We start from the raw sequence: 114,417 nt of genomic DNA, 5'->3' as shown, positions 1-114,417 counted from the left end.
AAATTCTAGATTTATAAAATATAAACAATTGTGATGTTAATTGATGCAACGCTTTGGTGACTTGATCCACTATGGCTCAGAACATCGTGAGCAAATAATCTGAGCCGAAGGTGACTGGTGTCACCTACCGGCGAATGCTTGGAATTAAGACTTCATTTATTACTGCTCGGAAAAGATCCAACTTCAGATAATCAGAAAATGAATTAGAGATTTGGTCTATGGTTCCACACTTGTGGGACACTATGTCTAACAGAAAAAGGCATCAATAAGTACACTTCCCTCTTCATTGGCGTAAAATATTTTTAAATAATAATTAAGGTACAGTTTTGGCGCCGTGCAAATACGGTGACTATAGTAATGTATTAATCATACGACAGACTTACTCCATGCTCACTACAGGCTTATACAATACAAACCACAAGACGTTACCAGCCAGTTCCTGATTAGTTGAGATTCCTCCTGTTGTGGCGCTGTCTGTAGGACCGGGCCAGGACCGGGCTGGCTCTGACACGCCACCAGCCATCGTGACACTGGCCATGAGCAACCATTACCCGGGAGAATTCTTGTTACGTGTCGATAGTCTTATGTTCTTGTTTTCCTCATTTATATTCTTCGTGATCGATACAAACCTTGTTGGAATGACGTGTGACAGTACGGGTAATGAAGGAGCTCGTTGTCTTGTTAAGTACTGTCATCATCTTCAAAATCAATTCAGACATTTATATCGCCTCCTACTATAGAGCTACTTAGCATATTAAAACATTTTCAACATGTCTTATATATCACACATAAATATTAAGATTGTCTGCTTTATTTCAGAATCTTTGTCCTGGTCTGTCCTCATTGAGCTCTGAGAATCAATGCTAGGTTACTTAATTGGTCTTTCCTTAGGAACTGTAATTTTTGCGCTCTCTCGAGCCAATACTGAAGAGAATGACGCATTCAGTATTGAAAAATAATCCAGACCTAAGCAATTTACACATTCTTAAGTTTAAAAATAAAGTGAAAATGTTTGTATGATTTCATAAATTTTATTATAATTTTTTTAAGTGTTACTAGCATTATATGGTACTAATTTTTATTGTATTTATCTGATGCATGTACCCTATAAGATAAAACATTGTAATAAATATAAATAGATCATTTTCTTAATTAATAACAGTGTATATCTCCAATAAATGATTTTCTTAGCATCGCCACAGATACACTTGATTGTACTTGTCACTATATCTTGTCACTAGAAAGTTATTGAAATTTATATTTTCCCCGCTATTCATAAAATATTTTGATATGAGTCCTCTTGCACAAAAGGAGAGATCTATAACTGAAACTCGATTAATATATTTCAGTATTATTTGTATTTATCCTGGTAATAATGAACAGTTTGACTCGTAGACATTTTGTTTTTTCAGCATTAACTTCCCATGATTTTACGAGAAGATTGGAAGAGAACGGCAGTTACGTAGACTTTCGGCTCCCCCTACTACTATTAATGCACAACACAATGTCAATACGGCGGTTGCTGTCGTCTGCGATACAACGAACTTTTCTGTTGATTTTCGAGTTTGGCATTTTTTCCGGTTATTATATGCTTATTTAAGTTGTGTTAACTCTCGCTAGTGGTTTTATATTTTATTTTATCCGTCTTAGTATTTATTTTATTATTGTAAATATTTTTGTTTTATCACTATTATTATTATTATTATTATTATTATTATTATTATTAATAAATTATTTTGTATTACAATCTTTGTATCATTTCTGTCACTATTATTCTATTATTATTATTATTATTATTATTATTATTATTATTATTGTTACTATTATTTATATCATCAGCATTATTATTTGAACCCTGTAAAATTTATGTAGACTACTGGACTGTACCCGAGCACGAGCATTATGCTCATTTCGGGTATCTATTCATATGTATTCAATTCAAATGTAAATTGTAAATAAATTTGAATTTGAATATATAAATATCTACATCACAATGCCATTAAATATATGAAAAAGACCCAACCCCACTTGATTAATAACTATAAAAAATTTGATTTTTAATAACAATATTATCTTACGTAAGTTTTGTACTTATACAGGGACATCATTTTATTTTTACTTCAATTTTTATTGTACCTGAGTTTTTGAATGTACTTCACTCCCGCCCCCTCTACTAGTGAACTTTCAACTGTTCTCCTCACAGAACCAAGCATATACAGTCAAAGTCGCCTTAAGGTCGTAGTAAACACAAACAGTACTGAGTTAGTGAGTATAGTACGTTCCAGAAATATGTTCGCGTTTTCCAGTGACGAAAGAGCTTTCAATATTGAATCATATTTTCGCACACGTACTGTCGTCCGTTTCCCTACGTCGCATCCCGATTTCCCTCACCCGCAACTATTTAAAATAACTTAAATAAAAGTAATTAACTTTCACGTGATTTCCCCCCTTTCTACGATCCTGCGACATAACCACTTGGACGGACAGTAGATAGCATGTCTGAGTAATTTTATCTGTGCGGGTCGGGCAGAAGTGAAGATTGAATTTACAGTAGCCTACGTAAAGTACTCTTCTATATAATGGGTATAAAATTATTTCAACATGAGTTACTAGTACGAAGGACGAAACTGGTAATTGGAATTAGAGTCCACATCTGTGGAGTAACGGCTGGCGCGTCTGGCCGCGAAACCAGGTGGCCCGAGTTCGATTCCCGGTCGGGGCAAGTTATCTGGTTGAGGTTTTTCCGGGGTTTTCCCTCAATCCAATATGAGCAAATGCTGGGTAACTTTCGGTGCTGGACCCCGGACTCATTTCACCGTCATTATCACCTTCATATCATTCAGACGCTAAATAACCTGAGATGTTGATACAGCGTCGTAAAATAACCTACTAAAAAAAATTGGAATTAGGTACAATAGTATATCGTGCGATAATATGCGAAAAAGAACTAAAGCCTGTATCGAAATGAACGACCACCATTTTCAAAAATGTGTTTAAATATCCATATTATGATTATTTTTCAATTTAACTTCATTCTCCATATTGTACGCTAATGTGCTGTAGACAGTATAATATACACTGCATAATGAATACGTTCGAATGGACAGCTCAGTTCGTGAGTAAAAACACTCATTATTAATAATATTAATAATATTTTGATTAAACAAAAACCTAATGAAAGTGATCAAACTCAAAATTACGATATCTTCTAGTTTACGTAAATGAACTACTTTTCTTCCCTCCTATACCTAGTAAAGTGATTTGTTTGTATTTTACGCCAGAATCATCTAACTTCAATCGTGGAAGGGGGTAGCAAACCGTGTTTCCGGCTATGAACCATTAATCCAAAGGTATAGCCAGGTTAATATTAAAAATATTAGTAAAAATAAAATGATGTCCCTGTATTCTACTATACAGCCGCCACTCAGTAAATTTTATTATAGAAATGAAGATCTAATTTAAGATAATCTCTACATCTACTTATATAACCCCAAAACGTTTCACTTTCATGTCATCAATATAGCATTAATATGCATAATTAATTAAAAATAGCCACATCATAACTATAATAATATTTCATTTCTAATGGTAATAATGTCATCAAACCATTTCAAATTCTGTAGATTTTAATATCCAATACACAGCTGTACTCATAAAATTACACACCGCAGAATCAGACCTGTGAATTATTTTTATAAGTCTTGAAGTTTTTAATAACCAATTGAATTTGAGCTCTAAATATGTCAGCAATCCTACAGGTCATGGCCTGCGTGAAACATCCTATTGTTTATTGTAGCGTGTATTTTGTTTTATTCTGAAAAGTCATTATTTCTCAAAACTGACGACAGATGTATTTTGGAAAATGATGTAGGAAAATTGATATTTCACTGAAAACTGCTATTTTTCTGAAAAACTTTGGTCCCAAACTTCAGCATGAGGGGTCATTTATTAAAATCCGTTCAGCCGTTACCCCGTAATTTCCATTACCAGTTAAAATTATATATATAGATTTGCGATTCTGCCTACTTTCGAGACAATGTGCCAATTCGTTTAAATAAAAAACATATTGATTATTTAATACATCGGTTTTCTTTTACTGTGAGGTCTTCAAACAAACAGTTAACAACATGAATTTAGAAGTCACTGATTGAGTAGTCTGGGATGATAATGTCAGTTGTTTGCAATGTCGTGACTTGAATAAATTAAAGTTGATGACAAACTTGGAATTCTTAGATTTTAGAATGAACGTCTATTCCACATGCATTTTTAAAATCGATAAAAGTTATTTTTGGTTGTATGAGCAGACCTTCCTCATGTTTGAGGTAGACAACGTCTTGTAGCCTACCTTATCACTCCTCAATTTTCCGATCATCAATCTTCGTGTTCAAAGTAGAGGTTAAGTAATTCTTCTGCCAATATTCTTCCTCACTTCACAATAGCAGAGGACGAACTAAAAGGCGTCCTTGTTTCTATAGTGACAGATTGACATTGGTTGTGGAGAAGAACTAGAACAGGGGTGTCCAAGGAATGAATAGGAAGGAAAAGCTCTTTGTACAATTTCTTATTACGAAATAAAATTAATTGATTCATTTCGAAAATTTTGTCATCAAAATCAGTATCATCAACACCGTTATGACATGCACTGGTATATCCAACTCCAAGCACATTATTATTATTATTATTATTATTATTATTAGTATTATTATTTACTTACTTACTTACTGGCTTTTAAGGAACCCGGAGGTTCATTGCCGCCCTCACATAAGCCCGCCATCGGTCCCTATACTGAGCAAGATTAATCCATTCTCTATCATCATATCCCACCTCCCTCAAATCCATTTTAATATTATATTCCCATCTACGTCTCGGCCTCCCTAGAGGTCATTTTCCCTCCGGCCTCTCAACTAACACTCTATATGCATTTCTGGATTCGCCCATACGTGCTACATGCCCTGCCCATCTCAAACGTCTGGATTTAATGTTCCTAATTATGTCAGGTGAAGAATACAATGCGTGTAGTTCTGTGTTGTGTAACTTTCTCCATTCTCCTGTAACTTCATCCCTCTTAGCCCCAAATATTTTCCTGAGCACCTCATTCTCAAACACCCTTAATCTATGTTCCTCTCTCAAAGTGAGAGTCCAAGTTTCACAATCATATAGAACAACCGGTAATATAACTGTTTTATAAATTCTAGCTTTCAGATTTTTTGACAGCAGACTGGATGATAAAAGCTTTTCAACCGAATAATAACAGGCATTTCCCATATTTATTCTGTGTTTAATTTCCTCCCGAGTATCATATATATATATATATATATATATATATATATATATATATATATATTTGTTACTGTTGCTCCAAGATATTTGAACTTCTCCACCTCTTCAGAAGATAAATTTCCAATTCTTATATTTCCATTTCGTACAATATTCTGATCACGAGACATAATCATATACTTTGTCTTTTCGGGATTTACTTCCAAACCTATCTCTTTAATTGCTTCCAGTAAAATTCCCGTATTTTCCCTAATCGTTAGTGTATTTTCTCCTAATATATTCACGTCATCCGCATAGACAAGCAGCTGATGTAACCCGTTCAATTCCAAACCCTCTCTGTTATCCTGGACTTTCCTAATGGCATACTCTAGAGCAAAGTTAAAAAGTAAAGGTGATAGTGCATCTTATTGCTTTAGCCCACAGTGAATTGGAAACGCATCTGACAGAAACTAACCTATACGGACTCTGCTGTACGTTTCACTGAGACACATTTTAATTAATCGAACTAGTTTCTTCGGAATACCAAATTAAATAAGAATATCATATAATACTTCTCTCTTAACCGAGTCATATGCCTTTTATTACTATTATTACTGTGCCTATATTATATGGTTAACTTTTTATCTCTAAGTCAAAATCTTCGGTAATAGAGAAAGATAATGCTGAAACTTTCGTCGAAAACAGAAAATTTCAACTCTTGTCACATACAATGATAATTGAGGGACTCAGGCGTAAATCATGGTAACTGACATTTTGGTCAAAAAGAGATATGTAACGTTTAATACTGTTAGTCCTGACAGTCGCCGGAGATATGCACCTGGGTCAGGCGAGTCCATTTAGTTTCGCCAAGGGGTGTTTGGGTTATTCACTCGCTTGTCTTTGGTGCGATAGGATGTCATGCATGCGGTATGTTTCTAGTACAATATTAAGTTGTACTGCATTCCTTTACCGGTCGCTCGCCCTTATGTCTACTCTGGAGCTCTCCCCACTACTCCTATTACTTCCCCTCTTTCGCGTCGCTGATGTCAGGAATAAATAATCAGTCTGTACCTTACATTCTGCGTCAAATGCAGTAGTTAGTTCTCCAACATCTCAACATATAGCAGAAGTATACAGATTTTACTTTCCTGGTAACTATACAAACTGTTGCACGTATAAAAGTTTACCTACCCATAACTTCAAAACACTAAAACGCCACTTACCAAGTTTTACTTCCGAATTCCTCAATTATTAAATTCTACAAATACTGTGTTTAGTTTAGGTGCGTGCGATGAGGGAGAATTGCATGGCTTTGACATAAACAACCCTCTCAGCATCACATCACTGTGTTGGAGGAGGGTAATACCACAGTCTACTATATACAGTCGCGAAGCTTGAGGTGATTTTTTGCAAATCTCGTGATAAAGCGCTCCAAGCGGTTAGCAACTAGAAACGACAGACTGTCCACGGTCGACTTTGGACTGCGTCGTATTTCCTTCGAGTGCTAGCTCGTTGCGTATATCACATTGATGCTTGTGAAATGTTCGTTATTGGTTGTAATGAAAATGTTAATGGCTAAAATACAATAATTGGAATAATTATATTTTACTAGAGACGTAGAAAAATTAAGTTTGTTTTAATGAAATTTATTGATCACGTTTTATTTTCAATTCTGGTGGGATTATTATTGCTTAGGCCTACTTCTTTTTTCAAAGGATATGTTTTTAATTATAGCTGTTAATTTTGTTGTTATTTTTATTTGTTACTTTACTAGAGACGTAGAAAAAGTCTGTTACAATAAAATTTATTGATCACGTTTTATTTCCAATTACGGTGTGATTATATTATTGCTTAACCTCATCCCACTTTGTTAACTACGTAAGCCTACACTACAAGTACCGGTACACGTAAGTTACTCCATTAATTCATATTTCCATTATTATTGTTGTAAAGGGAAATGCAAATTAATATTTATTGGTTTCATAGTTAATTATCGCTATTATCTTGAATGAGTGAAACGATTATAGTAAATTTCAGTTCGTTTTGCACAAACAAAAATGATATTAACTTATTTCTTGCAGGTATCTTCGAGTTTATGGTGGAATTTAATATACTTCATTAAAATAATAAATTAATTTCATGCATTTAATATTTCAATAATGGAAGGAAGGTGTTAGTTTTTCCAAAAGGACACGACAACGAAAGTGTAACATATTTTGTCGGCTGCTAGGAGAGAGATCTGCGATGATGAGGCGATAGTAGTGATCCTAGTGGTGGGCAACTACCCATGTTTGCATTTTTACTACATATTGAGCTTCGCGACTGTATATAGTAGACTGTGGTAATACATCACACACGATTTCTCATTTACATCCCTGATTTAAATAAACAGTACGATAATACATTCCTTTAAACATAGCGATCTATATTAAGGTTTTAAAAATGAGATTAAACACGTTGAAAAGTATAATCTGAGTTCTTTACATCCTGATAATCCAATATATAGCTATACTTTTCTTTTTATGGGACATTCTAATTTTGTTACGGTTTCTTTCAGCATCCTTGCTAGGACAGTTTTTGGGAGCCTGAATGTACAGTAGAACCTTTATTATCTGTGGTAATGAAGGGGGTGGTAGACTGAATGGTTAATCGAAAAAATTGGATAATCCGTACCATAAAAATGCTTCGTAATTTAGTGAATAATACTTACACTTTGATAATTTCCTCCATGATTTTTATTTAACAAGCCAGGTAGTGGATGAGAAGTTCAGTAATTTAAGGCTCATTGTCAACGATGGGTTTTTTTAAGGGGCAACGAAATGCCTTGTAATGGCTGCCTGTGGAAAGTTGTAGATTTACACATTTTGTACACTCCAAACTCACATCCTGTTGCGAGATGAGCCACAGTTTCTCTTTCCTCAAATCACTCAATTATTTACACTTTTTTCTGATACTTAGCACAACAAGATTTCTTTTGACATCCGTAGAAGACACTTTGTACAGAAGTTTTACTGTACGACAATTCGAAAGTAGACATACTGTGTAAGAAAAAAGGCTTGTAATAACATGCCAATACAATGTACAGTACTTTATATATTTCTGCAGAAAAAAAGCGAGAGAAAGACGGATAATTCACCAATCGGTTAATAGAGTGACGGATAATCGAGGTTCTACTGTATTCCTTTTTGGATAAAGTAACATAATTTTTTCTTAGCTTAATTCCTTTATATGTTCAGGAAAATGTGTTGTGAAATTGCCATGTTAAAAATACAGGGACATCATTTTATTTTTACTTCAATTTTTATTGTACCTGAGTTTTAGAATGTACTTCACTCCCACCCCTTCTACTAGTAAACTTCCAACACAACCAAGGCCGCGTACATGCAGTCAAGCAGTACTGAGTATAGTACGTTCCAGAAATATGTTCGCGTTTTCTAGTGACGAAACAGCTTTCAATATTGAATCATATTTTCGCATAGGTGCTGTCGTCCGTTTGCCTACGTCGCATCCCGATTTTCCCCATCTGCTTCTGCTCACGCCGCTGAAAATGCTAGTGGCTGGGCTGTCTTAGTCTTTTCAGAGAACATTAATTTCTGTTAGGAATTGGACATCTGCGTAATATTATGCAACTGTTTAAAATAACTTAAATAAAAGGGCCTCGTTAAATAATTGTCACGTGATTTCCCCACTTTCTACGATCCTCCGACATAACTACATGGATGGACAGTAGATAGCATGTCTGAGTAATTTTATTTTTTCGGATCGGACAGAAGTGAAGATTGAATTTACAGTACGTAAGGTACTCTTTTATAGAGTAGGTACAGAATTATTTCAACATGAGTTACTAGTACGAAGGACGAAACTGGTAATTGGAATTAGGTACAATAGTCTATAGTGCGATAATATGCACAAAAGAACTGAAGCCTGTATCGAAATGAACGGCCATCATTTTCAAAAATGTGTTTAAATATCCATATTTTGATTATTTTTCAATTTAACTTCATTCTCTAAATTGTACACTAATGTGCTGTAGACAGTATAATATACACTGCATAATGAATACGTCCTCATGGACAGCTCAGTTCGTGAGTAAAAACACTTATTATTAATACTGTACTGTATTTTGATTAAACAAAAACTTAATGAAAATTATCAAACTCGAAATTGCGATATTTCCTAGTTTACGTAAATGGATTAACTACTTTTCTTCCCTCCTATACCTAGTAAAGGGATTTGTTTTTATTTTACGCAGTATCATCAGCGAATAGGGATTATAAAGAATGGACACTAAGCGAAATTTCCTGTGTTTTGTTTCTCTGTGCGCCAGCGTTTAGTTCTACTTTCAAGCGCTAGAGGTTAGTGTAATCGAGCATAGGCTAAGATAATAATTGAGAATAGAGTCGAGACACAGGATCCAAACATCGCCTACCTTATTGCATAATCCAGTAACGCTTTGCTTCAAATAAATTCAAGTTAACAGCTTTTCCTTATTTCTCAGTGCCAAACTAGTTGTAATAATAATATTTTATATTTCAGATATAATACATTATATTATAAAATAATATAATACATTATGAAATTATGTATCAAATTCGTTTAACATTTGCATATAATATAGGTATATTGTTTTACTTCTCATAAGAGTTTTGTTTTTCGATTTTCAGTACTATCATATCATTACATATTTTAATTGTTGTTGGGGTCTACGTCTCAACTCTCATTATAAAGGAACTCTAGAGTCTAGACATTACAGTTAATGACGGATTTATTATTTTATGGATCCAATTTATTTTATTTGAGTACATAATGTACCTAGATGTATTAATTATACGTGTTATATTTCCGCTGTGTCGACTGCTAGCTGGTGTGATGTCAGCGCCAACTCTAGGGAAAAAGCAGAATCTCACGCTTTAGCTGGCTTGAAGGTCATTGAAATCAGTCCGGCTACATCAAAGGTACCGACGCGAAGTGTCCATTCTTTATAATCCCTATTCGCTGGTATCATCGCGAACTCCAGTCGTGGGAAGGGGTAGCAAAAGGTATAGCCAGGTTAATATTAAAAATGTTAGTAAAAATAAAATGATGTCCCTGTATAACAACGTATTCCACTTAATAACAGCACAAAAATGAAATGTTAAATTAACAAGACATGTAATAGTTGTTAATTTTGACATAGATTGATGAAATTCACCATGAATCTTTGACATACATCTTACTGTGTTGGTGATTTAACACTGCAGAAAGCTAAGAAATAGACTACAATAAAATACATCGATGGCTAAGAAGTAATACCTCGCATCTGTAAATTTGCAGGTGAATTAAAAAAAAAAAAAAACTTTTTTTTTTTTTTTTTTCAAAATATACAAACTTATCATATACTCTTGTTTGCATGATCTTCTACTCGAGGACAAAATATTGGTTAACTTTCCAATTTTGTGAACATAATAATAATAATAATGTAATTAAACTAAATGACCAGTTCTGTAGATGAAAGGTATTACTTTTTAGCTATCAATATATTATTATGAGAATGTTCCATTTTAATATGAAACTAATGACATTACAATTGATGTATATCCTTGTAAACGTGAACAACTGTGATACATAAAAAAATATGAAAAAGGATATGTGTTCAGTTATTTGCTTCTCCTCAAACTGCCACCACTCCTAAAAGGACTCCTTTCCTCTGAAAAGAAATTTTAGAGAGAGGATGTGGGGTAATGTAGTTCACAAACAAATGCATTCCTTATAATAATCATAATTAATTATTCATAAATATATTAGCATACAAATGGTTGAACTATTTACACAAATTAAATGCTTTCAGTGTATCTCACCCACATACTACACTCAGAGAAAATTTAAACTTTTGCTGAACTCCTGTAAAGCAGACTCCAGCAGACAGAAGCTGTCCTCAACACTAGAACCAAGCAGAATCTACTTGCAATGCCCAGTACAGGATGCAGCAAATCTGGAAAGAAAGACTACAAAAACAGATAGGAAACCTACTCCATTTGACACAATGCAAAAATAGAAATAAGCAATGCCAGAGAATTAGTGGTTCTTTGCATTTGGGCTTTTAAGGACGATTTTTACACAGAAAATAAAATCGGTCGTTCGGCTAACGAACCCAACATGAATTTACCCGAATATGCAGTTATGTGAACCCCTGGTTAAGAGTAAGCATTTGCATGCAATAGTGGCATAAGTCTTCCGGCTTTAAGGGTTAAATAAAGCCTTTTTATTCTATTTCATCATTATATCTGTGGCCGGGAGGAAAAAGGGCTTAAGTAAAAATTTTATATTTTTCAGGAGAGCAGTAGAAAGGTTGAAATTGGTATCAAATGTAGAGTTTTTTTAATTAAGAGGTTTTTTCTCGATATTATTTGTTTATGTTTCTTCTAAAATAGATAATGTTGCTCATTTAACAATTTTCTTGATTATTTCCAAAAATAGCCGCACTTAAGCCCTTTTATGACTAGAACTCTAAGTAGAAGGGACTATTAAACATAAGACCTCTTTTATGTCAAAATAAATGAGAAATGTAAATTATTAGGAATGCAAAATGGGTCTTAAACAATTATAAGACTGTTTACCCTGGTGCTTAAAGTTTTAAAAGGAAAGGGCATCAGTATGTGATAAAATGACTAAAATACAAGTTAGACCTTTTTAATAGGATTGCATTGACAGTAAACATGTGATGTCTGTAAGGAATAAAGTATTAAATATTCTTAAGTCCTTTATTCTGTGTGTGCTCGATTCAAAAAGTACTTAGGACATTTGGTAACGCTCTATAAATCCAGTCAGGAGTCTTATTTGACTTTAGCCGTTTTACCAGATTGTAGAGAATTGTTTCCGCTTTCAGAATATATAAAAATGTTGTTTTCACAAAAAAATTACTTAAGACCTTTTTCCTCCTGGCCACAGATATATATATATATATATATATATATATATATATATATATGCTGATGATGTTCTTGTCTAAATCCGTCACGTCTTCATACTCGTCCTGCTTGTTGGTTTCTGGAAAATCAATGTCCTCCCCAGGTTCATCAAGAAACAATCTGGAGCAGAAATTCCAATAATTATAAGGTCAGTGTCAAGTGAAATGTACATCTTCTAAGTCACTTTAGAATTAAGGAGTGTCCCAAAGAAACCTGACCCACAAAATCTCTGTTCTCCGCAATTCACGGACCTGTCCTTAACATAATACCATGGATAAATATATAATAGGATGCGAAACTGCGGTCAGCACCATCTGGCGGCAGGGGGCTGAAATAAGATGATCAGCGCCCAACATCATAGGTGGTGAACATTAGAACTACATGTTGGGTACATTACCCAGAGTTCTCTATTTATCCATTCGAGATATTGCTCGAGGAGACAAGATGGCAGACAGAAACTTGTTAATAAGTAAACATAAAGTGATACGTGTGTGTATAAGCAGTGTATGTTAAACAGTGATGTTTATGGACGTTATAGAAATAGTGTTGTTGAATGTATTGTAAAGTAATAGTAATATAATAAATTGAACTATCTAAGTAGTTTTTGCAGACTTTTCCATTGCACTGTACACTAAATACCCAAAGAATACAATCCCAATTATCTAACCTTTCGCTTTATTTTTTGTCTCTGTCTGGTCGTATTTTAATTGGGTAGTGTAAAATAGATCGTCTCTTTTATCTTCCTGTTGGCTCCGGTAAGAATTTTCAGTAGAAGATGCTGTGAGGAATAAAAATGTAAATGTTTTATTTTAAATTGGGTTAGTTTTGAATATCGATGAGGGTGGGAGGGAATACTTTCTGCACAGTTTAACATTTTCGTCACCAGGTGCGCTGCTAAATGCATGGCGTAATTAGTTTTTGTTTTCGCTACTTGGTGCGCTGCTAGATGTAATAACGCCCCTTCCCACAACAGGTGGCAGCAAGATTAATTTCTACAACAGCACCTCTAGTATATGTTAAGGGAAACTCAGTAAGTTTCGCATCCTATTATATATTCATCCCATTTTAGATTCTTGTTCTGTTATGTATTCTCTGATATCTTCCATTTTCTTCTATGGCAAAAATTTTCCATCTTTCTTCGATAGGTAGTTATCAATGAAGTCAACACAAGTTAGCATATGCAATCAATTCCTTTGCAGTGAAAGTGTAATGAATGTTTTACACATTAAAAGTTAATAATTGCATTAGTTGCAATAAGAAGCAAATATTGACAGTGTGGTACGGAGAAAAGAAGCAACTAATTTTAGGTAAAAAATAATAGTAGGTCTAATAGCAATGTTTCCAGCAGATTTATGAAAACAATATAGGCATACCATATTAAGCAAATAATTTGTTTTAAGTTCAGTGAGCAATTCAATAACATGAATATTATAATTAAAACAGAATTCCAATAGCACAGATTCAAATGGCTGTGTAATAACAACTAGACGTTAATTACAAATAAATGTCAGTAGAATGTAAAGTATCAAGGAAACTATGGATAAGTTACGAAAGAGAGTAGCATCTCGATGTTTGACTTACAGTTTACAGATGTTTGCTAGCAGGGACTCTGGCCTGAAATTGGCTCAAATTCTCAAATTTCCAGTCTGACTGTCATTCAACTATGCAGTCTGTTGTGTGCATCAAGAATCACTATCTTATCTTACGAGTAGCTGCATAGATTTAACACTCACTCCAGAATTATCCCTTACTTACTTACTTACAAATGGCTTTTAAGGAACCCGAAGGTTCATTGCCGCCCTCACATAAGCCCGCCAGCGGTCCCTATCCTGTGCAAGATTAATCCAGTCTCTATCATCATACCCCACCTCCCTCAGATCCATTTTAATATTATCCTCCCATCTACGTCTCGGCCTCCCTAAAGGTCTTTTTCCCTCCGGTCTCCCAACTAACACTCTATATGCATTTCTGGATTCGCCCATATGTGCTACATGCCCTGCCCATCTCAAACGTCTGGATTTAATGTTCCTAATTATGTCAGGTGAAGAATACAATGCGTGCAGTTCTGTGTTGTGTAACTTTCTCCATTCTCCTGTAACTTCATCCCGCTTAGCCCCAAATATTTTCCTTAGCACCTTATTCTCAAACACCCTGAACCTATGTTCCTCTCTCAGAGTGAGAGTCCAAGTTTCACAACCATACAGAAGAACCGGTAATATAACTGTTTTATAAATTCTAACTTTCAGATTTTTCGACAGCAGACTGGATGATAAGAGCTTCTCAACCGAATAATAACACGCATTTCCCATATTTATTCTGCGTTTAATTTCCTCCCGAGTGTCATTTATATTTGTTACTGTTGCTCCAAGATATTTGAATTTTTCCACCTCTTCGAAGGATAAATCTCCAATTTTTATATTTGCATTTCGTACAATATTCTGGTCACGAGACATAATCATATACTTTGTCTTTTCGGGATTTACTTCCAAACCGATCGCTCTACTTGCTTCAATTAAAATTTCCGTGTTTTCCCTAATCGTTTGTGTATTTTCTCCTAACATATTCACGTCATCCGCATAGACAAGCAGCTGATGTAACCCGTTCAATTCCAAACCCTGCCTGTTATCCTGAACTTTCCTAATGGCATATTCTAGAGCGAAGTTAAAAAGTAAAGGTGATAGTGCATCTCCCTGCTTTAGCCCGCAGTGAATTGGAAAAGCATCAGATAGAAACTGACCTATACGGACTCTGCTGTACGTTTCACTGAGACACATTTTAGTTAATCGAACTAGTTTCTTGGGAATACCAAATTCAATAAGAATATCATATAATACTTCCCTCTTAACCGAGTCATATGCCTTTTTGAAATCTATGAATAACTGATGTACTGTACCCTTATACTCCCATTTTTTCTCCATTATCTGTCGAATACAAAAAATCTGATCAATAGTCGATCTATTACGCCGAAAACCGCACTGATGATCCCCAATAATTTCATCTACGTACGGAGTTAATCTTCTCAAAAGAATATTGGACAAAATTTTGTAGGACGTCAACAAAAGTGATATTCCTCGAAAGTTACCACAGTTGGTTTTGTCCCCCTTTTTAAAAATAGGTACAATTATGGACTCCTTCCATTGTTCTGGTACAATTTCCTTTTCCCAAATAGCAAGTACAAGTTTATAAATTTCGCTATATAATGCACTTCCACCAGAATTATCCCTGAATATCTGAAGCAAGAGAGATGAGATGGCAATACTGATTATTCTTAGTCCATTATTAAGCTTGCTGTTCATTTAATGTTATCAGTGAGATGGTTGTAAGTGTGAAACAGTTTAAAAATGAAATAAATAAAAGAATTGCTACTCCTGAAAAAACTGCCTATTATGTAATGCACATTGTTCATCACAAATCTGACGAACCCAATACGGATCAATTTATCATTGTCGTCATCGTCATCATCGTCATTGTCATCGTCATCATCATCATCATCAGCCTTAAAAATTAACAGAAAATTGTAATATGAATTTTTTTTGCATCATCAAAGATAGAATCAAGTATTTTTGAAAGGCATGTTGGTCCGACAAGTTAACAAATTTAAAGAAACAAATATCAAGAGTCCTTCAATAACTGTCTATTAAAAATTACAAAATATTACATAGGTTGCAGGAACATATTCTGACTAGCGCTTTCGCTATAATAATAGCATCCTCAGGTCAGACTTTTGCGATGTTATGCTTTTCATATAAAGACATGGATAGACTAGTAACGTCGAAAAATATTAAAGTACATGACGTAAAAATATAAAAATATGAAAAATACAATGATAAGAGAAATAAAAAGGCTTATGAACAGTCTGAAATTTATATATATATATATATGGTAGAAAAACCTTCATGAGGTCTCAAAAAATACATAAAAATATTTGACATGTGTGCAGGTGATAGATCACAATTTGATAAAAAATATGCAGCTTAAAATAGCGACACAGACAATAAAAAGAATAAATTAAAATATTGCTTTGGATCAGTCACCACGACGTAGCAGCACATTGTAAAATCTGCAAAAATCAATAATAAGTATTTAGTAAGGGATCAGTGTAGAACCAGAAAAAGAAGTGAATTGACGATAAAATACTTACAAGGTCTTTGGTCTTGGCGTAATAAAAGAAAATGATGTTGTCTGGTCTGTGGCGTGGTGGTGACTGGTGCAATGACACAGTATGAGAGACACGTCATGACGTAAGTGGAGGGGGGTACGTGCCGCAGTGAGAAGAGTTTCTATTGGCTAATTTAAATAAAGGGTTACCGGAACTAGGTAATTGTTCATTAATTAGTGGAACTGTATTATTTCTCTTATCATTGTATTTTTCATATTTTTATATTTTTACGTCATGTACTTTAATATTTTTCGACGTTACTAGTCTATCCATGTCTTTATATGAAAAGCATAACATCGCAAAAGTCTGACCTGAGGATGCTATTATTATAGCGAAAGCGCTAGTCAGAATATGTTCCTGCAACCTATGTAATATTTTGTAATTTTTAATAGACAGTTATTGAAGGACTCTTGATATTTGTTTCTTTAAATTAGAATCAAGTAGTTTACATGACATATGAAGAGCCCACTGCAAGAATGATGGATGTCACTTTCTTGTCGAAAATGAACCAAGACTGTCAATGCATAGCTTAAGACATATAGAATGTACATAGAGAGTTAGATGGCATTAACACTGATAGTCATGGTCCAGTAATGATCGGAAAATCACAGTTAAGCTTTGAGCGCTAAGCATTTCAAACTTTCAATTGCTTCTCCTGAAAAATGTATTCCAAATGACATCCATCATTCTTGCAGTGGACTCTTCACATCATTCTTCCACACAACAAATGAAACATATAGGTAAAACAAAACAAACCGAAGAATTTAAAAACAACAGTGCTAGAAAAAATAGGAAACGATTTTTGAACGTAAAAATGTTATTTCTGATTTCGCATGGAAAAAATCCGTAGCTTTATTTCGATTAACTACTAGGTATGATTGTTTGGCTACACACCTTCACAGATTGAATACCTCACCTCAATGCACCATCTGAAAACAACCAGATACTATAATAAACGGAGAACATCTACTACAGTGTCAAGCAATAACCAAAATCCAAGGAGATATACCAGTCCAGGTTACGATGTTCATACCACAGTCTACTTACTACTATATACAGTCACGAAGCTCAATATGTAGTAAAAATGCAAACATGGGTAGTTGCCCACCACTAGGATCGCTACTATCGCCTCATCATCGCAGATCTCTCTCCTAGCAGCCGACAAAAAATGTTACACTTTCGTTGTCGTATTCTTTTGGAAAAATTAACACCTTCATTCCATTATTGAAATATTAAATGCATAAAGTTAATTTATTATTTTAATGAAGTATATTAAATTCCACCATAAACTCGAAGATACCTGCAAGAAATAAGTTAATATAATTTTCATTTGTGCTAAACGAACTGAAATTTACTATAATCGCTTCACAAATTCAAGATTATAGCGATAATTAACTATGAAACCAATAAATATTAATTTGCATTTCTCTTTACAACAATAATAATGGAAATATGAATTAATGGAGTAACTTACGTGTACCGGTTCTTGTAGTGTAGGCTTACGTAGTTAACAAAGTGGGATGAGGTTAAGCAATAATAATCACACCAGAATTGGAAATCAAACATGATCAATAAACTTTATTGTAACAGACTTTTTCTTCGTCTCTAGTAAAGCAACAAATAAAAATAACAACAAAATTAAAAGCTATAATTAAAAACATATCCTTTGAAGAAAAAAGTAGGCCTAAGCAATAATAATCCCACCAGAATTAAAAATAAAACGTGATTAATAAATTTCATTAAAACAAACTTAATTTTTCTACGTCTTTAGTAAAATAACACATAAAAATAATAACAAAATTAATAGTTACAATTAAAAATACATCCTCTGAAAAAAAAAAGTAGACCTAACCTTTATTTCTCTGGAAATTTAGCAGCCTAAGTGACAGAACTTTGACCGGTATCTAATGTCCTTTCGGTTAGACTGAAACATTTCATTGTGAAATTTAAGGATATAATGTATTCTAACAGTCACAAAGAACTTCAAATTAACAGTTTTGTTTCTGCGCAGCATTCTTGTGGAAACCCAGGAACCTTTCTGAATCTTTCGGAAATCGGAAAAAGGATAACTCTGGCCTCTTTCTCTTACTGTTGCTACAATTTATAGCACTACAAACGTCCCCTCCTTGTCACATATTATTATTCCAATTATTATATTTTAGCCATTAACATTTTCATTACAACCAATAACGAACATTTCACAAGCATCAATGTGAAATACGAAACGAGCTAGCACTCGATAGAAATACGACACAGTCCAAAGTCGACCATGGACAGTCTATTGTTTCTAGTTGCTAACCGCTTGGAGCACTTTATCACGAGATTTGCAAAAAAACACCTCAAGCTTCGCGACTGTATATAGTAGACTGTGGTTCATACTCAGAAACAAAATCTGGGCCAGTTCCAGTTATAACACACTGCGCACGTTCAGTAAGCACTGCGCATGCGTAGTATGCTATAACTGGAACTTGGAAAATTCAGGTGGCCCAAATTTTGTTTCTGGGTCTGACTCCACCGGCAAGTCTATCGTGCTATCAAAAAGGAGTGCGTTACATGGCAGTAAACATTTTTAATAGCCTCCCTAAGGATATAAAAAATCAAACTTAAAACATAAGATTATTTAGAGTCAAATTAAACAAGTATGCAACTTCTCACATCTTCTATTCAGTAGATGAATTCACGATATTCAACAACGCTTCATGAAATTCATACTAAAACTTTGTGTTGCACTAGTAGACTATATTGTAAATCTCGTCTGTATATATTTCAACTAGACTGTGACTATAAATTAAGACTTTATAATAGTATTAAGTTTTTTTACTTGTTCCATATTCTAGCTGTGAAAAAATGTACGAATACCATGAAATGTTAATAAACACAATAAAATACAATACTTCTGTAAACTTCCAAGGCATTCCTAAATGACACATCAATGTTTGTGTGTGTTGTCCACAGGTCTATCGTACTATCGAAAAGGAATATGTTATATGGCAGTTTGGCTGCAAAACAGTATTAGTCGAATACAGGGGGGGAGAGCCATTAATCCTTCCCATTGGAGGCTTTAAGGAACCAGCCTGGACAAATACCCAATGTCCGATCCCTACCTTCCCGTGGTGCAGCTGTTAGTAGGTATATTTTTACAAGCTGAACCAAAGGCAGGGGCTACTCATCAATTAGCACTGGTCAGCTTGATGAGTTTTTCTCTTTTCAATACCTAATTCCCTCTTTACCCTTTCCTATCCAGTCCTCTGACAAAACTCTTACTTTCTTCGACCCCGACAGTATTAGAGCATTCGAGGCCTAGGGTTCATTTCACTTTCCTTCCTACTTTTCTGTTCCTAGTGCTGACCTGCTATGGCACTAAAATCGTCCTCCAGTGGCTTAAGGAGGGAAAGCTGGTGATCAACAAGATCTCCCAGCTAGGTCCAATGGACCCGTCAACCAACAGCAGGTGTGGTCCTCCTGACATTCTGGGGGTTGTGTGTGAATGAAGTAGCCACCAAAATGTTAAAATATGGTGTTCACTTAAATCGGCTACAACTTGCCATTTTCACTCCAATATGAAATGAGTACCATTAAGGTAAAATTATCTGGAGGTAAAATAGTCCCCCAATCGGATCTACGGGTGGGGACTACTTTAATGGTACAGAATCAATTTTTCATGACAATTTCTTTGAAAAATATTGGAGTGCAAGAGGTCAAATGACTTTATTGTCAAATGCCTGGCATTAGAAAACAACAACAGTAAAAGTTCATAATAGTATACATATGAATACAAAAAATCAAACTCAAAACATAAGATTACTTAGGGTCAAATTAAAGAAGTACCCAACTTCTCACACCTCCTATTCTGTAGGTGAATTCATGACATTCAACAACACTTCGTGAAATTGATATTAAAACTTTGTGTTGTACTAGTAGACTATACTGTGAACCTCTTCTGTATATATTTCAACTAGACTGTTACTATAATTAAGACTTTGCAGTAATGTTAAGTTTTTTAACTTGTTCCATATTCTAGCTGTGAAGCAATGTATGAATACCATGGAATGTTAATATATACAATACTTCTGTAAACTTCCATGGCATTCCTAAATAACACATCAATGTTTGTGTTTGTTAATTGCAGTATACAATTTTTTAGTGGTGATAGCTCTTATCGCTTGTGGTGAGAGAGCAGACTGCAGTTCCACAGGTCTATCGACAAGTCTATCGTGCCATCAGCAAGTCTACTGTGCTATCAAAAAGGAGTGTGTTATATGGCAGTGAAAGTTCATAATAGCGTCCATATGAATACAAAAAATCAAATCATAAGATTACTTAGCGCCAAATTAAAGAAGTACCTAGGCTAATTTCTCACACCTTTTATTCTGTAGGTGAATTCTTGACAATGAACAACACTTCATGAATATTTCTGTGTTCTATTAAGTATTAATACTAAAACTTTGTGTTGTATTGGGAGACTATATTGTAAAACCCTTCTGTCCTATATTTCAACTAGACTGTGACCATAATTAAGACTTTACAGTAGTATTAAGATTTTTTTTTTAAATTTGATATGTTCCATATTCTAGCTGTGAAGTAGTGTATGAATACTATGGAATGTAAATAAATATAAAACAATACAATACTATATTATTGGGATGCTATATAGGAAATGGAAGAAATCCAAAATCCAGAGCTTAGCAAACAACATTATCTGAACACTAATCAAAGCAGAATTCTAATCACATCAAATAGGCCAAACTGATTCTATTATATCCACTTCACGTTAATACTGGTACCAAATAAATGTCAGTACAACGCAAATTATTAAGGAAAATATCCAATATGTTCTGAGCACGGTATTTACTGTACGTAGTAACCATCTTCCCGCAATAAAGGTCCAGGGAACATACTTTTCTGTGAGAGTGTAAAGAGTCTAACAATATGTCAATCATAAGGAAACACTGAAAATTAAATTAAAACATATCTATAATTGACAGTGTCTGACGAACAGTCAAGTACCTGCTATTAGTAAAAATAAAAATATAATTGGCAATGTATGTGTCCTGGACCTCTATTATAAGTGTGGCAGATCTTTTTGGCACTTATGAGGAAAGAGACAGTTACTAAGTGAGCTTATATGATGGTGGTCCTGTACAGGGTTGGGTCAAGCAAAGGGACTGGGCTAGACAAGGGAGAAGCAATGACACTAAAGAAAAGTTTGCTCAGTTACTTAGAAGAAGTCGACCTGTATGCGAGATACTGCTGATACTTTTTAAACTAAAATACAGCAAGGGATGAACAAGAGAGATTGTTCTTAATGTAGCTATACAATTTTATGAGGAAATAAGTAGAGTACTTAAATAAGGTGGGTGGCAGGGTAGCTCAGTTGGTAGAGCAGCTGGCTACGGACTGGAAGATCCGGGGTTCGATCCCAGGTGGTGACAGGATTTTTTCTCGTTTCCAAACTTTCAGAATGGCCCCGAGGTTCACTCAGCCTCCTATAAAATTGAGTACCGGGGCCTTCCCGGGGGTAAAAGGCGGTCAGAACGCGGTGCCGACCACACCACCTCATTCTAGTGCCGAGGTCATGGAAAGCATGGGGCTCTATCTTCATGCTCCCCAAGTGCCTTCATGGCATGTTACGGGGATACCTTTACCTTTACTTAAATAAGGTACACAGAATAGCAGAGGTAAACAAGGTTTCTAACAAAGGTGAAGAGGATTTTGCCTGAACAAAAATAACATGGAGCTGAAGAAACATCAATGAGTGCATCAGGAAAGAAACAGTCAATGGAAAAAGACCGCTACTAATATTGATGACTTGCCTCTATGGTGGCTGAATGGTCAGACCTTAAGATTGTCACGCAGGTGGCCCGGGTTCGATTCCCGGTCAGGTCTGGGATTTTTCATTGAAAAACACTTGTGGCGGACAAGGTCGCAGTTGGGGTTCTTCCCGGGGATCTCCCATTTTTCCCCAAATTAGGCATTTACATCATTCCGTTACCATTTCTCCATTTCATTATCATTCCGTAGTGTTCACCGAATGCTGGCCGGCTACGCATGGAGGGTGTTGGCCTGGGGACGAGTGGGGTTGCCTGCTCGAAACCTGGACCAGAAACCTTACTGTGGTCGGCCAGTGTGAGTTTGGGAATGCGTCAACAGAGGGCTAGCGCAATAGATCTGAACAAGGTCGCAGTGCTAGGCCATAGTGCTCCCATCTGTTAAATTCAAATATTGATGACTTTGACAAATGCGTGATATGATGAATGATTAACGAATTCCATCTTTGCACAAAATTTCTCCTACAATTTCGAAGTTATTACTCATTTTATGTGAAACAATCACCTTTGATTGGGGGGCACTAGTTTAAAGCATAGCTCAGTTGGAAAGAGCACTCAGCGCGTAGAGCTGAGAGGTCCCAGGTTCGATTCCCGGTGCCGGAACGAATTTTTCTCGAATTAAATGGTGATAATACACATTGGCTACTTCATAGTAGTCGTGTAATATTCAGTGAGGTAGGCGAGACCTCATATGAAGGGTACACGGGAATAACGATCAAGGTCCATTTGAGAAAGTTTCGAGAAAAACGAATTTTAAAGTTTAAACACTTAATACTTTGTTATGTGTGTATTTAATAGAAATTGACGTAGTGGAATGTCAAGAACGATGATTTCTTATTACTAGCTAGACCACATGATAGTACTTCCTTTCCACTATAAGATAGCATTATTAACTCAATTTCGATTTTTGATGGACCTTGATAGTTTTTCCCGTGTACCCTTCATATATAATGAATATGTGATGTATTAACTGTTAGCAGTTGTCACAAATTGATGTTGAATATGGCCATAAAGTCATTTAAATATGCGCTCCTGCATGTATGACTTACATTGTCTAAAGTGCAGGTAGTAAGGCCGTAAAACATTACGAGAGGAGTTCGGCCGGCACCGTGGATCGTGTCCCGGCATAGCTCAGTTGGAAAGAGCACTCAGCACATAGAGCTGAGAGGTCCCGGGTTCGATTCCTGGTGCCGGAACGAATTTTTCTCGAATTAAATGGTGATAATACACATTGACCACTTCATAGCAGTCGTGTAATATTCAGTGAGGTAGGCGAGACCTCATATATGATGAATATGTGATGTACTTTAAGAGAGTTAGATTTAAGTGTAAGAAAACGGAAAAAATTGAAGTGTGCTGATCGAAAGGCAAAGAATATAATCTCTATCAGTCATAAAGTTTAGATAGAAAGGACGATCCATCATCTACAGGGAAGTTAACAGGCATAGAAGTCACAATGATAAGAGGATAGGATGGAGATCATAATAACAACAAATTACAATGAAAGCAGTAGTGATAGTGCAGTGGCAAATATTTCTAACAATAGCAATAAACTCACAGTCTATAACGTTTTATTAGATTTGGTATTCGTGACATTGGCAGGAAGGTATCAGTTGAGGACTGCAGCTGGTTGGCAGACAACGTACAAGTTGTATAGTGATTCGCTTCTTTGCTTAACATTTAAAATTTCAGGAGCCAAAAAGATCTGCGATATTTATACGGGCAGATGGCCTGGCCGATGCTTAGTACATAATTACCAAGTTCTGAATAACAGTAGCACCTCGATTGCTGTACTCACCATATATACACGTTTGCCGGTGGGGGCTATGACTGGGTTGCCACGCATTTTCCTTCTAAGTGCCACTCAACTATGCGGGTTGTTGTATGCTTCAAGAATTGCCTTTTTATCTTCTCTGTAGGATTACCCCAGAGAATTCATACTCTATAAATATCTCCGAATGCCTGAAAAAAAAGAGATGACAACATGGATTTGTTTCTCTACAAGTGGTTTAAATTTTCAGCAAACTATGTAACAAGATAATACAGAAACTACAGTAGAACTTGGTTATAACGACATCCAAGGGTCCTTGAAAATTATGTTGTTATAAACGAGTGCCGTAGTAACCGAGATTCATATTATCAGTCTAGTGAGGTGGAAAATGAAAAATAATAAACATAATTAGGCTTATTTTAGATTTATGTATTCACTTTTGAGCATACCATGAACACAATAAAATACATGTAGCATATAATTATAAATACAGTATTCTGTGTTAAAACAGTTTGTTCATTACTCCCAAACTTATTTATTGAGGAGTGAAGTAATCAGTCATTTTACTCTGTTGTCTCCTACTTGCCCAATACACACTTTCTAAATTACATTCTATGTTCATTATTTCAGTTGTAATTTCACTGCTCCTTCTCCTAGCTTCATACTCCCTCCTCTAGCTTCACAGAAATGTTCATAATTCTAATGGCTTCTGAAGTGTCACTCACTTCTTTTAGTGGCCACACTGCATTAAAATGAGTGCACTTAGTGAAAACTTCCTGCCGAAACTGATCTAATACCGCATGAATTCGGGCAGGTTATAATGGGGTGGGGAATCTGCCTGTGTTCCAGAGGTCTATGACAGAAGGGAATAGTAAAGGATTTGCCAGATTTCAACAAAATATTTCTTAAAATACTTTGCTTCTTAGAAAATTGTATTCCAAACTGAGGTTGAAAATGACGTTATATGCGAGGTAGACGCATATACGTTTGTCGTATTAAGCAAGGTAGAAAAGCATGTCTTATGGGGAATTAGTTGGACCACAGAATATTTGACGTTATAGGCGAGGTGTCGCACAAAACGAGGTCGCTATAACCAAGTTCTACTGTACATTGGTAGCAGCAGGCGTATTACATCTTTAAGAATGTCTCTTGTTGGCAGCATGCGGTGAGTCAGCTAAATTGAAGTGTATTTAGTTGTGTTGTTTTGCAATGGTTATATAGGCCTATTCAGTACTTCAACGTGAGCTCGCTTGGGTCATTTTTTCGCGAAGCAGACGACACACAAAAATATAAAACAATGCTGAGCGGTTAGTTAAGTGATCCTCGGACTCTCTGCACCCCACGGAAAAATTTCAGTATACGGATTCCTCACTGACAATTATATCTTAAAATACTAAAAGGAGCAGATCTGTCTGCGTTTGTCGAATGCACATCATCATGCTTATGAAAAGGCACTTTTCTGTACCAATAATTTATTTTCTGTGCACAAGTTGAAATTCTGAAGTAAGAAGGAAAGGAAGGAATCCGTATTCTGAAATTTGTCCCCAAGGGTAGTGCACACACATAACGACATAAGTTGCAGTTAACTTTGTTTTGATACTTTAGGCATAATTAATACATTACATATTTTAAGTCCAAGCAATGGATTCGGAACACCTCAAAATCTGTGCTTCATTGGCTGACCATGATATCTTTGAAAAATACTGGAGTGCAAGAGGTCAAATGACTTTATTGTCAAACGCCTGGCATTAGAAAACAACAAGAACATATTTTAAGTCTAAAAAGCAAAGAAAGACTTTGAAATCGTTGTAGTAATATGTTTGCAGTAACTTATTACAGCATTTTCGTATTTATTTACTTTATCAATACCGTTCCTATCTCTAATTTCTCCATTTATTCCTGTAGGTATGATTTCCACATCTTCCAGAAATTAAGTTAGGTTATGTTACTTGTAGGGCTTATAAGCTATGTTAAACAACACAATGCACTATGTGAATCCTGGGTCACTTGCACGTCAACAAATACAGTATCGATAAGTAAATAATTACGGTACCGGTATTTTTTTAACCATTGTGAATTTTTTAGTAGGCTATTAAGCAAATATCAGCCCCACTTGAGAAAAAGAGTCAACAACATAAACATTCTAAGAAACTGTGTATTGATTTCCACAAAACTTAAATAAATTATGGATCATTTATTGTCATTGGAAAATATTATAAAACCTAAGCACAACGAGAATGTTACAGACAAAGTCACTTCTACACACACCATTTCAAACTCTTTCAAATTAAAAAAAAAAATAACAGCATGGCGCATCTACAGGTTATCCAACAGACCAAATGAACACAACCAACCACAGAACACAACTTTCCCCGTCAATTTACCATTCGCACTCGAGCAAGTTTAGAATAAAAAGAAAAATGGTCTCATCCAAGGAGTGCATACAAAAGAGAGAGCACTTATTTTTTAACTGCGCTCAGTGTGAAAGCAGGGGGGGAGGGGCTGAACGGGCTGGTCATGAAGACACCATTAAAATTTTGTCGTCACCAGTAGCAATTTTGGATAGGAATGCTCGATGTTGTTCACCGATGACGAGCAAGCAGGGAAGAATTAATGGCCACCTGCTTATTTATATTGTTTTCACTTAAAGCTTGGGGCACCCAAAGACGTTTTATAGTTTAACCATACACCCGATTTTTTAACCTTGCCCATGGAATGTAAATGTTGCACGATGGTTGATTGTTCACAGTTCATCATATCTGCAAATTCTCGAGTTGACTCACGTGGATCATCGTGGATTAAAGCATTCAAAAGTTCTTCGTCAAAGCCTGATGGTCTTCCTGAACGTGACAAATCACTCGTGTCACAGCGGCCCTGTTTGAAACAACAGAACTATTTTTTTTGCAGTGCTTTCTGCGATGGCATTCTTCTCGTGCAAGGCACAAATATTTCGAGTCGCCTCCGCTGCCTTTGCTGCTTAATAATAATAATAATAATAATAATAATAATAATAATAATAATAATATTTGTCAGAAACCAGTGTACAAGGCCTGGATATGACAACCTCAGGTTCGATAATATACACACGCACACACACACACACACATGCACAAACAAATAAACTTGGCACAAATAAAGAAATAATTATAAGCAAATAAACATACATAGTCAAATAAACAAATACTGAGGAATAAACAAAAGAAACACTGAGAAATGAACAGAGTATGATGCAGGTTAACACATTTATATAAGAACAAAAGGAATAATTAAAATACAAAGAGAAAAATTAAATGCGAACAGAAGAATATTTCGGAAATGTTAGTTTTTTTTTTCATTTGACATTTCATCTTCTTTAGCCCACAAATAGCACAAACTTTCTTCAAATCCGCAAAATTTAAGGCTATTTATAAGCATAACATTTCAAATAACAAATGAAACATGATAAACGATAAATCATCTCCCAGAAACACCGCAGGGTTGCGATGGCAAACAAAGATGCTACAAACTTACATATCAACCTAATATAAAAAAATCGGTATTGGCAGCTAACAAAAATGTAAACTAGGTTGTGAATGTCACTGAATATACTGGCCACAAATCGTACAGTTCCATCTTCACTCTGTAAGTATTTTTCGTCATAATAATAATTGAAATCAAGTGTTTACTGGACCAGTCTACCACAGAACACATTTCTCTTTGGGATTCATGTTGCTTCCTGCAGGGCAGCTCCAGGCCTCTGAGAAGTCCTCCATGTTGGACAAGGTGCCGATGACGCGGTACTTGGCGGGACTGTGTACGTCTTGCAGGAGCAGGATATCAGCTTGCTTGGTCGTTGACTGGCACCACACCTGTAACAAGGGATCGGGCACAACGAAAACTGCATTAGAACTGAAAATAAAATTTAATTAATCAACTAGTGGACTTACTCGTGTTAATTATGTAAGTTTGTGCTGCTTACAGCTGTTTCGGAGCTTCACACACCATCCTCAGAGCCTACTAGATCTCGGCGTCATCTCGAACTTCTCTGCCTGTTATGTGGGTGCGTTCGATTGTTGAAATGTGTTGAAAAGTGGAGTCAAATAGTGTGTGTGTACTGAAACTGATCTGTGTGTTGAGAATTTGATCGGGGTGTATTTCAGTGTGTCTGTATATTTCATATTGTTCTCATGTGTTGAGTTTTTGGTTTTTGGGTTGTATGTGTAGGATTTCCATGTCCGCATTTATGTTATTGTATGTATGGTTAGCATTGGTTATGTGATCGGCGTATGTAGATGTATTGTGTCCTCTGGTTATTGCTTTAATGTGTTCTTTGTAGCGTGTTTGGAATGATCTGCCTGTCTGTCCTATGTAGAACTTATCGCAACTATTACATGCGAGTTTGTATACACCTGTGTGGTCGTATTTATTTGTTTGTGTTTTTTTTGTGCGTTGAGATGTCTTTGTAGTGTGTTTTCTGTTCTGTATGTTATGTTGTATTTCTGATTTCTGAATGAAGATGAGATCTTATGTGTGCTTCGTATACAAACTCACATGTAATAGTTGCGATAAGTTCTACATTGGACAGACAGGCAGATCATTCCAAACACGCTACAAGGAACACATTAAAGCTATAGCCAGAGGGCACAATACATCTACATACGCCGATTACATAACCAATGCTAACCACACATACAATAACATAAATACGGACATGGAAATCCTACACATACAACCCAAGAACCAAAAACTCAACACGCTAGAACAATACGAAATATACAAACACACTAAAACACACCCCGATCAAATTCTCAACACACAGATCAATTTCAGTACACACACACTATTTGACTCCATTTTTCAACACCTTTCAACAATCAAACGCACCCGCATAACAGGTAAAGAAGTTCGAGATGACGCCTAGATCTAGTAGGCTCTGACGATGGTGTGTGAAGCACCAAAACAGATGTAAGCCGCACAAACTTACATAATTAACACGAGTTAGTCCACTAGTTAATTAATTAAATATATTCAAGTGTTAAAAGTAGTGTACGAAAAATTCAAAATGGAGTAAAAATAAAAACAAGTGTGTTGCAACTACGAAATTTTCTAATAATGGAACTATCACTAGCACAAGTAGTGAAGTACATCGCAAACGTAGCAAAAACACTCGTTTGTTTAACTCTCTGTTAGTCGGAAACCAGTAAAGATTCTGAGTTGCGACAACTTTTAAAAGTAAAACATTTCATTCGCTTTGATTCCCATCTAAAGTGAAAAATAAAAAAACTTTACTGCTCACCAAGTTTTGAAGGTGTAAATGTAAAAGGCATATGACTTGGTTAAGAGAGAAGTATTATATGATATTCTTATTGAATTTGGTATTCCCAAGAAACTAGTTCGATTAATTAAAGCGTGTCTCAGTGAAACATACAGCAGAGTCCGTATAGGTCAGTTTCTATCTGATGCTTTTCCAATTCACTGCGGGCTAAAACAAGGATATGCAATGTCACATTTGCTTTTTAATTTCGCTCTAGAATATGCGATTAGAAAAGTTCAAGATAACAGAGAGGGTTTGGAACTGAACGGGTTACATCAGCTTCTTGTCTATGCGGATGACGTGAATATGTTAGGAGAAAATACACAAACGATTAGGGAAAACACGGAAATTTTACTGGAAGGAAGTAAAGCGATAGGTTTGGAAGTAAATCCCGAAAAGACAAAGTATGTGATTATGTCTCATGACCAGAATATTGTACGAAATGGAAATAAAAAATTGGAGTTATCCTTCGAAGAGGTGGGAAAATTCACATATATCTTGGAGCAACAGTAACAAAATATATAAATGGCAATCGGGAGGAAATTGAACGCAGAATAAATATGGGAAATGCGTGTTATTATTCGGTTGAGAAGCTTTTGTCATCCAGTCTGCTGTCAAAAAATCTGAAAGTTAGAATTTATAAAACAGTTATATTACCGGTTGTTCTGTATGGTTGTGAAACTTGGACTCCCACTTTGAGAGAGGAACAGAGTTTAAGGGTGTTTGAGAATGAGGTTCTTAGGAAAATATTTGAGGCTAACAGGGATGAAGTTACAGGACAATTGAGAAAGTTACACAACACAGAACTGCACGCATTGTATTATTCACCCTACATAATTAGGAACATTAAATCCAGACGTTTGAGAGGGGCAGGGCATGTAGCACGTATGGGCGAATCTAGAAATGCATATAGAGTGTTAGTTGGGAGACCGGAGGGGAAAAGACCTTTGGGGAGGCCGAGACGTAGATTGGAGGATAATATTAAAATGAATTTGAGGGAGGTGGGGTATGATGATAGAGACTGGATTAATCTTGCGCAGGATAGGGACCGATGACGGGCTTATGTGAGGGCGGCAATGAACCTGCAGATTCCTTAAAAGTCATTTGTAAGTTGTAATGTCTATTTTGAACAGATCACTTCGAAATCAGTATTTGTTTTCCTGGCTTTTTTAAAAAAGATTTTGATATTGAATTATTTTATCTGCTTTCTTTAGACACTAACCTATCAAGCATAAAAATTACAGCGCGATTGACTATCATAGAAGCTATGACATAAAATGTTTTAATTGAGCGGGAGATGTTTCTTTGTCTCTTAGCTGCAACTGGTAGACAGAAGAGTTTCGTAAAAAACATAGCTTTCAGTGTGGCCACCGGATATAGCGAACCAAGCGTACAAGGCAAACATTGCGTACAAAGTGTAGCGCCCTGTGTGGCCTCAGCTTAGACTTCTGTGGTGAACGACGGAAATATAGGCCAGTCCGATCTATATGATGCTTCATATCCACACTGCCAGTCAGCATGAAGTTGCCATACACTTCATATGGCTGGCAGAGAGGGTGGTGTCCTCCTGTGTCGCGTTCTGAAGTTAATATGCATCTGACTGTCCGATCTACAGAGTGAATCAGCCAGGGCTAGACTCCTAATCGCACTCACGGCGGCTGATTCATACGTAACGACGCTACCATATGCGGGGGATTCGTTCCGAGCTTTTGCGGTTAGTATTGGCCATTGGACGGAGCCAGCCGCAGCAGTTACAAGTTGTTTGTAGTTTCGCTGCAAAAGCAGTTCACTGCCACGGTGCGCTCTGGCGGCTCATGCAGGTGGTCGTGATATCTACTCCATGATTTGAATTTCAGAATGACGCATGATACAATAATTATAGTAATTTTAGACAGACTATACCTGAACACATAACAAAATTATATTATGTTCTATCTTTGTAAATTAGTTTAGTACTGGAAACACAAACTGAATATAACCTGCAAATCAAGATTTCAGGTATAACTCCCTGTAAAGTTGATTTGAATAATTTCGAGGGAAAAATTGTCAGCCCACTTTGAGGTCTGTGGATATAGAGGGAAAAATTGGATCGGTGTCGGTTAGAGTTCCCGAGTAGCTCAGTGGTAGAGCGTTGGTACGTTAAACCAAAGGTCCCGGGTTCGATACCCGGCTCCGGAACAATTTTTCCCTCGAAATTATTCAAATCAACTTTACAGGGAGTTATACCTGAAATCTTGATTTGCATAATACACGTCACTGTTCGTTAACAGAAAACCACAATTTAAGTCACACGGAGTTAGTGTGCACTCGAAGTTGGTTGCTTGACGGTTGTCAGCCCACTTTGAGGTCTGTGGATATAGAGGGAAAAATTGGATCGGTGTCGGTTAGAGTTCCCGAGTAGCTCAGTGGTAGAGCGTTGGTACGTTAAACAAAGGTCCCGGGTTCGATACCCGGCTCCGGAACAATTTTTCCCTCGAAATTATTGAATATAACCTATTCACGATACAACAAATATAGCTGTAAAATTTATTACACTATTTGTTAATATTTCTTATTACATGTCTTATATGAAACGTAGAACGCTAGAATTTACATTAAAGAGTATTCCTCTGTTCTCAGAAAGGTAATAGTCTGTATTCGCAAACAACATATTCAAGGAAGTATTTTTTACATGTCACCGCAGATGAAATAAGCTTACTTCTGAGCTCTTTCTGTATTTTGAGAGCTTTTACCTTTTTTCTTGTATTAAACTCTGCCTCAAGCACATACAGTATATATAGAAGCAAAGAGTATATTTGGAAATTCTACTTAGGCAACATTACGAACAGTTCGATTCCTGAATCTGAGTGGCGTGTTGTTCTGTAGATTTATCAATTCAAGCTATACATTTTCAGGATTTTCTATCGGCTGTAAGCCAAAAGGATTTCATAAAAATCTCGATTCCTTGTCAATTGTCACTGTTTCTCCAAACTTAGCAGTGAATTCTGCTGTAGGTCTTGAAGTAGGGTCTTATATTTGATAAGAAGATTTTCTTATCACTCTTCAAGATAGTTTATAGTCACAGAAAGTGAAGTTATCTATGTTCTGCATGATACTACCACATTTAAAATTTATCCATAAATGTTCTTAGCTAGTCGATTTTATGTCGTGCAATTCTGTAACTCGCACGCACAACGTGCTAACGATATTTGATATCAGTCTCACCTTGTTGATATCTCATTTTTACCTTTAGCTGTTCTAAAGCAGATGCAGACAGTATTTCTTTACTAAAACCTTCACTGTTTATTTGTAACAAAAGTCATGCGTAAGAAAGTGTAACAGAACATAATACAAGCTTTATCTCTCTTCTTAAAAAAAATTCTCTTTCGACTCATCACTAAAGGGAAATGATCTGGGAATTATATTGTTTTTCACTTAAAACGAGCCGCCACTTACTGCAGACGCAAGCGAACTTGCGTCTTCAAAGAACCGCACACAGACAGTTTAGCTAGTACAGAGTCCGTTCTACCTGCACTGAGATTGTGTTGACACTTTGAGAGCACGAGTTGCTCACCCATGGTATTGGGTAACGATGTGATAAGTAAAAAAGTACGTTTATGAGTACTCACGTTCGCAAATGAGAGGTACAGCAGCTGCTCATGCGACAAATGTTCCAACCCTGGAAGCTTCTGTTCCTTGCCGTTTCTGTTGACGTAATTTCTGTAGGCACGGATAGATTCCCTGAGACCTCCATTATCTGCAATATTTTCTCCCAGAGTCGCTCTTCCATTTATCTTGAAAGGAAAATACAGGAAAAAACAGATTTAACCTTATTGTAGCTACGTGAATACTTGCTAAATACTCAAGACTAAATTTCGTGTCCTTTTCAGCTACCAAACAACAGTTATTTATTAATGACCAATGAAGTCACATGCCTTACGGGAAGGTGGTTGGGTTGGAAGTCTGGAAAGGGACAGTTACTCGAAAGCAGAAGCTCTGATGCAGTTTACATTAACAATTTCTTTTCATTTACGTTCAGAACAGTGATATAGGGTAGGGACTCTCATTCAGTGATGAATTGTCATCATTAGTTTGAAATAAAAAATAACCCGACGAATGCATAATGATAATAGTAGGCCTAATAATAATGATAATGATAATAATGATAATGACAATATTAATAATAATATTGATACTACTGATAATAATAGTGATAATGATAATGTTAATAATAATATTGATAATACTGATAATAATAGTGATAACCAAAATGTTAATAATAATAATATTGATAATAATAATTATTATAATATTGATAATAATAGTGATAATGAAAATGTTAATAATAATATTGATAATAATAATGATAATACTGATAATAACAGTGATAATACTGATAATAATAGTGATAATGATAATGTTAATAATGATATTGATAATAATAATGATAATACTGATAATAATAGTGATAATGATAATGTTAATAATAATAATATTGATAATAATAATGATAATACTGATAATAATAATGATAATACTGATAATAATAGTGATAATGATGTTAATAATAATATTGATAATAATAATAATGATAATACTGATAATAATAGTGATAATGATAATGTTAATAATAATAATATTGATATTAATAATGATAATACTGATAATAATAATGATAATAATAGTGATAACCAAAATGTTAATAATAATAATATTGATAATAATAATTATTATTATAATACTGATAATAATAGTGATAATGAAAATGTTAATAATAATATTGATAATAATAATGATAATACTGATAATAATACTGATAATACTGATAATAATAATGATAATGATAATGTTAATAATAATACTGATAATAATAATGATAATACTGACAATAATAGTGATAACCAAAATGTTAATAATAATATTGATAATAATAATTATTATAATATTGATAATAATAGTGATATTGAAAATGTTAATAATGATATTGATAATAATAATGATAATACTGATAATAATAGTGATAATGACAATGTTAATAATAATATTGATAATAATAATAATAATGATAATACTGATAATAATAGTGATAATGACAATGTTAATAATATTGGTAATAATAATATTAATAATAATATTGATAATACTGATAATAATAGTGATAATGATAATGTTAATAATAATAATATTGATAATAATAATGATAATACTGATAATAATAGTGATAACCAAAATGTTAATAATAATAATATTGATAATAATAATTATTATAATACTGATAATAATAGTGATAATGGAAATGTTAATAATAATATTGATAATAATAATGATAATACTGATAATAATATTGATAATACTGATAATAATAGTGATAATGATAATGTTAATAATGATATTGATAATAATAATGATAATACTGATAATAATAGTGATAATGACAATGTTAATAATAATAATATTGATAATAATAATTATTATAATACTGATAATAAGAGTGATAATGACAATGTTAATAATAATATTGATAATAATAATAATAATAATAATAATACTAATAATAATACTGATAATACTAGTGATAATGACAATGTTAATAATAATGATAATACTAATAATAATAGTGATAATGATAATGTTAATAATAACAATAATAATAATGATGATAATACCGATAATAATAGTGATAATGAAAACGTTAATAATAATTAATTGATTAACTAGTGGACTTACTTGTGTTAATTATGTAAGATTTGTGCGGCTTACAGCTGTTTCAGTGCTTCACGCACCATCCTCAGAGCCTACTAGATCACGGCGTCATCTCGAACTTCTCTGCCTGTTATGTGGGTGTGTTTGATTGCTGAAAGGTGTTCAAGAGTGGAGTGAAATAGTGTGTGTGTACTGAAATTAATTTGTGTGTTGAGAATTTGTGTTTTAGTGTGTTTAATAGGCTCTGAGGATGGTGCGTGAAGCACTGAAACAGCTGTAAGCCGCATAAATCTTACATAATTAATACGAGTAAGTCCACTAGTTAATCAATTAATTATATTCAAGTGTTAAAAGTAATGTACGCAAGATTCAAAGTGTTAATAATAATATTGATGATAATAATAATAATAATAATAATAATAATAATAATAATTATTATTATTATTATTATTATTATTATTATATTGATAATAATAGTGATAATGAAAATGTTAATATTAGTAATAATAATAATAATAATAATAATAATAATAATAATAATAATAATAATAATAATAACAACAACAATAATACACATTTAAATCAAACGAGTGAATTTTAAAAGCTTTAACTTGGATTTTGCAGGGCGAAACTGGACAGATTCAAGCATTTATATTTGCTTCGGTGCATTGTGCGCCCTGAACCTGTGATAACTGTCCAAGTCCGACAGCTGGGTGGCTTTTGTAAATTCAAAGCTGACAGGTTGGCAATCCTGCCTAAGCCCTGATAGAGCCAGGTCCCATTCGCAGACGAGTAGCCTGATAACCTCCAGTGACTTGAGTCCATTAGCGTCGGAAACCTATATTACTCTCAAGACTTAACCTAACCTAACCTAACCTAACCTAACCTAACCTAACCTAACCTAACCTAACCTAACCTAACCTAACCTAACCTAACCTACTGCAGATATAAATTAAATAAAGGGAAAGTGGAGTGTGTTAATAGGATGACAGAGGGAAAAGGAAGTACCCTGAGAAAAACTCTCTGCAACGACTGCTTTATGCACTACAAATTTCATCACGACCTGATCAGGAATCGAATCCGGGAAGACCAGCTTATAAAAAAGACAAAATGGTTACGAATTTTAAGAAGATAGAAACAGGTGTAGGGGCCAGCTGGTCTCTTACGCAGAGGGCCCGAATTCAATTCCCGGTCGGGTTAAATTTCCTGGTTGAGGGTTTTCTCTCAACCATAAGGCAAATGTCAGGAAATTCGGGAGACACAACATCCCTGAATATCACCGGCTTCATTCACCACCAAAATCATATTCATAACAAATCGGTAATACATCTACAGACGCCATTTGGTTCACAACAATAGAACCAGTCTCAACAATAGTACACAGGCCTTCGGATTTCACCTAGAAAAATTAACTCGCGATATGACCAGAGATGTTAAAGCAATTATAAATAACAGCAAAAAAAAAAAAAAAAAAACACTAAATTGACACAATTAAATAAGGCGAAATTACTGACAGTTACGATTAAACAATATAATTTCGACTTTGCAATTCTCGAATATAATTTAAATATGATATTCTGTCAAATATTCTGGCTCATATTTATTATTGTGGACGGAAGAATGTGTACTAATAAATTTCTTGTCACCTCTTTCTTAACAGATGTTTCCTCAATCATTTATTATGTTTTAATTACCATGGATTGAAAGCAAAAGCCTCGACAATGAATTTTGCGTTTATTAAACGTCGTTTAAAAAAAAAAAGGAATTTTATACACGCAGTAGGCCTACAGTACATTAAATGCAAGGGATTCGCCCCTTTATACTTCCTCAGTCAATGGAGCATTCTCTGCAGAGATGGGTCTAGAGCGAAATTTCTGTCATCACTAGTCTACCGAGAATGACGAATATCGGATCTGAGGATCTCGATCGCCGACGTTAAAAATGTTAAAATATTGTGACAGCGACGTGAGATTCGAACTCACGACCAGCGTCCCGCAAGAGAGAAGATCGCGCGGAGCACAGGACGGCGCGCGGCGGAGAAGAAGAGAGGGGATGTATTACGTCAACGCGACGAGAGTGCGCGCGCATCTGGTGCTGGTAGAGAGGAGAGGGCTCTGGATTTTTCTGGAGTGCCATCTCTAGAGACGCGTGGAACTTTCGAGGCTACGTCGCTGTGGTTATAAATTAAGGACGCGAAGGAACGACAGCAGTTTTCAGTTATTCAGTCAGTGAGAAAGCCACAGCAAGGAAGCCAGTCTTGTGTACCGGAGTTCGACTCGAGTGTGCGTCCGCAACTGCGTCAGCAGCCGAAGGCCTGAGTTCGAGTGCAGTGGACCGCAGTTGGAGGGACCTGAGTTCGAGTGCAGTGGACCGCAGTTGGAGGGACCCGAGTTCGAGTACAGTGAACTGTCTCTGAAGGTCTGTGGTTCGAGATACTGTGAACTCGAGTGACTGAGATAGAAGAACTGTGAACTGAGAACTGGTAGTTCTGATTTGTAAATAGTGCTTTGTAAATATTAGTTAAGATTAACAGTTCATTGTTGTGCGTAATAGTCCAAGTAAATTGTCATTGTCGTCGGTGGAGTGCTATAACGAATACTGTGTTGAGTGAAAATCCAATTGTTGACGAGAGCGTTTAAGGCGAATTGTAGAAAGGAATTATTGTTGTGAGGAATAAATTACATTGTTGTTACTAATAAAATTTACAATATAATAAATTAGTTTTAATATAAGAAGCATAAGGTCTTCTTACATGGCGGTCTTGTACTTTGTAGCTGCCGTACTGCTTCTTGAAGCAATCGGCTCGCTTGTTGAACTCTATCGTAGTGTTCTGCGTCCACCAGTTTTTCTGTTCCCCCTCTTTGTCGAATGTTCGTCCTGCACAGAAGCAGAAATTTTTATTACACCTGTCTTTATAGCGTCATAACAAGCGTGTTTTAATGCTAGGATTGCATAATAGTTATTTATCCGCGTTGGTTTGATAATGGGTACTTATCCATAGCCATATCACCATAGTAATAACATTCATTACCACACCGAGTGTTGTAATGACATTCATTATCGCACTCAGTCAACGATCGTATTATGAACGCGTTAAACGCACTATTAAATAAAACCGGATAAAATACTGTATGCAACTAGTGGGATGAGCATAATTATCGTTCTCATGTCATTACAGAACCCGGCTTACGCCTCGTTCCTGCAAAACAGATTCGATCGGTAATGATGCACATATCCCACTAGTTGCATAAAAATATATACCAGAACTTCTACCTGTCCATTTTGAGTACTGTGTACAACCAACCTTTATTATCGAAGGAATGAGTCAGTTCGTGGGCCAATACGAAGCCAATGGCCCCATAATTCAATGCCCTGCAAAAGAGAAAACTAAGCAATCAACACCGATATTAGCTCTCTCTACAGGGTGTAACGAAAAAACGTGGACATAACTTCAGACATGGATTCCTCATACATATACGTAGGAGAAAAAATGGTTGTATTAACATGGGTCCTGCAATGCTTGGTTCCCAGCAGGGCTTGCAAGTATGAGTGCGCTCTAGTTTGCTGGAATTATTTTGATGCATTCTGTTTCCATTTCTTAAGAGGAACTGTTTAAAATGTGCATGTCTTATTTAAATACAAGCTGCAGCTTGTCGTCTAGCCGAGATCCAAATATAATATCATATACAGAGTGATTCACGAGGAAAGGTAAACAATTTAGGATGTGAATTCTGAAGTCATTCTGAATCAAAAAGTTCATATGAATACTGGTCCGTTTTCGAACGGTTACGGAGATATGGCTCTTTGATTTCACAAAAACTTCTGAGATTACATTTTACTAACTCGCATTTAGAGACAGATAACGGGCAAATTTAAAGTTTATATTCATGTATGTTCGCATTTAGAGACAGATAACGGGCAAATTTAAAGTTTATATTCATGTATGTATACATACCTAATATTCTAGACGTCGGGGTCGATGTTTTCGCACATTTTCAAAGGTACCTCCTTCTGCTTCAATGCACTGTTGCGCTCGGGCGTGAATCGCGCTCATCGCTTGGGAGAGTTGTACGTAACTGTTCTCTATGCCGCATCCAAATTACGGTCGATTAGCGCCTCTCTCGTTTCTCCATTCCTTTGCTATACCAAGTCTTTCATCCAACCCCACAGACAGTAAGTACTCTTCGATATGGTACCCTTCTGTTCGGAAATCGTCCTTCATATTCAGCGACGGCACGCAAGGAACTTCCATCACACAAACCATAAACATACACAATATCGGCGTATTCTGTAGTCGAAAATTCATAAGGCATCTTGAAAAACACAACTTAACATTTCCGATAACTGTACCTGTATAACTACTGTACTGTAGGTAGCTGACTAGACTGCTGTGAATTGATGATAGTGTAGGCTATTTGTGTTATCTACGGGTTCTGTGTCATTACATCAGACAAGGGCAGGCGATTGGACATTTGTAATGCCCCACCACCCGGTTTCTTCCTCTTATCTGCATCGTTCACAATGCAGATTCCAATGTTACGTCATTCATTGCTTCCTTTACCTTGTCTCACGTCAGCAGCATATGGTAACGTCTGATTCACATTGGGGCGAGACGTTTTACCAAAAAAATGCATCTAGCTCCGCCATCGTTCGAAAACGGACCTATGTTCATATGAACTTTTTCACTCAAAATGGTCTAACATATGGTATCCTAAATTTTTTTACCTTTCCTCGTGAATCATCCTGTATGTATCAGAATAATTACAGCAAACAAACGTACTGGAGTGGACTATGATCATACTTGCAAGCCCTACTCAGAAACCAAGTATTTCCGGACTCATGTTGATGTAACCATTTTTCTTCTATAAATATGATGAATCTATTACCTGAAATTTTTCCGAATTGTTTCGTTACACCCTGTATATTCTGATCACTTCCTTAGTTTGGTGGTAAATTTTGTAATTAACTTACATTAGAATTACCTATAGTACTGTGTTTTTTGCTTTCCGCTCGTTATACAAATATTGAAGTTTAAAATGGAATTATAATTATTTTGGAATAAAATTATTATATAGACATTGTATTCTAGGTCCTTCACTTATTTCGCCTTTTTTGATTTATTTTGTAATTATTATTGTGCATTATAAATGAATAATTCATAAATATATCACAATGTGCTTACTCAAGACCCAATCCATAAAGTGGAACACGCAGAATTCCAGAGGGTATTACTGTAATAGAAGAGAAAATGATTTATACAGAGTGATTTATATAGAACACATTTCTTTATTTTTTTTATTTCAAAACGAATGATGCTAGCCACAATTTGCTGTACCTCAAATGTAGAATATCTTTGGGAGATTACTAATCTCTATAGCAAATGTTGAAAGTTCTTTATTTATTCGGCTGGAAATTTATTTACTGACCAGTTTTTAACGCAAATTAAACAGGAGTTTTGATTCCCTGTCACGAGATCATCAGTACCAGAGGTTTGCACCGGACGTTTTCGCTCGAGCGCCAAGTAGTTCATAGCATAATCGGATAGGTAGCGCACATGCATGATGGGTAAAATTGTCGCGAGCGATAAATCCTCGAACGGTATAAGCCGAGCGTTAGACATTCGTTCTTGTTACAGTGATGAACTGTGTAGTAACATCATAGATGTTTATCATTTCAAAACTTTGCAGTGTTTAACTGACCTCTCCATAGTACAACTACAAAACTTGCTAAAAATGTTCTAGGTAAATGTTCCCCCCCCCCCACACAGGAGTGATTTTGTTTTTGCCACATCTGATAGATGTTATTGGATGTAAATGTAATTATTATAAACGGAGAACACAATCACGATAATGCAAGAACTGTATCAAGATTTCTAGTAATAATAATAATAATAATAATAATAATAATAACAATAATAATAATAATAATAATAATAATAATAATAATAATAATAATAATCTCTAATAGTGTATCAATCTTTGCGTCTGTAAGAGTTGTGCAGCATGATTATTCGTTTTATTATATTTTCTGTGACGTTATCTCTGTACTAATATTATTAATCTACTGCTATATCAATAATATTTTGTAAAATGTTTCTACATTATCGCAGTATATAGGCGGAACACTATGTATGGACCCATCATATTATATATGTGGTTCATCAAATATTGAATAATTATTAATTAGCAATAATAACTGTATATCGAAGTTTTTCATACTATTTTATTTATAACTTCATGTTCCTGTTTTGTACGTTCCATTGACTGTTCCATTAAACGTTTGTCATAAACGCAGAAAATAAAGCCTTATTTTTACCGTGTGAGCAAAACATATGTGCATCTTATCTGTCGCCTTCCACACAAGATAAGACATGTCGGTGAGATGACCTTGTACTGTGCTTCTATTTATTACGAGCGTATCACGACCGATCTTATCTCACTCGAGCGTGCGACATTCGACCGAGATCAAGCGAGCAATTTAACTCCAATGCAGCGCTCTGATCAGTAAATTCATATATCTTCCAAAACACTTTTAAACATTTTATGAAACGAAGAGGAGTACTGTGGATTCCTGTTGTAACTTGGCGCTATTACTCACCAATAAAATTGTGTGTAATAACGTTGTATGCATTAACGACGAATGGGTCTGGCAGTTCTGAAGAAATATTATGTCTGAAACAGTGAAAGAAAATACTAAATAAAATTAAACGCTAATTTAAGAACATTTTTATTATAGATGCATTCAGATACGATTATATATTATTGGAAGATAGAAGAAAATGTCAAATAAAATTGAAATACATTAATACAACATAAACATTGTCTTATTTCTTCATAAATATCTCAAAGATTTCTAGCGAAATCATACAGAGACATCATTTTATTTTTACTTCAGTTTTTATTGTACCTGAGTTTTTTAATGTACTTCACTCCCACCCCATCTACTAGTAAACTTCCAATCGTTCTCCACACAGAACCGAGGCCACGTATGCAGTACTGAGTTAGTGAGTATAGTACGTTCCAGAAATATGTTCGCGTTTTCCAGTGACGAAAGAGCTTTCAATATTGAATCATATTTTCTCACAGGTATTGTCGTCCGTTTGCCTACGTCGCATCCCGGTTTCCCCCACCTGCTTCTGTTCGCCCCTCTTTGAAGTCTAGTAGCTGGGCTGTCTTAGCTCTTTTCTGAACACATTAATTTCTGTTAGGAATTGGACGTCTATGTAATATTATACAACTGTTTAAAATAACATAAATAAAAGGGCCTCGTTAAGTAATTAATTGTCACGTGATTCCCCCCCCCCCTTTATACGACCCTGCGACAAAACCAATTGGACGGACAGTAGATAGCATTTCTGCGTAATTTTATCTTTTCGGATAGGGCAGAAGTGAAGATTCACTTTACAGTACGTAAGGTACTCTTTTATAGAGTAGGTACAGAATTATTTCAACATGAGTTACTAGTACGAAGGACGAAACTGGTAATTGGAATTAGGTACAATAGTCTATAGTGCGATAATATGCACAAAAGAACTGAAGCCTGTATCGAAATGAACGGCCACCATTTTCAAAAATGTGTTTAAATATCCATATTATGATTATTTTTCAATTTAACTTCATTCTCTATATTGTATGCTAATGTGCTGTAACAGTAGCCCTACAATATACACTGCATAATTAATAAGTCGGAATGAATAGCTCAATTCGTGAGAAAAGCACTACGTGTTAATACAGTACTGTATTTTGATTAAACAAAAACCTAATGAAAATTATCAAACTCAAAATCGCGATATATCCTAGTTTATATAAATGGATGAACTACTTTTCTTCCCTCCTATGCCTAGTAAAGTGATTTGTATTTTACGCCAGTATCATCGAACTCCATTCTTGGAAGGGGATGCAAGCGGTGTTTCCGGTTCTAGATCTTTAATCCAAAGATAGAGACAGGTTAATATTAAAAATGTTTGTAAAAATAAAATGATGTCCCTGTATTAAGGGAACTGGGTAGTGATACTGTGCGATAAAAAAATTTCAATACAAAAGTTTAGCTCAATATTTCTAGGCTTCTAGTGCTCAGAATGGAATAAAAATTTCCAGGCTTATACAATCAATCATTCTGAATTCAGTGGTATAAAAGACAACTAATTTGTTACGTATACAAGTGCAAAAGAAAGGCCTTAACTGATAACCTGTTTTCCCACTTTGCTAAGTGTACCTCATTCTTCAGGTGCACATTACTTGCTACAATCTACACTCATATACCTTGTATTTGTTTAAAGTTGTCTAGTAATGTGTATTGTAAATTCCAAAGTAAAATTTAGTTAAATATTTCACCCCTAGTGAAACAGAAAAAATATTGAACTTTGTTTAAAATTTTTCACAATTTTTTCAATGCATATATTTTTTTTTCTCGTGTTATGTGTGCGATATTCTTAAACCCGTAGGTCTACTATGTAGAACACAGACTGCACAAAACGGTGTAAACATTTCATGTCAATTGATTCAGTAATCTCAGAGAAAAATGCACATAAGTTTGAAAAATGTCAACTTATGGAAAAGTGTATTTAAAAAAAAGAAGAATGTATAAATTACATGCACCGCCAAATTTAAAGAGGTCGTTTAAAAGGCTTATCTGCAGAAATAACCTCCACAATATTTATATTGCTTTAAAAAGCAGTTTTGTACTTTATGTTAGGACACAAAATAAAAAATCGGATTTTTGACCCATAATCACTACCTGGTTCCCTTAAGAATTGCTTCATTCTTGCATATGGATACAGACCTGCGTTGCTGGGGCGAAGTGAGAGATTTCAATGCTTTGTTCGCATTTACCGTGTGAATATTCACCACACTTTTCAAGAACATTCCCTTTTCTACTTTAAGCTGCAAGAAAATAATATATTTTAAGCACTTAAACAAACATATACAAATGTTCAATATTGGATTGATTAATATAATTGTCTAAAACATTTGAAGGAATTTTTTTGGAAAAACAATCATAGCCCAAAAACATACATTTTTAGAAGAAACAAAGAACTATCTGACATGGGTGTTGTTGACACTTCAAGTTTGAAATTCACCATGCCATTTCTTGAGGTATTGTAGAAAAATGGGACAGCTTAAGTACATTTATAACTTAAATTGCCTCATAGAAATACACGTGTAAATGTAGATATCTGTGGACAATGGTTGTTTTGAGAAAAATACTCTGTTATGGCTGAAGTGTGCCTCTCCTTTAACTTCCTTTTTTTTTATTATATTCTGTTTCTTCTCTTCTCGTTGCTTACGTCTCTTCCATGGGGTTACTTCTGCACCTAAAGATGACTCCGTAACTAATACAACAATTCACGTGCTAAATTATTTTTCTATGAGGTGGCTTTTGCCGCGTACATACATAGTAAATATGCATATGCATTCATAGGTAGTTGCTAACCACTAGGATCGCTAATATCGCCTCATTACAGAGAATGCGAAATAGCACAGTCTATTGTTCCTAGCACCCTCACAACTCAAGCTTCGTGAATGTATATACTAGAATGTGGTAATATCTCAAATTTGCATTTTTCTGACTATGGTTGTTTAAAAAAAAACCTTCATTAATACAAAATTTATTTAACTGCAATTTGATAACAAAAAAACACGATTATTCGAAATTAAGTTCTTATCCTTTGATATACTACCATTTTCTTGCCAATAGTTAAATATGAGGTCATACCATTCTTTTGGCTTGGAAGCTAAAGTCTACAAGAATTTCGTATTTCAATTTATTGAAATTATTGAACCGCCACCAATCGTTTTTTTAAGTTGGTTATTTAACGACGCTGTATAAACTACGAGGTTATTTAGCGTCGATGACATTGGTGATAGCGAGATGAGGCCGAGGATTCGTCATAGATTACCTGACATTCACCTTACGGTTGGGGAAAACCTAGGAAAAAACCCAACCAGTTAATCAGCCCAAACGGGGATCGAACCCGCGCTCGAGCGCAACTTCAGACCGGCAGGCAGGCGCCTTAACCGACTGAGCCACGCTGGTGGCTCCGCCAATCGTGCAGAAAATAAACCGTAATGGGAAATTGCAATGCACTGGCTACAAGCTGGGTGTTGTAAATAGAAATCTTCATTGATATAAAAACAACCGATCGAGTGTCATGATATACAGTAATGTGCGGTCGGTTACTATTTGAAGCATTATGGGTTAAAAACTGTCTTCGATCGATGTGTTTACAATATGCGCTACGAGAATGTTAAATTGCATGATGCCCTATCGCCTGATTAGTGAACCTAATAGGCATACAGGCTATCAGATTCAATAAAAATCCAATAAACTATTTAAATAATAATTAATTAATAAATCAATAAAATAAAATAAAATTCTGAATATTATGTTGTCTATAAGAATATAAATATAAAGTGTAAACAACACTGAAAAAAAAGAGAAAACATTTATTATTAACTTATTCGGCCTGAAACTATGAGCGGCTCATAGATTTCGCTAGTACCGAGAATCGTAGACCACTTAGTTCGTCAGGGACTATCCAGAGTGCACCACAGGTGGTGGGTGCACATTAAACTTGAAATGAATCCTATGATTATGATGGAGGGTTGTTAGGATGTCACAGGGGAACCGGAGTATATGGAGAAAACTCCTGTGTTGCCTGGACCATGGCCTTATCCAACATAAGTTATAAATTCAGGGTAGATCTACAGGGACTTGAACTTGTGGGGCTCCATAGCTTAAAAGCCCAGATATCTAGCTCCGAGCCACCGTGGAGGTTTAATTAATTAAAGCACTAATTAATTCAATTATTTAGTTATTTATTCTTCTATTTATTAGTCCATTTATCCACCTACATAAACCCTACTGGTTACATGTGTTGTTCCTTTCTTTGTTAAATAAATAATTAATTACTTCAATTAAAGCAGTGAGTTATCTATCATTAATCATTTTTTTACACTACCAGTCTTACTAATAAACCGTGTATAGTTTTTATACGAGACTTATGCAGAGTTGAGACAGAAAACGTTACTAATAAACTGTGAATAAGCTATGGACGTATAAACAGGCTGTAACTATACAATGGGAATTGCTATGCAGTAGTTATATACACGAAACCCCTTGTTTAAGCGTTGTATATAGCGTAAAAATGGCCGCCCCTCTAACAGCTGTTCGTATCGACTGTCATTTTATGATGATGGTTACCTTGTAACCACAGAAGAACAAACCAAAGATCATAGAATTATTAGAATAATATTGCTCTAGCTTGTACTCTTTGACCAAAATGTAGTGTGGTAATCGATTAGAGTCAGTTGTACTATCGATATTTAACACGCCACACTAGAGCGCTCTACTGGATGCAATAGAGAACCTCAGATATTCTATTACCTTTCGTAACGAAATAATGACGAAACTATGACGTAGCTGTGTAACAGTTATACTGTTATACACGACGTATGTAGTGATTATTAGTAAGAAATTTACACACGACTTATAAACGAGCTACTCATTGTATAAGTATAAGACAATTAAACGTCTGTATATAGAGTTTTTATTAGTAAGACCGTACATGTCATATATTGGGTATAATGTATAGTTAGTTTGTGATTTAGCTGCATGAGGCAGCACCAGTTAGGTAGTGTACAGTTTGTTTATGTGTTCGTCGCTACACCGGACATAGCAGTGTTATAGACATTCCATATTGTTCAAGAACATTTTACAGGAAGTGACGTTAACTTGGCTTTGCGTCTGTTTAAAAAGGCGCTTTAACAAGATGGCTACAGACAGTCCAGGTAAGTGTGGTTTGTGATATTAGCGCTTATTTACTATAGAAATACAGTCCGTAGTCCAGTGTGTACATTTTGGCAATAAATATTCTAAATTCAAGGAATCCACGGCCCCACATAATCTATCATTCATTATTTTTTTTCACACTACACATGGCTTTCGAAGATCCTTACCTCGCTGTACAGGTCTTCAAGATACCCGTGCTTCAGCAAGTTTTGGGGGAAGCCGATCATGTGTCCCATCGCCTCAACTTTCAGCAGAGCTTCTTTCCTCGTTTTATCGTCCATCCATTTCGCTTCTTTTACCAGTGATTCGAAAGCCGCTCGAATGTCCATCAACATCTCTTCAACCTGAAGTACATTTTAACTTAGCCATTATTAACCCTTTCATCGATTATCCTGCAATGTGACATTTCATGAATCATGAAAATCGAGATATTAACAGACTTGGTTATCTCGTAACTTGGCAGTGATAGCGCAGTTGTACAGAATGGAGATACATAGATATTGTGACGGACACGTGAGATTCGATCTCACGATCGGCGGAGGAAGGGCTAGGTCGGCCGTGATTCGGGCGGGTTGCGCGCGCATCTGCTTCCTGGGGCATGTGCTGTGGCGGAGAGAGGAGAGGAGAGAGAGCGGCCGCGGCAGAGAGGGGAAGAAAGCAAACTGCTGCGCGAGGTGAAGGGGGGAGCAGCAGCGTGACAGATTATTCTCGAAACCGAATCGTCTAGTGACGGAAACGACCAGAGATCGAAGGCTCGCGAAGTGTTGCCTAGCAAATAAAGAAAACCAGCCTTCGAGAGGAGTTTTCAGTTTTGGTCAGGAAGCCAGCCAGTCTTGTGTAGCAGTGAAGCCAACCCGGAGTTCGACTTGAGTATGTGTCCGCAACTGTCCGAGGATCTAGGCGGAAGCAACGCAGTTGAAAGACTTGAGTTCGAGTGCAGTGGACCGCAGTTCGGGGACCTGAGTTCGAGGTTCAGTGGACTGTCTCTGAAGGTCTGTGGTTCGAGATACTGTGAACTTGAGTGACTGAGCTAGAAGAACTAGCCAAGGCAAACGAACTGTGAACTGAGAATTGACAGTTCTGATTTGTAAATAGTGCTTTGTGAACATTAGTTAAAATTAAGTCACTGTTGTTCTCAATAATCCAAGTAAATTATCATTGTCGTCTGTGGAGTGCAATAACGAATACTGTGTTACTGTGTGGAGTGGAAATCCCATTGTTGACGGGAGTAGAATTAAATTGTAGAAAGTGAAGAGTTATTGTTGTAAGAATAAAACTACATTATTGTTTTTGAATTTTAAAGTTAGAATATATTATTATTATTATTATTATTATTATTATTATTATTATTATTATTATTATTATTATTATTATTATTATACATTTTTATTGTGATCTTCTTCATCATTATATGGGTGGTATTGATTATAATTAAATGTGTTTGCAAGTTAATTTTAATTCTATTTCATTGTATTTTTTAATTGACTACCGGTATTTCATTATATCGTCATTCGATTTTCGACCAACGAAGTGTAATAACGTTTTGAATTCCAACCAATCACAGTCATATATCGCGGTAATTTTTGCAACTCGATTTGTCATAATCGATTTATCGCATGTTCGTTCTTGTGTTTAGTCTGTGTCGCCAACTGTTTCCCCGTAAATCGATGAGAATGATCCATCAATGTAGTCTAAGGATGAAGTACTAAAAAAAGTTCGAAACCTACTTCCATAACTACATCTTCATGTTCTAATTCCATGTCCATTGCATCTAAAGAAAGTGACACTCCTTCATTCAGATTTGATAACTGCGTTTTTAACATTCGTTCATTTAATTAATGTATTAATCATATTATTTGTAATTATATTATGAAATGTTTTAATTAAACTAAGAATTCAGCAGATAATGAAAAAGTATTTCTGTTATATCGAGAGAAAAGCGCAGTACCGTACATGTAATTAACATTGTTAAACCTGCATTTCGCTTTTCTCAATTGGCATTACTGAATAACATTCAATTTCTTTATTGCAGTAGTCGTTATTCATCTATTTCGATTTCACAATATCTAAATAGGTTAAGTAGGCCTATTCATAAATATACAATTATTAACATTTTGTGAGCGAATTTTAGAGGCATATTATTTACAAATTTATTTTATTCACGAAATAGGCATAGTCCTCATAAGTGTCACTCGAGGTCTGAGATGACTATAGAAAATTTTATCAGATTATTATTATTATTATTATTATTATTATTATTATTATTATTATTATTATTATTACTGCTAGTGTTTCGTTACTGTGAGAGTTCTGCGTTTTATCGTGTACTCTATTTAATGAAGTTAAACGAATTACAACATATTTATTTTTTCCGTTTTTATGTTTGAGTTGTCGCACAGACTTACTCTTTTCTTGATGACGGGGAATCTGTAGCTAGTAGCTATCTTGTAACTCACGGCAGCAGGCATCAAGTCGTGAATCTGTCTCAGACATTCCTTCGATCTGCAATACGAATACCAAAAAAGAAAATCATTTCGATTTTATTCCATTTATTTATTACTTCTCATCTCTACTTTAGTTTCGCTGTGTCCCTGATGTCGTCAACATTGTTATACAAGACGCGAAAATAACGAAGATTTCGTCGCTCAACTGTTTTGGTATAACAGCGGAAATTCCCTATCCCGAATGTTGAAAGATTTCCAATTCTGAAAAAATTACCGATCATTAAAAAATAAGTGGATTGGTCACTGATATTTTGCTACACAGATGTTATTTTGTTCGGTTTTAGAATTCAGAGTTCAGAGGCGCACTGTATCTGAGCTTTTCGACACAATCACGAAAATTATTATTCTCCTAAGAATATTTCCACTATAAAATATTTATTCGTGAAAAATGCTTAGAAGAGTGAAGTGACAAATTCCAGGAGAATATCTCGAGGCCCGGAATAATTGATACCAGGGCCTCTATACTGATTATATGAACAGTGCTGCAGTCAATCTCAGAAGAGCGACACGTACTACTCCTTTATACGTAGTCAATATTGCACAGTCATTTGTCATTCCTTCATACCATTTGTAAAACTACTTATGCGTAACATCAACCAGTTATATACAGTGTTCACAGAAAGTTTAAGGACACCTTATAATTTTTATAAATTGCTGCCCTGGCCTTAAATTATTTGAAAAATTAAAAATGTTTTTAACTATTCATTAACAGTAGTAACAGTGTAATTTCGGTAATTATATGAGGACCATCAGTCCTTATAGAGAATTCATACATTTTTCAAACAAAATAAAATACCTTACATTTTCATTATTAAAGTTTAAAATGAACAAGTAACTAATTGGTGCACGATTCTCAACTATTGCTGGATAATGTATGATAACTTACTCTTTAAATGATTAAAGATCAATTATTTGTAAAAAAAAAAAAAAAAACAATTCTTTGTGAATGTCCTAGCAGTTTCTAAGCTTTGGAGATAAAAAATAGGGCAATTTTGTTATTGTTCGTTTCATCTTTACTGTTTAATGGAACTGCGTTCCTTGGGATTACAGTAGTAGGGGGAACGCAGCTGTGCAAACCTCATAGCTACGAGGGGGATCCAGGAAATAACGACCGTTTTGTTGTAATAATTAAAAAAATATATTTATTTGAAAAAAAAACAAAGTCTGTTACATAACTGAAGCTTCCTTTACTTCTCTACATAATCACCACCTACATTTAAACATTTGTCGTATCAGTTCACTAGCTTTAGAATTCCCGTGTTATACTCCTCTGCCGCCAGTTCATTAAGCCAGGTGTTCACTGTCTTCTTCAACTCTTCATCACTTCCAAAACGATCCCAAGAGACAGTAGCCATGACTTTTTGTGTTGAGAGTCTGTTTGAATTTTCTCGGTTTCTTGGGTGATGAGGGATGATGCCACTGACGTGATTGGCGCTTGGTCTCTGGGGTGTTGTGAGACACCCAGATCTCATCACCAGTCACAATTTGATCAAGAAAGGCGCCTCCATCTGTGTGATATCGCATCAAGAATGTCAATGCTGAGGCCATTCTCTGAGTTTTGTGTTGGTCACTCAGTTGCCGTGGAACCCATCGTGCACAGATTTTGTGGTAGCCAAGATGTTGCGACACAATTTCACCAAGCAAAGAACGAGAAATGTCAGGAAAGGCAATATGCAATTCGTCGAGTGATGTGCGCCTGTCTTGCAAGATTCTGTCGTTCACTTTAGTCTTCAGGTCTTCTGTGATGAGTGATGGGCGTCCGAGTCGAGTTTCATCGTGGACATTTGTTCGCCCATTGTTGAACATTTCGGACCATTTTCTCACATTTCTTTCATTCATTACAGTATCACCATACACTTCTTTCAATTGCCGGTAAATTTCTGCAGGTTTCAAATGTCGTGCATTCAAAAATCGAATCACACTCCTCACCTCACAGTCGGCGGGATTATCAATCACGTCGTTCATTTTGAAGTAACACAAAATGCACAATGGCGACTTGTTGCAGCCAGTACTCACAACATTATGAGAACACATGTTAAGGAAGCCAGTTGACCTTCAAACAAGGAAGGGGAGTCAGCTGCGCGGCGGGTATGCGCGAACGGTCGTTATTTCCTGGATCCCCCTCGTATAACTGTCTTCATTCAGCAGGTACAGATGAACCGACCAATAACAAAATTTCCCTATTTTTTTAAATTTCAAGCCTTAAAAACTGCTAGAACATTCATAAAGAAAATTTTTTACTAATATATAATCTTTCTTAATTTAATGAGTAATATATCCTAAATCATCCAGCAACAGTTGAGAATCGTGCATCAATTAGTCTCTCATTCGTTTTCAACTTAAATAATGAAAATGTAAGATATGTTATTTGTTTGAAAAATTTATAAATTCTCTGTAGTCATCATATAAATTGCGAAATTGCACTAAACATTAGTCTTTTCTATTGTTAATCAACAATTGAAAACATTATTAGTTTCTCTAATAATTTAAGGCCAGGGCAGCATTTTATAAGAATTACTAGTGGCTTGTGCAGCAAACGCTGCAAACTAAGTTCATTAGATGTTCAAATAAACAATTTTCAGATTTATTTTCAACGAAGAATATCAGACATTCGGAAAGTTATTGCTTCCATAACAATGAAAGATACTCTCTCTCGAGCCAATACTGAAGAGAACCACGCATATAAATATCTACACCACACTGCCATTAAATATATGAAAAAGACCCAACCCCACTTGATTAATAATTATAAAAATACTTGATTTTTAATAATATTATTATCTTACGTAAGTTTTATAGCTTTCAGTAACATATACTATATATACTATATAGCCGCCACTCAGTAAAATATAGAAATCAAAATCTAATTTAAGTTTTATTCTCTACAACTACTTATATAACCCCAAAACGTTTCACTTTCATATCATCAATGTAGCATTAATATGTATAATTAATGAAAAATAGTCACATCCTGGCATTAACTACAATAATATTTCATTTCTAATGATAATAATATCATCAAACCACTTCAAGTTTTGTAGTTTTTAATATCCAATACACAGCTGTACCCAGAAAATTACACACCACAGAATCGAACCTGTAAATTATTTTTAGTAAGTTAAGTTTCTAATAACCAATTTAATTTAGGCTCTAAATATGTCAGCATTCTTGCATATCATGGACTTCGTGTAACATTGTTTAGTGTAGTGTGTGTTTTGTTTTATTCTGAAATGCAACACGGTCAACTTGATGCTCGCTTCGCTTCTCCGTTACAAAAAAGCGAAGGTTACATCAAGTCGGCCGTGAATGCTATTAGCTAGTTCTCAAAACTGACGACAGATGGATTTTGGAAAATAGGAAAATTATGTTTAAAAATTGACATTTCACTGAAAACTACTATTTTTCCGAAAAACTTTGAGTTCCAAGCTTCAAAATGAGGGGTCATTTATTAAAATCCGTCCAGCCGTTTTCCCGTAGTTTCCATTACCAGTTCAAATTATATAAATAGACATGATATTCCTAAACTTTCTGGCAACACTGTAGTTCGTACAACTACCTCGTGTGCAATTGGGTGACTTCTTTGAACTCTCACCTGCACTCGAGGAAGTTGAACAGATTTTATCTTCACATCCATTGAAAATTGGAGAATAATTCATACAATCACCCCCTAAAATATTTACTATTCCACCTGAATCACCCTGTATATACAATACAATGTGCAATTGAAATGAAAATTTAGTTTGAAACAGAATACGAGAAAGAGAAATTTGAGCGGATACAGCTGGAGAAACAGACGAGTGTAGACACGAACTTCCGTGCAGACAGATCACACGTGCTGAAGAAACAGAGCACATTAAAACGCTGCAAGATGACGCTCGAGTGAAGAGGGAATCGAAGCAGAGATTGTTTTTGTCTAAATTTGTACTACTTATTATACACAAAATAATCGAAATCTTTACATATTTGTAATTTGGAGAGAGTCTTCTCTGGACCATTTCTGTTGCCATAAATTTATCTGAAAAATATTGTTTCGTATATTGGATCCATTTTTAATGATCAAATATGAAGTAAATAGGAGAATTATACATTATACATTAATTTTAAGAACAGAATCTTTAGGCTGTAAGTATCGAAAGAGTTCAATGTTATTTTGGTATTGTAATAATGGTTTAGCCGAAAAAAAATAATTTGTATCTGAAATTTGACTCCCATTTATGATAAAACTATTTGATATTGAGACATATGAGTGGTCAGATATCAACGCGAAGGACAAGCAGAAAAAATATTCCTTTGTCATTTCTTCGGAAAAAAGCTTCACTATTGTGTAATAACGTACAAAATTAACTGATTACAGGCTCATTCACAATGAAAATTAAACATAACGTATGCGTTAACTTAACGTTACAGTAAAATCAAGAAGTCATACCATCATTCACGATGGGAACATAAACATAACAGAAAACATACTTGGTAACCATGGAAACATAACTACGACGCCATTTCCTCATATCCTGTCGTATACTTCAGCGCTCCACGATTGTGTTCTGTTTGCAAATCACGTAAGCATAAGCATAAAAGTTTGGAGTTTGGAAACTTTCATGTTAACGTCTTACGGTAATGTTTATGTCAATGCTTATGTGAATCATTGTGAATGATCCCATTTGGTAGCCTGGGCGCAAACTTCTGTGTTTCTGTTACGGTTATGTTTAATTTTCATTGTGAATGGGCCTTAAGAGTTTTTATAGCTAGCAATAACACCTCAATCGTTAGATATGGTACAAATCGATAAAGAACAGAATAAATATCGGATAATGCGTTTGTTACGACAGTAATACAGGGATATCATTTTATTTTTACTTCAATTTTTATTGTACCTGAGTTTTTGAATGTACTTCACTCCCACCCCTTCTACTAAAGAAGTTCCAACTCCACACAGAACCAAGACCGCAGATAGTAAGCACTACTGAGTTACTGAGTATAGTACGTTCCAGAAATATGTTCGCGTTTTCCAGTGACGAAAGAGCTTTCAATATTGAATCATATTTTCTCACAGGTACTGTCCGTTTGTCTACGTTGCATCCCGATTTCCCCCACCTGCTTCTGCTCGCCCCTCTGTAATAGCTGGGCTGTCTTAGCTCTTTTATAAAAACATCAATTTCTCTTAGGAATTGGAAGTTTACGTAATATTATACAGCTGTTTAATTTAACTTAAATAAAAGGGCCTCGTTAAGTAATTAACTGTCACGTGATTTCCTCCCTTTCTACAATCCTGCGGCATAACCACTTGTACGGACAGTAGATAGCATGTCTGAGTAATTTTATATTTTCGGGTCGGGCAGAAGTGAAGATTGAATTTACAGTACGTAGAGTAGGTACAGAATTATTTCAACATGAGTTACTAGTACGAAGGACGAAACTGGCAATTGGAATTAGATGCAATAGTCTATAGTGCGATGATATGCACAAAAGAACTGAAGCCTGTATCAAAATGAACGGCCACCATTTTCAAAATTGTGTTTAAATATTCATATTATGGTTATTTTTCAATTTAACTTCTTTCTCTATATTGTACGCTAATGTGTTGTAGACAGTATAATATACACTGCATAATGAATACGTTCGCATGGATAACTCACTTCGTGAGTAAAAACACTTATTCTTAATACAGTACTGTACTTTGATTAAAGAAAAACCTAATGAAAATTATCAAACTCAAAATCGCGATATTTCCTAGTTTACGTAAATGGATTAACTACTTTTCTTCCCTCCTACACCTAGTAAAGTGAATTTTTTTGTATATTACGCCAGTATCATCGAACTCCAGTCTTGGAGGGGGGAGCAAGCGGTGTTTCCGGTTCTCTAAAGGTATAGACAGGTTAATATTAAAAATGTTAGTAAAAATAAAATGATGTCCCTGTATAAACATCATGCTTTCATTGTGTTTCTATTTTGTTTTGTTATGAAACAAAAGAAAACATTTAAATTAATATTCGAATATATCTGGAAGAGATAGCTAAGAAAATGTTATTTTGACTTTATCTTGTCAGAAATTTAACACACTTCGGTTCCCTCTACGCTAAGAGCTGAGTGCTCAACACGTGGATCGTGACCTTCATCTGACCTTGGAATGCTTCCATAGCTTACACCAGCCTTAGAGAATCGCAGACTCCTCAGTGTTTTGGTGGAAAGAATCGCCAAATAGTCTATCACCTTCCACCATATCAACCTTTCTGAAAACCCAGCATATAGTTACTACAAATACCACAATTTCACTTTTCAGCCGCTGAAATAGATTCAACTCATGAACAATTGATTGCAGACACGATTTCTCTTAATTATGGTATTCTATGGTACGCATCCAGAAAGTATGTACTGTTTGGCTAGTAAAAGAGTGTTAATTTATTGAAATATTTATTACAAGAAATCGTTATACCTTATTCTACTTTGCAATTTAATTATCATTTACATTGAGAACTTTCTTCGTATGCTAATACAAAAAAAAAAAATAGTCAGATCCAGATCGGTACTGTAGGAAGCATGATTTACCAGTGCCTATTCAAACGAGCCAAACATTTGCTGTGTTTTAGCCGTATTTTGAAAAAATAATATATTTTAGTTGGTAAAATTCATGCCACGAAATTGTAGAAAAAAAAAAGAACAAGAAATGCACCAATGTACTATTTAAACTCTGAATTTTGCACGCGGGATGTACAGAGAGAACTAAACACGACTGTACGGCATTTTAGCGCGTCGCTGATACCGCTGTTACCGGGATCTGGAAGGTGCACCGCCCGCACTCATTTCAGTCACCCCGCGGAAGGGTCGCAGCAACATAAGACACAAGTTTAGGATAAATTAAAGAATTTAAGATAAATTAAATTAAATTTTCTCGGCAAAATAAGACACAAGTTAGCAAGCTGAAGATAAATTAGAAGCTAAATTCTCTTTCTCAGTCTTACCTGAATGTCATAGGAGCTGTTGAAAGTGATACCCATTTCATTTTGGTCCAAGCACTCATGGCATCTCCGAAGAAAGTTTTGACACTCGTTTCAACTCTTCTTGCGCAATTCCATTTATCACTCTCCAGATTTCGTTCTTCAGGTCCTTAACTTTTCGTGGATTTCTTCTATACACTTTTGTTTTAAATTCCCTCACAATAAAAATCGATGCCCTCGCAAAATCAGAGAAACGTATACGAAATTTTCGTAAACACCTATCGTAAGACTTCTTCTTTAACAGGTGAGTTTTGACAATAAACACTTTCTGTTCAGTAGTGTTCGTAATCATGATACTAAACCTATCCTTCGTACTATAACCCTTAAGTTGTGTCATGATTAAGGGGCGTCTCGTCATTCATCGCTCAATGACATCATTAAAAGAGCATTAACATCCTCAGGGGTTCCATCCATCTTAGAACTTTCCGGGATCAGCCGTTCAGACGGCAAGAGACCCGATGGTCTGACTCTAGTCCCGTGGCGTGTAGGCAAATCCTTAATTTGGGATTCCACATGTGTGGATACACTGGCCCCTTCTCATCTGTCTTCAACCTCTAAGACACCAGGATCTGCAGCAGGAAGTGCCGCTGTCAGTAAACACCATAAATACAGGGTGTTTAAAAAATACGGGGCATAATTTCAGGTATGTATTTCCCACATGTAGACAATCAAAATAGTTCATTACAACATGTGTCCGGAAATGCTTCATTTCCGAGTTATGGCCTTCACAACATTGAAATTCACCGGAACGTTTTTCTTTCCGCAGGTCGTTGTCATTACAGAAGATGTTAAAAATGTCCATCTCCTGCATGAATACAGACCTCACATCGATGTCTCATTGACCTGCGAACACGATCCCAAACTCCAGGAGTATTGCGTATGTCCTCAGAACATGCCACAATTCGATTCCGAAGGGATTCCAAATCAGGCACCGGAGACGAATAAATCAATGATTTTAAATGGCCCCACAAGTAGAAATCGAGAGGGTTCAGATCAGGTGAGCGTGGAGGCCAAGCAATTGGGCCACCTCTACCTATCCATCGATCAGGAAACCTTCGATCCAAGTACCGGCGAGCCGTACGACTGAAGTGTGCAGGAGCGCCGTCATGCAAGAAGTGAATGTGTTGACGATTGATCAGTGGAGTGTCTTCTAAAACATGAGGTATGGTGTTTTCCAGGAAGTTTGTGTACGCCTGCCCCGTAAGTCTGTTTACAAGTACATGGGGTCCAACTAATCTATCACCAATGATACCGGCCCACATGTTGTGGGAGAACCGCACCTGGTGATGAGATGGAACAGTTGCACGTGGGTTTTCATACGCCCATACATGCTGATTGTGGACATTTGTTATGCCATCTCGTGTGAACTGTGCTTCATCTGTAAATAATACTAAGGCAGGAAAGTTGGGATTTACACCACACTGCTGCAAGAACCACTGACAGAACCTAACTCGTGCAGGATAATCTGCTGGTGACAGGGCCTGTACACGTTGCAAAGGATAAGGATACAATTGATACTCTTTCAACAGTCTCCAGACAGTCGTATGAGGAACATTGACTTGCAACGCTACCCTTCGTGTGCCGATAGAAGGAGTCATGTTCACAGCCTCCTGTACTTCTGGAGTTGTAGATCTTGGTCGTCCCCTTCCCAAACCAGGAGAGTTAAATTTTCCATACTCGCACAGACGGTAATCGAGACGTACAAATGTCTTCCGATCTGGACATTGTCGCTGTGGGTACCTCTCCTGGTACAAACGACGAGCCAGCGCAGCATTGCCGTCCGTCTTACCGTACATGAAGTGTATCTCTGCCAGCTCTTGATTTGAATACATGTCGCACAGTCTAACGCCTACACAACACTGAATGTAACCTTCGCCTCGGAATGAACTGTCAGAGTGCCCTCTTAATGTCTCCTTTGACGGCAACGACCTGCGGAAAGAAAAACGTTCCGGTGAATTTCAATGTTGTGAAGGCCATAATTCGGAAATAAAGGATTTCCGGACACATGTTGTAATGAACTATTTTGATTGTCTACATGTGGGAAATACATACCTGAAATTACGCCCCGTATTTTTTAAACATTCTGTATAAACATCTTGCAGATAATTATATTTTTGTCCCTTTCGCGGTTGAAACGTTTGGATCATGGTGTAGTGTAGCCAAAGCTCTCATCTCCACCATAGGCAGAAGTTTAGTGCAGCTTTCTGGGGACCCTCGAAGCAGTCAATATCTACGTCAGGTATTGGCATAGCCATTGAGCGCGGTAATGCTACAAGTATTCCTGTATCCTTCCCCGAGTCCTCTTATTTAGATGAGATTTTCTTCCTTTAATTATTCAATTTATTTGCTTTTTTATTATAGTATACATATCAATGTGAATATCATTTCACTAGAATAATAAATTTGGTAGTTATTTTGTATAAAAACTAATTTTATACTTTTTTAAATAGACTCGTAAATTTAACTGAATTGTCACTTCATTGTAACAAAATGTTTGATTTTTAGATACAAATTATTTTTATGGAATTTCTCAACTAGTTTATTTCGTGTTACCCTCAAATTGGCAAAACTTCATTTCTCACACTAGTTTATTAAACCATGTCGGACTGTAAAGAAAACACACTATCGCAATGTCCATATTTTATATGTTGTACAATATTATAGTATTGTCAAATTTTGGTTAAATTTAGTTTTCCTACCAATTTTTTATATTGTACTACTAGCTTAAATTACCCGGCGTTGCCCGGGTTTTAAATTTTGGTCTATTTCTAAATAAACTGTATGTTAGAGTTATCGGAGACCTCGGCAAGGAAACTATATAAAACCAAAACGAACCATATTTACTTATGTTTTCTCCTCCCTAGTGAGGAATATTAAAGAAAGTGCCACTAAGATCCAAAGAAACTGACTAATCGAAATAATTCCATCTCACCTATGAATAGAGTTTTAACAACATTAAGACCTTATGGTACAGGGATATTTAAGATATTTAACATTGTGATTGATGATAACATTTATCGTACCACGGCATTATGAATTATTAAGCCTTTCTGCCCACAATATATTTAATTTCCTTCGAGGCCAAACTACAATCTGTAACGGATGGATTCCATCAAATACATGGATTTCAGGGTGTCTTGCAGTAACGGAGACTATACTCATCAGAATTCACTCTCCTGGAGAAGGCAATGTAGAACACTACCACAACAGAAAATCATATTTTTCTATAAACGACCAAGTCATTAGTGACCATAACTTATTAATAAGAGACGGGTTAACAGTAACAGTAAAATAGGCTCTATATTATTATTGCAATATTATAATATTGTAATATTATCACAAATATTACTATAACTTATAATAATTGCTTAAAATCGAATGGCTATAATAGCAATACGTGGGATAAAAACATCATCATCTTTCGTTTTTCCAGTTAATATTGCCACTCACATTACGTTTCGCATGAGTTTTTGACACAAATTCTTGTTAGTGCATAATTTTGGTGAGTCAATATTTCGCAATAGTAGGTCTACTATGGCTATTCAATATTAAGTAAATTATGTGGTAGCAATACTTGTAGTTTGAAAGAATTCTAGAATTCAATTGGATAAAACAGTTTGCTCACTATCTACAAAACTGCATCGAGGAATTCATAATACGGTCCTGGACTGCGTAAAGATACTTATTGCATGAATTATCTAGTTTTAGCCTTCATGATGTGTACCAACAATGTAATTTAATTTCGTGTTAAAATTTCCAAGGCCTCGTGAAAGTCTATGTTGAATACAACAGACAATAATAAAGAACAATTGACAGTAGAACATTTTGCATTTTAATATAATACATGAATATTTCATCTATTTATTTTTATTTGTTATATACACTGGTCAAAAAAAGTTAAGCATATTTCCAGTTTACCCAATAATACCTGATATTTATGTTTCTTTTGGTTTTATGTGGTAAGTGTTATGTTTACCAATTCAAACTCTTTCATTTGGTTTAGTCTGCATCACTAGGTAACGTCCAAATCACGACTAGTAAAGAAAAGCCTGTAATTCGAGCAAAGTTCAGTCAGTGTCATTTTGCTTCATAGTGCTTCATAGTGCAGTAAACAAAGTCTGTAATTCGAGCAAAGTTCAATCAGTGTCGTTTTGCTTCATAGTGCTTCATAGTGCAGTACAATGGCTCGGAACACCCTTACAATGGCAGACCGCATCAAAATCATCACTTTGATGGAACAAAACATGAGACAAGTTGATGTTGCTAACATCCTTCATGTGAATCAGAGTATTGTCTCCAGACTGTGGAGAAAGTTCCAGGAAACCCAGTCAATAGCAGATCGACCTCGCGAAGGCCGTCCACGCAAAGCAACACCAGGTCAGGACCGATATGTAAGGTTATCTACACGTAGGAACCCTATAGCCTCAGGTACAACTCTGCGCCATGACCTGCGCGAAGCCACTGTGTTGTTGTAAGTAGCCAAACTGTGCGCAATAGACTTCATGACATAGGGTTGTATGCTCGAAGACCACTCAAGACTCCAGCACTCCGTCCACATCACAGGCGTGCTCGTGCAAGATGGGCTAGAGCACATGAGAATTGGACACGAGGCCAATGGACCAGAACTTTATTCTCAGACGAAGTGAGAATGGGCCTACACCCTGATAACAACTCTATTCGCGTATGGAGACGAACAGGGGAACGAAATCATCCCTCAATGACCGTGGAACGTCACCAACAGTTTGGTGGTTCAATCTTGTTTTGGGCAGGTGTCATGTTTGGCCGCCGCACACCACTGGTTTCAATAGAGGGAAACATGACTGCTGCCGTGTATGAGAACAACATCCTCCAACCCATAGTAAGTGGTTTTGCAGAGATTGTAGGAGAAGGGTTCACTCTACAGGACGATAATGCTCGGCCTCATCGTGCTCATAGTGTGCAGCGGTATCTTGTAGAACATGGGATCCGAAGAATGAATTGGCCAGCATGCTCACCGGATATGAAATGCATAGAGCATGCATGGAGCTTTCTCAGGAGAGCCATTTCCAATCGTCCACATCACCCATTAACGATTCAAGAACTCAGGAATGCTGCCTTGGAAGAATGGGACAATTTGCCTCAGGAGAGCTTAGATGCGTTGGTACTGAGTATGCCCCGTCGCATACAAGAGTGCCTCAGGGTTCGTGGAGGACCAACACGTTATTAAACAGGGTACTGAAAGCACCATCTCCTTTTCTTTGATGATGTACGAATTTCAACTTCCCTTATCTTTTCCGTTGTTTCCAAACAATGCAACTTTTTCATTTCATATTGAGTCCATTGTTAACAAATAGTGTATTTCTACTTTTAAGTTTATTCTGTGGAACCAAGAAACCCAATTATAATTTATCTATTTTATTTTAATTAATAAAAACAGTTATATGCCTAATTATGCTTAACTTTTTTTGACCAGAACTTCCATTTGCACAATTTTAATGTAGCCTATGTTCTTCTCCTGGTTATGAAGGTTAAATGTGCAAACTTTGGCACATATCGGTCAAAGCGTGTAGATTTGTATAGAGAACACACATACATACATACATACATACATACATACATACATACATACATACATACATACATACATACATACATACATGCATACCCACATTCAATTTTATATATTAAGATTAAAATTATAGCATACAGCCTATTAATTTGTTGTATCCTATAGGACACGTTGTGAATTTAAGGGATAAACACAAGACAGCAACTGACTTCAAAAGCTTCTTGCCAACAATCCCGCGAGAAGGACGAACGATATGCGGCCGATGATCCTCTGCTTACCATTGGCTATTCAGCAAACCAGCCCGCTAAAATGCCGTAAAGTCTTGTTTGATTCTGTATGTAAAAAAAGCGATCTGTTAAGTGCAGGGTAGTGTTTTCGCACAATTAAGCGTACTCAAACGCCGTGGCTAAGGCACAGCGACTGCTTGCGTCATTTGATTAGGAATTAATTGATTATTTTTGCAGGCCACTGGTGTACCTCCCAACTTAAGGGTTTCCATACGAGGGATCTTGCAGCATCAGAATTGAACCCTGGACACCTGGATCATTTCAATTAAATTTATGAACGACTGTCTTATAAAACTTTAGTTTTAGCAATTTCATCGCTTTTAAAGTTGATGTCTTGGATAAATCTGCCTGCAGAATTGCCTTTCTTAACGATTTCGTGGTACGGTAGATTGTTAGTAGAGAATGATATCTGTTACTTACGTATAGTTTCCGTCTTGGTTTTTGCTAGAAGTAAAGCAATTTTTTTGAAATAACTTCGATCCAACACCAAGATGCGGTCCTTGGAGTGGTCCGCACCATCCACATCCTCGAACATGATATTCAGGAACAGTTCCCAATCAATCTGAAAGAGTTTAGTACATTATGCAACGAGCCTATAATGATAGTAATTAAGACGCGAGTATGTTTATGAAAAGAGCACAAGCGAGTTTCATAATTTTCATACAAGCGTCTTAATTACCATTATAGGCAAGTGTCATACGACTTTTTATGCTCGACCATATTTCTAACTTGAAATTATTCATAAGCATTCATGTTATTCTTATCTGACTGGGGAGCGGAAGTGACCTTGTGCAATATCTCGTAAATTGTGATTTGTGCGCAGACGCGAAAGTATTGATTTTTTCCGAGGAACAAATGTCATTGACCTTGATATAATCTAGAGAGTAAAATGAACATTAATCTTGATATAACCTTGAAATTGATTTAGACATTGAAAAACGAGAAGACAAATTGAATTTATTTGAATATTATTTACAATTAACGCTAATTATTATAGTAACAGAACATAACCTTCTTCGACAGTATTGGATTTCCAGAATCCGTGACGTTTCGCTAGTTGTCTTTCGATTGCATATCCGAGAATAATCGATACTTGCGCTTTCATATTGCTACAATGGTGCTTTCTGATTGGTGGAAAACCTGAACTTTAATGAATAGGTTTACTTTAACGAGGTGCATTAAAGGGCTGCTACCAGGTGTATAATTACTACATTTCGGCATGGTCGAGCATAAAATATTATATCTTGTTATTAAAAGGAAATCTCTAATAGCTGTACTCTCTGCAAAACGCTATGGACGCTACCTGTCCCCTCACAACTACAATAATGTAGGTATTATTTACAACTAGGTCTATAAGACGCTAGCACGCTCACTCTAGTGACGTCCTCACGCAATATACTAAGAAGGAAATAATGTAGGCCTACTACTTCACTTGATTTTAAGGAAATCAGCTACATTTTTTTAAATTTCACATTAGTTGCACAGTACAAGCTAGTATCGGCCGTTAAACAGAAGTTAACTCCGAGATATTTGAATTTTTCCACCTCTTCAAAGGATAAATCTCCAAATTTTATATTTCCATTCCCTATAATGTGACCATAAGTTCACGAGACATAATCATATACTTTGTTTTTTCAGGATTTACTTCCAAACCTATCTCTTTACTTCCTTCAAGTAAAATTCCCGTGTTTTCCCTAATCGTTTGTGGATTTTCTCCTAACATATTCACGTCATCCGCATAGACAAGAAGCTGATGTAACCCGTTCAATTCCAAACCCTCGGTGTTATCCTGGACTTTCCTAATGACATATTCTAGAGCAAAGTTAGTGCATCTCCTTGCTTTAGCCCGCAGTGAATTGGAAAAGCATCAGACAAAAGCTGGCCTATACAGACTCTGCTGTAAGTTTCACTGAGAGAAATTTTAATTAATCGAACTAGGTTCTTGGGAATACCAAATTCAATAAAAATGTTATATCAATTTTCTCTCTTACCAGCGGCGGATTTTCAGGGGAGGCAAGGGAGGCCGTGCCTCCCCTAATATTTTACCAGAACACAATATAGCAGTATTAATTCCAGCTGAATTAAGATCACAAACAAGTTATAGCAAATGACGAACACTTTTCCTTTTATATTAATTTTACTGTTCACTACGACTAAGACGTAAGTTACGTAAAGTCGACCACATCCAGTTGGTGATGCTCGCTCGCTATACTGTAGATAGTACAAATAATTCGTACCGAAAAATAACAGATAGCGACAGATGGTCGACATCTAGCAGCCTGCAGTGTCTATGCGAGAGCGGGAGAGAGGAGTCGGCTACATTACTCTACTCCCCGGTAACCATGACAACAGCAGTTCAACCAATACGATAGCTGGTTAGAGGAGTGTTTAAACTTAACTAGAACGCGCGAGGGGAGCCGATTTGGAGACGTCCTACCCACCGCTGACAACCGTACTGGTTATAGTCACGGCTGGTTTCGGCTGTATTGGGAAGCTCTCTCTCTTTCTCTCTTCGTGGTTTTAGAAAATTGAGTCACGTGTTGTTAGTTTTCTCTCCGTGCGTGAAAGTTTTCATTTATGTGAGATTTCTCTCTTGTTTGCAGGTGTTCCTGTTATTTTATTCTTTTGTGTTACGAGATATATTTATTTATTGTGACAGCGACGTGAGATTCGAACTCACGACCAGCGTCCCGCAAGAAAGCAGATCGCGCGGAGCGCGGAGGAAGGCGCGCGGCGGAGAGGGGAAAGGGGCCTACACGCGAGGGGAGGCTGCGCGCACAGCTGCTACTTAACGCAGTGAATGGGAAACGGACCTTCCCGACCCTTCGAGAAGTCCGTCGAAGTGGAGATATCCAGATAATTCTCTACACACCTGTAGAAATTTCTCGCAACTATGATTTTGCTATAAAAGAAGAAGCGCCAGCGAACTCGAGCAGTTTTTCAGTTGATTAGTCAGCCAGTCAGTGAGAAAGCCAGAGCAAGCATGCCAGTCTTGTGTACCGGAGTTCGACTCGAGTGTGCGTCCGCAACTGTATCAGCATCCGAAGGCCTGAGTTCGAGTGCAGTGGACCGCAGTTGGAGGGACCTGAGTTCGAGTGCAGTGGACCGCAGTTGGAGGGACCTGAGTTCGAGTACAGTGAACTGTCTCTGAATGTCTGTGGTTCGAGATACTGTGAACTCGAGTGACTGAGCTAGAAGAACTGTGAACTGAGAACTGATAGTTCTGATTTGTAAATAGTGCTTTGTAAATAATAGTTAAGATTAACAGTTCATTGTTGTTCGTACTAGTCCAAGTAAATTGTCATTGTCGTCGGTGGAGTGCTATAACGAATACTGTGTTGAGTTGAAATAAAATTCACATTATACAATGTATTAAATATATCGGGAGTTTAGAAACAAATGCAGATTTGTCTCTAGCTTCTTCTAGTAGCAGTTGTTCAGTATGTTGTGACCTAATTGATCGGTTTGCGAAGAAAGAGGATCGTCGAGTTAATTTGCTGTAAAATTAGGCTATGTAATAGTAATGAGCAAGCCTCGAATTCTTAGGTTCGAATCAATTTTGTTGCTATCTCGTTACTCTCGAAATATTGCTTTTCTTGTTAATTTTATGTAGCAAAGAGTAACATTCTTAAATTCAATATAACCAAAAAAGGCTTAATTCGTAGGTTAGGACTTAAAGGGCCGTATTCATAGACATTTTTAGCGCGGGTTTCCGGTGGATGATCAGCGTTTTTCGTATTCATAAACCAGTGTTAGCGATAGGATATGATTTGAATTCTGTACAAGTAACCAGTGGATAGCCGGGGCTAGCTTAGTACGCTCGTAGCGCGGCCTGCAAAATGTCTATGAATAGCACCCAAAGTGTCGTAAAGAGAGGCAATCTTTACCAAATCGTTGTAATATATTAACAGTATATTATTTTTATTTTGTTCCCGTAAAATCATGTAAATTCCTAAACATAATACGATGAAAGAGTAATGGAACGGAGAAAAATTTTCTCCGGCGCCGGGATTTGAACCCGGGTTTTCAGCTCTACGTGCTGATGCTTTATCCACTAAGCCACACCGGATACAACCCCGGCGTCGGATAGAATCGTCTCAGATTAAGCTCCAACTCTTGGATTCCCTCTAGTGGCCGCCCTCTGCACTACATCATAGATGTCTATGAACGTAGGACCGAAGTCCACACATGTGCTGAGGTGCACTCGTATGAGTGACTAGTTGGCCGGGATCCGACGGAATAAGCGCCGTCTTAAATCACGAAGTGATTTACGCATATCATATATATTATTTTAATGTACCGAAGTACATATGATATATCCATGCAGATATTCTGCGTCATCATACGATGAAAGAGTAATGGAACGGAGAAAAATTCACTCCGGCGCCGGGATTTGAACCCGGGTTTTCAGCTTTACGTGCTGATGCTTTATCCACTAAGCCACACCGGATACCACTAGAGGGAACCCAAGAGTTGGAGCTTAATCTGAGACGATTCTATCCGACGCCGGGGTTGTATCCGGTGTGGCTTAGTGGATAAAGCATCAGCACGTAGAGCTGAGAACCCGGGTTCAAATCCCGGCGCCGGAGAGAATTTTTCTCCGTTCCATTACTCTTTCATCGTATGATGACGCAGAATATCTGCATGGAAATATCATATGTACTTCGGTACATTAAAATAATATATATCCTAAACATAAGATTTAAAATCCTAAAACAAAAATTGGAAAACCTAGTTTAGTCCTATAAATTCTGCGCTTGGTAATGAGGTACGTCACAGGCTTATATTTTCATATTCTCATAAGTCACGTCTTGGCCTCCTCAACTTTCAAATCCACCGTCCGCTACTGTCTCTTACATCTCTTTTTGCTAGTAAACCTACAGTTTCATTACCTTCGTATCCTTCATGACTCGGAATTGATATCCTCTGAATTTTATTACGAAGTGCTAGGATATTTAAATTCTTCAAATAATTCCAAGCTATTTAGAAATAAAGGATGAGGAAATGTTTTTGTATATTTTTAATTGTGGAGGCTGGTTAGAATTTTTCAGTAGATGGACAATCGCTATAGAAGAGTGTGGCCGTGTGATAGGCGGCCATACAAAAGCGTATGCAAATAATATGTTACTGAGCATTACTGTACAATCATAAACACTCATACCATATTGCTTGTCTCCGTTAGGTTATTCGTTTCCAGTGCAGTTACAGCATCTCTCTGAAGTGTTGATGGTTGGACATCAGAACTAGTTGGTTTGGATGAAATTTCCTGTAGAACATATATACATAGATTAAATTTAAAATAATCAGGATTTCATGTGCAATACAAGAAGCACGTCAATAAGTTCGTGGTCTGGACAGCGGACAGATTGCGCCACGGGATGGTACATTGTCAGTTCTTCTCTCGTTCCAAAAAGGGGCAGTTGCGAGTTAGCCAGCCGTCGTCAGCAAATTGATTTCATATGTACAAGTATAAGAAAGACAATTTATAAATTCATAATACTTCGAAATTTTATCACTAAGGAGGCAAGGAGGATAATATTTTTATGCTCGACCATGCCGAAATGTAGTAATTATACACCTGGTAGTAGCCCTTTAATGGACCTCATTAAAGTACACCTATTCATTAAAGTTCAGGTGTTCCACCAATCAGAAAATACCATTGTAGCAATATGAAAGCGCAAGTATCGATTATTCTCGGATATGCAATCGAAAGACAACTAGCGCGAGACATTTCTTTCTCGGAAAAAAATCAATACTTTCGCGTCTGCGCACAGCTCACAATTTACGAGGTATTGCATAAGGTCAGTTCCGCTCCTCAGTCAGATAAGAATAACATGAATACTTACGAATAATTTCAAGTTAGAAATATGGTCGAGCATAAAAAGTCGTATGAAACTTGACTATAATTGTAATTAAGACGCTCGTATGAAAATTATGAAACTCGCTTGCGCTCGTTTCATAAACATGCTCGCGTCTTAATTTCTACTATTATAGGCTCGTTGCATAATGTGCTATTAGCTTTAGTACAATTATTAATACAATATGGTATAATAAATGTGGGTGAAGTAGCATCATCTCTACTTAATTCATTAATTTCATTACACACAAGATTAATAAAAATTTGTCTAACCAAAAATATGGATTACCCAACAAATTTAATTTATACAGATTTTTAATGTATTAACTATTGAAGAAATTTATAAATATAGTTTACTAACTTACTACCACACAAATCAAATAAAACATAAATCTAATCGACATGAATATCGTACTCGAAGACAAAAGTCTACTTTCCCATTAATTTAGCCTAAATATCATGCAAGTGCAGCTCTTAAACATGGTGCTAGTTTCGGCCCAAGACTTTATAATAAAATTACAAATTATTTTCCAAATTTTAAATAATTTAAAATTGAAGCTTTTAAAAAATAAATGTATAAAATTATTCATGATATAGCTTATAATATTAACAAATGTGTGTATTTTTTTACCTTTTATTTGTGTCGACTATATTTATGTTTTTATTAAATATCACTGGCTTCTGTCTGATTGTCAAGTTATATTACATGTGTTTTTCTGTTTCTTTTTTTTTGCTCTTGTGTGTTATTTATTGGTTTGAATTAAGTTACTTAATGTATTTAATAAACTGTCCTTATGAATTTTATGTTATATTATTGACTAAGACCACATCGTACACGAGTTTACGGAAGTGGCTAGAAACATTTTTGTTTTATAAATTTAATTTGTACTCGCTAGCTAGTTAAATAAATAAAATAGCACTAGTTGAAATGGGTAGAGTGCATAGAGCAGGCATGTCAACTGATACCCACAGGAGCAAGCGCGCGCTTTAGAGCCCAGGAGAGCCTGAGCGCTTTACAGCGGAAAGGAAAGAGACAGACGAAAGAGTGATATATGCCGCTTGGTCGAGCTGTATTCAGGGATGGCCAGCACTGGTTCAATAGATAAAGGGAAGAGAACTTATTAAAACTGTATCCATGTTAATTTTTAGATTTGCCTGAGAAGTATAAGTGCATTATAAGAATGTAAGTTTTAATTTTAATGCTAATTTTTCACAAGTTTGTTTTTTTTTTTTTATTCAAAAGAAATATTTTCTCAACTTTTCGTATAGAAAAGTGAAATTTTCAGGTATAGGCCTATTTATTTAGTAGCCTTACAGAATGTTTTCGTAAATCTAATATACCGTATATACGTATTACTGAAGGTAGTGTATTGAAAATTTTGAAAATATTCGCATGGAAATTGTTTGTAAGGAAATGAATTAACAAAGTAACTGCTGTTACATCATAAGCAAAAGATACGTGTCCATGTGTTGTAAAAATGTCAGCTCTATAGCTTCAGCAGATTTCGAGAAAATAATTTAATATTCTTATGATAGGAAGTTACTCACAAATGAGGGGGTCAGAAGCAAAGGAATACAAGTGACATTTCTAAGAACATGAGTTAAGTGCATCTAGCGCAAGTTACACATTTAAAATTTTAGTGGCAGAGGGATACATCTTTTAACCACACAACAAACTAAAATTGAAATAAAAAATTTCAAGGAATTTACGAAATCTTAAGCACTTTCAACCACATTTTCTCAAAAATAACCTAAGTGCACTTATATCCCTTTGCTTCTGACTCCCTCAAATATCACGTTAAAAACATAATGCGATAAGAGTTTTGTTATGTAATATTAGTTACACTTAAAACAGATACAGTACCTAGGTAACTTTGCTTTGTACTGTAATATTATTTTGATTAGTTTATTCATTACTTTCGTAAGGCTAAAGATACCATCAATATAAATTCCAACTTATCATGTCATACTCAATCTCTTTCTTCGGAATATCACTTTCTTTATGAATGATGTGTTTCATCCACTTAATACAGTATAATATTATACTACTATGGAATTTAAGTGAATATTCCTTCTTAACTCTCTATTATGTTATTAAGATTTAAAACACAAGTGCAATATTAAGAAATCAGTGTTAGTACTTTTGTTTTACAGACAATATAGATAATATTAAACAGAAAGAAGCCATATAAAAATAACGACATAAAATTTCACGTTCCGTTTGAAGTTTGTGCACCACTGTTTTCTTAATCCAACAGGCTGCTTATTCATATACACAACCCTTCCTCTTTCCATACTTAGCGCTTGCTGCCCGCGTACGACGTCAAGGTCAGAAAAATGGCTTGCTTTGACATCACTGGCATAGATGGTAAGGAACTCTGCTCCGTCGTGCACAAGGGATAGAGAGACAGCATACCAGCGTCGAATGCACGCTAGGGCAGTGTCTTGTCCGCGGGTATGAGACGCTATCCCGAGGGTGCAGTGTTCTGATGACCGCTGGTGTAAGCAGAACCAAGATCACTGCAAGCGGCGGAACTCGAGAACAACAGGCAAACGTTACGTTCTGACAAAAATTAGGCAAATCCACTAGCGAAACGTTTCAAATGATGAGGCATGTGTACGGTGAAGTAACCTTGGCAGCAGTCACACCACCGTTCTGCGCAGGGGAGAGAAAGTTTGGAGGATTATGAGAATGCTGTTCGGTCAAAAATGGTCCGAACTGAACGCAAGATCGAAGAAGTTGCAGGGTTGTGCATGCCAACCGCTCTTAATCGGTAGACGATCTGGCAGCAGTAGGGATTGACCATGGTACATGCCACAAAATTCTGTCTGATGACTACAGTCCGGATTTTTATGTAATATTGACCCTAGAAAAAGATAATTATCTTAAAAATGTGTACTATTGTGCGACATATATGTAGCATTAAAATTAAATACAGAGTGATTTCTATAGAACTAACACATTTCTTTCTTTCTTTATTTATTTGAAAACGAATGATGCTAGCCACAATTTATTGTACCTCAAATGTAGAGTATCTTTGGGAGAATACTAACCTATAGCAAATGTTGAAAATTCTTTATTTTTTTCGGCTAAAAATTCAATTAACGACCAGTTTTTAACGTCACATTAAGCAGGAGTTTTGATTCCCCGGAGCCCATTTTGTACTTCTTTATGTCTAAACGTTAGCGCCATAGGCCTATAGGATATTGGGCATGATACCATGGTACAAATTTTAATTATAGAAGTTTTTAAGTAAACATCAAAGTATTGTTCAGTGTATGTAACATGTGTGAACTCGGAATTTTTATGATTTTATTTTTCATTTTCTTATAATGTATTACAACCATAATGATAATAATAATAATAATAATAATAATAATAATAATAATAATAATAATAATAATAATAATAATAATATTACTGACGTGTTCTGAGTTGTAATACTCCACTGCACCTTTGTTTACATATACAGGGACATCATTGTATTTTTACTAACATTTCTAATATTAACCTGGCTATACTTCTGGATTAACGGTTGAGAACCAGAAACACCGTTTGCTACCCCCTTCCACGACTTGAGTTCGATGATACTGGCGTAAAATACAAACAAATCACTGTATTAGATATAGGAGGGAAGAAAAGTAGTTCATCCATTTACTTAAACTAGCAAATATCGCGATTTTGAGTTTGATAATTTTCATTAGGGTTTTCTTTAATCAAGATACAGTACAGTATTAACAATATGTGTTTTTACTCACGAACTGAGTTATCCATGCGAACGTTAATCATTATGCTGTGTATATTATACTGTCTACAGCACATTAGTTTACAATAAAAAGAATGAAGTTAAATTGAAAAATAATCATAATATGGATATTTAAACACATTTTTGGAAATGGTGGCCGTTCATTTCGATAGAGGCTTGAATTTTTTTTTGCATATTATCGCACTATAGACTATTGTACCTAATTCCAATTGCCAGTTTCGTCCTTCGTATTATTAACTTATGTTGAAATAATTCTGTACCTGCTCTATAAAAGAGTACCTTAGGTACTGTAAATTCAATCTTCACCTCTGCCCGATCCGAAAAGATAAAATTACTCAGACATGCTATCTACTATCCGTCCAAGTGGTTTTGTCGCATTATCATAGAAAGGAGGGAAATCACGTGGCAGTTAATTAACGAGGCCCTTTTATTTAACTTATTTTAAACAGTTGTATAATATTACGTAGACGTCCAATTTCTAACAGAAATTAATGTTTTCAGAAAAGAACTAAGACAGTCCAGCCACGAGCCTTTACAGACGTGCGAGCAGAAGTGGGTGGGGGAAACCGGGGTGCGACATATGCAAACGGACGACAGTATCTGTGCGAGAATATGATTCAATATTGAAAGCTCTTTCGTCGCTGGAAAACGCGAACATATTTCTGGAACGTACTATACTCACTAACTCACTACTGTTTACTTTGACTGAATACGCGGCCTTGGTTCTGTGTGGAGTACGGTTGAAAGTTTACTATTAGGGGGTGGAAGTGAAGTACACAGCGAATAGGGATTATATACTGGGTGTTCATTTCAAAGTGTGTCATGACGTCACTGTTGTTGGGTCACCGATTTGAAGCGAGTTTCAGCTGATATGTTAGAGAAGTTGCCTATTATTTAAGGCGTTCTTCAATCTGAACTTGAGAACGTGTACGGTATAACTTGAACGTCGTAGCAACAGATGGCGGTCTGTACGGTCTGTGTGCTACCATAACCTCTTTCGAACTGTGTTTTGCGCCGGCAAGTCGTACGCAGGGTATTTGTTATCATCGGTTGCGTACGGTAACATTCCACAACACAAATCAAATGCTCCGTGTTCATGTTGACCGTCGAAGTTAATGTTAACAAATACGTAAGTAATCGTCTTAACCCTCTCCCCATATCCCGACAGTACGTATTTCCAAACAGTTCACATTCCTGCCACTACCGGCGTTACCGTACGTATCGGCACGTACTCTTCAGAATGAACGCCGTACTTGCTAGCCAACTTCTCTGCCTCATAGATTATACACCTGAGCTGCGGAAGTGTAGGAAGATTGAATTCTCTAGGCTCATCAGCTAGCCACATGACGGCATACAGCGAGCCAAGACACATTTTGAACTGAACACCCAGTAGAATGGACACTGAGCGAATTTTCCTGTGTTTTGTGCGCCGGCGTTTAGTTCCACTTTTAAGCGCTAGAGGTTAGTGTAGTCGAGCACACACTAAGATAATAATTGAGTATAGAGTTGAGACACAAGATCCAAACATCGCCTATCTTATTGCATAATCCAGTAACGCTTTGCTTTAAATAAATTCAAGTTAACAGCTTTTCCTCATTTCTCAGTGACAAACTAATTGTAATAATAATTTTTTATATTTTATATATAATAAATTATATTACTTACTTATTGGCTTTTAAGGAACCCGGAGGTTCATTGCCGCCCTCACATAAGCACGCAATTGGTCCCTATCCTGAGCAAGATTAATCCAGTCTCTACCATCATATCCCACTTCCCTCAAATCCATTTTAATATTATCTTCCCACCTACGTCTCGGCCTCCCCAAAGGTCATAAATTATACTATAAAATTATATATATACATTATAAAATTATGTATAAAATTCGTTTTATATTTGTATACAATATAATATAGGTATATGGTTTTACTTCTCATAGGAGTTTTGTTTTTCCATTTTCAGCGCTATCATATCATTACATATTTTAATTGTTGTTGGGGTCAACGTCTCAACTCTCATTATAAAGGAACTCTAGAGTCTACACATTACAGTTAATTACGGATTTATTATTTCATCGGTCCAATTAATTTTATTTGAGTACATAATGTACCTAGATATATTAATGTATGTGTTATATTTCCGCTGTGTCGATTGCTAGCTGGTGTGATGTCAGCGCCAACTCCTGAGAGCAGGCAGAATTTCACGCTGAAACTGGTTTGAAGGTCATTGAAATCAGTCCTACTACATCAAAGGTACCGACGCGAAGTGTCCATACTATATAATACGCTGAAGTACATTAAAAAACTCAGGTACAATAAAAATTGAAGTAAAAATAAAATGATGTCCCTGTAGTATTGTATCATGTCCTCAAATGCCAACTCTTTGTATTTTTCAGGTATTATTTTTTATCCCGAAATAGAAATCATAATGACATTATATTCGAAATTTGTTACAACGACATCTGTGTATCAGACGCATAATTGAAGTTAGTTGACACGCAATGTACCTGATATAATTTAAGCTCCAAGAGCAGCGTCTTGATGGCTGCGACATGAAACTTCGTAATGTTCACTTCCTCCGATCCACCTCGCTCAAGCTCGAACAGCTGCATCATCCGGGCACGGTACAAGATCTCTCTTCTCACCAGCTCCTTCAGAGGTCTCTCTTCCTTCGTGGCGTAATACTGAGGGCCAGGTCCCACTATAAATTCCATTTCTTCATCTTCCCTTTCTTCTTCTTCTCTCGTTTCCTCGCTCTTCTTTCCATTCTCCTCCCCCTGGTCCTCTTCAGTTTCCTGCTTTTCCCGTTTCGCATTTTGCCTCTTCATAGAAATTCGTGGTGGAGTCACCTTTAGAGAATATAGGAGGATAGATTTACAACTTGAACACTTTTACCAACATCACCCCTACTAATACAAGGATCATTCAATAATTATTGGCAACAGTGTTTGTATGTGGCGCTATCAGCGGTAAATAATGCAAACTGATAACAATGAAAAAGAAGAGCATCTGATGTGTGTTATCTGTGCGTTTGAAGACAATAATCTCATTTTTAAGATATTTGTACTAAGTTTAATTTGTAGACTTATCTGTAGTGCTCTAAAATGTTCTCAGTCTTTGCATGTATGATTGAAAATTATTGTTAATATTTCACTATTAAGGTCGCTACTAATTTATCAATATACACATATATTTAAAAATTATAATTTCAAAACTATTAATTCTTATGGCACCAAATTTTGTACAGATGATAGTATTGTAGACATATTTAAGTAGTTTAAAAATTAATACATTTTGGATGAAAATTGTTGAAGTTTTAAAAATCACATAAGCAACCCCTTAAAAGACGTGTTTTGTAAATATAAAAATGTTTAAAATGATTATAATATAGCCCACAGTACATATAGACATTTTGTGTAAATTTTCCCAAAATCACTATCACCATAACCATCACCACTTGTCACCATCGTTGCTATTGTCATCGCTATCACCATTATACAGGGCTAGTTAAAAGTCCCTCAACACCTAAATAAGTTTTGAAGCATACGGTTCAGTGACATGAAACTTGGTATGTGGGGATAACCATATACTAAGAACTCAATAATGGTATTATCGAGTTTATTCTACTTCCGGTTTAACCGGAAGTAACTCCAACTCTCTTATTTAAAATGGAACACCCAATATATTTTTTTCTTTTTGAACAGTGCTCGGTAATACCATTATTGAGTTCTTTGTATATGGTTATCCTCACATACCAAGTTTCATATCACTGAACCGTATGCTTCAAAAGTTATTTAGGTGGTGCGTTTATTATTTTAATATTCGATACACTTTTCTATTTCCTTCACTTAGCAACACTGAATTTGTACAGACGTATCAAGTGTGGGTAATTTTTGAAAAGCTCTTAATGAGCACTATTCAAAAATAATAAAAATATATATATTGGGTGTTCGATTTAAAATAACAGAGTTGGAGTTACTTCCGGTTAAATCGGAAGTAAAAAAAACTCGGTAATACCATTATTGAGTTCTTAGTATATGGTTGTTCTCGCATACCAAGTTTCATATCACTGAATCGTATGCTTCAAAAGTTATTTAGGTGGTGCGTTTATTATTTTAATATTCGATACACTTTTCTGTTTTCTTGACTTAGTAACACTGAATTTGTACAGACGTATCAAGTATGGGTAATTTTTGAAAAGCTCTTAATGAGCACTATTCAAAAATAAAAAAAATATATCGGATGTTCCATTTAAAATAAGAGAGTCGGAGTTACTTCCGGTGAAACCGGAAGTAGAAAAACTCGGTAATACCATTATTGAGTTCTTAGTATATGGTTGTACTCGCATACCAAGTTTCATATCACTGAACAGTATGCTTCAAAAGTTATTTAGGTGGTGCGTTTATTATTTTAATATTCGATACACTTTTCTGTTTTCTTGACTTAGCAACACTGAATTTGTACAGACGTATCAAGTATGGGTAATTTTTGAAAAGCTCTTAATGAGCACTATTCAAAAATAAAAAAAATATATCGGATGTTCCATTTAAAATAAGAGAGTCGGAGTTACTTCCGGTGAAACCGGAAGTAGAAAAACTCGGTAATACCATTATTGAGTTCTTAGTATATGGTTGTCTTCACATACCAAGTTTTATGTCACTGAACCACATGCTTCAACAGTAATATGCGTTACAAGAGCGGTATGTTGAAGTTTTCATGTTCGAGGAAAAGTTTGAAAAAGCGGAACGTAGTTGAGCTTTTTTCATTTCCGAGAATTGAAAGAAAACATACCGCTCGTGTATCGTACATTATTTTGTGCGAAGATCGTTTATTACATACCTGAAAGAGGAATTTCTAATTAGTTGCAATGAAATCTCCATCTTGGTTTCTGTTCAATGACGGCAAATTTGCAAAACAAAAATATCTATCTTCAACATTGTTGCTTTAAAATGTTTTCTGTGTTTACTATACTCCAGCAGGCTGTGATATACGTCTGTCTTTTTTTTTCCCCAGTCTATGATGAGTCTGGAATCTTGTTGATTTTTTCACGGCTTCCTTAATGTTACTTGCATCACGAATGCAGTAACTTTAGTGGAGTTGTAGAGTTTACTTAATTTTTGCAAATATTTAAAAACAATAATTAACAGTGCAGTTTAGGTAAAATTGCAGCGGTAAGTTTCCAATTTATAATTATTACTATATTGAACGTCTCTAAAAATAATATGTTAAAAGCCTAAAGCAGTAAAATCAATATGTCACTTAAGCGGTAAGAAGAGGGAAATTGTTATGTGTGTTAGGTTGGGAATACTGAATGTGGAATTTTAGACTTATCGCGGATTGGTTTTGTGCGGAAACCAAGCAAATACGCACGATCTCGCACAAAAGTTATTTAGGTGGTGCGGGACTTTTAACTAACCCTATATAATACGCTGCAATCTCAATATAATATACATTTTTTCTTAAACACAAATAAATAAGAAAGAATCACTTCTCGAACCTCTGTCCTTATACATGTGAGTCAACACACAGTTCTGCTACTCACCAAGAGAAGTCTGCGTGTTTCATTGTGTGGATCCAGCCCCACTCCCAAGCTGAAAATGATCTTATCGATGGTGAGGTGGTACTGTATGAGAGCCATGGTTCTGGTGAGGTTGAAATTTCTTACTGAGTCTTCATCGGGCAACTTGCCTGGCAGGCCTAACATTTCCAGCGTGTCTATCATAGGCTTCACGCTCAGGCTCTCCAAATGGTCTGTAAGCAGAGAAGTGAAATGTTTCAAAATAAGATATTCATTACTTCAATTATTCAAAAATTCTAAACACAAAACTTCAAGCTCATTCAGAGAGGTTTATGATGGAAACACAAAATGGATTCCGGAAAGGCCGCTCATCCATAGGCCCAACATTTTGCTTCAAATTATTAATAGAAAACAGAATTTAATTTAAACACTTATTTGTTATTCATTGATTATGAAAAAGATTCTGATTGCATAAAAAGAGAGCAGGGTCATTCCAAGCAAAAAAGTATGTTTTTGAATCATGATGTCCCAAAAGTTAAAAATATTTTAGTAGGTTATTTTGCATGTTCTAAATATGAATTTTAAGCAATACTATATTTATATCTTTCATAGCTTGGCAGAAATCATTATTTAAAATATTGGTTTAACAAAGAACACGGTTTCATTCATTGAAGTTTTCTTACTGTGTAAAGGAAGATGGAAAAATCATTTCAATCCAATTCGAAAAAAGAAGAGCCTTGTTTATAAATGCCCTTAAAATGAAAAAAAATAGACTATATAATTTTTTGAATAGTTACCCACCTTAAAATAATTTAAAAAAAATATAGAACTCAAAATGCAATTCATTTTTACAGACGAAAAAAACGTGTATTCAATTTTTAGGGTATATTGATTCCACTGTGAAAATTTCAGAATGGAGACTTAAATAACATCTCAGGTTATTTAGCGTCTGAATGAAATGAAGATGATAATGCCTGTGAATTGAGTCCGAGGTCCAGCACCGAAAGTTACCCAGCATTTGCTCAAATTGGGTCGAGGGAAAACCCCAGAAAAAACCTCAACCAGGTAACTTGTCCCGACCGGGATTCGAACCCGGGCCACCTGGTTTCGCGGCCAGAAGCGCTAACCGTTACTCCACAGGTGTGGACTCCAAGACATGGAGAATGACAGAGGTTTTCATAGTGACAAGTCGGGGATTACTTATAAGTTAGGCTGAAGAAAAGTGTTGATATCAGGGTAAATAATTCCTATATACATTGCTTACAAAATGCATCGTGTTATCTTGCACAATTATCTATGTTAACTTCCACTTTGAATGTAAATCAATGTTGCATTAGAATAGAAAAACATCTCTAAATTATTAAACCTATTTTAGTCTGGAACACTGTATACAGGTCAACAGGAAGAAATGTGGAACAAGTAAGAACATTTTTTTATTTTATTGGGTTATTTTACGATGCTGTATCAACATCTCAGGTTATTTAGCGTCTGAATGAAATGAAGGTGATAATGCCGGTGAAATGAGTCCGGGGTCCAGCACCGAAAGTTACCCAGCATTTGCTCGTATTGGGTTGAGGAAAAACCCCGGGAAAAACCTCAACCAGGTAACTTTCCCCGACCGGGATTCGAACCCGGGCCACCTGGTTTCGCGGCCAGACGCGCTGACCGTTACTCCACAGGTGTGGACATGATGGAATCATGAAAGATCTCTGAAAACTGAACAAATAGGGATGATTTAAGTCATGATGTTGATGATTATGAAATGTTTACACACTGTTACTGTTTCAATAATTCTCTATTACATGCAAAACAGTTTCAAATTAATACCTGACATCCCCCAAATATTTGCATAAACTTCTTAAGATTCATTTTAAAGACATTATTACAAATTCTGGTTACGAACCTATAGCCATACAGGAATTGTAGAGCTCTCGAGCTTGTTTGACAGGTAATGGATCGCTAGGGCTGTTATTAGCTTCCAGAATATCTGAAAATGAGATTATTGTTGTCAATACAAAAACACTTCTAAACATCTACCGCATGCTATTGAAGATTTAAAGAATAATATTTGAGCTGAAATTCTACGAATTCCGCATAACAAATGATAGACAATATTAAGCGGAGATTTTGGATTTGATGACATCATTTTCAAGACGTGACTATATAACATTGTAACTTGCTGTTGTGTGTGTAATGAATACAACTTTTCAATCTGAGCGTTCTTTTTCAAATAGCAGATCGTCTGATTACTTCTGTCTACTTTATATTGCATCTGTTAACTTAATGATATCTCAACAGAGACCGCAGAGAATTTAAGGAGAGAACATAATTTATTCATAAAAAGTTTATTGTAAACTGTTGTATTGTATTGTATTGTATTTATTAACATTCCATGGTATTCATACATGCTTACAGCTAGAATATGGAACAAGTCAAAAAACTTAATACTATTATAAAATCTTAATTTATAGTCACAGCCTAGATGAAATATATACAGACGAGATTTACAATATAGTCTACTAGTACAACACATAGTTTTAGTATCAATTTCAGGAAGTGTTATTGAATGTCATGAATTCACTTACAGAATAGAAGGCGTGAGAAATTAGGTACTTCTTTAATTTGGCCCTAAATAATTTTAAGTTTTGAGTTTCATTTTTTATATCGATATGGAGGCTATTAAAAATTTTTACTGTCATATAACGCACTTCTTTTTGATAGCACGATAGACTTGCCGATGGAGTATGAAAGTCATTTTTTGACGTGTATTTATGCTGTGAACTGTTGAATTAGTTAAAAAGTTTTCACGATTACATACGAGGAAGACTATTAATGAAAAGATATACTGACAAGCCATGGGCATTATTTGTAGTTTTTTGAAAATAGTCCTACACGATTCCCTAGATTTGGCATCTACTATTATTCAAATTACTGTTTATGTAATAGAAATATACTGTTACTATCTGTGGAATTTCCCCAGAATATTATTCCAAAACTCATTACTGAGTGAAAATATGCAAAGTATATTGTTTTTAAGGTATCTTCTATCTTTACTATCTTTTGCATAGATCTAATAGCAAAACAAGCTGAATTTAGTTTGGGGGTAATTTCTTTAATATGATTTTTCCAATTTAACACATTATCGAATTTTAAGCCAAGAAATTTGGTTGTTGTTGTTTCTAATAGGGATCTATTGTTAATTATTGCGCTAGAAATTTGCGAGGTTGAATTTGGACAGGATTTAAATTGAATTATGTTAGTTTTGTTACAATTTAATATTAATTTATTGACTGAGAACCAGTCACATATTTTGAAGAGAATTTCCTCTGTTGAAGATTGGAATGTGTTGGAGTTATTGACTGTAATTACTATACTTGTGTCATCTGCAAATAATATGGGATGACCTACATCTTTTATAAGGGGGGCAAGATCATTTATAAACACTAGAAAAAGTAGGGGACCTAATAATGATCCTTGAGGAATTCCATTATTAATTACAATACGAGAGTTGTTTGAAAAGCTCATAGCCTGAGATAGAAATTAAACTTGGATTATTCTGAAACAATCTTTATTTCTGAACAAAATCCCCCCTGAGATTCGCACACCTGGTCCACAATGCTGCTATACCCTCCTTCTACACAGATTCCACAAGATCTACATAATAGCTTTCTGCTGCAGCGATAGCCTCATTTGACGGAAAACGAAACGCGCTGAGAACGCAAGGCGGCTATCGACGGTACTGTTGAACTTCACCAGGAACTGAGTGAACTATCCCTGCAGCGCGATTTTATGCTACATTTTGTATACGGCTAACTTGATTTCACTGGGTCGATGACTAAACGCTGAAATATAGTGATGCTGTTTGTGATGGTGATAATAATCATGTAGATAATAGTGAAAGTAGTGACGTTATGATTATATTATAATAATAATATGCTAATGGTGATTAATGATTATAATAGCAATAATAGTGATAAGAATGTGAAATAATGATTGTGACGCTGGAATTGCTGGCGATGAGAGTATGCAATGATGATTGTGATAGGGGTATTGGTCCCGATGAGAGTATGCAATGATGATTGTGATGGGATATTGGTCTCCATGAGAGTATGCAATGATGATTGTGTTGGGGTATTGGTCTCGATGAGAGTATGCAATGATGATTGTGATGGAGTATTGTTGCCTATGAGAGTATGCAATGATGATTGTGTTGGGGTATTGTTCCCGATGAGAGTATGCAATGATGTTTGTGATGGGGTATTGGTCTCGATGAGAGTATGCAATGATGATTATGATGGGGTATTGGTCTCGATGAGAGTATGCAATGATGATTGTGTTGGGGTATTGGTCTCGATAAGAGTATGCAATGAAGAATGTGATGGGGTATTGGTCCCGATGAGAGTATGCAATGATGATTGTGATGGGGTATTGGTCTCGATGAGAGTATGCAATGATGATTGTGTTGGGGTATTGGTCTCGATAAGAGTATGCAATGAAGATTGTGATGGGGTATTGTTCCCGATGAGAGTATGCAATGATGATTGTGTTGCGGTATTGTTCTCGATGAGAGTATGCAATGATGATTGTGATAGGGGTATTGTTCCCGATGAGAGTATGCAATGATGATTGTGTTGGGGTATTGTTCTCGATGAGAGTATGCAATGATGATTGTGTTGGGGTACTGGTCTCGATGAGAGTATGCAATGATGATTGTGATAGCGGTATTGGTCTCGATGAGAGTATGCAATGATGATTGTGATGGGATATTGGTCTCGATGAGAGTATGCAATGATGATTGTGATGGGATATTTGTCTCATGAGAGTATGCAATGATGATTGTGTTGGGGTGTTGGTCTCGATGAGAGTATGCAATGATGATTGTGATGGGGTATTGGTCCCGATGAGAGTATGCAATGATGATTGTGTTGGGGTATTGTTCCCGATGAGAGTATGCAATGATGATTGTGATGGGGTATTGGTCTTGATGAGAGTATGCAATGATGATTGTGTTGGGGTATTGTTCTCGATGAGAGTGTGCAATGATGATTGTGATGGGGTATTGGTCTCGATGAGAGTATGCAATGATGATTGTGTTGGGGTATTGGTCTCGATGAGAGTATGCAATGATGATTGTGATGGGGTATTGGTTCCGATGAGAGTATGCAATGATGATTGTGTTGGGGTATTGTTCCCGATGAGAGTATGCAATGATGATTGTGTTGGGGTATTGTTCTCGATGAGAGTATGCAATGATGATTGTGTTGGGGTATTGTTCCCGATGAGAGTATGCAATGATGATTGTGTTGGGGTATTGGTCTCGATGAGAGTATGCAATGATGATTGTGTTGGGGTATTGTTCCCGATGAGAGTATGCAATGATGATTGTGATAGGGGTATTGGTCTCGATGAGAGTATGCAATGATGATTGTGTTGGGGTATTGTTCTCCATGACAGTATGCAATGATGATTGTGTTGGGGTATTGGTCTCGATGAGAGAATTCAATGATGATTGTGATGGGATATTGTTCTCCATGACAGTATGCAATGATGATTGTGATAGGGATATTGTTCTCGATGAGATTATGCAATGATGATTGTGATAGGGGTATTGTTCTCGATGAGTGTATGCAATGATGATTGTGATAGCGGTATTGTTCTCGATGAAAGTATGCAATGATGATTGTGATAGGGGTATTGGTCTCGATGAGAGTATGCAATGATGATTGTGATAGCGGTATTGTTCTCGATGAGAGTATGCAATGATGATTGTGATAGGGGTATTGTTCTCGATGAGAGTATGCAATGATGATTGTGATAGGGGTATTGGTCTCGATGAGTGTATGCAATGATGATTGTGATAGCGGTATTGTTCTCGATGAAAGTATGCAATGATGATTGTGATAGGGGTATTGGTCTCGATGAGAGTATGCAATGATGATTGTGATAGCGGTATTGTTCTCGATGAGAGTATGCAATGATGATTGTGATAGGGGTGTTGTTCTCGATGAGAGTATGCAATGATGATTGTGATAGGGGTATTGTTCTCGATGAGAGTATGCAATGATGATTGTGATAGGGATATTGTTCTCGATGAGAGTATACAATGATGATTGTGATAGGGGTATTGTTCTCGATGAGAGTATGCAATGATGATTGTAATAGGGGTATTGTTCTCGATGAGAGTATGCAATGATGATTGTGATAGGGGTATTGTTCCCGATGAGAGTATGCAATGATGATTGTAATAGGGGTATTGTTCCCGATGAGAGTATGCAATGATGATTGTGATAGGGGTATTGTTCCCGATGAGAGTATGCAATGATGATTGTGATAGGGGTATTGTTCTCGATGAGAGTATGCAATGATGATTGTAATAGGGGTATTGTTTCCGATGAGAGTATGCAATGATGATTGTGATAGGGGTATTGTTCTCGATGAGAGTATGCAATGATGATTGTGATAGGGGTATTGGTCTCGATGAGAGTATGCAATGATGATTGTGATAGGGGTATTGGTCTCGATGAGAGTATGCAATGATGATTGTGATAGGGGTATTGGTCTCGATGAGAGTATGCAATGATGATTGTAATAGGGGTATTGGTCGCGATGAGAGTATGCAATGATGATTGTGATAGGGGTATTGGTCCCGATGAGAGTATGCAATGATGATTGTAATAGGGGTATTGGTCGCGATGAGAGTATGCAATGATGATTGTGATAGGGGTATTGTTCTCGATGAGTGTATGCAATGATGATTGTGATAGCGGTATTGTTCTCGATGAAAGTATGCAATGATGATTGTGATAGGGGTATTGGTCTCGATGAGAGTATGCAATGATGATTGTGATAGGGGTATTGTTCTCGATGAGAGTATGCAATGATGATTGTGATAGGGGTATTGGTCTCGATGAGTGTATGCAATGATGATTGTGATAGCGGTATTGTTCTCGATGAAAGTATGCAATGATGATTGTGATAGGGGTATTGGTCTCGATGAGAGTATGCAATGATGATTGTGATAGCGGTATTGTTCTCGATGAGAGTATGCAATGATGATTGTGATAGGGGTATTGTTCTCGATGAGAGTATGCAATGATGATTGTGATAGGGGTATTGTTCTCGATGAGAGTATGCAATGATGATTGTGATAGGGGTATTGTTCTCGATGAGAGTATGCAATGATGATTGTGATAGGGGTATTGTTCTCGATGAGAGTATGCAATGATGATTGTGATAGGGGTATTGTTCTCGATGAGAGTATGCAATGATGATTGTAATAGGGGTATTGTTCTCGATGAGAGTATGCAATGATGATTGTGATAGGGGTATTGTTCCCGATGAGAGTATGCAATGATGATTGTGATAGGGGTATTGGTCTCGATGAGAGTATGCAATGATGATTGTGATAGGGGTATTGGTCTCGATGAGAATATGGAGTGATGATTGTGTTGGGTGTATTAGTATCGATGAGAGTATGCAATGATGATTATGGTAGTGGTGGCGATTATAGTAGCGAGTATCTATGTAATGATGATTGTAGTGCTGATGATGATATATGTAAGGTTAGTGATGATAGATTGTGATATCGTCGCCTGAATGCAAGAACTAGGCAACTTGATTTTTCATATCTTGTGACATCGCCTATTTACTTATTTATTACACTAAGGAATATGTCTCGTTCTCTTTTACCTATTTGTTATATTGCAAAACAGATGTCGCTGGTATCGTTCGATCAGTTACCTAGATCCTGGATTACTTTTTGTGCGATTTTTGCTATGCTATAAAAGAGGTAACTAAAAAAGGCAAATTTCGAGTTACCTAGTTCTTGCGTTCAGGCGACGATATGGAATTGTGGTGTTTATTGTTGTTGTAGCTTTGCCGCTTTCGTTTTGTTGTTGTTGTTGGCGGCGGCGGCGGTGGTGGTGGTGGTGGTGGTGGTGGTGGTGGTGATGGTGGTGGTGTTGGTGGTGGTGGTGATGGTTGTGGTGGTGGTAATGTAACATCAAGTAACAAACAGTAATTTTATATATGATCAGGAATGAAGGAAAGGCTGAATACTACCGACAGTACGTTACAAATAATAAGTTCGGCTCACCTTGAATTTCGAGGGCCAGGCTGTGCCGCGCCTCTGTGAAGCGGGAGGCCTCCAGTTCATCTCCGTACAGCGGGTGCTCGTGTACCCAGTTACCACAAGCGAACGTGTAGAAATCCTCACAGGGATTCGTATTGCTGTCCATGGCTTTCACTATGCGATAAGCTGCAGAAAACACTTTAGTAACTAATCAACTTTAAATAAACAACAATTTCCACGGCTCACATCTGACGAATCTACTCAAATTTGTAGCAAACAAAGACGGACTTGGGCAAGTTCTATCGAAGTATTCTCATTTCCATTTTACCCATAATTCATTACCATACTAGAGAATTTTCGCACCCTGGTCGCCCGCTAAGCGTTTAACGCTATGTTGACGTCAGTAGTGACGTATTTGGTGACGTATATTCATGTTCGTTAAAACTTCGGAAAGAATCGTACGGAATCGATGCACGTATTTCTTTCAGCGTATTCCGAATCTCACCGGACCGGTGGACAACAATGACGTCACGCTGCACGAAATAGGAACAAAACTGCTGGAAGGATCAATGGCTGTCATGGCGACTGTATAAGTTGTTGTCTGTGCTACGCTAGCAAAATTTTGCGAAATTGTCGTACTGCCATCTCGTCCAAAGAAAAGAGAGCATAAACAACTTATTTCTTGAACCGGTAGTAATAACTGGTCCGTTGACATGTTCGCTCATAAGCCATTAACATATTGTTTTTACGTTGTGCTCATTACAAACAATACAGCAGAACACACCGCCATGACACAACAGTGCACGATGTCATTCGTCTGCTAATTCCCGCCCTGTACAAGAACCAATCAGATTCACTGATGGAGGCTGCCACCACCTCTGCAAGCTGATGGCACCGGTGCGACACCGGTGGAGCATAAGTGACGCCATCGGTGAAATTCGGAACACCGTGATGCCATCAGATTGCTCAGCGCTGAGATTCGGAATACGCTCTTTAACAATTTAGCGTAAGGCTCTATTATACGACATTTTCCGTTCAGTTAAATTATTTGTCATGTCGTATCTCCTATGATAATCAATCGCGCTACAATTTTTTTAATTGATAGCTCAATGTCTAAGAAAAGCATAAAAAAATCGAAATGAAAATCTTTTTTAAAAAATGAGAAAAAATACTAACTTCGATGTGATATGTTCAGAATAGACATGTACAGCTTCAAAAGTTGGTAAGCGGCAAACGTTTTCATTTTTCAGGTTATAATGGGGGGAGGGTGAAATCGAAAGAAATGTTGAGAAAGAATAGAAATTACTTTATGCTCGACCATGCCGAAATGTAGTAATTATACATCTGGTAGCAGTACTTTAATGCATGTAATTAAAGTACACCTACTCATTAAAGTACAGGTTTTTTCAGCCAATGACAAGTCAGCTTACAGGTGTTCAGCCAATAACAAGTTAGCTATGTACCGTTATAAAACCGCAAGTATCGATTATTCTCGGATATGCAATCGAAAGAGAATTAGCGAAAAGTCACGGAGGCTGGAAATCCAATACTGTCGCAGAAGGTTATGTTCTGTTACTATAATAATTAGCATTAATTGTAAATAATATTCAAATAAATTCAATTTGTCATCTCGTTTTTCAATGTCGAATTCAATAATCAAGGTTATACCAAGTTTAACGGGATTACACAAGGTCAATGACATTATTGTTCCTCGGAAAAAATCAATACTTTCGCGTCTGCGCACATCTCACAATTCACGACCTAGAACAAGGTCACTTCCGATCTTGTCAGATACAAATAAAATGTATACATCTGAATAATTTCAAGTTAGAAATATGGTCGAGCATAAAAAGTCGTATGAAACTCACCTATAATGTTAATTAAGAAGCTCGTATGAAAATTATGAAACGAGCGCAAGCGAGTTTCATAAACATCCATACTCGCTTCTTAATTACTATCATTATAGGCTCGTTGCATAATGTACTATTTAAAAGTGGCCGCTATTCAAAATCTTTACTGGTTTCCAAGTTATGGCGAGTTAAACAAAGGAACTGTTTGGCTTGGCGGAGTAGTCATGCCCTAAAAACGTGAAGAATATATATGCATTTATGCCGTAAAAAATAGATAAATATGCTACAAAATATGCATTATCAGTCTGAGATCATTTTAACAGAATGATAAGGTATAGGTAACTTACGTTTAGTCTATGGATTCTGAAGTGCTTGCCTCATTGCTGAATGCTCCATTTATGCTGTTACAGTTCACAACTAAGCAGTGACGTATGTTTTTTGATGTCAATCTTCGCCTGTTGTCTCTCAGCATAGCTTTGTAGCGCGAAAAACTTCGTTCTACGTCACAAGAAGCAAGAAGGCTTGCATAAAAGCTGTGAGCTGTTCTATAGAAAGTTTTGTTGGTTTTTGGGGTGTTTTTCCTTCGAGAATATCTTGAATTTCTTTAAGTTGATAATAGGCAGGGTTTTTGGAAAGAATATTTGTTGTTTTCTCGTTCACTTTATCTCCTACATTTCCTATAACTGATGTTAAACTGGATATTGTTCTATCGAAATCTGCTAAAGACTGCAGTAAAGGAATACCAATTGCTAATCTCCTACATTTCCTATAACTGATGTTAAACTGGATATTGTTCTATCGAAATCTGCTAAAGACTGCAGTAAAGGAATACCAATTGCTAACTTGAGAGGCTCCCTATGAGGGCGTCATCGTTACGTTCAAAATTCATAAACATAAATTAGTCGTGTTTACGAGTTATACACTTTTAAAAATGAGGGAAAGACAAATAAACATACATAATATGCAGTTTCCCTCATAAATGTTAAAATATGATGCTTTTATAAATAAAGGCAATATATGCACTTTTATGCACAATAAAAGTAATATCATTGTATTCAGAAATTTGTGATTCATGTAGATAAACTTTCAGCATATTCACACAACGATAGAGAACAAATATGCAAATGCATGAACTTCCTTTCCCTACTCATGACTCAACCTTTTGTATAATGAAATCTCAATAAACAATTCTTTTATGCTTGTACTTCTGATTGCATATGATGGTAGTGGTGATAATGATAATGATGATGATATTGATTAATGGAGCACTGATTCAATGCCGGAAGAAAACGGAAGTACCCGGTGAAAACCTATAGAAGGAGGGAAAACCTCATCTTCCAACAGATTTAGGAAACAGTAGAATGAAAAGTTCTGAAGATAGCCCATAACAGGCTGAAACTAGTCAACAAGGTACTGTACCGTATATTTAGCACGCGAAAATAATATAATAGGCCTGCATATTGCATATTACAAAGTGATAGAGTGTTAAAAGTTGTGTAATCAAGATGTATATGGAAAAGTTAATGCAAAAAGCCATAAAACAAATTCGAGAAAAGACGTGAGAGACGATTCATCTGGATTCAGTATTACTGTTGGGAAAACGCCTTCTAATGAAGATGCTGAATGCTTGTTGTGTGCTTTCCTTGCTTTGAAATTTTGTTAATCTTGTAACTTGTTAATATTATTCGATATTTTCATTCATTCATTTAGTGTTCTGCCCAAGGGCAGGTTTTTCACTGCAAACCCAGATTCCTCCAATATTTCCTATTTTCTGCCTTCCTTTTCGTTTCCTCATATGATCCATATATCTTAAAGTCATCTATGATCTGATATCTTGTTCTACCCCGAACTCTTCTCCCGTTCACCATTCCTTTGAGTGCATCCTTCAGTAGGCAGTTTCTTCTCAACCAGTGACCTTTTCCTCTTCCTGATCAGTTTCAGCATCATTCCTTCTTCACCCACTATTTCCAACACAGGTTCATTTCTTATTCCTTCCGTTCACTTCACACGTTCCATTCTTCTTCATATCCACATTTCAAATGCTTCTATTCGCTTCTCTTCACTTCGTCGTAATGTCCATGTTTCCGCCCCCATACAATGCTACACTCCATACAAAGCACTTCACTAGTAACTTCCTTTGTTCTTTTTCCAGAGGTCCGCAGAAAATGCTCTTTTTTCTATTAAAAGCTTCCTTGGCCATTGCTATCCTCCTTTTGACTTCCTGGCTGCAGCTCATGTTACTGCTTATAGTACAACTCAAGTATTTGAAGCTGTCCACTTGCTCTACTGCCTCATTTAGAATTCGCAAGTTTATCTTCTGTATTTTTCTTCCTATGACCATGCTCTTCGTCTTATTTGCATTTATCTTCATCCCATACCGCTCACAGCTGTCATTTAGCTCCAGTAGCATATTCTTTAGTATCATTTCCTCTTGTACCTCCGTTTTCAGGAAGGAAATATGTTAGATTTTGAGGTAGTTATTTTTAAACAAACATTTTGTAATATCTTACGAACTTAAAAGTCCGGTGTATCATTCACAGGGACATTCAGCAATAAACAGGACGATACTTTACGTTCAGTATTCAAAACATGTAGGCTACGTAGGTTACACAACGAAAAAACAAATTAGTATTCCATATTTGTAATATTTTCTCTAAGAATAATAATAATAATAATAATAATAATAATAATAATAATAATAATAATAATAGTAATAGTAAGAGTAGTATGTATGTATGTATTTATTCACACTGCAATGGGTATATACCCGGTGGCAGTGGTAACTAATTACACTCAATAATGACAATAATAAACTTATTAATTAAAAATACAATTAATAATAATACTAATAATTAATACTAACAATAATGAATAATAATAATAATACTAATAATAGCAACAACAACAACAACAACAACAACAACAACAACAACAACAGGGAATATACTAAATTAAATGAAATAAATATAATTTGTATCTTAAACCTGAGATCGAACTAAAACCCACGAGTATGATATGTTCATATCTGCACAAGTACCTTTCAACATTACACTCATTTCGCTGTCAACTCACTCACTGCACTGGAAGTACGACACATTTCACTGATTCTATCCTGATTTCACTAACACTTCAAAAACATTTCACTGTTCAAATTCTTTGCACTGCCACTATAAACTATAAAGCTTCACTGACAGGAACACGTTTCACTTACACAGCACACTTCACTGACACGACATACTTCTTCACTGATACAACACACTTCACTGACACAACATAATTCTTCACTGATACAACACTTCAATAATAACATATCATGTACGCCCTTTAAATACTGTGTATAATTACCGTCTATTAGTAAGGTCCTTAAGCCTATTTTAAATACATTTTTGGTTGTTGGTAAAGCCTTTAGTAAGTCTGCAGGTAAAGCATTCCAGTCCCTGATAGTACGATTGAGAAAAGAAAACTTTCCAGTGTCCGTCCTCTGCCTTCTTTCCCTCAATTTATATGAGTGGTCGTTCCTTGAAGAGTAATTTGGTGGCTGCAACATATTTTTTATTTCTCTCCAGGCAGGCAGTAATAATAATAATAATAATAATAATAATAATAATAATAATAATAATAATAATAATAATAATGAAGTTATAAAAACTTATTCCATACCTGATGCTAGACATTCCTTTGTACGACACACTTCCTCAGGTTCTGCTATCTTTTTTGGTGCTGAAAATTGTAAAAAAAGTACGCAATGTGATTTTCAGCAGTAGAATTTTGTAATAAAATGTAACATAGAATTATTTGTTCGAGTTGCCCAGCCCTAGTTCACGCGTATTTGAAATGTTCATGTACTCACGCCATACAACGCATACACAGAGAAGAGCCACAGCCAAGGCGGTGACCACTGCTACCAACACAATAAAAATAATCCTCCTACGCCTCTCTCTCAGCAACCTCTTCTTAGATTTCTTCCGACGAAGGCTGTGACAGAAAAATTGGACATAGTCACTAGCTATAGCTCAAAGTGGAAACACTAGCAACATCTAAAAAAAAAAAAAAATTAATTTCTCACAAGCCAACATTCTCATGGTGGCAGTTAAAAAAGTTATTTTTTTTTCTTCTACCGTGTTAATAATATCAAAACAAGTGCTTATACAGATTTGGCCATTCGAGCGCGATTACAAGGGCTGTCCCGAAAGTAAGTTTCGCTGGGGCCGTTTACAGAAAGAAAACACAATTTCATGGAAAGATTTATCGGAAAGATACAGCAATTGTTGAACTATTTTTGAAAATTTCTCCACTGCAATTGAGACATTTGTCATACCATGGGATCAACAGAGAGATGCAGACGGCTGTCACACACTGGTTCCGATCCAGGCGGCAGTCTTCTACGACACAGGGATACAAAAGTTGTAATCAGAAACACCCCAGTTAAAATGGTTAGCATTTTCTTTCCTTGTCCACTAGAGTTTTAGTGGAAAACGCTACCAGTTCACAAGATTTTAATTTAATTTTCTGATAGCCTACGCAATGTAGAAAAATATTTCACGTAAAAGACAATGAAAATTTTACACGAATCTCAGGTTATCCGTAACAATTACTTGTGATATATATATATATATATATATATATATATATATATATATATATATATATATATATATATATATATGAATAGGGACAGGATTTTTATGTAATAACAAGGTGTGAAATATGTACATATTTATGTAAGAAAAATAAGCTGAACATGTACCAAAGTATGTAAAATCACGAAAATATTTAATATCAATATCTGCGCTGGTTTGTATTCTTAAGCCTAGATATTTGCAGTCTGGTACAAGTTTTAATTTTCTGTTCTTCATGACGATTTCTACTGTTTCTGGTGCTCTTCCGCCGTTTCTGAGTATCATCATTTCTTCTTGTCCACATTTATATCAAATTTGTTTCTATTGCACCATTTTACCATGATGTTTATTGTTTCCTGTAACTTTGTAAGGTCTTTAGACCCCACTACTATGTCGTCCGCTTATGCGTATGAGATTGATTTTTACAATACAGGGTAGTTGTATGAGAAAGGTTGCCTTTTGTTCACTCATATTTACAGTGGGCGGTAAGGGGTGAGTGCCTCTTTTACTTCCTGGAAATTAGATGTTATGTTTCGTCCCGAAATATATCCTTTCTCGGGTAGGTAAAGAGGCTTATTTCAAATTGTAAACTTCCCCAGCAGCAGTTTTCTTTTTCCTTTTAAAGAAGTAAAAATGAATAAAACCCCTAAATATGTAGATTTATGTAATACCAAGCCATAACATGTAATGTGGTGTAAATATGTAAAAATATGTAGTATCAAATTTTAATATACGGGGGGGGAATCCAGGAAATAACGACCGTTTTGTTGTAATAATTAAAAAATATATATTTATCTGAAAAAACAAAGTCTGTTACATAACTGAAGCTTCCTTTACTTCTCTACATAATCACCACCTACATTTAAACATTTGTCGTATCTGTTCACTAGCTTTAGAATTCCCGTGTTATACTCCTCTGCCGCCAGTTCATTAAGCCAGGTGTTCACTGTCTTCTTCAACTCTTCATCACTTCCAAAACGCGTACCACCCAGAAAGTCTTTCAGCTTAGTGAAAAGGTGAAAATCGCTAGGAGCAAGGTCTGGACTAGTATAGGGCGGATGATCAAAGATTTCCCAACCGAATTGATCCAGCAATTCTCGAGTTGAAGCAGCAGTGTGCGGGCGGGCGTTGTCGTGAAGAAGCACAACTCCTCTCGAAAGCATTCCTCGCCTCTTATTTTGGATGGCTCGCATTGATCGTAGTGCCTTTTGGCATGAAATCCAGCAAAAGAACACCTTTGCGATCCCAAAAGACAGTAGCCATGTCGGGTCTGTTTGAATTTTCTCGGTTTCTTGGGTGATGAGGGATGATGCACTGACGTGATTGGCGCTTGGTCTCTGGGGTGTTGTGAGACACCCAGGTCTCATCACCAGTCACAATTTGATCAAGAAAGGCGCCTCCATCTGTGTGATATCGCATCAAGAATGTCAATGCTGAGGCCATTCTCTGAGTTTTGTGTTGGTCACTCAGTTGCCGTGGAACACATCGTGCACAGATTTTGTGGTAGCCAAGATGTTGCGACACAATTTCACCAAGCAAAGAACGAGAAATGTCAGGAAAGACAATATGCAATTCGTCGAGTGATGTGCGCCTGTCTTGCAAGATTCTGTCGTTCACTTTAGTCTTCAGGTCTTCTGTGATGAGTGATGGGTGTCCGGGTCGAGTTTCATCGTGGACATTTGTTCGCCCATTGTTGAACATTTCGCACCATTTTCTCACATTTCTTTCATTCATTACAGTATCACCATACACTTCTTTCAATTGCCGGTAAATTTCTGCAGGTTTCAAACGTCGTGCATTCAAAAATCGAATCACACTCCTCACCTCACAGTCGGCGGGATTATCAATCACGTCGTTCATTTTGAAGTAACACAAAATGCATAATGGCGACTTGTTGCAACCAGCACTCACAACATTATGAGGACACATGTTAAGGAAGCCAGTTGACCTTCAAACAAGGAAGGGGAGTCAGCTGCGCGGCGGGTATGCGCGAACGGTCGTTATTTCCTGGATCCCCCTCGTATTAGCCTAATGGTAATTACAAGATTCGCAAAGATTTGTTATTTATATACGGTTAGATTCAAAGGAGTATAATATGTAATTGCATAAAAATCCGGTCCCTATTATGAATGACTGTAGAATGCTTACGCCGCTTTCCGGGTGTTGACGGCTACTAGATGTTGGCTGCTTTCTGTAACGGCGACGTTCAATGACGGGAGGGCTCTGCCCCCCACTGCGGCTGCGGCAGCAGTGCTGCCAGGTCCTGACTGAGGCATTTCTCCCAATCTCCAAAGTACTGGAAACAGTATACATGTCTGGCCTAGGGTACGGTACGTAATTCTTAAAACTTTTCGCGACCTGCATCGCTCTGGTTTTCAAAATATTACCACCAGAGCTAGGAAATTGGTATCAAGATCGTTAAGTTGTGTGAGCTTGGACTAATTAAAAGTATTAACGCATCTCTCAATATCAGTGAACCAGAACGACAAACACGTACAACCGGGTGGTAATCAAACATGTGCTCGAATTGTCCACGGCTTTAGAACAAGAAAATAATAAACGAATAGCCTAATATTTAAAAATAGTACATTATGCAACGAGCCTATAGTAGTAGTAGTAGTGTTTATTTATTTAACCTGGTAGATATAAGGCCGTCAGGCCTTCTCTGCCCCTCTACCAGGAGATTCCAACTATAATCTATACTAATAATAAATCCGTAGCCGAAATTTTTATGGTAATTTTCGATTTTCCAAAAATAATTGGTCCTGACATATATAATTAACCACCCTGAAACCGAAAATCGCTTTTTTGAATTTTTTTTGTATGTCTGTCTGTCTGTTTGTTACCTTTTCACGCGATAATGGCTGAACGGATTTCGATGAAAATTGGAATATAAATTAAGTTCGTTGTAACTTAGATTTTAGGCTATACGGCATTCAAAATACATTATTTAAAAGGGGGGTTATAAGGGGGCCTGAATTAAATAAATCGAAATATCTCGCTTATTATTGATTTTTATGAAAAAATGTTACATAACAAAAGTTTCTTTAAAAATAATGTGCGATAAGTTTTATTCCTTGAAAAATTTTGATAGGACTGATATTTAATGAGACAAATAAGTTTTAAAATTAAAATAACTGCCATCCAAGGCCGTGTAATGAATTAAAAAACAAATGACTTCGTCTATAAGGGGCCTTGGACAGCAACAATCGAAAGCTATGAAAGATAGCCTACAGAGAATGTTTCTGCGTTTCTATGAAGTAATATCGGAAGCTAAATTAACCGATTTATATAATTAATTATTAATTCACCATTGGAAAGTGTAGTTTCTCTAGATGGACATAATGCTATAATGTTATCACAGTAACTTCTGAGTGAATCGAGGACAGGTAAGATTAAAATAGCTTCTTATGCACAGAAAACTTGATAGGCTATTCTGTATATTCGTTTCCTGTATTTCCTAAACTAATTTTTATGATCAAATGAGTGGTATCTGGATCAAAATGATCGCATTTTAATTTTTTAATTTAATTTAAATTAAGTAACATAATAAACGATTTATCCTTCTATCAAACACGAATGTTCCCTGGATCAAATGTCCTATTTTAATTATGTAATTACTTTATATTTATTTCTAACGGGTGCAGCGGAGCGCACGGGTACGGCTAGTATGAACAATAAAATTACAATTAGTATTAAATGTATAATTACAATTACAAATAACATTACAATTAGTATTAAATTTACAATTACAATTACAATAAAATCAAAGTACGAAAAGATTACCTGATTAATTAAAGCTAGATAATTTATCATAGATAAACAAGGAATATTTTATATTTACTGAATTACAAATTAAATCTAGAATAACAAAATTGTATAGCGATTAAATTGCTGAATATTGAAATATTTTGTGATAGATTAAAGAAACTGTTTACAAGAAATCAATTACTGACCAAGTGCCTATTAAGTTTTCGTTTGAATTCAATTTTATTTCGACAGTCCCTGATGCTAGCAGGTAGCGAATTCCAGAGTCTTGGCAGGGCAGGAAGATGAGTATGAGGAGGTGCGATGGGATAGTATTGTTAGTATTGTTTCATGACGAGAGCGTGTGTTCAGATTATGGTGGGAAGAAAGGTAAGTGAAGCGAGACGACAGGTACGAAGGAATAGAAGAGTTCAAGATTTCGAAGAGAAAGAGAAGTGAATGCAAATTTCTTTTCTTATCTAGTTTAAGCCAACCTATTGCTTCCAGGGATGGGGTAATATGATTATATTTATGAACATTGCTTACAAAACGTACACACAAATTATGAGCACGTTGAAGTTTCATTTTGTTGTCGCTGGAAAGGTCAGTCAGTAAAATGTCCGCATAGTCGAAATAGGGAAATACAAGTATCTGCACAAGGGACTTTTTTAAGCAAGAGGGGGAAATGAACATTTATCCTTTTTAGCACATGGATAATAGAATATACTTTTCTGCAGGTTTCTGTGATTTGCATGTCCCAGTTGAGATTATTATCCATGTGAATGCCAAGATTTTTTACTGAAGAAGTGAAAGGGATATGCACTGTACTTACTTTAACGGGGGAAATGTCGAGATGTTTTACAGCGTCGGTTTGCCGTTTGTGTCCTAATATGATTGCTTGTGTCTTTCCAGGATTGATATTAAGATGGAATTTCTTTGTCCATGTCACAATCGAGTCAATGTCTTCGTTCAATTTATCTATAGCATCATTTACTCAGTCTAAGCGGGAAGAGATGTAGCATTAAGGGTCGTCAGCATACAAGTGATAGTTACATTGCCTTACAAGAGTTGTAATATCATTGACATATATTGTGAACAACAATGGTCCGAGTACCGACCCCTGTGGTATACCTGGTGTTATGTCAAGCCAGGAGGAGCTTCGATTCCCGGATACAACACATTGTTGTCTTTTCCGTAAGTAGGATTCGAACCAACTCACAGCAGTCTCTGACAAATACAGATTTCTCAATTTATGGGTGAGCAGGTCAAAATTTACAGAGTTGAAAGCTTTGCTAAGGTCAAGAAGTGTTAGTATTGTTACTTTATTAGAGTCGATTATGGTAGTAATTAAGACGCGAGTATGTTTATGAAACGAGCGCAAGCGAGTTTCATAATTTTCATACGAGCGTCTTAATTACCATTATAGTTAAGTTTCATACGACTTTTTATGCTCGACCACATTGATTTTTTCCGGCAATTGGTGAAATGAATTTGCGGGAATGTGCTTTGTGAAAGGCTGGAAGATGACGGTGAATTGATGTTAATTTGTGTGTTATTTTTTTCGACTGAGTTTAATATTGTCTAATCTCGCGCTAGTTTTCTTTCGATTGCATATTCGAGAATAATCGATACACGCGCTTTCATATTGCTACAATGGTAGTTTCTGATTGGTGGAACACCTGAACTTTAATGAATAGGTGTACTTTAATGAGGTCCATTAAATGGCTGCTATCAGGTGTATAATTACTACATTTCGGCATGGTCGAGCATAAACAATAATTTGTAATTATAAACTTCGTAACTCCTAATCTAAAATAATTTACCCATACATATAAAAATAACATACAAAGTATACAATTGTGATTATAGCCTCATTATAATAAATAACAATGATCATTTTCATTTTATCAAAAGAAATGCTCCTTTTATGTTCAGAAATAAAAAACAATATTTGTACTCTGAAAATATTCGTTCTACGTCACAAGCCGTTACTGGAGCAAATCTGAAATATGATACAGTATATCTTACTTTCATCAGGTGAATAACTACTTTGTGAATCTAATAGTGTATCTCGTATGTGGCACATAATATTAAACCCATAATTGTTTTCAAGAACATTTTTCATGTCTATTGTTGTTGTTATTGTTTTCTAATGCCAGGCGTTTGACAATAAAGTCATTTGACCTCTTGCAATCCTATATTTTTCAAAGATATTATCATAGACAGCCATTGAAGCACAGATTTTGAGGTGTTCCGAATCCATTTCTTGGTTTGAGTTGCACAATGGGCAGTTAGGGGACTGATATATTCCAATTCTATGCAGGTGTTTGACCAAACAATCATGGCCTGTTGCCAATCTAAATGCAGCTACAGACGATTTTTGTGGTAAATCGGGAATTAACTGTGGATTATGATGCAGAGAGTTCCATTTTTTCCCTTGAGCTTGTGTTATCATCATTTCTATTGTAATGGAAGCTATTGTATTGTAATTCCGATGTTGAACATGGGCTGTAACGCAATCGAATGCATAGCAGCACGAGATGTCAACATTTAACGAAAAATAATCCGGGAAAAAATAAACGTGATACCTACACACTCCTGTTTACATAATTATTTAATAACAGATGAGTTTATGTTTTTGGAATCATGCATAATATTAACATTACGTAAATAATACAGTAACAACAGAATAGCTCACTTTGTTCAGAACCTAAAATATTAATATGAATTAACAATATTCTTCAAACTATTCACGACTCTACACAGCTGCATAGAATGCCACTATGTGTTGTTTATGTGAACCGCTTATCGTCTGTAGCAAGCATGAGCAGAACGAGGCGCGTGTAAGTTCTATACTCATCTCTGTAACGAACTGAAATCTACTCTTTTGGTACGAACTTCTTACCTATGATTATCACTCAACATTTATATAACTGCAAGTTTTTAGCATATTTCAGAAAGCAAATAGTACTTTATGCAACGATCCTATAATGGTAGTAATTAAGACGCTAGTATATTTATGAAACGAGCGCAAGCGAGTTTCATAATTTTCATACGAGCGTCTTAATTAACATTATAGGCAAGTTGCATACGACTTTTTATGCTCGACCATATTTCTAACTTGAAATTATTCAACAGTATTCATGTTATTCTTATCTGACTGGGGAGCGGAATTGACCTTGTGCAATATCTCGTAAATTGTGAGATATGCGCAGACGCGAAAGTATTGATTTTTTCCGAGGAACAAATGTCATTGACCTTGATATAATCTAGAGAGTAAAATGAACATTAGGCTTGATATAACCTTGAAATTGATTTAGACATTGAAAAACGAGATGACAAATTGAATTTATTTGAATATTATTTACAATTAACGCTAATTATTATAGTAACAGAACATAACCTTCTGCGACAGTATTGGATTTCCAGCCTCCGTGACATTTCGCTAGTTGTCTTTCGATTGCATATCCGAGAATAATAGATACTTGCGCTTTAATATTGCTACAATGGTGTTTTATGATTGGTGGAACACCTGAACTTTAATGAATAGGTGTACTTTAATGAGGTCCATTAAAGGGCTGCTACCAGGTGTCTAATTACTACATTTCGGCATGGTCGAGCATAAATATCTTTTCCGCATCGATTATTGTAAATATAGTTCAGCAATAGATTAGATAACTGCAACAAATATATTTATCATTGTATAAATAAGTAGCTTATTGTACACTCGTTATATTGGTAATATTATATAGATTATACAGATTTGCATCATTTCACTATATGACATGATAGCCCTCACTCAAAGCAAAGACTAACTTCTCGTTTATTTTTAATGGTTTGTATCTTATTGATTATTTCTAAATCACTCTCATTAAATGGTGCTATTTCTTGCTATTTCTGTCTCCATGAGTCAGTTTGACAAATCACAGTTCGATAAGAAAATCCTTCAAAGTTATCCTGAAAGAAGTAAATATAAAGAAGAGCTCAAAAATGTACGTACATACAGGTTGAACCATAAAATAGGCTACTTTCTTCAATTTAATGTCGTTATTCTTTAAGATACTTCAAACAAAAACGTTTAATACAATTTTTTTCGCTTCTGTTTCCTTTTCGAGATAAAAATTGTTTTATATGAAATATTTCATGTCCACAATTGTGGAGTAACGGTCAGCGCGTCTGGCCGCAAAACCAGGTGGCACGGGTTCGATTCCCGGTCGGCGCAAGTTACCTGGTTGAGGTTTATTCCGGGGTTTTCTCTCTACCCAATATGAGCAAATGTTGGGTAACTTTCGGTGCTGGACTCCGGACTCATTTCACCGGCATTATCACCTTCATCTCATTTAGACGCTAAATAACCTAAGATGTCGATAAAGCGTCGTAAATTAACCTACTAAAAATATTTCAAAGCGTGTTTTGGAAAAGCCACTGATTTAATTCCCGATATATGCTCAGAAAATTTAAAACACCAGTGTATTATGATAATAAATTATTGAAAGAATTTTAGTTTTGTCCTTCAACTGTGCAAAAATTTGATCCGAACAAATGTAAAGTTTTGTTCTGAAAAGAAATTTTAAAATCTTAAATTACGAAGCTCTTAACTGTGCAAAAAGGTAATTAATTTTCATCACTAAAGCCTACATTTATTCCCAAGTACATTCATTTGTCATAACTGATGTTTTAGTCGTCCAATATTTTCCATGATGGAGACTTATCTTTAAATCTCTGTGCTTTCCGAAGTAAACTTGATTTTCGAAACAGGTCTTCAAGGAATATTTTTTTTTCTCCGACATGTAATTTAAATTCATTGTGCGAGTCATTTTTAAACTACAGAAGATTCTCAGAAGCAACCATAATATGTTGATTCGATAGTAAACAATAACATGGAAAAAATACATAATACAACGAATAATTAAAGGGAAAATGCCTTATAGCCTAGATCATATATACCCAGATAGCTCGAAGTTCTAGGTTTTGACGGTAACAATTTTTGTCAGGTTTACTATGCTGCCATCTAGTTTATACATAAGAAGTCACGTCATAACTCCCCACGGTGTAACTCCCATTTGAATTGCATTAGCGACTGTACTGCCATCTCGTGTTCGTTTACGGCGGACGGGTGACGATCCTGGCGGTTGTTCTCTTCAAAGGGCAACCGATTTTAACAAGAAATGAGCAATCTATATGTGATATGGGCTTATAGTTGCTTATTTATAATAAGTGTGGGCTGTAAATTTTCATCTGACAAGTTGACAAAAAATTTGTTACAGAACAGATACCGTAATAGAAAAGAAGAATAAGAAACAAACAAAAGGAATACGAAAAAAAAAGAAGTAACAATAAGTAAGGGAAAAAAATGAGCAACACAGAACTGTAGAAAAACAAAAAGAAAAAAGAATAGGAAAAAAGTTGAATAATACGAAACAAAAACAAATACCGATAATAATAATAATAATAATAATAATAATAATAATAATAATAATAGGAAGCTAAATCTAAGAAGCAAAATTGAAACGAAAAGATTAATAAATATGATAAGAAGTATGAGATGCAAAAAGAAGATTAAGAATCAAAACATTCAGTACCGGTAAAAGAATAAAAAAAAAACCGAAAATAAATGAGTAAGGAATTGTACAAGATTAAGAAATGAAATATAAATAAGAAGGGAAAAGGGAAAAAAAGAACATCAAAACAAGGAAAAATAAAAAAGAATAAACATAAACTTAGAAAACAACCATAAATTACAAGGAATGAAAATATCAGGCGAGATGGGAGAAAACGAAGAGAAAATAGTTATTTTTTTCCCCTTTTTCTCGTGTTTTACTTTCCCTTTCCTACCGACTTACAATCCAATGTGGTGTGGAGAAACAGGCACAATAGTAAGAAGCAGAAATAATTTAATGTAAAAAATAATAGAATTTAAAAGTAGATGAATAAAAATAAAAGTCGAAGAATAGAAACAAAATGTAATAACAGAATGAATGATTTGTACGGGGAAGAACAGAAAATAAAAGGATAAACAAAGAAAAAGATTAAAAATCTTACAACTAGAAATAAACAATAATGGCCAGTTTGTCCGAGTAATGTTTAATTTTGCTTAACGAATGTTAAATTAACAGTCTGTTTATTTTTAACGCTTTGTTAATGTATTTTCCATTTGTTCAACATAATTTTGTTTAAGATAACCAACACTTAACTACAACGTCTGTTAGCACTATTTTAACTACTCAACAACAGTTGGTAATGATTCTACACATGTAAGACAATTTTTGATTGGCTAAAATTAATCTTTAAATTCTATATTATAGAGTGAGTCATGAAACTTGCATAAAATGACAACCTGTTACAGTAGGCCACGCTCCATAAACAAACAGTTGACAAATGTAAGTTGTAGGTGACGTGCTGAATAATAATTACAAAGAAAGATTATATTTCCTCATTGCTATTATGGATACGAAATACGAAAGAAATAAAATAACACTGATGTATTTAAACAGTCCAAAGTATTTTTTAAATGTTATATTACCAGTCATATGCTAAACATTCCCTACAGAGAGACACAACATATTAATTTCGCAACTTCTGTTCGAACAGCTGTGGAGACATCGGCCATATTTAAGTAACTGTTAAACGAGTTAACTGCCCGAAATCCTACATTTAAAATTAACAAACTGTTAACAATCTGTTAAACCAAACTGGTGTTGAAAATATACAATTTTATTAATTAACAAACTGTTTAGAGTTTAACAGTCGTTAAATTTTCTAACAATACTTGGAAAAACCGGCCATAAAAATTAGAAATAAAATAAGCGGAAACAAGTAGAAAATTCAATTTAAGACATGATAGAAGAAGAAAAAGAATAGACGAAGATGAAGGAAGAGAAATGCATAAGGTTTGATCAATTTTAAACAGCTTACTTATCTAGAATCAAGTCTCCATCTTGCACAGTGTACCCTCAGACCTGAGCTACGAGTATTACAGTATATCCAGGCTATCTGAAGCAACATAGTAAGTTTCGAAGGCGGCAGGTAACTTCACCTGTATTGATCTCGAGTCTATTATAGTGCCATTATCGTAGTTGAAAGAAAAAAAAACAAGATTCTGTCTATAAGGTGTCTCTTTCAAAGGCCTACATAACATACAATTTAATGTATCGATCCCCCCTTCCGAACTGAGTCGTATGTTAGCCTATATTGGGCATCGTCGTGCTACCAATAAGAATCGTTCAATGGAAAACTATTCATTATTTTGTAGAACTTGATGTATGTCAAGCTATGTCGCTTACTTCCTAAGCCAAGATATATGTCGGACATTTCAATATAGACATTCTTTATGAATGAATAGGCCAATCTCCAATGTACAACGTGATTGTTCTTCCTTGGCACTCAAACAATAGCATTTCTGGTTACAAAATCAGCAGACTCTAGGTTCATTCCTTGCAAAGAAATTGTTTCTTCTTCTTCTTCTTCTTCTTCTTCTTTTTCACTTCATGAATTAGGCAATATATCTGATTCGCCTTCAAGCTCCCTCCTTCTGGGTCTACCGATAGATCTCCTTCCTATACAGGGTATTTCCGGGCTAGTGTTACAAACTTTCGGGGATGATGGGGAAAGACATATGTATCAATTTGAGATAGGAACCCTGGTCCGGAAATGACTGAGTCGAAAGTTACAAGCGAAAATAGTTGTGTGGAAATTAAATTATTTTATTCCTCTGTACACCTCATTTATTTATATTTATCTGTACATCTTACACATACTGTATTCATCTGACGTTGTTTACGTTGTCTACTTACAGTATTCCATTCAGTGCGCTGTCTGAGGGGTGGGATCAGGAAACTACACTAAAGCAATGCAGATAGCGTAATGTGTAACGGATATGGTCGGTCCTGATATGCACGTCTGTAGACAGCAGTGTATCAGTCTTACTAATAAACCATGTATAGTTTTTATACTAGACTTACGCAGAGTTGAGACAGAAAACTTTACTAATAAACCATGCAGAAGCGATGGACGTATAAACAGGCTGTAACTATACAATGGGAATTGCTTTGCAGTAGTTATATACACGAAACCCCTTGTTCAAGCGTTGTATATAGAGAAAAAATGGCCGCCCCTCTAACAGCTGTTTGTATCGACTGTCATTTTATGATGATGGTTGCCTAGTAACCAAAGAAGAACAAACCAAAGAGCACAGAATAATTAGAATAATATTACTGTAGCTTGTACTCTTTGACCAAAATATAGTATGGTAATCGATTAGAGCCAGTTGTACTATCGATACTTCTCACGCCACACTAGAGCGCTCTACCGGATGCAATAGAGAACCTCAGATATTCTATTATCTTTCGTAACGAAGTAATGACGAAACTATGACGTGGCTGTGTAACAGTTGTACTGTTATACACGACGTATGTTGTGATTATTAGTAAGGAATTTACACACGACGTATAAATGAGCTATTCATTGTATAAGTATAAGACAGTTAAACGTCTGTATATAGAGTTTTTATTAGTAAGACCGTATGTGTACAAGTTGCAGTGTCCAGTCGATCAGTCCTAGTGAAATGGAGGAGTACACGAGAGCGGAATAAGCAGACCTGATTTTTGAATACGGATAAGCCAATGGAAATAGTAGTCAAGTTCACAGGTTGTATCGGGCCTAGTACCCACGTAGGAGACATCCGGCCCATACCATCTTTCCACGACTGTTCCAAAGATTAAGAGAAGGAGGGCACGTGGTGCCAAATTACAATTTCATTTCCACACAACTATTTTTGCTTATAAGTTTCGACTTAGCCATTTCCGGACCAGGGTTCCTTATCTCAAATTGATACATGTGCCCTTCCCCATCATCCCTGAAAGTTTGTAACACCAGCCCGGAAACTCCCTGTAGATCTCCTTCCGTATTTGCTTGAACAGTCTCGCATCTGACATCCTTCTAGATGTTCTTCCCATTTATGTTTATAATCATTTATTTTGTCATTCATTTTTATTTATTTATTTATAATTTATATATACATTTATATAATAATACAGAACAGGACATAGGCTATAATACAGAATAATATATCAGACTACAGAATATAATTACAACAATAGAAATATAAATAAAATAATATAATCAATATAAAAAGAGGCTACAATAATATTAACAAAATTTAAGGACCGAATGAGCAGCGCTCGTGTTCGGTCGTAGTTCAGATATATTATTAATATAATAGGAATATAGAAAATAAAATAAAATAAAATAAAAACTAAAATTAAAATTACAGCTACAGTGAAATTATATAATATAATATATTAATATAAGAGGAACATCTATACTAATAATAAATCTGTAGCCAAAATTTTTCTGGTAATTTTCGATTTTCCAAAAATAATTGGTGTGAACATGTATAGTTAATCATCCTGAAACCGAAAATCGCTTTTTTGAAATTTTTGTTTGTATGTCTGTCTGTCTGGATGTTTGTTACCTTTTCACGCGATAATGGCTGAACGGATTGCGATGAAAATTGGAATATAAATTAAGTTCGTTGTAACTTAGATTTTAGGCTATATGGCATTCAAAATACTTTATTTAAAAGGGGGGTTATAAGGGGGCCTGAATTAAATAAATCGAAATATCTCGCTTATTATTGATTTTTGTGCAAAATATTACATAACAAAAGTTTCTTTAAAAATGATTTCAGATAAGTTTTATTCTATGCAAAAGTTTGATAGGACTGATATTTAAGGATATACAAGACTTTAAATAACAATAGAATACATTTTCACCGCCGCCTCAGATTATAACGTTGTTGTTCCTGCAGTAACTCCTATGTGCAAAATATAAAATTTTTGAGTAGGAAGAAAAAACACATTTATTCATTCCATGGCAGTGGTACATAGGCGATCGTGAATTCTTACATTTTCGAAAGAAAGAAATATAATTACATATCATTATATACGCTGTACCACTATTTAAGTTATTTGAAGGGTTCAGAACCATAGTGGGCCAAGGGCCATTTACTGAGGACCCAGAAAACAATGGTTAAAATTAAGTTATTACCATAATTCAATGGAAACATATAGCAAGTAATATAAAGTTTACACATTAAAACTAAATGATATGTCAATCTTCATTAAACTATCGTTGCATGTAATAACAATTAAGAAACATGTTAAAGGAATTGTCATTGCACCAAATGAGTGCTCTCTGGACCAAAATGATCGCATTTTAATCATTTAAATACAATTTAAATTAAGTAACATATTAAACGATTTCTATTAAACGCGAATGTTCCCTGGATCAAACGTCCAATTTTAATTATGTAATTACTTTATATTTATTTCTAACAGGTGCAGCGGAGCGCACGGGTACGGCTAGTAGAAAATAAAATAGGAACTAAAATTAAAATTACAGCTACAATGAAATTATATAATACAGTATTAATATAGAGAAGAATAATATCGTACGCGAATAATGTAGAACAATTTATGAAAAAAACATATATTCCGAAATTATGGAATAGAATCATACTATAGATGTTTCATTAATATGATATGTCATCATTCCTCATACGATCTAGTCTTGCACAATCTTTAACTTGTTGAAATAATTTCATTTCTGACGCCTATATTCTACTCTCTTGTTTTCTTGTCTCCCGTAAGTTAACGTTGGCGCAGTCATAACTTCATAAAACTTCAATTTTGTCTCCCTGCGTGTTTTATTTCTAAGGGTTCGAGTAATTGTCCCGCAGATCATCTGAAACTTACGTAGTTTATAATAGGCCTTACTTACTTACAAATGGCTTTTAAGGAACCCGAAGGTTCATTGCCGCCCTCACATAAGCCCGCCAGCGGTCCCTATCCTGTGCAAGATTAATCCAGTCTCTATCATCATACCCCACCTCCCTCAAATCCATTTTAATATTATCCTCCCATCTACGTCTCGGCCTCCCTAAAGGTCTTTTTCCCTCCGGTCTCCCAACTAACACTCTATATGCATTTCTGGATTCGCCCATACGTGCTACATGCCCTGCCCGTCTCAAACGTCTGGATTTAATGTTCCTAATTATGTCAGGTGAAGAATACAATGCGTGCAGTTCTGTGTTGTGTAACTTTCTCCATTCTCCTGTAACTTCATCCCGCTTAGCCCCAAATATTTTCCTTAGCACCTTATTCTCAAACACCCTGAACCTATGTTCCTCTCTCAGAGTGAGAGTCAAAGTTTCACAACCATACAGAAGAACCGGTAATATAACTGTTTTATAAATTCTAACTTTCAGATTTTTGGACAGCAGACTGGATGATAAGAGCTTCTCAACCGAATAATAACATGCATTTCCCATATTTATTCTGCGTTTAATTTCCTCCCGAGTGTCATTTATATTTGTTACTGTTGCTCCAAGATATTTGAATTTTTCCACCTCTTCGAAGGATAAATCTCCAATTTTTATATTTCCATTTCGTACAATATTCTGGTCACGAGACATAATCATATACTTTGTCTTTTCGGGATTTACTTCCAAACCGATCGCTCTACTTGCTTCAAGTAAAATTTCCGTGTTTTCCCTAATCGTTTGTGTATTTTCTCCTAACATATTCACGTCATCCGCATAGACAAGAAGCTGATGTAACCCGTTCAATTCTAAACCCTGCCTGTTATACTGAACTTTCCTAATGGCATATTCTAGAGCGAAGTTAAAAAGTAAAGGTGATAGTGCATCTCCCTGCTTTAGCCCGCAGTGAATTGGAAAAGCATAAGATAGAAACTGACCTATACGGACTCTGCTGTATGTTTCACTGAGACACATTTTAATTAATCGAACTAGTTTCTTGGGAATACCAAATTCAATAACAATATCATATAATACTTCCCTCTTAACCGAGTCATAAGCCTTTTTGAAATCTATGAATAACTGATGTACTGTACCCTTATACTCCCATTTTTTCTCCATTATCTGTCGAATACAAAAAATCTGATCAATAGTCGATCTATTACGCCGAAAACCGCACTGATGATCCCCAATAATTTCATCTACGTACGGAGTTAATCTTCTCAAAAGAATATTGGACAAAATTTTGTACGACGTCAAGTTCATAATATATATCACAGTCTTCATCATAACTGACATCATTCCCAAGGTAGCTAAAATGATTGACTAGTTCCATACATTGATTATTAATTACTATTTTTGTTCGTACAAGTTCAGTACCTCGGAAAGCTATAACTTTTGACTACGTACAAAGGAATTCTAGGCCCTACTTCGCTGTTCTGAGACTGTCTGAGGGCATCACTGTTCATACTGGAGATAGAGAAATGACAAAAGACACTCTTGGCTACAAGGATGTACATGTTCTTCCAGCATTACTTTGTCCCACGAAGCTACGAGATTAAGTATTACTGGAGTTGTATGTGGACGACGCGCGTACATCTAGCAAGCGAAGTACTTGACCGGGTGCTCACGCAAATCCTTTTTGCTCAAGTTGGACAGAACAAAACACGGACCACTTTAACAAGTACAGTAATATTTACAATTTAAATTATTTACACATCGGAATATGTATGATAAGACTTTCTTGTGTTAAATTCCAAAGTACCTTGTTTACATGTTTCGACCTTTTATGGGTCATCCTCAGAACTGGTCGTTGTTGGTCTTGGCGCCTCTCGTTTTGTTTCCTATGAGGGTGTGTTCGTGTGGTATAATGTAGAATCAAAGAGTGTGTGTGTTTTGAAGTCGAATTGTGTGTTGAGAATATCGTTGGAGTGTGTTTTTGTGTGTCTGTATATTTCATATTGTTCTAGTGTGTTTAGTTTCTGGCTTTTTGGTTGGATGTGTAGTATTTCCATGTCTGCGTTGATGTCTCTGTGGGTGTGGTTAGCATTTGTGATGTGTTCTGCATATGTGGAAGTGTTTTGTAATTTTGTTATGGCTGTGATGTGTTCTTTGTAACTTGTTTCAAATGATCTGCCTGTCTGTCCTATGTAGAAGTTGTTGCAGGTGTTACATTTGAGTTTGTACACGCCTGTGTGGTTGTATTTGTTTGTTTGTGTGTTGAGATGTTTTTGTAGAGTGTTATTTGTTCTGTATGCGATGTTGTAATTTAATTTCTTGAATGAGGTTGCAATTTTGTGTGTTTTTGTTTTCGTATGTTAGTGTGATGTATTTTTTGTGTTCTTGTGTTCATGTTGTGTTCTTACATAACAAAATTACAAAACGCCTCCACATATGCAGATCACATCACAAATGCTAACCACACCCACAGAGACATCAACACAGACATGGAAATACTACACATCCAACCAAAAAGCCAGAAACTAAACACACTAGAACAATATGAAATATACAGACACACGAAAACACACCCCAACGAAATTCTCAACACACAACTTAATTTCAGAACACACACACTCTTTGACTCTACCTTACACCACACGAACACACCCTCACAGGAAACAAAACAAGAGGCGCCAAGACCAACAACGACCAGTTCTGAGGATGACCCATAAAAGGTCGAAACATGTAAACAAGGTACGTTAGTCTTATCATACATATTCCGAAGTGATAAAGTGTTAAAAGTTGTGTAATCAAGATGTATATTTACACATGTACACTAGAACACGCTATTTTTAATATTTACATTATCATAAAGAATGTAGGTCTACGTTGATCAAACATTATTTACACTATTATGCACAGTGTTGTGTATTGCACACAATGTATTTTACTTATTAATACTACAGCCCACTTATTTTGTAAATAGTGTATAATAGTTTAAATATGTTCGATAAATGTAGGCCTTCATTCTTTATGATAGTGTAAATGAAATGTAGCATATTCTAATGTGCACATTATAAAGAGGTTGTCAGACATTCACTACCTTCAAAAGCCGATTGTCAGAAAGAGTGTTAGTCACCGGCGTAGCTCAGACGGCTGAGGTGCTTGCCTGCAGATTCGGAGTTGCGGTCGGACGTTAGTTCGAATCCCACTTGGGCTGATTACCTGCTTGGGCTTTTTCCGAGGTTTCCCCAACCGAAATGCGAATGTCAGATAATCTATGGCGAATCCTCGGCCTCATCCCTCCAAATGCCATCTCGCTATCACCAATCCCATCGACGCTAAATAACCTGTTAGTTGATACAGCATCGTTAAATTACGAAGTAAAAAAAGACTGCTTTTGGTCTCTACAATATGATATTTCATCAAATATAACTTTTGCAGAATATGATTTTTATTTTTAATATATAATTTTCCTTCATTATGTTAATCATTCGTTTGGTCCAATTTATTTATTTAATCTGACAGGATTAAGGCCATAAGGCCTTCTCTTCCATCCTATCAGATAGCACACATAAATACAAAAAAAAAATACAAACACTGATGGAAATAATACAAATTAAATTAAAGCCCTATAGAGGGTCAACAGGGTCAAAAGAACACTATAGAGCTCTTATCGAGCTAATACAAGAAAAAAGAAAGAAAACAGAGATAGCAATGATGATAATGATAAATGATAATGATAATAATAATAATAATAATAATAATAATAATAATAATAATAATAATAATAACAATAATAATAATAAATACAGTACATATTAATTGTCAATTTTATAACATTATAGTTACAATATTTGTTATGCGTTAATCTGAAGTTTTGCAACCTGACAGGTGTTCAACAAGCAATCCCATGAACTAGAATGTGATTTTTTAATTTAAATTTGAATTTTGATATTATTCGACAGTCCCAGAGGCGTGGAATCGATATGCTGAAATATGATGAACAGAAGGATGTTCTGTGCAGAGGAATAGAGAGAAGGTATATGTTTCTTGTTCGAGGTAGTTGTTTAACTCTTAAAATTACATGTATCCAAACACATCTATATTTTGCTCTTGCTATTATGATCATTGTTATTATTATTATTATTATTATTATTATTATTATTAATATTATTATTCCATTATTCCCTGTATCGCTGCTATTTATATTTCATATGTATTTTTATATTGGTTGGCCTTAACTCTGCCAGTAAAAACAAATAATTTAAATTGTAGGGAAGTTCATCGTAATATTATTCTTTATCACGATAATGCATTGTGAATAGTCTACGAGATATAGTTCTGAATCATGACTAGAACGTCAACTGCAGCAGAAACAAGACGCAAGTGTTCCCTGATAGTACCTGTAGCACGTGCCAAAAATGGTATTACGTCAATAGCCTATAGTCTATGAATGACTAACCATAACTCCGTATACCTTGGTCCAGAATACGGTCCCTAGTTATTACAAAAAACTTACTTTCCAATAATAACGTTAAAAACATACTTATTGTACATTTCTGCTTCCTTCATGGCATGTAGCCTATATGTACAGGAAATGAATTTAACTTCAAAGATGACTTACATCGTGTTTCCGAAGTTATTGAAGTTCATTAGACAATAAATTGCCACGTACCTTCAAAGACAAATGCTGAAGCTTGCGTTGTCGACGGGCGTCCACAGGTCAGACTGACTATTCGCAAGGCCTGCAGCGGATCCGAGCGAACCCCTTTCGAACTCTGACATTACCCGCACTTTGGCACAAGCTATGAGGTAAATGCCGTCGCGCAACGCATTGCTATTTCTTATTTATGAAGCTAAGCAATTGCGTACCCACGTCATGTGTCGGCGCTGACGTCGAAGTAACAAGTCAATATGGAACAGTAAAAACTCCTAAGGAATGCGTCCACCGCTGACTGGTCGTCGCAGTTTACGCCATTAGATTCTGTATTCGTATGTCCACGCCTGACCGACGGCGACCAAAGTAAAGACAGAAGACTTGCGTAATACTTGTATAGCCAGTTTCTTCAAGAAATTTGTTATTTGGCGTAACTAGTGTTAAATTAACAGCCCGTTTATATTTAACTTACTTACTTACTTACTTACTTACAAATGGCTTTTAAGGAACCCGAAGGTTCATTGCCGCCCTCACATAAGCCCGCCATCGGTTCCTATCCTGTGCAAGATTAATCCAGTCTCTATCATCACACCCCACCTCCCTCAAATTCATTTTAATATTATCCTCCCATCTACGTCTCGGCCTCCCTAAAGGTCTTTTTCCCTCTGGTCTCCCAACTAACACTCTATATGCATTTCTGGATTCGCCCATACGTGCTACATGCCCTGCCCATCTCAAACGTCTGGATTTTAAGTTCCTAATTATGTTAGGTGAAGAATACAATGCGTGCAGTTCTGTGTTGTGTAACTTTCTCCATTCTCCTGTAGCTTCATCCCTTCATCCCATAACGTTTGGTTAAATGTATTTTCCATTTCTTCAACATTAATTTTGTTTATAACAACTAACACTTAACTATAATAGTCGTTAACACCATTTTAATCACTCAATAGCAGCTGGTAATGATTTTGCACATGTAAGACAATTTTTATTGGCTGGTATTATTCTTTAAACTAGCCGTACCCGTGCGTTCCGCTGCACCCGTTAGAAATAAATATAAAGTAATTACATAATTAAAATAGGACATTTGATCCAGGGAACATTCGTGTTTGATAGAAGGATAAATCGTTTATTATGTTACTTAATTTAAATTGTATTTGCATAATTAAAATGCGATCACTTTGATTTAGAGACCACTCATTTCGTCATAAAAATTATTTTAGGAAATATAGGAAACGAATGTATAGAATAGCCTATCAAGTTTTCTGTGCATAAGAATCTATTTTAATCTTACCTGTCCTCGATTCACTCAGAAGTTACTGTGATAACATTATAGCATTATGTCCATCTAGAGAAACTACACTTTCCAATGGTGAATTAATAATTAATTATACAAATCGGTTAATTTAGCTTCCGATATTACTTCATAGAAACGCAGAAACATTATCTATAGGCTATCTTTCATAGCTTTCGATTGTTGCTGTCCAAGGCCCCTTATAGACGAAGTCATTTGGTTTTTAATTCATTACACGGCCTTAGATGGCAGTTATTTTAATTTTAAAACTCATTTATCTCATTAATATCAGTCCTATCAAAATTTTTCAGGGAATAAAACTTATCGCAAATTATTTTTAAAGAAACTTTTGTTATGTAACATTTTTCATAAAAATCAGCGAGATATTTCGATTTATTTAATTCAGGCCCTCTTATAACCCCCCTTTTAAATAATGTATTTTGAATGCCATATAGCCTAAAATCTAAGTTACAACGAACTTAATTTATATTCCAATTTTCATATAAATCGGCTCAGCCATTACCGCGTGAAAAGGTAACAAACATACAGACAGACAGACAGACAGACAGACAGACAGACGGACAGACATACAAACAAAATTTTCAAAAAAGCGATTTTCGGTTTCAGGGTGGTTAATTGTATATGTTAGGACCAATTATTTTTGGAAAATCGAAAATTACCAGAAAAATTTCGGCTACGGATTTATTATTAGTATAGATTCTGTATTGTAGAGTATGTCATGAAACATGTATAAAACCATAACCTGGTACACTAGGCCATGATCGATAAAGAAGAAGACAAATGAAAGTTGTAGGTGACTACCATTGAATAATAAATTACAAAGTAAGGTTATAGTACTAATGCTAACATATGACTTCTCAAAGAAGCAATTTTTGCTGAAACTTTTTTAGTATAATGCTCACTGTTTATTTTGAAACATTACTGACATTGGTTATAGTAGTTGAAAAGAGCCAGTATCATAGAATCAAGAGTAAATAGTAGATGATGAATTGATATAATTGGTCTATTTCTGTTTGTAGGTTATTCAAGTCTGGTTTAAATTTCTTATAAAATTTTGAGGCCTACAAGTTTTTAAAATCTGTATTGCCACAAACTGAGTATCATGCATAATATACAGAGACATCATTTTATTTTTACTTCAATTTTTATTATACCTGAATTTTTTAATGTACTTCACTCCCACCCCTTCTACTAAGGAAGTTCCAACTCCACACAGAACCAAGACCGCAGATAGTAAGCAGTACTGAGTTACTGAGTATAGTACGTTCCGGAAATATGTTCGCGTTTTCCAGTGACGAAAGAGCTTTCAATATTGAATCATATATTCGCACAGGTACTGTCCGTTTGCCTACGTCGGATCCCGATTTCCCCCACCTGCTTCTGCTCGCCCCTCTGTAAAAGCTGGGCCGTCTTAGCTCTTTTCTGAAAACATTAATTTCTCTTAGGAATTGGACGTTTACGTAATATTATACAGCTGTTTAATTTAACTTAAATAAAAGGGCCTCGTTAAGTAATTCACTGTCACGTGATTTCCTCCCTTTCTACAATCCTGCGGCATAACCACTTGGACGGACAGTAGATAGCATGTCTGAGTAGTTTTATATTTTCGGGTCGGGCAGAAGTGAAGATTGAATTCACAGTACGTAGAGTAAGTACAGAATTATTTCAACATGAGTTACTAGTGCGAAGGACGAAACTGGCAATTGGAATTAGATGCAATAGTCTATAGTGCGATAATATGCACAAAGGAACTGAAGCCTGTATCGAAATGAACGGCCACCATTTTCAAAATTGTGTTTAAATATTCATATTATGATTATTTTTCAATTCAACTTCTTTCTCTATATTGTACGCTAATGTGCTGTAGACAGTATAATATACACTGCATAATGAATACGTTCGCATGGATAACTCACTTCGTGAGTAAAAACACTTATTCTTAATACAGTACTGTACTTTGATTAAAGAAAAACCTAATGAAAATTATCAAACTCAAAATCGCGATATTTCCTAGTTTACGTAAATGGATGAATTACGTTTCTTCAATCCTATACCTAGTAGAGTGATTTGTGTTTTACGCCAGTATCATCGAACTCCAGTCTTGGAGGGGGGAGCAAGCGGTGTTTCCGGTTCTCTAAAGGTATAGACAGGTTAATGTTAAAAATGTTAGTAAAAATAAAATGATGTCCCTGTATAAACCA

General features: G+C 35.8%; 2 protein-coding genes and 1 long non-coding RNA gene across 3 annotated transcripts; all 3 read right to left on the bottom strand.

Moving 5' to 3' along the window:
- Positions 1 to 15,252: 15,252 nt before the first annotated feature.
- On the bottom strand, positions 15,253 to 26,611 carry LOC138700371 (uncharacterized). The gene is made up of 3 exons (XR_011332340.1): positions 25,094 to 26,611; positions 23,989 to 24,152; positions 15,253 to 15,433 (listed from the first exon to the last, which is right to left on the bottom strand). It is a non-coding gene; the product is annotated as an uncharacterized lncRNA (long non-coding RNA).
- A 403-nt stretch (positions 26,612 to 27,014) lies between these two features.
- On the bottom strand, positions 27,015 to 47,106 carry LOC138700460 (endothelin-converting enzyme homolog). Its single transcript, XM_069827072.1, has 8 exons — positions 46,894 to 47,106; positions 43,718 to 43,818; positions 41,534 to 41,607; positions 40,119 to 40,167; positions 38,241 to 38,308; positions 37,689 to 37,813; positions 32,863 to 33,027; positions 27,015 to 27,809 (listed from the first exon to the last, which is right to left on the bottom strand). Exons 1-8 carry the CDS (start codon positions 47,059 to 47,061, stop codon positions 27,636 to 27,638), a joined length of 924 nt encoding a protein of 307 aa, XP_069683173.1. The 5' UTR covers positions 47,062 to 47,106; the 3' UTR covers positions 27,015 to 27,635.
- Positions 47,107 to 49,138: 2,032 nt separating this feature from the next.
- LOC138700459 (endothelin-converting enzyme 1-like) lies at positions 49,139 to 94,014 on the bottom strand. Its single transcript, XM_069827071.1, has 10 exons — positions 93,887 to 94,014; positions 90,970 to 91,094; positions 90,780 to 90,839; positions 85,294 to 85,455; positions 79,102 to 79,185; positions 77,223 to 77,431; positions 74,188 to 74,529; positions 67,222 to 67,326; positions 62,481 to 62,622; positions 49,139 to 49,228 (listed from the first exon to the last, which is right to left on the bottom strand). Exons 1-10 carry the CDS (start codon positions 94,012 to 94,014, stop codon positions 49,212 to 49,214), a joined length of 1,374 nt encoding a protein of 457 aa, XP_069683172.1. The 3' UTR covers positions 49,139 to 49,211.
- Between the last annotated feature and the right edge of the window lie 20,403 nt (positions 94,015 to 114,417).

This window comes from Periplaneta americana, chromosome 5, assembly GCF_040183065.1.
Source record: "Periplaneta americana isolate PAMFEO1 chromosome 5, P.americana_PAMFEO1_priV1, whole genome shotgun sequence".
NCBI classification, from domain to species: Eukaryota; Metazoa; Arthropoda; class Insecta; order Blattodea; family Blattidae; genus Periplaneta; species Periplaneta americana.
Note: the sequence above shows the minus strand (reverse complement) of the source record. Positions and strands in the feature narration are given on the sequence as shown.

Bases quoted from the DNA above. Each gene is read 5' to 3' on its own strand.
- LOC138700459 (XM_069827071.1), bottom strand. From the start codon at position 94,014: ATGCCTCAGTCAGGACCTGGCAGCACTGCTGCCGCAGCCGCAGTGGGG. The intron at 85,456-90,779 runs GTATGGAATAAG...TGTTTTCTGCAG, and splicing joins AAAGGAATGTCTAGCATCAG to CTTATCGCATAGTGAAAGCC. The intron at 67,327-74,187 runs GTACATTGCGTG...TATGTTCTACAG, and splicing joins TGGAGCTTAAATTATATCAG to GAAATTTCATCCAAACCAAC.
- LOC138700460 (XM_069827072.1), bottom strand. From the start codon at position 47,061: ATGTTGATGGACATTCGAGCGGCTTTCGAATCACTGGTAAAAGAAGCG. The intron at 41,608-43,717 runs GTCTGTATCCAT...TCACTGTTTCAG, and splicing joins ACTTCGCCCCAGCAACGCAG to ACATAATATTTCTTCAGAAC. The intron at 40,168-41,533 runs GTGAGTAATAGC...CTTCTATTACAG, and splicing joins TATTACACACAATTTTATTG to TAATACCCTCTGGAATTCTG.